The sequence below is a fragment of the Ranitomeya variabilis genome, chromosome 3 (genome assembly GCF_051348905.1).
Source record: "Ranitomeya variabilis isolate aRanVar5 chromosome 3, aRanVar5.hap1, whole genome shotgun sequence".
In the NCBI taxonomy this organism is placed as follows: domain Eukaryota; kingdom Metazoa; phylum Chordata; class Amphibia; order Anura; family Dendrobatidae; genus Ranitomeya; species Ranitomeya variabilis.
The window spans coordinates 250,475,649-250,599,706 of record NC_135234.1 but is presented as its reverse complement, the minus strand read 5'-3'; the positions used below and the strand labels follow the sequence as shown (position 1 = coordinate 250,599,706).

The 124,058-nt window shown below is 43.9% G+C and overlaps 2 protein-coding genes across 3 annotated transcripts; one reads left to right on the top strand and one right to left on the bottom strand.

Annotated features, from left to right (window-relative positions):
• The first annotated feature begins 31,005 nt into the window (after positions 1 to 31,005).
• Positions 31,006 to 72,963, top strand: C3H1orf232 (chromosome 3 C1orf232 homolog). The gene is made up of 4 exons (XM_077299546.1): positions 31,006 to 31,336; positions 31,938 to 32,018; positions 72,195 to 72,301; positions 72,390 to 72,963. Exons 1-4 carry the CDS (start codon positions 31,253 to 31,255, stop codon positions 72,616 to 72,618), a joined length of 501 nt encoding a protein of 166 aa, XP_077155661.1. The 5' UTR covers positions 31,006 to 31,252; the 3' UTR covers positions 72,619 to 72,963.
• A 3,662-nt stretch (positions 72,964 to 76,625) lies between these two features.
• Positions 76,626 to 106,508, bottom strand: FAM110D (family with sequence similarity 110 member D). Of its 2 annotated transcripts, XM_077295368.1 has the most exons (3): positions 106,274 to 106,508; positions 99,007 to 99,098; positions 76,626 to 78,049 (listed from the first exon to the last, which is right to left on the bottom strand). In XM_077295368.1, exon 3 carries the CDS (start codon positions 77,984 to 77,986, stop codon positions 76,844 to 76,846), a length of 1,143 nt encoding a protein of 380 aa, XP_077151483.1. In that variant the 5' UTR covers positions 77,987 to 78,049; positions 99,007 to 99,098; positions 106,274 to 106,508; the 3' UTR covers positions 76,626 to 76,843. The 2 variants fall into 2 exon arrangements, with proteins under 2 accessions (XP_077151483.1, XP_077151482.1); XM_077295367.1 differs by lacking the exon at positions 99,007 to 99,098 and having other exon boundaries at positions 106,274 to 106,507.
• Between the last annotated feature and the right edge of the window lie 17,550 nt (positions 106,509 to 124,058).

Below are 124,058 nucleotides of genomic sequence, written 5' to 3'. Positions count from 1 at the left end.
AGGAACTTTCCAATATTTATGGACACAACTGTTTATCACTCTCCCATAATGACAGTTCTGTGCTGTGTTGTATATAAATATGTGATTCTTCAGAATTTGCTTTAGTCTGTGCCTGATGAAGAGACCTGAGTAGTTTCGAAAGCTTGCAATCTGTTACAATCTTTTCAGTTTGCCATTAAAAGGTGTCAACCACTGAGGACTCTCAATTCTAAATATTTTTCTTTTTTTTCTAGTCATTTTGAGAGTTTAAAGGAACCAACAAATGTAATGAAGGTGAAGCAGAAGTCCAGCGTGGGTAATACCCATAAAAAATAACTTTCATTCCATTTTCATTGAAAACACATAAGTCCAAAATCCATCTTTATATCCAGAGACACAAAAACGGGTAATTCATACCAGTGACAGTCACAGGCATAAAGTGCATTTAAAATCATGCGCGTTGCAACGGTTAAGGCGGCACGACCGTTGAAACGTGTATGAGCTTTGGGGAACGCACAGTTTGGATCATTGGTGCATCTGTGCCTGTGTCAGACTTACTGAACATGACAAGTGAGAAAAACCCATTCATTTAGAGCACGTGAACTCAGTAATGTATATCCGTTTTCAACCAGCATGACTAACTTGGCTGTCACAACATTTGGATATGTGTTTTTACATGTACAGTAAGTTAATGTAGTTTGCGTAATGGGGTTATCTAAGATATTAACCCCTTTCTGTCATTGGACGTACTATTCCGTCCATGTGGGGTGGGCCCTACTTCCCAAGGACGGAATAGTACGTCCAGCACGATCAGCCGCGCTCACGGGGGGAGCGCGGCCGATCGCGGCCGGGTGTCAGCTGACTATCGCAGCTGACATCCGGCACTATGTGCCAGGAGCGGTCAAGGACCGCCCCCGGCACATTAACCCCCGGCACACCGCGATCAAACATGATCGCGGTGTACCGGCGGTATAGGGAAGCATTGCGCAGGGAGGGGGCTCCCTGCGTGCTTCCCTGAGACCCCCGGAGCAACGCGATGTGATCGCGTTGCTCCGAGGGTCTCCTACCTCCCTCCTCGCCGCAGGTCCCGGATCCAAGATGGCCGCGGCATCCGGGTCCTGCAGGGAGGGAGGTGGCTTACCGAGTGTCTGCTCAGTGCAGACACTTGGTAAGCCTGCAGCCCTGCACAGCAGATCGCAGATCTGGCAGAGTGCTGTGCACACTGCCAGATCAATGATCTGTGATGTCCCCCCCTGGGACAAAGTAAAAAAGTAAAAAAAAATGTCCACATGTGTAAAAAAAAAAAAAAAAATTCCTAAATAAATAAATAAAAAAAATTATTCCCATAAATACATTTCTCTATCTAAATAAAAAAAAAATCAAACAATAAAAGTACACATATTTAGCATCGCCGCGTCCGTAACGACCCCACCTATAAAACTACATAACTAGTTAACCCCTTCAGTGAACACCGTAAAAAAAAAAAAAAAAAACGAGGCAAAAAACAACGCTTTATTCTCATACCGCCAATCAAAAAGTGGAATAACACGCGATCAAAAAGACAGATAAAAATAACCATGGTACCGCTGAAAACGTCATCTTGTCCCGCAAAAAACGAGCCGCCATACACCATCATCAGCGAAAAAATAAAAAAGTTATAGTCCTCAGAATAAAGCGATGCCAAAATAATTATTTTTTCTATAAAATAGCTTCTATCGTATAAAAGCGCCAAAACATAAAAAAATGATATAAATGAGATATCGCTGTAATCGTACTGACCCGAAGAATAAAACTGCTTTATCAATTTCACCAAACGCGGAACGGTATAAACGCCTCCCCCAAAAGAAATTAATGAATAGCTGGTTTTTGGTCATTCTGCCTCACAAAAATCGGAATAAAAAGCGATCAAAAAATCTCCCGTGCCCGAACATGTTACCAATAAAAACGTCAACTCGTCCCGCAAAAAACAAGACCTCACATGACTCTGTGGACTCAAATATGGAAAAATTATAGCTCTCAAAATGTGGTAACGCAAAAAATATTTTTTGCAATAAAAAGCGTCCTTCAGTGTGTGACGGCTGCCAATCATAAAAATCCGCTAAATAACCCACTATAAAAGTAAATCAAACCCCCCTTCATCACCCGCTTAGGCTATGTTCACATTTGCGTTGTGCGCCGCAGCGTCGGCGACGCAACACACAACGCAGGAACACCGCATGCACAACGCTGCGTTTTGCGACGCATGAGTCCTTTTTTTGCTTGATTTTGTACGCACAAAAAATGCAACTTGCTGCGTCCTCTGCGCCATGACGCGTGCGCCGCAGTGACGCATGCGTCGCAAAACGCAAGTGCAACGCATGTCCATGCGCCCCCATGTTAAATATAGGGGCGCATGACGCATGCGGCGACGCTGTGGGGCAGAACGCTAATGTGAACGTAGCCTTAGTTAGGGAAAAATAAAAAAAAATAAAAAAATGTATTTATTTCCATTTTCCCATTAGGGCTAGGGTTAGGGTTAGAGCTAGGGTTAGGGCTAGGGTTAGGGCTAGGGCTACATTTAGGGTTGGGGCTAAAGTTAGGGTTAGGGTTGGGGCTAAAGTTAGGGTTAGGGTTTGGATTACATTTACGGTTGGGAATAGGGTTGGGATTAGGGTTAGGGGTGTGTCTGGGTTAGAGGTGTGGTTAGGGTTACCGTTGGGATTAGGGTTAGGGGTGTGTGTGGATTAGGGTTTCAGTTATAATTGGGGGGTTTCCACTGTTTAGGAACATCAGGGGCTCTCCAAACGTGACATGGCGTCCCATTTCAATTCCAGCCAATTCTGCGTTGAAAAAGTAAAACAGTGCTCTCCCGTGCGCCCAAACAGGGGTTTACCCCAACATATGGGGTATCAGCGTACTCGGAACACATTGGAGAACAACTTTTGGGGTCCAATTTCTCCTGTTACCCTTGGGAAAATAGAAAACTGGGGCTAAAAAATAATTTTTGTGGAAAAAAAAAATATTTTTTATTTGCATGGCTCTGCGTTATAAACTGTAGTGAAACACTAGGGGGATCAAAGCTCTCACAACACATCTAGATGAGTTCCTTAGGGGGTCTACTTTCCAAAATGGTGTCACTTGTGGGGGGTTTCTACTGTTTAGGTACATTAGGGGCTCTGCAAACGCAATGTGACGCCTGCAGACCATTCCATCTAAGTCTGCATTCCAAATGGCGCTCCTTCCCTTCCGAGCCCTCCCATGCGCCCAAACGGTGGTTCCCCCCCACATATGGGGTATCAGCGTACTCAAGACAAATTGGACAACAACTTTTGGGGTCCAATTTCTCCTGTTACCATTGGGAAAATACAAAACTGGGGGCTAAAAAATAATTTTGGGGGGAAAATTTTATTTTTTTATTTTCACGGCTCTGCGTTATAAACTATAGTGAAACACTTGGGGGTTCAAAGTTCTCACAACACAACTAGATAAGTTCCTTGGGGGGTCTAGTTTCCAATATTGGGTCACTTGTGGGGGGTTTCTACTGTTTAGGAACATTAGGGGCTCTGCAAACGCAATGTGACGCCTGCAGACCAATCCATCTAAGTCTGCATTGCAAATGATGCTCCTTCCCTTCCGAGCTCTGCCATGCGCTCAAACGGTGGTTCCCCCCCAGATATCAGGTATCAGCGTACTCAGGACAAATTGGACAACAATATAGAGGGTCTAATTTCTCCTGTTACCCTTGGAAAAATACAAAACTGGGGGCTAAAAAATAATTTTTGTGGAAAAAAAAAATATTTTTATTTGCACGGCTCTGCGTTATAAACTGTAGTGAAACACTTAGGGGTTCAAATCTCTCACAACACATCTAGATGAGTTTCTTAGGGGGTCTACTTTCCAAAATGGTGTCACTTGTGGGTTTTTTTACTGTTTAGGTACATTAGGGGCTCTGCAAACGCAATGTGACGCCTGCAGACCATTCCATCTAAGTCTGCATTCCAAATGGCGCTCCATCCCTTCCGAGCCCTCCCATGCGCTTAAACGGTGGTTCCCCCCCACATATGGGGTATCAGCGTACTCAGGACAAATTGGACAACAACTTTTTGGGTCCAATTTCTCCTGTTACCCTCGGGAAAATACAAAACTGGGGGCTAAAATATAATTTTTGTGGGAAAAAATTTGTGTTTTATTTTTACGGCTCTGCATTATAAACTTCTGTGAAGCACTTGGTGGGTCAAAGTGCTCACCACACCTCTAGATAAGTTCCTTAGGGGGTCTACTTTCCAAAATGGTGTCACTTGTGGGGGGTTTCAATGTTTAGGCACATCAGTGGCTCTCCAAACGCAACATGGCGTCCCATCTCAATTCCTGTCAATTTTGCAGTGAAAAGTCAAACGGCGCTCCTTCCCTTCCGAGCTCTCCCATGCACCCAAACAGTGGTTTACCCCCACATATGGGGTATCAGCGTACTCAGGACAAATTGCACAACAACTTTTGTGGTCCAATTTCTTCTCTTACCCTTGGGAAAATAAAAAATTGGGGGCGAAAAGATCATTTTTGTGAAAAAATATGATTTTTTATTTTTACGGTCCTGCATTATAAACTTCTGTGAAGCACTTGGTGGGTCAAAGTGCTCACCACACATCTAGATAAGTTCCTTAGGGGGTCTACTTTCCAAAATGGTGTCACTTGTGGGGGTTTCAATGTTTAGGCACATCAGTGGCTCTCCAAACGCAACATGGCGTCCCATCTCAATTCCTGTCAATTTTGCAGTGAAAAGTCAAACGGCGCTCCTTCCCTTCCGAGCTCTCCCATGCGCCCAAACAGTGGTTTACCCCCACATATGGGGTATCAGCGTACTCAGGACAAATTGTACAACAACTTTTGGGGTCCAATTTCTTCTCTTACCCTTGGAAAAATAAAAAATTGGGGGCGAAAAGATCATTTTTGTGAAAAAATATGATTTTTTATTTTTACGGTTCTGCATTATAAACTTCTGTGAAGCACTTGGTGGGTCAAAGTGCTCACCACACCTCTAGATAAGTTCCTTAGGGGGTCTACTTTCCAAAATGGTGTCACTTGTGGGGGGTTTCAATGTTTAGGCACATCAGTGGCTCTCCAAACGCAACATGGCGTCCCATCTCAATTCCAGTCAATTTTGCATTGAAAAGTCAAATGGCGCTCCTTCGCTTCCGAGCTCTGTCATGCGCCCAAACAGTGGTTTACCCCCAAATATGGGGTATCGGCGTAATCAGGACAAATTGTATAACATCTTTTGGGGTCCATTTTCTCCTGTTACCCTTGGTAAAATAAAACAAATTGGAGCTGAATTAAATTTTGTGTGAAAAAAAGTTAAATGTTCATTTTTATTTAAACATTCCAAAAATTCCTGTGAAACACCTGAAGGGTTAATAAACTTCTTGAATGTGGTTTTGAGCACCTTGAGGGGTGCAGTTTTTAGAATGGTGTCACACTTGGGTATTTTCTATCATATAGACCCCTCAAAATGACTTCAAATGAGATGTGGTTCCTAAAAAAAAATGGTGTTGTAAAAATGAGAAATTGATGGTCAACTTTTAACCCTTATAACTCCCTAACAAAAAAAAATTTTGGTTCCAAAATGATGCTGATGTAAAGTAGACATGTGGGAAATGTTACTTATTAAGTATTTTGTGTGACATATCACTGTGATTTAATTGCATAAAAATTCAAATTTGGAAAATTGCGAAATTTTCAAAATTTTCACCAAATTTCCATTTTTTTCACAAATAAACGCAGGTAATATCAAAGAAATTTTACCACTATCATGAAGTACAATATGTCACGAGAAAACAATGTCAGAATCACCAGGATCCGTTGAAGCGTTCCAGAGTTATAACCTCATAAAGGGACAGTGGTCAGAATTGTAAAAATTGGCCCGGTCCATAACGTGCAAACCACCCTTGGGGGTGAAGGGGTTAAAAATCCTGAATTCAGGCAACAATATTTGTAAAATAATGGAATTATATATACTCAGCCTTTTACTCCCAGCTGTTCCACTGCCATGCCACTGATGCTTATGTTGACCTTGGCTGCAATTGTCACAGTACAATGCAGATCAAGAGAGACCACTGAGGCCAGTGATTGGCTGTAGATGCCTATTGGGGCATACAGCCTATGACAACTATAGCCAATGCAAAGAGCATTGGAAGCATTGCTGGAACTTCCAGGAGTAAAAGGTTGTGTATATATTATTTCATTTTTTTTTTGTGTATTGCTGCTTGTGTAAATCTTTTTTCAATAATTAGGACAATCCCTTTAAAGGTAATCTGTCACCAGGATTTTGCTATCCCATCTGAGAGCAGCATAATGTAAAAGTTTATTAATATTTATCATTATTATAATATTTATTAATATTTATTATTATCATTATTATTATTTAACGGCCTTTAGCTTATTCTTGAGCTTGATGGATGAATGCCCTGTAAGAAGATCGATCTTGTGCAAGTCTAGATAAGTCCACCAGGGTCTTCTCTGCCATTATCTTGATAGTATCATGCCATCATGCTGTGGTCTTCCTCTTTGCGTTTTGCCTTCTATTCTTCCGACCATGATGTCCTTCTCCAGTGATTGCTCTCTTTGTATGATTTGTCCAAAGTAGGCAAGTCATAGCTTGGTGATCCTAGCTTCAAGTGACATGTCTGGCTTGATTTGTTTCAAAATGTATTTTTTCTTCTTGCCATCCATGGTATTGATAATATCCTTTTCCAGCACCACATTTTGAAGGCTTTGTTTCTTCTTCTGTCTTGTTTCTTTATTGTCCAGGATTCGCATCCATATATTACTACAGAAAAGACCAAACTTTGTATGAGCCATGTCTTTGTCACCAGTGAAATGTTCCTTGATTTAAAAACCTTGACCAGTGACCACATTGTTGCTTTACCCATAGCTATTCTCGTATTCACTTCCAGTGTCATTGCTGCTCCTTGATTGATCATCGATCCAAGTAGGTTGAAGTCCTTTACAACTTCCAGTTCGTTGCCGTACATCTCAAATGTCTCCCGGTTATTCCTGGTAGTTGTCAATATCATTGTCTGGTGTTGAGTAGCTGTCCCATGTTCGAGCTTTCCATCTTAACACTACATAATAAGTCCTTCAATCCGTCTACTCTTGTTGCTATCAATGTTGTATCATCTGTGTATATAAGATTGTTGATAATTCGCCCAGTAATTTTGATTCCTTCTTCTTTTTTGGCAAATCCAGCCTTCCTAAAAATAGCTTCTGCATATAAATTGAAGAGAAGTGGTGACAGGATGCAGCCTTGTCTGATACCTCGCTCAACTATGAGCCATGTCGCATTGTAAGGGGAACAACCTGGGCAGTAATCATGGCCGGACACTCCGATGCATCTGTGCCCTGGCCTCCCATTGCATGAAAACATTGTCCATCACTTTGTGTACCTGTGGCTCCATTCTCTACGCCAACAGGGTCACCTCCGCTTCGCCGTGGGCTCCCATCAGATAGCGTAATAAAGATTGAGACACTCCTTTTCAGCTTTCAAAAAAGTCCACTGTTAGCCCTATGCAGCACATCCAGATCCCCCACAGCAGTCACAATGAAGTCAGCATCACACACTTCCTCCTCTCTCCCTGCACCCTCCTTCCCTTCACACAACGCATACCAGGGTCGGACCATGCCATAGTTCCCCAGCATCCCCCCAACTCAGCTTAGCCACAGATAGACCTTCCCTAGTCTGTTTCGCACCAGACAAGACATCCTCCATTTCCAAAGCTAGTTGCCACCTGGTGAGTGACCCGCCCTTCAGTATTGTGTGATGTCCCAGCGCTGTCCTGCTTCCAGCTCACTGCTTCTGGGATCTGCCCCAGCCACTGTTTCGCCCTGGTACTGGGAACATGTAACCAAGCTATAAGCTGCCACATTCTAGGGCTACCTGTGCTCGTGTACTGTCTTCTTTCCTCCTTTCCCACTGCTATACTGGCCTTCGCTGTTCTTGCCCGATGCTGTGGATGGCTGGGCTCTCTCTTAATCAAACAATGTTGCATGGTAGCTGCTAATGTCCAGGGCACTTAAGCCCGTGTGGACCGCCTGGGCACCAGGGTCCTCTCACCTGAATCAGGAAATGTTCTCTCTCTCTCTAGCTGCAGCTGACCCCTCCTACATTAACCAGTAATATTTACACTCTTCTAAGGTACTTCCATCTAGAGGACAAACTTCAGTACTACATTGTCCCTATATAACAGGCACACCAAATAGCAATATATACATTTAGCAGATTAAAGGAAAAGAAAGGCAATATAACATTCTCTCTCTCTCTCTCTCTCTCTCTCTCTCTCTCTCTATATATATATATATACTGTATATCAAGACATGGTAATACACCTGTTAGTGCAGCATTATCATTATATAAGGGATGGTAATACACTAAACCATGTAGCAATACCATCATGTGTTAATCCATACACATACACAGAAAACATACGGCACCGGGACGAGAGAGAAAGGAAACGTAATATAACGTAATATAATAACATGCCCATCAGTGGTGGTGGCAAGGTCATACAGAGCTTATGAATATGGAGGACTACCAGACAACAGGTTTAATAGTCCTCTAGTAATAATCCCCTGTTGATAATACAGTGGCCTTATCAAAACTATAGCAAATAGCCCAATATGTTACACATCTCTGGAATCGGTCTCTCTCTGTACATTATGCTGCTTTCAATTGAGGTTGCAAAAACCTGGTGGCAGTCTCTTTAACCCCTTAAGTCCATTGGACGTACTATCCTGTCAAGGTGACCTGGGACTTAATTCCCAGTGACGGGATTGTACATCCAGCACGGTCGGCCGTGCTCACGGGAGCGGGGCCGATCGCGCCTGGGTGTCAGCTGACTATCGCAGCTGACATCCGGCACTATGTGCCAGGAGCGGTCACAGACCGCCCCCGGCACATTAACCCCCGGCACACTGCAATCAAACATGATCGCAGTGTTCCGGCGGTATAGGGAAGCATCGCGCAGGGAGGGGGCTCCCTGCGGGCTTCCCTGAGACCCTTGGAGCAACGCGATATGATCGCGTTGCTCCGAGGGTCTCCTACCTTCTCACTGCAGGCCCCGGATCCAAAATGGCCACGGGGCTGCATCCGGGTCCTGCAGGGAGGTGGCTTACCAGCGCCTGCTCAGAGCAGGCGCCAGGAAGCCTCCCTGCTGTGCACGTCAGATCCCTGATCTGACACAGTGCACCGCAAAGTGTCAGATCAGCGATCTGTCACTTTACTGTGATGTCTTCCTCGGGGCAAAGTAAAAAAAAAAATATTTACATGTGTAAAAAAAAAAATTCCTAAAAAAATAATAATAAAAAAATATTGTTCCAATAAATACATTCCTTTATCTAAATAAAAAAAGAACAATAAAAGTACACATATTTAGTATCGCCGCGTCCGTAATGACCCGACCTATAAAACTGTCCCACTAGTTAACCCCTTAAGTGAACACCGTAAAAAAAAACAAGAGGCAAAAAACAAAGCTTTATTATCATACCGCCGAACAAAAAGGGGAATAACATGCAATCAAAAAGACAGATATAAATAACCATGGTACCGCTGAAAACGTCACCTTGTCCCGCAAAAAATGAGCTGCAACACAGCATCATCAGTGAAAAAATAAAAAAGTTATAGTCCTCAGAATAAAGCGATGCAAAAATAATTATTTTTTCTATAAAATAGTTTTTATCGTATAAAAGCGCCAAAACATAAAAAAAATATAAATGAGGTATCACTATAATCGCACTGACCCGAAGAATAAAACTGCTCTATCCATTTTACCAAACGCGGAACGGTATAAACGTCCCCCCAAAAGAAATTCATGAATAGCTGGTTTTTGGTCATTCTGCCTCACAAAAATCGGAATAAAAAGCGATAAAAAAATGTCACATGCCTGAAAATGTTACCAATAAAAACAGCAACTCATCCCGCAAAAAACAAGATCTCACATGACTCTGTGGACCAACATATGGAAAAATTATAGCTCTCAAAATGTGGTAACGCCAAAAAATATTTTTGCAATAAAAAGCGTCTTTCAGTGTGTGACAGCTGCCAATCATCAAAATCCACTAAACAAACCCTATAAAAGTAAATCAAACCCCCCTTCATCACCCCCTTAGTTAGGGAAAAATAAAAAAAATTTAAAAATGTATTTATTTCCATTTTCCCATTAGGGTTAGGGCTAGGGTTAGGGTTAGGGCTAGGGTTAGGGCTAGGGTTAGGGTAAGAGGTTAGGGCTAGGGTTAGAGCTATGGTTTGGATTACATTTACGGTTGGGATTAGGGTTAGAGGTGTGTCAGGGTTAGGGGTGTGATTAGGGTTATGGTTGGGATTAGAGTTAGGGGTGTGTTGGAGTTAGGGGTGTGGTTGGGATTAAGGTTAGGGGTGTGTTTGGGTTAGGGTTTCAGTTAGAATTGGGGGTTCCACTGTTTAGGCACGTCAGGGCTCTCCAAACCCGACATGGCGTCCGATCTCAATTCCAGCCAATTCTGCGTTGAAAAAGTAAAACAGTGCTCCTTCCCTTCCGAGCTCTCCCGTGCGCCCAAACAGGGGTTTACCCCAACATATGGGGTATCAGCGTACTCAGGACAAATTGGACAACAACTTCTGCTTTCCAATTTCTCTTGTTAACCTTGGGAAAATAAAAATTTGGGGGGGGGCAAAAAACATTTTTGTAGGAAAAAAATGATTTTTTATTTTCACGGCTCTGCGTTATAAACTGTAGTGAAATACTTGGGGGTTCAAAGTTCTCACAACACATCTAGATAAGTTCCTTGGGGGGTCTAGGTTCCAATATGAGATCACTTGTGGGGGGTTTCTACTGTTTAGGTACATCAGTGGCTCTGCAAATGCAACGTGACGCCTGCAGACCAGTCCATCTAAGTCTGCATTCCAAATGGCGCTCCTTCCCTTCCGAGCTCTGCCTTGCGCCCAACCGGTGGTTCCCCCCACATATGGGGTATCTGCGACTCAGGACAAATTGGACAACAACTTTTGGGGTCCAATTTCTCTTGTTACCCTTGGGAAAATAAAAATTTGGGGGGCTAAGAAACCTTTTTTGTAGGAAAAAAATTACTTTTTATTTTCACGGCTTTGCGTTATAAACTGTAGTGAAATACTTGGGGGTTCAAAGTTCTCACAACACATCTAGATAAGTTCCTTGGGGGGTCTAAGTTCCAATATGGGGTCACTCGTGGGGGTTTCTACTGTTTATGTACATCAGGGGCTCTGCAAATGCAACATGACGCCTGCAGACCAATCCATCTAAGTCTGCATTCCAAATGGCGCTCCTTCCCTTCCGAGCTCTGCCATGTGCCCAAACGGTGGTTCCCCCCCCCACATATGGGGTATCAGCGTACTCAGAACAAATTGGACAACAACTTTTGGGGTCCAATTTCTCCTGTTACCCTTGGGAAAATACAAAACTGGGGGCTAAAAAATAATTTTTGTGGAAAATTTTTTTTTTTTTATTTTCACGGCTCTGCATCATAAACTGTAGTGAAACACTTGGGGGTTCAAAGCTCTCACAACACATCTAGATAAGATCCTTAGGGAGTCTACTTTCTAAAATAGTGTCACTTGTGGGGGGTTTCAATGTTTAGGCACATTAGTGGCTCTCCAAAAGCAACATGGCGTCCCATCTCAATTCCAGCCAATTTTGCATTGAAAAGTCAAATGGCGCTCCTTCCCTTCCGAGCTCTGCCATGCGCCCAAACAGTGGTTTACCCCCACATATGGGGTATCCGGGTACTCAGGACAAATTGTATAACAACTTTTATGGTCCATTCTCTCCTGTTACCCTTGGTAAAATAAAACAAATTGGAGCTGAAGTAAATTTTTTGTGAAAAAAAATTAAATGTACATTTTTTCTTAAACATTCCAAAAATTACTGTGAAGCACCAGAAGGGTTAATAAACTTCTTGAATGTGGTTTTCAGCACCTTGAGGGGTGCAGTTTTTAGAATGGTGTCACACTTGGTTATTTTCTATCATATAGACCCCTCAAAATGACTTCAAATGTGATGTGGTCCCTAAAAAAAAATGGTGTTGTAAAAATGAGAAATTGCTCGTCAACTTTTAATCCTTATAACTCCCTAACAAAAAAAAAATTTGTTCCAAAATTATGCTGATGTAAAGTAGACATGTGGGAAATGTTACATATTAAGTATTTTGTGTGACGTATCTCTGTGATTTGAGGGCATAAAAATTCAAAGTTGGAAAATTGCGAAATTTTCAAAATTTTCGCCAAATTTCCATTTTTTTCACAAATAAATGCAGGTAATGTCAAAGAAATTTTACCACTATCATGAAGTACAATATGTCTCGAGAAAACAGTGTCAGAATCACCCGGATCCGTTGAAGCGTTCCAGAGTTATAACCCCATAAAGGACAGTGGTCAGAAATGTAAAAATTGGCCCGGTCATTAACGTGCAAACCACCCTCGGGGCTTAAGGGGTTAAAGGGGTATTTCCAACTTTAATATCCTATCCCAATATGTACTAGGTGTGATAATAATAATCTTGGTAAATACCTCCCATTCAAAATGTAGTATATTTTTTCTGATAAGCTATGTCTCTTACCCCATGTGCAGGGCATTGCAGTAGCTTAGTCAGCCATGATTACAACAACTCATATAGTGACAATTAATTAATTGTTAGTGGTCATAACCATAGATACCTAGGCTACTGAAATGCCGTGCATATAGGAAGTGACAGAGCGAATCAGAAGAACTGTACAAATTTATAATTTTAGCTATTTGCTTATATTATTATTATCACACCTAAGACATATTAGGATAGGATCTTGGAGATGGGAATACCTCCTTTAAGGTTTCATTGCAGATGGTAACAGACTAAGTAATATTCATCTCCATAGTGACACACAGTGGAGTCACAAGGCTCTTATTGTGCTGGGGTAAGCTGATCAGCCTCACCCATTCTGGAGAACCTTATGAAAAAGTAATTCTCCATAGGATACCTAGAACTGAAGCAATCTTGTGCTATACCTTGAATACTTTACATAAGAAAAAAAATAAAATTGTTTTTGTGGAGCTCCAGCTCGAACACAAACATTCTAACAGAAAAAAAAGGAAACATTCTTTTTATTCATCCATTGCAAACTTCCCTATCTTTAAAGGTGTTCTCCAGGATTTATTTATGTACCATACTTGTTTTACTCCCTGGCTTGCTCACTGTAAAGATGACAAAATGGGTATAACCGTATATACTGGAGTATAAGCCGAGAATTTCAGCCCATTTTTTAGGCTGAAATTGCCCCTCTTGGCTTATACTCGAGTCATTCCCAGGGGGTCGGCAGGGAAGGGGGAGCGGCAGCTGTCTAATAATACTCACCTGCTCCTGGTGCGGTCCCTGCACGTCCCTGGTTCTCCGGGCGCTGACAGCTTCTTCCTGTATTGAGCGGTCACATGGTACCGCTCATTACAGTAATGAATATGGACCCGACTCCACTCCCATAGGGGTGGAGCCGCATATTCATTACTGTAATGAGCGGTACCATGTGACCGCTCAATACAGGAAGAAGCTGCCGGCGCCCGGAGAACCAAGGACGTGCAGAGACCGCGCCTGGAGCAGGTGAGTATGACGGGGGCAGTGCAGATATTCACCTGTCCCCCGTTCCACCGTCGGCGATGCTGTGTCTTCTGCGTCCTCTGCAGTGACGCTCAGGTCAGAGGGCACGATGACGCGATTAGTGTGCGCGCCGCCCTCTGCCTGAACAGACAGTACAGAGGACACGGAAGACACAGCGGCGCTGACAGTGGAACGCGGACAGGTGACTATAGCAAGTGCCGGGGGCCTGAGCGACGAGAGGTGAGTATGTGATTTTTATTTTTTTTTTAATCGCAGCAACAGCATATGGTGCATAATAGTCCATAGAGCATCTTATGGGGCCATAATCAGCATTTGTGCAGCATTATATGGGGCAAATATCTCTATGGAGCATCTTATGGGACCATAATCGGCATTTGTGGAGCATTATACGAGGCAAATGTGTCTATGGAGCATCTTATGGGGCCATAATCTGCATTTGTGCAGCATTATACGGGACAAATGTGTCTATGGAGCATCTTATGGGGCCATAATCTGCATTTGTGCAGCGTTATATGGGGCAAATATCTCTATGGAGCATCTTATGGGGCCATAATCAGCATTTGTGCAGCATTATATGGGGCAAATATCTCTATGGAGCATCTTATGGGACCATAATCGGCATTTGTGGAGCATTATATGGGGCAAATATCTCTATGGAGCATCTTATGGGGCCATAATCAGCATTTGTGCAGCATTATATGGGGCAAATATCTCTATGGAGCATCTTATGGGACCATAATCGGCATTTGTGGAGCATTATACGAGGCAAATGTGTCTATGGAGCATCTTATGGGGCCATAATCTGCATTTGTGCAGCATTATACGGGACAAATGTGTCTATGGAGCATCTTATGGGGCCATAATCTGCATTTGTGGAGCATTATACGGGACAAATGTGTCTATGGAGCATCTTATGGGGCCATAATCAGCATTTGTGCAGCATTATATGGGGCAAATATCTCTATGGAGCATCTTATGGGGCCATAATTAGCATTTTTGCAGCATTATATGAGGCAAATATCTCTATGGAGCATCTTTTGGGGCCATAATCAGCATTTGTGGAGCATTATATGGGGCAAATGGCTGTATGGAGCATCTTATAGGGCCCATCATAAACTGTATGGAGCATTATATGGGGCGTATTTTGTATGGGACATCTTATGGGGCCCATCATGAACTGTATGGAGCATTATATGGGGCTCCTGATTCAATATGGATATTCAAAAACACTTAACCTACTGATGTCTCAATTAATTTTACTTTTATTGGTATTTATTTTTATTTTTGACATTTACCGGTAGCTGCTGCATTTTCCACCCTAGGCTTATACTCGAGTCATTAAGTTTTCCCAGTTTTTTGTGGCAAAATTAGGGGTCTCGGCTTATACTCGGGTCGCTTATACTCGAGTATATACGGTACTCATTCACCATAGCTCCAAGCTGCTTCTCCACTGCTGCCGCCAATCTTTATTGACAATCTGTACTATCTGGAATGGTTGGAGTTTAAAAAAATTGGACCAGGTTTCATCAGTGATTTTCAACAGAACTTTATTAGATTTTCATCACTGATGAGAAAAAAAAAAGTTTCTCCACCTTCTCCTATCTGTCAGTGAAAACCGGACAGCACACAGATGACAACCAAATGCTGTCAGATCTTTTCATGGACCCACAGACTTTCATTGCCAAGTTTGATCCGACACGTGTACAATATCGGTCATGTCGCCACGATTTTTCATGGACCACTTGATCCTCAAAAAATGACTGACATGTTAACAGCCCCATAGACTATTGCAGGTATGAGTGCTATTTGTGAAAAACACAGACAGCACTTGCATGAAAAAAAAAACTGACACTTGAATGAATGGTAGGGTAATTTGGGTCAAGTGCGGAGGAACTAAAAAACATATGTAACAGCTGGTAATAGTATCATTTGGATGTCCAGCCATACTGCTGTAGTTTAAGCCAGTCAGTGAAAGACCAGCTAAGGTTTATATCTCTGCTGTTTACGTACCGTATATACTCGAGTATAAGCCGACCCGAGTATAAGCCGACCCCCCTAATTTTGCCACAAAAAACTGGGAAAACTTATTGACTCGAGTATAAGCCTAGGGTGGAAAATGCAGCAGCTACCGGTAAATTTCAAAAATAAAAATAGATGCTCCATACCGTTCATTATGGCCCCATAGCTGTGCCATATAGTGCTCTACACCGTTCATTATTGCCCCATAGCTGTGCCATATAGTGCTCTGCACCATTATTGCCCCATAGCTGTGCCATATAGTGCTCTGCACCGTTCATAATTGCCCCATAGCTGTGCCATATAGTGCTCTGCTCCGTTCATAATTGCCCCATAGCTGTGCCATATAGTGCTCTGCACCATTATTGTCCCATAGCTGTGCCATATAGTGCTCTGCACCATTATTGTCCCATAGCTGTGCCATACAGTGCTCTGCACCATTATTGCCCCATAGCTGTGCCATACAGTGCTCTGCACCATTCATTATTGCCCCATAGCTGTGCCATATAGTGCACTGCACCATTATTGCCCCATAGCTGTGCCATATAGTGCTCTGCACCATTATTGCCCCATAGCTGTGCCATATAGTGCTCTGCACCATTATTGCCCCATAGCTGTGCCATATAGTGCTCTGCACCGTCCATTATTGCCCCATAGCTGTGCCATATAGTGCTCTGCACCATTATTGCCCCATAGCTGTGCCATACAGTGCTCTGCACCGTCCATTATTGCCCCATAGCTGTGCCATATAGTGCTCTGCACCATTATTGCCCCATAGCTGTGCCATACAGTGCTCTGCACCGTCCATTATTGCCCCATAGCTGTGCCATATAGTGCTCTGCACCATTATTGCCCCATAGCTGTGCCATACAGTGCTCTGCACCGTTGCCCCATAGCTGTGCTGCTGCTGCTGCAATAAAAATAATAAAACACATACTCACCTGTCTTGCCTGCAGCTCCTCGGCGCCATCTTCCCGGCGTCTCTCCGCACTGACTGATCAGGCAGAGGGCGGCGCGCACACTATATGCGTCATCGCGCCCTCTGCCTGAACAGTCAGAGCGGAGAGAGAGACGCCGGGAAGATGGAGACAGCGCCCAGCGTGTGGAACGAGGAGAGGTGAATATGACATACTTACCTGCTCCCGGCGTCCCGCTCCTTCCCCCGGACAGCTGGTCTTCGGTGCTGCAGCCTCTTCCTCTGTCAGCGGTCACCGGCACCGCTTCATTAGAGAAATGAATAGGCGGCTCCGCCCCTATGGGAGGTGGAGCAGCCTATTCATTTCTCTAATGAGCGGTCCCACGTGACCGCTCAGGGGAAGAGGCTGCGGCACCCGGAGACCGTGGGACGGGCAGGGGGAGCGCCCGGAGCCCCGGAAGCAGGTAAGTATATGACAGTGCTCACCCGCCGACCCCACCACCGATCATGACTCGAGTATAAGCCGAGAGGGGCACTTTCAGCCCAAAAATTTGGGCTGAAAATCTCGGCTTATACTCGAGTATATACGGTACTTTTCCTTTCACCTATCTTCTGTTTCTTTTTATATACTGTATATTCTCTAACTCTACGTATTTAATCCTTTATTTTGTATTTCGTGGCTTGTTTTACTCATTCTGGTATCTCTTTATATTTTAGCACATTTTCCATTTTGTAGCTAATTTGCACTCTGCTCCGCCCTCCGGTTCTTTAGGAGGAAAGTGAAGCCCTTGACGGCCTTTCATGCAGCATAGGTCCAAGTTGCCATTGACTAGTCTGTGATTAGGGCTATCTAAGCTCAAGCAGGAACCAGTAGAGACTGAGGGGTCAGGATCTCTAGTCTGTTCAGGAATCAGCAGGGTCAGTTGCAGTTTTCAGTGCGTTACCTATTTTGAATGAGTTAATACACTCCCATAAGAAACAGTAGAGATTGTAATTCTTGACACTGGTTTTGCATGTAATATACACTGCTCAAAAAAATAAAGGGAACACTCAAATAACACATCCTAGATCTGAATGAATGAAATATTCTCATTGAATACTTTGTTCTGTACAAAGTTGAATGTGCTGACAACAAAATCACACAAAAATCATCAATGGAAATCAAATTTATTAACCAATGGAGGCTTGGATTTGGAACGATACTCAAAATCAAAGTGGAAAGTCAAATTACAGGCTGGTCCAACTTCAGTGGAATTGCCTCAAAACAAGGAAATGATGCTCAGTAGTGTGTGTGTGGCCTCCACGTGCCTGTATGACCTCCATACAATGCCTGGGCATGCTCCTAATGAGGCAGCGGATGGTCTCCTGAGGGATCTCCTCCCAGACCTGGACTAAAACATCCGCCAACTCCTGGACAGTCTGTGATGCAACTTGTCATTGGTGGATGGTACGAGACATGATTCAGGTCTGGGGAACGGGCGGGCCAATCCATAGCTTCAATGCCTTCATCTTGCAGGAACTGCTGACACATTCCAGCCACATGAGGTCTGGCATTGTCCTGCATTCGGAGGAACCCAGGACCAACCGCACCAGCATATTGTCTCACAAGGGGTCTGAGGATCTCATCTCGGTACCTAATGGCAGTCAGGCTACCTCTGGCGAGCACATGGAGGTCTGTGCGGCCCTCCAAAGAAATGCCACCCCACACCATTACTGACCCACTGCCAAACCGGTCATGTTGAAGGATGTTGCAGGCAGCAGGTCGCTCTCCACGGCGTCTCCAGACTCTGTTACGTCTGTCACATGTGCGCAGTGTGAACCTGCTTTTATCTGTGAAGAGCACAGGGCGCCAGTGGTGAATTTGCCAATCCTGGTGTTCTGTGGCAAATGCCAAGCATCCTGCACGGTGTTGGGCTGTAAGCAGAACCCCAATCTGTGGACATCAGGCACTCAGACCATCTTTATGAAGTCGGTTTCTAACCGTTTGTGCAGAGACATGCACATTTGTGGCCTGCTGGAGGTAATTTTGCAGGGCTCTGGCAGTGCTCCTCCTGTTCCTCCTTGCACAAAGGCTGAGGTAGCGGTCCTGCTGCTGAGTTGTTGCCCTCCTACGGCCCCCTCCACGTCTCCTAGTGTATTGGCCTGTCTCCTGGTAGCACTTCCAGCCTCTGGACACTACTCTGACAGACACAGCAAACCTTCTTGCCTCATCTCGCATTGATGTGCCATCCTGGAAAAGCTGCACTACTTGAGCCACTTGTGTGGGTTGTAGAATCCGTCTCATGCTACCACAAGTGTGAAAGCACAACCAACATTCAAATGTGACCAAAATATCAGCCAGAAAGCATTGATACTGAGATGTGGTCTGTGGTCCCCACCTGCAGTGGCATCATTATGTTTTGTTTATGCACTGTGTTTTCATTAAAGTAAGCTTTTTTCTTCATACCTGAAGTTGTGCAGTGTAATCTAGTTCTGCATATTGCCATCTGCTCAGCTGCCACAGACCCTGCTTGCTGCCCTTCCCTAATCTGGGTACGTCCAGGTTACTCTATGTGGTCTAGTGGGTCCACATTCCGTTCTCACTTGGGACGCTCGCCTACGTCGTCACGGTCTGGCGACGTGGAGGCGTCGGCTGGGCCGCGTCTGCGGTCGCAGCCGTAACATATAGCTTGGTGCTCAAGCAAGGTCCCACCCCTTTCTTGGTTTTGCATGTGTCTGTATTGCAGTTGGAGGATCAATACGACTGCATGGAAATACCTTTGCATGGAGATACCTTTACCAGATGTGGTGGTGTGTGGATCCAGTCTTGCCAATTTAGATAGCGTGTCACCAGAGGAATGGGAGACTCACACTTCTTATAGCTTGGACTTTGTAGGAATGCTGTGTCAAGTTGATGGTGTTTACCCATTTCTTCAGCTATACTATATAGTCATTTATCCATAATATGTTAAATCATATTAGATCAAAACATAGAACATGATAAAGATTTTAAACACAGGTATATTACAAAGTGGTAGATCTTTTTTTTTATAAGACGGTAAGCCTGTATTTACATGGCTGAAACTGGCTTTAAAGGGAGCCCTACGCTGGATTCATGCTGCCAGAAACATGAGAATCAGAGGCTTGCTGCACATTTGCAGTTGGGTTTATTTTGCTCTGAAAATCTGGAGTGTTTCAAGAAAATATTTGAAAAGCCATCCAGGGACCATAGGAGAAACCTGACTAGTCCAGTGCGGCATGGTAGCCAACCTTCCTGAAGTTCCCGGACAGCCTGTAAAAATAAGGCACTTTTTTTCCCATCTGTAAAAAAAAATTAAGTCGTTCATGAATTTTTTGAAACTGCAGAAACTTATACAAAATTATTTTGTATTACATTTTACAGTGAATGCAACTAATGTCTTCATATCAAAAGTATTACATGTACACATGTAACACTTATAATCATAATGATTTATTATGGTTTTCCATGTATCCTTAAAAAATATTGTCTGTCCGTGATTTTTTGATAAGCTGACCAGAAAAAATAAAAAGGCAGAGTTGGCGTTCCAGAGGCATGGCTCCCGGTCATCTTCTTCCTATCCCACCCCAGGTGATTGACTGGTCTCATCCATGTGTGCACATACCTGACTACAACCATGAATTCAGGTTTGGGCAACATGAATCTTATAACAGGCTCCCTTTAAGATTTTTTTTCTCATTAACCTCATGATTCCCTCAAATACAGATGCAATTTTTAAAAGATCCTAACAAGTTTGATGCATATATTAATTTATTGTCGTAAACTCACCTTCACACAATCCAGTGCTGATCATTTGTTTCATGCATTGCAAGGTAAAACAGGATTAAAGGCAGGGATTCTGGCTAGTTGCAGAAACCATTTTACCGGTTATTTGGATAACTCTTTGTTCTTGCATTCTAACCTGGCATTTCTCTTGACCATTCTTCCGGGTTAACCTATGTCAACTTTGGTTTGCCCTCCTGGTTCTGGCTAGTGTAGCTTTGTGTTTCCTCTTGCTTTTTCTACTGGTCAGTGGCTGCTTCGCAGACACAACTTGTAGGGCCTTTGCGGCAAAGGCAAGATTCTTTTATAGGGTTTAAAGGGTGAAAACCAGGGCGTTAAAGGATCTTAGAGAAATGGAGCAGAAATCTGTTTGAAGGGTAACAGTGTTTGCTTCACTATTTCTTCATATTTCCTCATGTGTGGTACAAACACGTGGTTACTGAACATGATGGTTCCACATTTATGAGTGCATTGTGTTTTGCTGTATGTATATATTTCCTGGATAACTATAGGAAGCAGTTCAGCTTTAGGGAGACGTGACAAATTATTTATTTGCTGATACTATTTCCACACACAGAATGAGCTCCTATTCATGTGTATCAGTTACACATGAAACCAGAACTCCTCCAAGAAGGCAGTGAGAGAGGGTGTTGCATGCAGAGATACCACAGAGATAACCAGAAAACAAGGTCCAGATCTAGTAGCATAAGGAGTTTAATGCATCATTACAAAGGAAAAACATGAGAAGTGATGTCCATTATCGGAACCACCCTAACCAATAATAAAACTGAACCCAAGCGAATAGGATTTGGGAAAAAGAAGGAGACTTCCTGGATATTATACATTGTTGTTACGTAAAGCTTGCTGGGTAGGTGAGGTGGATCCTCTAAGCTCAAGGTCCTTGTGGGCACACGGGCCATGAGCGTCAGTGCAGTAGGCAGGTGTTGCACACGGGAAACAAATAGCAGAGTTACTGGAAGTCGGAGACAGACATGAGAAGTCCAGAAGACTGCAGACAGGTAGTCTCAAACAAAAAGTCTCAATGATGTCTCTGAAGCCGCAAGCGGACAGGAGATATCCTTGAAGCTGTAGACGGACACGTAGGAAAGTAAAGTAAAACATTTTAATGAGGTCCTGTAAACCGCAAGCGAACAGAAGATGTCCTGGAATCCAAAGGCGGACACGTAGCAAAAGTAAACTATAAGTCTTAATAAAGACTTGGAAGCTACAAGTGGACACATAGCAAGGGTTACTGGAAGATAAAGGCAGACAGATGAAGTCTTAGAGACCACTGACAGGTAGCAGGGTTATTAAGAGCCACAGACAAAAAGGTGAAGTCCTGGAGACCACTGACAAATAGCAGCATTACTGAAAGCCATAGGCAAGCAGCAGAGTTAGGGCAGAGAAAGGATGCCGTATTTCTCATGCAAGAATCGCATTGTAATCGTCCTACTGGCTGTCGGCTCTCCTGACCCGAGCTTGACCGCTGCATAGTAATCCATAATGCTGTCTTGCTCAGGTCAGGAGAGGTAACAGGTCAGTCTGTGTAACTTAAGAGTTACTAAGAAGTCTTAATAAAATACCAAGTTGGAGGTCTGTCTCTGGGAGGCTCTATATAGGCCTAGGCACATGAGCACACTTGGTCACTTGCAAAGCCTGATGTGGAGTACAAGAAAGTCTAATGGACTGAAGTGAGGGAAGTAAAGTACAGATCTGGCGTAGGTGGAAAATATTACCCTCCTCAAAGGACCCCTTCTCCCAAAAAGTGCACAACACATGGCAACAAAATTGTTGCTGCAGCTCCTTTGGATGCCCTAGTTGTAGTATTTTTTAACATAAAGCAGGCTCACTAGGTGAGGTGGATCCTCTAAGTCCTAGGTCTGGGTGGCCCATGGACATCAGTGTAGGAGGCGAGTGTTGCACATTGTAAACATGTAAGCTGCAGGCAGACGAGAGACATCCGGGAGACCGCAGGCAGGTAGCAGAGTTCCTGGAAGCCGCAGGCTGACTGGAGATGTAAAGGAGACCACAGACAGGCAGCAGAGTTACTGGAAGCCACAGTAGGACACAAAGTAGAGACAAACAAAAATCTTGTTTAGGTCCTGGAAGCTTCTGCCAGACATGTAGAAAATGCAAATTAAAAGTCTTAAAAAGGTTTTCCCATGAACAAAGTTCACTTTAATCAACATTTTAATCAATAGATCTTTGAATAATAATAATTTCACAATTGGATGTTTAAAAAAAAAAAAAAATGTTCCTGTACTGAATACTGAGAAAATCTTTTAAATGTGCTCCTTCCATGTACTGTGTAATGGTTGTATCTGACTGTGCAGGGACATGGCCTGATCATACCACAGCTCCTGGGCAAGTGAGGAAGCAAACAAATATACAGACATTACAGCACTGGATCACAGCTGATTCTTTCTTTCAGGTAAAACATTGCTTAAAAACAAGCAGTGAAATGTTTTACTTCACAAAAAGAATCAGCTGTGACCCCGTGCTGTATTGACAGTATGTTAGTATATTCTTTTGCTTCCTACCCTACATGGTAGATGTGGTACATTCAATTGAGACACAGATATTGCGTAATACAGAGAAGTGGCACATTTATAAGATGATTATCTCAGCATGAGAACATTTTTTGAACACATCCAATTGTAGAAATTATTATTATTCAAAGATCTATTAATTATAATGTACTTTGTTGATGGGAAAACCCTTTTAATAAGGTTCTGGAATCCATAAGTGGACAAGAGACATCCAGAAAACCACAGGTGGACACATAGCAAAGTCAAACTAAAAATGTTGATCAGCTCCTTGAAGCTGCAAGCAGACAGGAGACGTCTTGGAAGCTGGTGGCAGACACATAGCAAAGGCAAGCCAATAGTCTTAATATTGACCTGGAAGCTGCAAGCAGATCCGTAGCAAGGGTTAATGGAACCCGCAGTCACACTGCTGACGTCCTAGAGAATACTGACAGGTAGCAGGATTACGGCAAGCCTTAGGCAAACCAGTGAAGTCCTGGAGACCACTGACAGATAGCAGGGCTACTGGAAACAGCAAACAAACAGGTAAAGTCCTGGAATCCACTGGGAGGTGGCAGGGTTACTGGAAACTGCAAACAGGTTAAGTCCTGGAGTCCACTGACAGGTAGCAGGGTTACTGGAAACTGCAAACAAACAGGTGAAGTCCAGGAGTCTACTGACAGGTAGCAAAATAACTGTAAGCTGCAGATAAACCGGTGAAGTCCTGGAGATCACTGTTACTGGAAGACTGTTACTGCATGCTGCAGGCGAATTGGTGAAGAACTGGAGACCGCTGTTACTGGAAGTCACATATAAATAGGTAGAGTCCTGGAGACCACAGACAAGTAGCAAGGTTACTGCAAGTTGTATCGGTGGTGCAAGCTCATGGATTGCTTCCAGAGCCCCAAGGGTTAAATGTGTTTTATGTACTTGTTTGTGGTACAGGTAGAATACCCCATGGGGCTGCAGTCAGCTGGGACAGAGTTAACTGTAGCGGCCAACCCAAATGGGAGGGGGGAACTGAGTGTTAGAGGCAGAGGCAGGAAGTGACAGTTCAGTTAATGGGAGGGCAGGAGTGCATATGCATCAGGAATAGTAGGCTGCTAGAGACCACATGAGCGATAAATAGCCAACCTGAACCCAAACACAGGCTGAGAAAGGTTAACTCTCGACATGACCAGACCAGGAAAAAGGGAAAACAGGACTCAAAACCCCGTCTGGATCATGACACCAGAATGGGGCATATGCCACCTATCTCGAGAACCAGGGCTAAAGTTGTATCCGGTACCTGTGGGAAAGATGACAACCCGTTGGGCCTTATCCTTTAAACCTGCTTGTAAGTATTGTACAGACTGTCAGACTGCATCACATACACAGCAGCACACCAGGACTGAGACACCCCTTGTCTGTAGGATGCCAGAGTGAGTGGGGACCTAAGCTCGCCCATTACTACCTTGTTTGGGCATCTTACAAAGTCACAGACAAACAGGTGAAGTCCTGGAGAATACTGACCAATAGCAGATTTACTGGAAGACGCAGAGAAGTACCTCAGGGACGGGAAATCACAGGCAGCCAGGAGATGTCTTGAAGCCTGTATACAGGAACTATGGACAGACCAAATTAAAGAGTTACTAGGAAGTCTTAATATAATACCGTGACACAGGTGTGTGTCTTGGGAGATCTTATATAGGCCATGAAAGTTCAACATACTGTATGTGAGCATGCAGGACCACTTCCAAAGCCAATGTGGAGCACAAGAAAATCTAATGGACCGAGATGAGGGAAGCAAAGCATGGATACTGGACAGCTGCTTAACAAATACAGTGGCATGTAAAAGTTTGGGCACCCTTGGTAAAAATTACTGTTACTGTGAACAGTTAAGCAAGTTGAAGATTAAATGATCTGTAAAAGGCCTAAAGTTAAAGACGACACATTTCTTTTGTATTTTAGGTAAATATATATATACTAGATGGTGGCCCGATTGTAACGCATCGGGTATTCTAGAATATGTATGTAGTTTATTTATGAAGTTTTCAGAATAATGCAATTTATACACAGGATTCGGCCGGCCGGCCGTGACCAATTATCGAAGTGTGGTTCAAATTCCGCGCCAATTCGCGGGCGGACTGCAACTGTTGCTGATTGTTCGCGGCCGGGCATGACCAATCAGTGAAGCCAGGGCCGGCTCCAGGTTTTTGAGGGCCCCCCTCTTTAACACATACCACGATTCATGATGCACAGATACAGCAGAGAAATATAGCACAGCCAAGTAGCGTATATCACAGCCCATGTAGTATATAACACAGCCACGTAGTATATAGCACAGCCACGTAGTATATTGCCCAGCCACGTAGTATATTGCCCAGCCACGTAGTATATAGCACAGCCCACGTAGTATATAACACAGCCCACGTAGTATATAACACAGCCACGTAATATATAGCACAGCCACGTAGTATATTGCTCAGCCACGTAGTATATAGCACAGCCCACGTAGTAAATAGCACAGACACATAGTATATTGCCCAGCCATGTAGTATATTGCCCAGCCACATAGTATATTGCCCAGCCACGTAGTATATAGCACAGACACGTAGTATATAGCACAGACACATAGTATATAGCACAGACATGTAGTATATTGCCCAGCCACGTAGTATATTGCCCAGCCACGTAGTATATTGCCCAGACACGTAGTATATAGCACAGCCCACATAGTATATAGCACAGACACGTAGTATATTGCCAGGCCATGTAGTATATTGCCCAGCCGCATAGTATATAGCACAGACACGTAGTGTATAGCACAGACACGTAGTATATTGCCCAGCCACGTAGTATATAGCACAGCCCACGTAGTAAATAGCACAGACCCGTATATTGCACAGGCACGTAGTATATTGCACAGGCACATAGTATATTGCCCAGCCACGTAGTATATTGCCCAGCCACATAGTATATTGCCCAGCCACATAGTATATTGCCCAGCCACGTAGTATATAGCACAGACACATAGTATATAGCACAGACAGGTAGTATATTGCCGAGCCACGTAGTATATTGCCCAGCCACATAGTATATTGCCCAGCCACGTAGTATATAGCACAGACACATAGTATATAGCACAGACAGGTTGTATATTGCCGAGCCACGTAGTATATTGCCCAGCCACATAGTATATTGCCCTGCCCTGTAGTATATAGCACAGACACGTAGTGTATAGCACAGACACATAGTATATTGCCCAGCCATGTAGTATATAGCACAGCCACGCAGTATATAGCACAGCCACGTAGTATATTGCACAGCCACGTAGTATATAGCACAGCCACATAGTATATAGCACAGCCTTGTATATAACACAGGTCACATAGTATAGAGCACAGCAATGTAGTATATTGCCCAGCCACGTAATATATAGCACAGCCACATAGTATATAGCACAGCCCACATAGTATATAGCACAGAGATGTAGTATATACCACAGCCCACGCAGTATCTAACACAGTCCACATACTATATAGCAATGTGGGCACCATATCCCTGTTAAAAAAATAATTAAAATAAAAAATAGTTATATACTCACCTTCCGTCGGCCCAGGGAGCCAGCCCAGGCGTTACCGATGCTCCTCGTGACGCTCCGGTCCCAAGAGTGCATTGCGGTCTCATGAGATGATGATGTAGCGGTCTCGCGAGAGCGCTACATCATCATCTCGCGAGACCGCAATGCATGGACCGGACCGTCGCGAGGAGCGGTAAAGGCGCCGGAAGGTGAGTATATAATGATTTTTTTTATTATTATTTTTAACATTAGATCTTTTTAATATTGATGCTGCATAGGCACCATCAATAGTAAAAAGTTGGTCACACAGTGTTAATAGCAGCGTTAACGGACTGCGTTACACCGTGGCATAACGCGGTCCATTAACGCTGCCATTAACCCTGTGTGAGCGCTGACTGGAGAGGAGTAGGAAGCAGCCATTTCGCGGCCGCGCTGTGCCTGTCGCTGATTGGTCGTGGCCTTTTGACCGCGACAAATCAGCGACTTGGGATTTCCGTGACAGACAGACAGAAAGACAGACAGACAGAAAGACGGAAGTGACCCTTAGACAATTATATAGTAGATTCATATATTCATATTTTACATTTTCAAAATTACAAAAAGGAAGATGAGCCGATGCAAAAGTTTAGACACCCATTGAGATTTGTGTGCTCAGATAACTTTGAACAATGTTTCAGACATTAATTAGCCTGCTATGGTTATGGTTTGTTCACTATCATCAGTAGTCATGGGTTTTTATAAGCAGCTGCCTAGTACTTTGAAAATGAGAATGGTGGAGACCCTCAAAGCAGGAAAAGGCAAAATGGTGGAGACCCGCAAAGCAGGAAAAGGCAATTAGAATACAGCAAAGCATTTTCAAGTTGTCCTTTGCTCAGTTCAAAATGTAATTAAAAAATGGCAGTTAGCAGGAACAGTGGAGGTCAAGATAAGGTCTGGAAGACCAAGTAAAATTTCAATGAGAGCTGCTTGTAGGATTGCTTTAGAAGCAAATGAGAACCCTTGCTTGACTACAAAAGTCTGGGGTCCAGCGTGCAGAGATGATACCTGCTGCTAGGTAATGGCAGACAGTAAATGGCAGTATAATGAAAACACACACGGGTTAGCTACACCCAGTATGAAGGAAGTGAACCCTGTTGCCTCACAGGGCCGCAATACCGCAGAGAAAACACAAGTAAAGAGTCACAGAACTCTGCCCCAAGATGCGGTTAGAGTCCCTCAAGATGACTTGCGATGTCACGGGCCATATGCAGCCACCAGTACATCCACGCCAGGAGCTCAGATGTCCTCTTAGTCCCAAAATGTCCACCCACGCTAGAGGAGTGGGCCCAAGAGAGAACCTCAGGCCGCAAATTAGGTGGAACAAAAGTCTTGCCTGGAGGCACAGACTCTAGCGAAACCGGGGCCACAGTTCTAAGGCTCTCAGAAGGGACAATAAGCCGGGGCTCCTCCTCCTCTGATAACATTAAGGAGCGGGAGAGAACGTCGGCAGGAGTGTTCTCCCCGGAGAGAAAATGGAGGGTGAAGTGGAACCGGGAGAAGAACAGGGACCATCTGGCCTAGCGAGGGTTTAACCGCTGGGCTGTTTGTAAATATACCAAATTTTTGTGGTCGGTGAATACTTGGAAGGGATAGCGAGCCCCCTCCAGGAGGTGTCTCCACTCCAAAAAGGCCAACTTCATGGCTAGTAACTCCCTGTCCCCGATGGAATAATTCCTCTCTGCCGGTGAGAAGACCTTGGAGAAGAAGCAAGGATGCTTCCGACCTTGAGCATCCTTCTGGAAGAGGACTGCTCCAGCACCGACAGAAGAAGCATCCACCTCCATGATAAATTAGTTATCAATATTGGGGCGATGTAAAATGGGAGTGCTAGTGAAGTGTGACTTCATAGAGAGGAAGGCCTTGGAGACCTCCTCCGACCACAATTTGGGATTTGCTCCCTTATTGGTGAGGGCAACCAGGGGAGCTACCAAGGTTGAGAAGTGGGGAATGAACTGGCGATAATAGTTAATGAACCCCATAAAGCGCTGCACTGCTTTGAGAGAATGGGGTTCCTGCCAGTCCATCACAGCCTGTAGCTTGGCAGGATCCATAGCCAACCCCTGGGTGGAGATGATATAGCCCAGGAAAGGCAAGGACTCCTGCTCAAACACACACTTCTCCAAGTTGGCATATATGGAATTTGCCCGTAAGAGGTCGAAGACTTTGCAAACATCTCTCCGGTGGGAGTCTATATCTGGAGAGTAGATGAGAATATCATCCAGATAGACTACGACCAAGGTGGTGCGCATATCCCTGAAGATATCGTTCACAAAGTCTTGGAAAATGGCAGGAGCATTACAGAGCCCGAAGGGCATCACCAGATATTCATAGTGCCCATCCCTGGTGTTAAATGCCATCTTCCATTCATCCCCCTCACGGATGCGAATCAGGTTGTAAGCACCCCGCAGATCAAGCTTAGTAAATACCCTCGCCCCCCGCAACCTATCGAAGAGCTCAGATATAAGTGGCAGAGGGTACTCAAATACTCACTAGTGTTGAGCATTCCGATACTGCAAGTATCGGGTATCGGCCGATACTTGCTGTATCGGAATTTCCGATACCGAGATCCGATACTTTTGTGGTATCGGGTATCGGGTATCGCAACAACATTAATGTAATAATGTGTAAAAAAGAGAATTAAAATAAAAAATATCGCTATACTCACCTGTCCGACGCAGCCTGGACCTCAGCGAGGGAACCGGCAGCGTTGTTTGTTTAAATTTCGCGCTTTTACTTGGTTACGTGAAGTCCCGGCTTGTGATTGGTCAGGGCGGCCATGTTGCCGGGACGCGGACCAATCACAGCAAGCCGTGACGAAATTACGTCACGGCTTGCTGTGATTGGTCCGCGTCCCGGCAACATGGCCGCCATTAACCAATCACAAGCCGTGACGTCACGGGAGGCTGGACATGCGCGTATTTTGAAAAGCGCGCGTGTCCAGCCTCCAGTGACGTCCCGGCAACATGGCCGCCATTAACCAATCACAAGCCGTGACGTCACGGGAGGCTGGACATGCGCGTATTTTGAAAAGCGCGCGTGTCCAGCCTCCAGTGACGTCCCGGCAACATGGCCGCCATTAACCAATCACAAGCCGGGACGTCACTGGAGGCTGGACACGCGCGCTTTTCAAAATACGCGCATGTCCAGCCTCCCGTGACGTCACGGCTTGTGATTGGTTAATGGCGGCCATGTTGCCGGGACGCGGACCAATCACAGCAAGCCGTGACGTAATTTCGTCACGGCTCGCTGTGATTGGTCCGCGTCCCGGCAACATGGCCGCCCTGACCAATCACAAGCCGGGACCTCACGTAACCAAGTAAAAGCGCGCATTTTAAACAAACAACGCTGCCGGTTCCCTCGCTGAGGTTCAGGCTGCGTCGGACAGGTGAGTATAGCGATATTTTTTATTTTAATTCTTTCTTTTACACATTAATATGGTTCCCAGGGCCTGAAGGAGAGTTTCCTCTCCTTCAGACCCTGGGAACCATCAGGAATACCGTCCGATACCTGAGTCCCATTGACTTGTATTGGTATCGGGTATCGGTATCGGATTGGATCCGATACTTTGCCGGTATCGGCCGATACTTTCCGATACCGATACTTTCAAGTATCGGACGGTATCGCTCAACACTAATACTCACCTCTCTTTGTTCCACGCAGCTCCAGTGTCTTTAGCGCCGCTGTCTTATGATATCTCAGGACAGATGGCGTGTTGACGTCACTACAGCGTTCCCTGTGCCGAGCAGTGCAGAGTGAGTATTTGTTTTTGTTTTGTTTTTTCTTGTATGGAGCTTTATATGAGGCCCCATTATACTAGATGGAGCATTATATATGGGGTCCATTATTCTGTATGGAGCAATATATGGGGCCTATTGTACTGTATGCAGCAATATATGGGGCCCAATATACTGTATTGAAATTGTATAGGGCCATTATACTGTATGGAGCAACATATGGGGCCATTATACTGTATGGAGCAATATATGGGGCAATTATATACTGTATGGAGCAATATATGGGGCCCATAATCCTGTATGGCGCACCATGTGGTGCCCATAATTCTGCATGGAGGTCTATACTGTTCGGTCTAAAATGATAAGTCTGGAGTCACTCTGTATGCTGTGCGCTGCGAAGATTGGCCGGTTTCTGAGCCCCTGGCCCACAAAAGCCTGGAGCTGGTCCTGGCAACATAAAATGTCTGAAATATACCCTTTAAAGGCCCAATAACATGAATAAATTAATTTTATTAATCCCATAATATCTGAGGGAACAGTGCAAAGTAGTATTTACAGGCAAACATATAATATACTCGTACACACAGACACATGTGAGACTCCTAGACATAAAACATCAGAGCTAATCGTTTTCCTTTTGTCTGTTACTGCATTAGTTCAGCCTTTCACATGTCACCTATTAAATTTCCCCCGTATGAAGAACTTCCTGCAACTTTAATGAGGTCACAAAACTCCAGTGCGTCTGAGCCAATGAAGCCAAAGATTGGTGCACCTGAGATGTTTCGCATATTGTGAGATGCCACGCATACCCAAATTAAATTTGCAGACCGTTAGATACTCAGCTGACCTAGCAAGAGACACATCGTGTTGGAAGACTTGATGTATAACTGAAGACCACTTGTCATCAAGTGTGCAAACCTGGATGAAAGTCAAACCTGGATCTATTTCACGTATTCCCAACAATCTTTGCTGGGAAGCAGAGTTGACGATCACAGAAAGGTTGTATGCACCAGACTACGTTACCAGATATTTCAAATAGTCATTCTCTTCTACATCTTTCACAGTATTTTCTACCATGAGCCAAAACTTTTGGAAAGTTTATAAGGCAAAAGTTCTGCAGACGTTCAATGCAGACGACGATGAAGAAACGCTGGAAGAGGTAAGCACTGAAGGGTTCAATTCAAGAGATATCTATGGAAAATGAAGAAATAGATGATGCGTTAGTGCTTAAACAAAATGGCATAATGCTGCACAAGTTTTATTTTTTCGGGTTCCAATCATAGTTAAATTATCTACAGCTAAACTGGTGTGTCCAGAATCTGACACAATAGTGGGCCACCAAAGGTCTAGTGGAAGTCAACCATATTTGCCACTTTTCAATATCTTCCACTGCAACCAAAACATGCACGCGTAGATGTGTACATTTCTTATATGTAGTATAGTAGATTGATCATAGACCCTGGGAATCATTTCCTTTTGTGAGCAACAGAAACCCCAATTAAATGATGGATTTAAGGCACTGCAGTGTGGTCTCCAATATTTCCAATGTAGCCCTGCCTCTGTGCCATTATGCTATATAGAAGACACCAAGTAAATAGATCGTGCAATGGAAAAAAATGTATGTATATAACTGTGTCAATTGGTAATTACTATTTTAGAAGTGACTTTGAAAAATATTCAGATATTAATAAATTAGGTGATATTGTGATTCTAACATAAGAGTACACAAGAGTAAAAGCAATGTGAATAATGTATTTCAGAGCGACAGCACAGAGATTATTGAGCCTGAAAACCCAGAAAATGGAGGTGAAGGGTTAAACATGTCCCACTTTGCAAAAAAGGTCAGTGGAATAAGAATTCTGTATATGGAGAAATACAGTGTTCATCTGCATCAGAGTCATATGTACATGTGAAGATTGGGGAACATACCATGTCAATTTTAATGACTTTTGAAGGAATGTTGGTTATCAAAACACAGAACTCTAATGATCTGAGTGGAACTAAAGGAATAAAAAAATCTATATATTTTTTGCAAACTTGAACTTGTGTTAGGAAAACGAATAATCCCAACATAAAAATTCATGGCATATTAAAAAGTATAACAAAAGATAAAGGTAATGTAACTGAACAATAATACATTGACTTTGGAATAATTTCTTACATTAAATTGACTGATGTACCATTTGCTTTTTTGGAAGCTTAGCAATAATGCTTTTCATTTCCCTTCTTTGACAGAAAATCCTAAAGTAGGTGTTTCTTATAGTTGTCTGCCAGTCTTTGACGTCAATCAACATTGAGGATATTTGAGGATTTTTTCATGCACAGCCCTCAAGGCAACTTCATGGCTTTTAAAATAATGCTTTGACTTGAACTTAAAGCTCATTCTCACCTATTCCTTGGTTTCACTAGCATGTTTAGATGCTTAGAGTAAATGTCCTGTTGCAAGGTCTATTCTCAGTTTTCTGATGGATGTTCCGCACATTATACATTTAACAATCCCTGGTACAATGAAAAATTCATAGTACTTTCTATTATTGCAACAGGCCCAGGGCCTGAAGCCCCCCAAAGTCATAGACTTTACGGCTGGTTTCAGGTTTACTCTACCAGTGGCTTCATGGTCTAGACTCTAGAACCATCCCCTCTCCCCTCTGTACCAGTGTGTCACTGTAAACCTGTTTACTGTAAATGATAGCTATAACCCTGTATGTAACCCCTTTCTCATGTACAGCACCATGGAATTAATGGTGCTATATAAATAAATAATAATAATAATAATAATAATAGAACAAAAGTATGTGTTCATAACCTTGATACCCGCCTGAAAAGGCGCTAAAAAATGGCAAAAAGAATGATCATATGCAGAGTAATGTCAAAATGACTTGCTGTAGAGCATATATTCCGTCCTTTGTAACTTCTTTTATCCATTTCAGGTTTTGAAGTATAATGGCTGAAACAAGTGACTGGTCCATTCTTCTAGCAGCTTCCGCTTGGAAGTCGCCAGTATCTATATATATAATTGTCTTAGGGGTACTTCCGTCTTTCTGTCGGCAACTTCCGTCACGGAATTCCCGCGTTGCTGATTGGTCTCGCCAGCTGCCTGTCATGGCTGCCACGACCAATCAGCGACGGGCACAATCCGATTAGTCCCTCCCTACTCCCCTGCAGTCAGTGCCCGGCGCCCGCATACTCCCCTCCAGTCAGTCAGTCACCGCTCACACAGGGTTAATGCCAGCGGTAACGGACCGCGTTATGCCGTGGGTTACGCACTCCGTTACTGCCGCTATTAACCCTGTGTGACCAAGTTTTTACTATTGATGCTGCCTATGCAGCATCAATAGTAAAAAGATCTAATGTTAAAAATAATAAAAAAAACAAAACCTGCTATTCTCACCTTCCGTAGTTCGAAGATGCGCTCACACCTGCAGGTTCCGGTGCTAAGGATGCTATGCGAGAAGGACCTGACATGACGTCACGGTCATGTGACCGCGACGTCATCACAGGTCCTGCACACCTGCGCGAGAAGGACCTGCCATGACGTCACGGTCATGTGACCGCGACGTCATCACAGGTCCTGCGCTCATACCAACCCTGGGACCGGAAGCTGCCGCGTGCACCGCACACAGGCGACAGGACTACAAGGGGCCCTCGGAAGGTGAGCATATGTTTATTTTTTATTTTTTAACCTTTGACATACGTGGCTGGGCAATATACTACATGGCTGGGCAATATACTACGTGGCTCTGTGCTGTATACTACGTCGCTGTGCAACATACTACGTGGCTCTGTGCTGTATACTACGTCACTAGGCAATATACTACGTAACTGGGCAATATACTACGTGGCTGGGCAATATACTACGTCACTGGGCAATATGCTACGTCCCTGGGCAATATACTACGTAACTGGGCAATATACTACGTGGCTGGGCAATATACTACGTGACTGGGCAATATACAACGTGGCTGGGCAATATACTACGTGGGCTGTGCAATATACTACGTGGACATGCATATTCTAGAATACCCGATGCATTAGATTCGGACCACCATCTAGTGATATATAATGAGGCAATACAAAAGATGTCCAGAGAGACGTCAGAAAAGACAAATCAGGGAAAAAAACAGTGTTTTCTTGCTTAGTCTGAAGCTTCAAAAATGATGTGAATATGACTGTGTCTAAAAGACATTGTGTGCGAATGGTTAAAAGCATTGGTCCCCAACCTTTCTGACCTTGAGAGCCATAGCTTTAAGAAAGGGTCACGAGCCACATTTACAGTGGGTACGGAAAGTATTCAGACCCCTTTAAATTTTTCACTATTTGTTTCATTGCAGCCATTTGGTAAATTCAAAAAAGTTCATTTTTTTCTCATTAATGTACACTCTGCACCCCATCTTGACTGAAAAAAACAGAAATGTAGAATTTTTTTGCAAATTTATTAACCCCTTCACCCCCAAGGGTGGTTTGCACGTTATGGACCGGGCCAATTTTTACACTGTCCCTTTATGAGGTTATAACTCTGGAACGCTTCAACGGATCCCGGTGATTCTGACACTGTTTTCTCTTAACATATTGTAATTCATGATAGTGGTAATTTCTCTGATATTACATGCGTTTATTTTTGAAAAAAACGGAAATTTGGCAAAAATTTTGAAAATTTTGCAATTTTCCAACTTTGAATTTTTATGCAATTAAATTACAGAGATATGTCACACAAAATACTTAATAAGTAACATTTCCCACATGTCTACTTTACATCAGCACAATTTTGGAACCAAAATTTTTTTTTGTTAGGGAGTTATAAGGGTTAAAATTTGACCAGCAATTTCTCATTTTCACAACACCATTTTTTTTAGGGACCACATCTCATTTGAAGTCATTTTGAGGGGTCTATATGATAGAAAATACCCAAGTGTGACACCATTCTAAAAACTGCACCCCTCAAGGTGCTCAAAACCACATTCAAGAAGTTTATTAACCCTTAAGGTGTTTCACAGGAATTTTTGGAATGTTTAAATAAAAATGAGCATTTAACTTTTTTTCACACAAAATTTACTTCAGCTCCAATTTGTTTTATTTTACCAAGGGTAACAGGAGAAAATGGACCCCAAAAGATATTGTACAATTTGTCCTGAGTACGCCGATACCCCATATGTGGGGGTAAACCACTGTTTGGGCGCATGACAGAGCTCGGAAGCGAAGGAGCGCCATTTGACTTTTCAATGCAAAATTGACTGGAATTGAGATGGGACGCCATGTTGCGTTTGGAGAGCCCCTGATATGCCTAAACATTGAAACCCCCCACAAGTGACACTATTTTGGAAAGTAGACCCCCTAAGGAGCTTATCTAGAGGTGTGGTGAGCACTTTGACTCACCAAGTGCTTCACAGAAGTTTATAATGCAGAACCGTAAAAATAAAAAATCATATTTTTTCACAAAAATGATCTTTTCGCCCCCAATTTTTTATTTTCCCAAGGGTAAGAGAAGAAATTGGACCCCAAAAGTTGTTGTACAATTTGTCCTGAGTACGCTGATACCCCATATGTGGGGGTAAACCACTGTTTGGGCGCATGGGAGAGCTCGGAAGGGAAGGAGCGCCGTTTGACTTTTCACTGCAAAATTGACTGGAATTGAGATGGGACGCCATGTTGCATTTGGAGAGCCACTGATGTGCCTAAACATTGAAACCCCCCCACAAGTGACACCATTTTGGAAAGTAGACCCCCTAAGGAACTTATCTAGAGGTGTAGTGAGCACTTTGACCCACCAACTGCTTCACAGAAGTTTATAATGCAGAGCCGTAAAAATAAAACAAACATTTTTTTCCCACAAAAATTATTTCTTAGCCCCCAGTTTTGTATTTTCCCGAGGGTAACAGGAGAAATTGGACCCAAAAAGTTGTTGTCCAATTTGTCCTGAGTACGCTGATACCCCATATGTGGGGGGAACCACTGTTTGTGCGCATGGGAGGGCTCAGAAGGGATGGAGCGCCATTTTGAATGCAGACTTAGATGGAATGGTCTGCAGGCGTCACATTGCGTTTGCAGAGCCCTAATGTACCTAATCAGTAAAAAAACCCACAAGTGACACCATTATGGAAAGTAGACCCCCTAAGCAACTCATCTAGATGTGTTGTGAGAGTTTTGAACCCTCAAGTGTTTCACTACAGTTTATAACGCATAACCGTGAAAATAAAAAAAAAAAATTTCCCCCCAAAATTATTTTTTAGCCCCCAGTTTTGTATTTTCCCAAGGGTAACAGGAGAAATTGGACCCCAAAAGTTGTTGTCCAATTTGTCTTGAGTACGCTGATACCCCATATGTGGAGGGGAATCACCGTTTGGGCGCATGGGAGGGCTCGGAAGGGAAGGAGCGCCATTTTGAATGCAGACTTAGGGTACCGTCACACATTGAAATTTTCATCGCTGCGACGGCACGATTCGTGACGTCGCAGCGATCGTATGATCATCGCTCCAGCGTCGTAGACTGCGGTCACACGTTGCAATCACGGCGCTGGAGCGATGCCGAAGTCCCCGGGTAACCAGGGTAAACATCGGGTAACTAAGCGCAGGGCCGAGCTTTAGTAACCCGATGTTTACCCTGGTTACCAGCGTAAACGTAAAAAAACAAACCGTACATACTCACCCGTCGGTGTCCTTCAGGTCCCTTGCTGTCTGCTTCCTGCTCTGAGTGCAGCCGTACAGTGAGAGCAGAGCGCAGCAGTGCTGTGATCTGCTCTTACTTTCCGGCCGGCACTCAGAGCAGGAAGCAGACTGCAAGGGACCTGAAGGACACCGACGGGTGAGTATGTACGGTTTGTTTTTTTACGTTTACGCTTGTAACCAGGGTAAACATCGGGTTACTAAGCGCGGCCCTGCGCTTAGTTACCCGATGTTTACCCTGGTTACAAGCGAAGACATCGCTGGATCGCTGTCACACACAACGATCCAGCGATGTCAGCGGGAGATCCAGCGACGAAAGAAAGTTCCAAACGATCTGCTACGACGTACGATTCTCAGCAGGGTGTCTGATCGCAGTAGCGTGTCAGACACAGCGATATCGTAACGATATCGCTAGAACGTCACGAATCGTAACGTCGTAGCGATGGAAATTTCAATGTGTGACGGTACCATTAGATGGAATGGTCTGCAGGCGTCACATTGCGTTTGCATAGGCCCTAATGTACCTAAACAGTAGAAACCCCCCTCAAGTGACACCATTTTGGAAAGTAGACCCCCTAAGGAACTCATCTAGATGTGTTGTGAGAGCTTTGAACCCCCAATTGTTTCACTACAGTTTATAACGCAGAGCCATGCAAATAAAAAATATTTTTTTTTCCACAAAAATTATTTTTTAGCCCCCAGTTTTGTATTTTTCCAAGGGTAACAGGAGAAATTGGACCCCAAAAGTTGTTCTCCAATGTGTTCCGAGTACGCTGATACCCCATATGTTGGGGTAAACCCCTGTTTGGGCGCACGGGAGAGCTCGGAAGGGAAGGAGCACTGTTTTACTTTTTCAACGCAGAATTGGCTGAAATTGAGATCGGACACCATGTCGCGTTTGGAGAGCCCCTGATGTGCCTAAACAGTGGAAACCCCCCAATTATAACTGAAACCCTAATCCAGACACACCCCTAACCCTAATCCCAACCCTATTCCCAACCGTAGATGTAATCCAAACCCTAACCCTAACTTTAGCCCCAACCCTAACCCTAACTTTAGCCCCAACCCTAACTGTAGCCTTAACCCTAACCCTAGCCCCAACCCTAGCCCTAACCCTAACCCTAGCCCCAACCCTAACCCTAGCCCTAACCCTAACCCCAGCCTTAACCCTAGCTCTATCCCTAACCCTAGCCCTAACCCTAATGGTAAAATGGAAATAAATACATTTTTTAAATTTTTTTATTTTTCCCTAACTAAGGGGGTGATGAAGGGGGGTTTGATTTACTTTTATAGCGGGTTTTTTAGCGGATTTTTATGATTGGCAGCTGTCACACACTGAAAGAAGCTTTTTATTGCAAAAAATATTTTTTGCGTTACCACATTTTGAGAGCTATAATTTTTCCATATTTGAGTCCACAGAGTCATGTGAGGTCTTGTTTTTTGCGGAACGAGTTGACGTTTTTATTGGTAACATGCTCGGGCACGGGAGATTTTTTGATCGCTTTTTATTCCGATTTTTGTCAGGCAGAATGACCAAAAACCAGCTATTCATGAATTTCTTTTGGGGGAGGCGTTTATACCGTTCCGCGTTTGGTAAAATTGATAAAGCAGTTTTATTCTTTGGGTCAGTCCGATTACAGCGATACCTCATTTCTATCTTTTTTTTATGTTTTGGCACTTTTATACGATAAAAACTATTTTATAGAAAAAATAATTATTTTGGCATCGCTTTATTCTGAGGACTATAACTTTTTTATTTTTTCGCTGATGATGCTTTTTGGTGGCTCGTTTTTTGCGGGACAAGATGACGTTTTCAGCGGTACCATGGTTATTTATAACTGTCTTTTTAATCGCGTGTTATTCTACTTTTTGTTTGACAGTATGAGAATAAAGCGTTGTTTTTAGCCTCGGTTTTTTTTTGTTTTTTTTTTACGGTGTTCACTGAAGGGGTTAACTAGTGATATAGTTTTATAGGTGGGGTCGTTACGGACACGGCGATACTAAATATGTGTACTTTTATTGTTTGATTTTTTTTATTTAGATAAAGGAATGTGTTTATGGGAATAATATATATATTTTTTTCTTTATTTAGGAATTTTTTTTTCTTTTTTTTTTTTTTTACACATGTGGGAATTTTTTTTTTTACTTTTTTACTTTGTCCCAGGGGGGGGACATTACAGATTGGTGATCTGACAGTGTGCACAGCACTCTGTCAGATCACCGATCTCACTTACAGCCGTGCAGGCTTACAAGCACCTGCACGGCACCCGGAAGTAATCCCTGCAGGACCCGGATGCAGCCCCGCAGCCATTTTGGATCCGGGGCCTGCAGGGATAGGAGGTAGGAGACCCTCGCAGCAACGCGATCACATGCGTTGCTCCGGGGGTCTCAGGGAAGCCCGCAGGGAGCCCCCTCCCTGCGCGATGCTTCCCTGTACTGCCGGCACACCGCGATCATGTTTGATCGCGGTGTGCCGGGGGTTAATGTGCCGGGGGCGGTCCGTGACCGCTCCTGGCACATAGTGCCGGATGTCAGCTGCGATAGGCAGCTGACACCCGGCCGCGATCGGCCGCGCTCCCCCCGTGAGCGCGGCCGATCGTGCTGGACGTACTATTCCGTCCTTGGGAATTAGGGCCCACCCCATATGGACGGAATAGTACGTCCAATGGGAGAAAGGGGTTAAAAAGAAAAACTGAAATATCACATGGTCATAAGTATTCAGACCCTTTGCTCACTATTGAGTAGAAGCACCCTTTTAAGCTAGTACAGCCATGAGTCTTCTTGGGAATGATGCAACAAGTTATTCACACCTGGATTTGGGGATCCTCAGCCATTCTTCCTTGCAGATCCTCTCCAGCTGCATCAGGTTGGATGGTGAACATTGGTGTACAGCCATTTTCAGGTCTCTCCAGAGATGCTCAATTGGGTTTAAGACAGGGCTCTGGCTCAGTCAAGAATGGTCACAGAGTTGTTATGAAGCCACTCCTTTGTTATTTTAGCTGTGTGCTTAGGGTCATTGTCTTGTTGGAAGGTGAACCTTCGGCTAAGTCTGAGGTCCAGAGCACTCTGGAAGAGGTTTTCAATCCAGGATATCTCTGTACTTTGCCACTTCCATGTTTCCTTCAATGGCAACCAGTCATCCTTTTCCTGCAGCTGAAAAACACTCTCATAGCATGATGCTGCCACCACCATGTTTCACTGTTGGGATTGTATTGGGTAGGTGATGAGCAATGCCTGGTTTTCTCCATACCACTTAGAATTATCACCAGGTCTATCTTCATCTCATCAGACCAGAGAATCTTATTTCTCATAGTCTGAGAGTCCTTCATGTGTTTTTTAGCAAACTCTATGCGGGCTTTCATATGTCTTGCACTGAGGAGAGGCTTCCGTCGGGCACTCTGCCATAAAGGCCCAACTGGTGGAGGGCTGCAGTGATAGTTGACTTTGTGGAACTTTCTTCCATCTCCCTACTGCATCTCTGAAGCTCAGCCACAGTGATCTTGGGGTTCTTCTGTACCTCTCTCACTGTGGCTATTCTCCCATGATACTCCCATGATTGCTCAGTTTGGCTGGACGGCCAGGTCTAGGAAGATTTCTGGTGGTCCCAAAGTTCTTCCATTTAAGGATTATGGAGGCCACTGTGCTCTTAGGAACTGCAGAAAATATTTTGTAATCTTGTCAAGATCTGTGCATTGCCACAATTCTGTCTCTGAGCTCCTTGGCCAGTTCCTTTGACCTCATGATTCTCATTTGGTCTGACATGCACTGTGAGCTGTGAGGTCTTATATAGACAAGTGTGTGCCTTTCCAAATCAAGTCCTATCAGTTTAATTAAATACAGCTGGACTCTAATTAAATACAGCTGGACTCCAATGAAGGAGTAGAACCATATCAAGGAGGATCACAAGGAAATGGACAGCATGTGACTTAAAAATGAGTGTCTGATGAGTGGTGAGCAGCCTACCCGTCCTAACTCTTCAGCTGCTCATAATATAATATATGCACTAGAGCAATACTCCAGATTGATATCATAGATAACATGTACCTCTGTGATACATATCTCCCATCCACTATGTGTCTGGCCACCACCTTACAGCTCTATTAACACTAGACATCATGACTGTTGTTTATAATGAAAGCCATGATGTTGCGATTGAGCTTGAAAGTACTCCATTGAGTTGGTTATATATTGGTTATTTTCATCTTAAATGGAATTTGTCAAATTGATCATGCAGTATAAGCTGTTAGGAAAATGTTAAAGAACAACAAAACCTGAAAAAAATTAATATTAGTGCTCAGTCAGAGGGCTGTATTACTCACGCGAGGATCTTTTGGCAATCCTTGGACTGATCGTCGGCTCTCCTGACCTGAGCGCGATAGCTGCATACATGCTTAGGCCAGTAGAGCAGATAGCCAGTCTGAGGATTGGGATGTGATCCTCACACGAGTAATACAGCCATCTGACTGGGCCCTAATTTACATTGTATTAATTAAAATCCCGCTCATTCTAAACTCAGCAGTAGTGTTGAGCGATACCGTCCGATACTTGAAAGTATCGGTATCGGAAAGTATCGGCCGATACCGGCAAAGTATCGGATCCAATCCGATACCGATACCCGATACCAATACAAGTCAATGGGACTCATGTATCGGACGGTATTCCTGATGGTTCCCAGGGTCTGAAGGAGAGGAAACTTTCCTTCAGGCTCTGGGAACCATATTAATGTGTAAAATAAAGAATTAAAATAAAAAATATTGCTATACTCACCTCTCCGACGCAGCCTGCACCTTACCGAGGGAACCGGCAGCGTTGTTTGCTTAAAATTCGCGCTTTAACTTCCTTACGCGAAGTCCCGGCTTGTGATTGGTCGCGCGCCGCCCATGTGACCGCGACGCAACCAATCACAGCAAGCCGTGACGTAATTTCAGGTCCTTCAGGATTTTAAAATTACGTTCCGGCGTTGTGATTGGTTGCGTCGCAGTGACATGGGCGACGCGACCAATCACAAGCCGTGACGTCACGGGAGGCTGGACACGCGCGCATTTTAAAACAAAATTACATTAATGTTGTTTCGATACCGATACCCGATACCACAAAAGTATCGGATCTCGGTATCGGAATTCCGATACCCGCAAGTATCGGCCGATACCCGATACTTGCGGTATCGGAATGCTCAACACTACTCAGCAGTCAAGCAGGCTGTACATATCAACTAACAGCTATCTCTGTATGTACACTTAGACAGGGAAGGTTGTGACTCTCTGACTAGGGCCAGCAACTTGACTGCTAGGTCTAGAATGAGCAGGGATTTAAAACAATAAAAAACAGGTTATATTAAATCTTTACCCACAAACCTATATATTAATCTGTTCAGCTTTTCCTATTCTGCAATATGCTTCCAATAGATCACACACCCTTTCCAAATGGACAAGTCTCCTTTAACTCATTCACCTCCAGACCATTTTCCTTTTTTTTTTTCTTCTCCTTCTTCCAAGAGCTTGTTTTTATTTGCAGGACGAGTAGTACTTTTGAATTACACCATTCATTTTTTCATGTGATGCACTGGAAAGCAGGAAAAAAGTGTAATTTCACTTTTTTTTAAATTTATTTACTATGTTCACTATACTGTAAAACTGACTTGACAAAATGATTCTCCAGGTCAGTGCGAATGCACAGATACCAAACATGCATAGTTTTTTTTTATTATTTAAATGTTGAAAAACAATTAGGAAATTGTGAAAAAAAAAAACCCTTTTCTTGTGTTGCCATTTTCCGAGATCTTTCTTTTTGGGGGCTATGCTGCTGTCTGAGGGCTTATTTTTGCACCCTAAGCTGACGTTTATACCGATACCATTTTAGGGTAAATACGATACAATGTTTTGAACAACACTTATTGCATTTTATTGCAATGTTGCTGTTTCCAAAAAACATAGCTCTGGGATTTTGATTTTTTTTCTCATTACTCCTGTGAAGAATATTGGAAACATATTTTCATGTCAATCATTTGAATCCTATTTGACATGGGATTATAAAAGCCACTTCCTTTGTGCAGCTGTATCTGGATGCCTGGCCCAGCAGGGTGTCAAGTCTCAGGAGGGTTAGAGTGGTGGATCTCGCACTTGTCGTGCATCATGGCCACACATCAGCTGCATTTTCGAGATCTCAGGAAAGGGTCGAACGCCTTCCAGAGTCTTGATCAGTTCTTGCACCTAGGGATGGGAGGTACATAGAATGGCTAGTAGGAGCCAGGAAACAAAGCTGTGTTTGGTCTCAACGCCTAGCAGGGGCCCGGTGGGATCTGATGGCACCAAAACCACCTAGGGAGACACAGCATTGTATCTTAATTAACTAGACAACTATTTTTAGCAAGCCAGAACGAATAGACTGTTATCTATATGTTGACTTTTGAATGTATGTGTCACGATCCATGTTTGGATCTGTGGCAGATCTGACCTCTCAGATTAAAACTTTTTTCCTTTCAGGCTATCGGGGGTTAATTCAGTTTTTCCCTGGTGGCAGCTGGTGTAATTACATTGCTGCCTAGTTTGCTTATGCAGGTGGTGACCACTCCCACCTCCCTTTAAAAGGTCACCTGATGCATCAGCTGATCATCGGTGTTAGAGTTCATTCGGCAGCGACCAAGCTGGGAGTAGGAGCTTCCTGGGAACAGTTTATTGTCAGCTGAGTCTGGTGTTTCATTCCTGCTGTGCTGTGCTTTGCAGCAGTAAGCTAAGTGTTATTTTCCTTTACCTTGTCTGTCATACCTTCCCTTTGTGTTATATTAGGGCAGCGGTGGGACCAGTGTCCTCACTTGCCAATTCCCTACTTAGGGATAGGTGCACGGCAAGCAAAGGCTTAGGTATCCTGCTTGGCGACAGGTTGAAAAAACCTGTATAGGGACGTCAGGGAGATCAGGGCGCATTCTTAGAAGAGTGCAGGAGGTGTCCATTTCCCAGTTCCCTATCGCAGGGCCCACTGATGTAATTGTGTCCCCGGTGTTCCCTTGTTTGTTGTGCTGTTGGTGACTGACCTACGGTTGGGTCGTTTAATACCGGGTCAGTCACTTTTGTGACAGTATGTGTTTGTTTCTGTTTGGTCAAGAAAACAGACTTTTGCTTGTGTAAGCCTGAAATATTGACTTGTAAGTTGACATTTGATGTCACATTGTGTTCTTATCCTTGATGACTAGTGATGTTTACTGATATGCTAATTATGCATTGTGTAGGCCAGATGTGGCATTTGGCATTCCAAACAGAGGAGGAAAATCTATGAAAATAGATTCCATAATCAAACAATGTGACTTGGTCGTCACCAATCTACCCCTTATTAGTGATGCTCAATTGAAGGACACTTGTTAAGCATAAAAAGAGGTGATTAGCCTCTCTGAGAGTGAGACAGGCAGAAATTCAGCCAAGACATCAAAACATCCAAAGGACCAGAGACAGGACAGCAGCCAATGCATCATGGCTCCATCACGAGGGTCAAAGATTTATTATTCTACAGGATGCCAACTTAGGGAACCTTGGACCCAATTGGAAGAATAAAGATCTGCTCCATGGACCATCACTAAACTATGGATACATTTGTGAAACCCAGGTAGAGATCATTCGGTCACCTGGAACCCATGGATTTGTTTGGAGAAACCAGGTTGGGACCATCCAGTCACCTGGCACCTATGGATATGTTTGGAGAAACCAGGTTGGGACCATCCGGTCACCTGGCACCTATGGATACGTTTGGAGAAACCAGGTTGGGACCATCCAGTCATGTGGCACCATGGATATGTTCAGAGAAGCCAGGTTGTGACCCTCCCGTCAACTGACCATTATACCTGAATGGATTGTCATCTTCCTACGCTTGTCGTTACCTCCTCTCTGAGTGTGTGTCACAGGTTTGCGTAGTCGACCCTGGAAGCTTTGAAGTCACAGCTGCTCTTATCCCAGGGAGTCAGCAGAAGGGTGAGACTGTAATGTGCACCATCTTGGATTATTTTGCTGGGACTGGTTTACATGTTATCTGCCTTTTTTGTGTTCCAATAAAGTATTGCCACACTGTTTTACCCTCACCCTGTGTTGTCTGAGTAGCGTTTTGCCCACGTTAAAGGGAGAGTGGGTGTGCGGTGGGACGATCTTTGGTCCATGTGACCGAGGTGCCTCATGTCTCCACACCTTCTCCCTAGGAGCATAAATTAAGGAGTTATGATCCATCATAGGCTTTGGAGTTTTTAGCTGCCACAGCCAAGGGGAGGGGATTTAGGTTGAGTTCAGGGGGCAGCAGGGGAGTGACCCAACGAGGTTAAGTGCTTGTGTAAGGCATGGCCTATTGCTTTTTCTCAAGGGAAGTCGCAACAACATATTGTGTGGGGAGAAGTCAAGGTGCAGAGGGGACCACAAGCCTCCCATATGGCAGGCCCTCCCCCGCAAGCCAGGTCTTTCATCTGACTGATAACTGACTCTTATATTCTGCATACTTTGTTCTACCACTATTGTATTTGCATATCTGACCATTGTATATGTATAACCATCATGTATTTAGTGTAATGTTTAGTGTGCCCTTAAGGCGATTAAGCAGTTGTCCTGTGAGCCGGCATGCTGGAACCAGTTGTCCTATAAGCTCAGTGTGCAAGAAAAGTTGTCTCCAACGACCACAGAAGATATGATTCTTAAAACTTGACGTTTATTTATCATCATACTAAAAAGCACAGGTATGCAGATATGAGCAATCCCAGTGCAAGGAATGAATCCTACATGTTTCAACCTAAATTGTCTTAATCAAGACCATGTAGTTTGAAACATGTATGATTCATTCCTTGCACTGGCATTACTCATATCTGCATATCTGTGCTTTTTAATATGATGATAAATAAACATCAAAATTTAAGAATCATATCTCCTGTGATCGCTGGAGACAACTTTTCTTCCACATTGGATTTCTATACTGACAGGACCAGGGCGGCTCCGTGTGCTGATGACCAGCCAAGGAACCTGGACAAAACGGGTGAGCTGAACATTTTTCTTTTTATATAGTTGTCCTATAAGGTTGTTGTGAAAAAGCCAGACAAGGGACAGACAGCTGTGTGCAATTGAAGGCGGAGCTGTCCCAGGATAGGTAGAGCTCCCAGGTAAGGCTTCATTGCAGGGTTTCTCCACAACTGGGATGCCAGAGGGCCAGGATAGTCAGTCTGGACCGATGACTTGGTAGGTAGGAGAAGTGGGCATGAACCGCTGTTGCTGCGTCCGTGGCCAGTCACAAGCAGTGGTAGCGACAGGCCCCCAGGGGCCACTCGGGGATTTGATGGCTTTTCTTCTTCCGACCAAGTGGCTGCAGGGCAAGATGGAAGCCAGAAGACAGGTCCCTGGGAACTGACAGAAGATGTGGCAGTCCTGTCTATTTATGTCCAGTCAGGGGTTTTAGGTGGCATTGGAAACTGATGATAGCCTGAAAGCTCTCAAGGAGCAGGCGGCACAGCCTCTCTCGGACTCAGACCTTGGGTGGTCTGGGACCATGGAAGGTTTTATCGGATAATGGTCCAACAGGGTCCTCCAGAGGTGTGGCCCAGGGACCGAGATTTGGTGGTACCCTATCTGTACAGCATGGATTTGCTGCAGATTGCACATGAGATTCTGATGGCCGGACATCTAGGGATCACTAAGATCAAGGCCAAGCTAGCCCAGCATTTCTACTGTCCAAGGATGGGGACCGACGTGGCTGCCTACTGCCGTTCATGCAACACCTGTCAGAGGGTGGGGAAGGCAAGGAAGTGCCTCAAAGCCCTACTTGTAACGCTTCCCGTTATTGAAGTCTTTCAGAAGGGGGGCTGTGGATTAGGTTGGCCCAATGGCCACTCCAGCTGCTCTGGAAAAAGCTTTGTACTGACGGGAGTAGACTATTGCACCCGGTACCCGGAAGCGGTAGCCTTGTCATCCATTCTGGCTGACAAGATGGCCACCACCTTACTAGAGATTTTATCTAGAGTGGGTTTTCTCCAGGAAATGTTCAACAACCAGGGGACCCAGTTCAAGTTGCAGCTGATGGAGTCCCTCTGTAAACAAACACAGGTGCAACATCCAGTGACCAGCCCGTACAACCCACAAACCAAAGACCTGTGCTAACAGTTCAATGGCTCCCTGAAGCAGATGCTTAAGATGTTGGTTGACTCCCACTGGTGCGCCTGGGAGTGGCACCTCCCACACTTGCTATTGCCTACCTGGAAGTTCCACAGGCCTCAATGGAGTTCTTCCCCTATGAGTTTTTGTACAGGTGACGTGTGCGGGGGCCCCTGGCTCTGGTGAAAGAGGACTGGGAAGGAGACTTAGCAACTCCAGGAGTGTCGGTCATCGAGTATGTCATGCTCTTCCGTGTCAAGATGAAGGCAATGGTGCAGTTGGTGCACAATAATATGACGCGAGCCCAGTCTGATCAGAAACAATGGTACAACCAGAATGCTTGAGAGGGGACCTACTAGGTGGGCCAAAAGGTATGGGTAATGGTCCCCACACCTCAGAACAAGCTTCAGCTAGCCTGGGATGACCCATACTTTGTGAACCAGCAGCTAAATGCCGCAATGTACCTGGTCACCCTGGACCACGCCAGGGGAAAGCGGAAGGCCTTCCACATGAACATAATGAAGGCACATCATGATTGGGAGGCCTGCAATCTCCCCGTATGCAATCTGCCGGAAGAGGGAGAAGCGGAGACCCACCTCGGTATACTTGTCCAGGCTAGGGCGGGTAGGACTATCGAGGATATAGAGGTTTGCTGCCAAATCTTGTCGGACCAACGGTCCCAGCTGTGGGCAACCCTACACCCCTTCAAGATTTGTTCAGCAACAAGCTCAGAAGGACAGAGTCGGCTGTCCATCACGTGAACACTGGGGTTCACCCCCAAATCCGGCGTTCAGCATATCAGGTCTCCCTGGAGTTACAGCAGCACAGGCACCAGGAGATTGATGAAATGCTGAAGCTGTGGGTCATCCAATCCACTTAGGCCTGGCCCATAGTACTTGTCCCAAAGAAAGACCAGACAACTCTGTTCTGCTTTGACTACAGGGGGCTCAACACTGTCACGGTCACCAATGTGTACCCAATGCCATGCATCAATGACCTGCTCGTTCAGTTGGCACAGGCCACGTGTCTGGTTCTCATAGATCTGGGATGTTGGCAGATTCCCTTGATCTGTGGGGCACGGGAGCCCTCTGTCTTTGTTGCCCCATTCGGACTGTACAAGTCTGCAGCTTTTCAGAGGATGGACAACATGCTGCTCAAGAGCCTTGAAGGATACGCAACATCATACATGGATGACATTGCCATTTTCAATCTCACCTGGGAGGATCACCTAGAGCATTTGGCTCAGGTGCTCTGGCAGATCCACTGTGCAGGCTTGACCAATGGGTCGGTGGGGTGTCTGCTGGGTGTGAGTGAGGTCCACTGCCTTGTACATCGGGCTTCTGGCGGGGCTGTAGGGTCGGAGCTCAGGAGTCTGGATGCCATCGCATCCTGGCCCACCCTCGGGGCCTAGGACCGGGAATGTCCTTCCTTGGCACCGCTGAGTACTATAGGAGGTTTGGCGCCCACTATAGTAGCCTGGCGAAGACTATGATTAACCTCACCAAGAAGAAGCTGCTCTTTGCAGTCGATTGAACAAACAACTATGAGACGGCCTCCGGGCACTTAAGCATGCCCATTCCAGTTTCCCGGTACCATAAGCAACTGACTGTACACCGCCTTTCGTAAGACTTTTGGTTGACTGTTTTGGTCGACTCTACGGGCCAAGAACATCCTGTGCTATCCCTGAGCAGGAACCTCCTACCGAGGGAGGTGGCCTACTCCACCATGGATAAGAAATGTCTGGCAATTCTGTGGGTCCTGCAACATCTGCAACGATACTTGTACAGATGCCAATTCACCATGGAAATGGTCCACAACCCTGTGAGCTGTTAAATCACTGTATCTACAATGAATTATATGCACATTTGGTTGATGTAATCCCGAAGTTCCTAGAAAAAACATACATTTGAAAATAGCACCAGCCGCGCCTGCGCAGTAGCAGCTATTGGTGATCGGATAGCTGCTACTGCTCAGCTGCCATTTTCAAACTGATTTATTCATTTTATTTTTTTAGGAACCTTAGGATTACGTCAATCATGCTGCAATGCTGGCACCTGCTTGCAAAAGTTTTTTTTTTTAAAGATATATATATATAATATTCATTATGTAAACTAGGGGACAGGTCACTGAGGGATCAGTGACCTGTCGGAAGCCATACACATGAATACCTAATCAGAGCACCACATAAAGACCATGGCCAGAGGTCTGCCCTGAAGCACTCAAAACTGCAAATAAAGATGAAACAACAACCACAAGACGGATTTCATCAACAAAGATATCATTTTAATCAGCATAACGGCGCAAACCTGACAGTGTCTGTTGGTTACTGTGCACAATCCTGCTGACAGGTTCCCTTTAACCCCTTTCTAACCTCGGACAGGATAGTACGTCCGAGGTCAGCTCCCCTGCTTTGATGCAGGGCTCCGCGGTGAGCCAGCATCAAAGCCGGGACATGTCAGCTGTTTTGAACAGCTGACATGTGCCCGCAATAGCGGCGGGTGAAATTGCGATTCACCCGCCGCTATTAACTAGTTAAATGCAGCTGTCAAATGCTGACGGCGGCATTTAACCGACGCTTCCGGCAGGAAATGAGAACATCGCCGACCCCATCACATGATCGGGGGTCAGCGATGCTTCTGCATAGTAACCATAGAGGTCCTTGAGACCTCTATGGTTACTGATGCCGGTTTGCTGTGAGCGCCACCCTGTGGTCGGCGCTCATAGCAAGCCTGCAATTCAGCTACATAGCTGCGATCTAATGATCGCTGCTATGTAGCTGAGCTGATCGAGTTGTGCCGGCTTCTAGCCTCCCATGAAGGCTATTGAAGCATGGCAAAAGTAAAAAAAAAAAAGTTAAAAAAATGTGAAAAAAAATAAAATATATAAAAGTCTAAATCACCCCCCTTTCGCCCCATTCAAAATAAAACAATAAAAAAATTAAAAAATACACATATTTGGTATCGCCGCGTTCAGAATCGCCCGATCTATCAATAAAAAAAGCATTAACCTGATCGCTAAACAGCGTAGCGAGAAAAAAATTTGAAACGCCAGAATTACGTTTTTTTGGTTGCCACGACATTGCATTAAAATGAAATAACGGGCGATCAAAAGAACGTATCTGCACAAAAGTGGTATCAATAAAAACATCAGCTTAGAACGCAAAAAATAAGCCCTCACCCAACCCAAGATCACGAAAAATGGGGAGGCTACGGGTATTGGAAAATGGCACAAATTTTTTTTTTTTTAGCAAAGTTTGGAATTTTTTTTCACCACTTACCTAAAAGAGAACCTAGACAAGTTTGGTGTCTATGAACTCGTATTGACCTGGAGAATCAAAATGGCAGGTCAGTGTTAGCATTTAGTGAACCTACTAAAAAAGCCAAACAAAAAACAAGTGTGGGATTGCACTTTTTTTGCAATTTCACCGCACTTGGAATTTTTTTCCCATTTTCTAGTACACGACATGGTAAAACCAATGATGTCGTTCAAAAGTACAACTCGTTTCACAAAAAATAAGCCCTCACATGGCCATATTGATGGCTCTGGGAAGGAGGGGAGCGAAAAACGAACACGGAAAAACGGAAAATCCCAAGGACATGAAGGGGTTAACAAGCTTGCAATATATCTTCTACATTGCCTAAAAAAGTGTAAAAAATAATAAAAAATATAGTTCCAAAAAATAAAGTTCAAATCTCCCCTTCATTTTCCAATTTTAATAAAATAGCAAATTTGTAAAAGTTAAATCTTTAAAAATGTAAAATTATGCAACATACAGTATAATAAATGCTGTTAAGAATAAAAACTAAACCTCAGATTTTTATTTTTTTTTCAGTCGCCTAAGCTCACCAAAAATGAAGCACAGAGCAATAAAAAAAAGTCACATTCACCCCAAAATAGTACTAATAAAAATGGCTGTTCAACTCACAAAAAAAGTTATTAAATAGATCCATTGATGGAAATATATAAAAGTTATGGATCTTAGAAAATAGTGACTCTAATCAAGTTTTTGGAACCTTTTACAATTTTAGCTGAGCACCTCAAAGAAAAACATAAAAAACAGTGCCATATTTTCATGTTATTTATCATTATTATTCAATTTTCTGTACATTACATTGTAAAGTGAATTGTCCTAGCCAAAACTACACTCATCCTGCAAAAAAAAGTGGTCCAGAAATTGGTGTAGGATGAGAGTAGTGGGCTGACTTCTCTGTTACTTACAGGCTCCAGGCTAGAGATGGGCTGCACCTCAATGGGGAGGGTGCAGCTGTGCTGGTGGAAAGAGTGGCTATAACATTGGAAGAGTGTTTAAACTAGGGACAGGGGAAGGGCAATTATTGTATAGAAGAGGGAGATTTTGTGACCTGGGCCTAAATAATGAAAGTGGAAGGTGGTAATGGAAGAAAATTATGATATCGCGGATAACAGAGACATGGTTGAACAACAGCTATGACTGAGCATAGGTCTATAGTCTGTTGAGGAATGAATATTAGTGATGAGTGTGCTCGTTACTCGAGTTTTCCGAGCATGCTCGGGTGTTCTCCGAGTATTATGGGCGCGCTTGTTTTGTCTCTGCAGCTGCATGATTTGCGGCTGCTAGACAGCCTGAATACATATGGGGATTCCCTAACAAACAGGAAATAACTGTGTATGTTCAGGTTATCTAACAGCCACAAATCATGCAGCTACGAGCACGCCCAAAATACTCGGAGAACACACGAGCATGCTCGGAAAACTCGAGTAACGAGCACACTCGCTCATCACTAATGAATATACAAATAAGCAAGGGGGAGGAGTTTTCTTTTATGTAAAATCTTCCCTAATATTCCTCCAGTGTGCTAATATGTTTGAGGAACATGAAAATTTCAAATCCATATATGTGAAGATAAGGTAGATAAAAAAGAATAATAAAATATTGATGGGGTCTGTTATAAGTCTGCACGTAAAATGGAAGCAGCAACAAATATCCTCATAAAGCAAATAGATGAGGCAGCGAATCAGGAAGAAGTAATTATTAAGAATAATCCAAAAATATTCTTCAACTTGCAGGAATGTCATGTAGACATGTCATGTAGGGTTAAATCTTAGCTCTGCAGCTTTGCGTAGTTCATCTGGTTAGCTCTGCAAATAAAAAGGCTAGGTGTTGATCTAAGTCAGTCAGCTCAGGGATGTGTCTTGGAGCTAAAGAGAAAGAGCCAGGACAGAGTTCTTCTCTCAGAAGAGTCTGCACAGGCCGTGTGCACAGAACCACAAATAGCAGTGGTTGCTATGGACAATAGCTGTTTTGTTTGGCTGAGCTGGGGCTAGCTCACCCGTGGTTGAGTAATAATAATAATCTTTATTTTTATATAGTGCTAACATATTCCGCAGCGCTTTACAGGTTGCACACATTATCATCACTGTCCCCGTTGGAGCTCACAATCTGAATTCCCTATCAGTATGTCTTTGGAATGTGGGAGGAAACACGGAGAGAACATACAAACTCCTTGCAGATGTTGTCCAAGGTGGGATTAGAACCCAGGACTCCAGCACTGAAGGCTATCCACTGAGCCACCGTGCTGCCCTAGTAGCCAGGGTTTGTTCTATTTAGTTAGTACCTGGGCAGGCTAGGAATTTATCTTTATGAGTTTGTTTTTGGTGCTGTGCAATCTGTGGAAAGCAATAAAAACTTCACGTGTTTGGCCCTAAGCTGTATTGCTTGTGTGAATGCTACCTAAGGCCTAATGCCTATCAGAAAAAGTGAATCTCTACAAGCTATATAAATAGGAAGAGACTCAAAAATGATAGCATTGGCTGCCATAAAAATAATCTAGGTGAAATGGTACAGGAGGATGAGGGAAAGACCAATGTACTAAACACCTTATTCTCTACTTTATTTATACAAGAAAATCCCATGACAGATGACATGTAAATTCTCCATTAAATGTCACATGCTTAACCCAACAGGTGCCACCTCAAAAACACTAAACTAGACAAATCACCGGGCCTGGATGGCATACACCCCCAAGTACTGCAGTAATGAAGTACTGTGATAGACAGACCACTCGAAAACTGAACTCCTTGTGTTTCCTCCCTATCCTAACCTACCTATGCCCAACATTGCCATTTCCGTGTGTGGTTCCACCATTACACCACAAAAACATGCCCGCTGTCTTGGGGTCATACTTGATTCAGAGCTTTCATTCACCCCCCCACATCCGATCACTGGCTCACTCTTGTTATCTGCACTTCAAAAATATTTCTAGAATTCGACCTTTTTCTTATTTTCGACTCTGCAAAAACTCTTACTGTTGCTCTTATTCATTCTTGCCTGGACTATTGTAACTCTCTACTAATCAGTCTCCCTCTTACCAAACTCTCCCCGCTCCAATCTGTCTTGAATGCTGCAGCAAGGATCATATTCCTCACCAACCGTTACACCGATGCCTCTACCTTTTGACAGTCATTGCACTGGTTACCTATCCACTCCAGAATTCAATATCAACTTATTACTCTCACCCACAAAGCACTCCATGGTTCAGCACCACCCTACATCTCCTCTCTCATCTCAGTCTACCACCCTACCCATGCCCTCCATTCTGCGAATGATGTGAGGTTAACTTCCTCAATAATCAGAACCTCCAATGCCCGTCTCAAAGACTTCTCATGTGCTGCGGCAATTTTTTGGAATGCACTACCCAGGATAATTTGATTAATCCCCAATACCCACAGTTTTAAGCGAGCCCTAAAAACGCATTTCTACAGACTGACTTACCACCTCAACACATTAATCTAAGTATCCCTGTGTTGCCTATTCAAAAAACTTACCATAACCAGGGGCAGAGGGACCTCACCGCATTCATCAGGTTTAGTGCAATACAGGTATAGGCTTTACCCACTTTGTCTCAGAAGTCTTATATTTGATTCCTGTGTGGGCCGGGCTATATGTGCCCTAAGCTATAACTCCATATTCAGTGCAATATAGGCACATCCTCTACCCACACCGTCACATAAGCCTTACCAGTGATTTCCAGGTTGACCGTTTTATATACAGTGGGTACAGAAAGTATTCATACCCCTTTAAATTTTTCAATCTTTGTTTCATTGCAGCCATTTGGTAAATTCAAAAAAGTTCATTTTTTTCTCATTAATGAACATTTTGCACCCCATCTAGATTGAAAAAAACAGAAACGTAGCCATTTTTGAAAATTTATTAAAAAAGAAAAACTGAAATATCACATGGTCATAAGTATTCAAACTCTGCTCAGACACTCATATTTAAGTCACATGCTGTCCATTTCCTTGTGATCCTTCTTAAGATGGTTCTACTCCTTCATTGGAGTCCACCTGTGTTTAATTAAACTGATAGGACTTGATTTGGAAAAGCACACACCTGTCTTATAAGACCTCACAGCTCACAGTGCATGTCAGACCAAATGAGAATCATGACATCAAAGAAACTGGCCATGGAGCTCAGAGACAGACTTGTGGCCAGGCACAGATCTGGCCAAGGTTACAACAGAATTTCTGCAGTACTCAAGGCTCCTAAGAGCACAGTGGCCTCCATAACCCTTAAATGGAAGAATTTTGTTACTACCAGAAGTCTTCTTAGACCTGGCCATCCAGACAAACGAACAATCGTGGGAGAAGAGCCTTGGAGAGAGGTAAAGAAGAACCCCAAGATCACTGTGGCTGAGCTCCAGAGATGAAGTAGGGAGAAAGTTCCACAAAGTCAACTATCACTGTAGCCCTCCACCAGTTGGCCCTTTATGGCAGAGTGGCCCGACAAAAGTCTCTCCTCAGTGCAAGACATATGTAAGCCTGCATAGAGTTTGCTAAAAAACACATGAAGGACTCCCAGACTATGAGAAATAAGATTCTTTGGTCAGATGAGATGAAGATAGACCTTTTTGGTGATAATTCTAAGTGGTATTTGTAGAGAAAACCAGGCACTGCTCGTCACCTGCCCAATACAATTCCAACAGTGAAACATGGTGGTGGCGGCACCATGCTATGGGGGTGTTTTTCAGCTGCAGGGACATGATGACTGGTTGTCATTGAAGGAAACATGAATGCGGCCAAGTACAGAGATATCCTGGATGAATACCTCTTCCAGAGTGTTCTGGACCTCAGACTTGGCCGAAGGTTCACCTTCCAACAGGACAACACACAACTAAAATAACAAAGGAGTGGCTTCAGAACAACTGTGACCATTCTTGATTGGCCCAGCCAGATCCCTGACCTAAACCCAATTGAGCATCTCTGGAGAGACCTGAAAATGGCTGCCCACCAACGTTCACCATCAAACGACTGAACTGGATAGGAACTGCAAGGAAGAATGGCTGAGGATCCCCAAATACAGGTGTAAAAAAACTTGTTGCTTCATTTCCAAGAGGACTCATGGCTGTACTAGCTCAAAAGGGTGCTTCTACTCAATACTGAGCAAAGGGTCTGAAAACTTATGTTCATGTGATATTTCAGTTTTTCTTTTTTCATAAATTTGCAAAAATTACTTCATTTCTGTTTTTTTACAGGCTAGATGGGGTGCAGAGAGTACATTAATGAGAAAAAAATTAACTTTTTTGAATTTACCAAATGGCTACAATGAAACAAAGAGTGAAAAATGTAAATAAGTATGAATACTTTCCGCATCCACTGTATGTCCAAGATTGCTACAGACAGTGTACTAGTTTTTATCATAGTACCAGCAGATACTTATACTTCTTCATAAGGTATGCTCGTGAAGCAGCCATTGGTAACTGATTATTTGTATATCAGCCGACTTCTATGACAGTTTACATGCTTACGCGGCGCCCCAGGGTCCTGGTCGTCACAGTGGTATTGCTTTCCTCTCGGGGAGAGTGATATTACGTTTGGAGGCAAAGAAGGATAACTGCATCCAGGTCTCACAAACATGCAACACATTTCACACTCCAGACCACCAGGGGGAGCTTCTGCTCCTATTTATTAGGTCACTCCCCATATATATATAACTGGTAGTCTGTAGGGAAAGTGAGTTCAGTTCCTGGCAGAGCTCCAGACAGGAGTTCTGTTAGAAAGTTCCAGACCAGAGTCTGAGGAGGATGGAAGGTCAAACGAGCTGTGCATGCCCTCAGAGCTGCTGCTCCCAGAAAGAGACATTCAGAAGGCAGAATTGTATTGCAGCGAGCGTGAAGGAAGTCGTAGCAAAGGAGAGGATACCAGAAGGGGACTAACCCTGCACAGGCTGCCTCCTTCTGAGGCACAGAATCCCAGTAGCCGGAACACCGAGGGAGTAAGGACTTTTATGCTTTGCTCCAGAGACTGGCAGGATAGCTAATTGCAAGTTACCTGTCCGCCCTACACCCAGGAGGCACGGTGGCAACCCATGGAGGCCGGGGCATGCTAGAGTCCCTATAAACAGCCTCAAGCCACCAGTCATACGGGTTTGTTCTATCCTATATGGGGGACAGAGAGAAAGACATTACATCTGTGAGACCCTTATGTGAAGCCATAGGCAGTAAGTGACTACACCATCGCAGCGCAAGGGAAGGCTACTGATTTTCACCTGGACAAGGGAACTCTGGACTTGCCTCCATACCGGCTGGACTCTGCCTGCTCTGTGATCTGGTGCTCTGGACTGTGGATGCTGAAGTCTTCAGTAAAGGTAAAGAGACTGCGACCCTGTGTCCTCGTTTTTCTCTGCGCCTCTCACCATACCACCATCTACACACCGGGAAGCCCTGGGGACATACTTCACCTGTGGGAAGGTATACCATCTAGCTGCCATAACATCACCCCAGCGGACCCCTTAAAGCAGTGGCGGTCACCCTGACCGAATACCACGGGTGGCGTCACGAACATTCCCCTTAAAGACCTTTCCCCTTTTACACGGACGTCCCAGGGCCACGGACCGGGTCAGCCACCGTGACATCCCCCTGTGAACCGAAGGACCCGGTACCGAGTACCCCACGGCCCCATGGGGGCGCTCCACTTATAAACTAACCATTGGTAACTGACTATTTTTGATTATCAAATGTGGTATATTTGGTGATTTTTCGTGTTTGCATTTCACTCACTTTGCTTTATTTGTTCATTTTTTGGCATAAATTTAGGGCCCTATTTACTTGATCCAGAAATCTTTCCAGTCAGACATGGTTTTGTGGCCTGGAAATATATTGGTAATCTAATAATTTTGTTTTTGGCCAATTAATGAATTGTGGAATTTTGACGTTACTGTATGTGGGATCCCTTTGAGATGTAGTGAATATAATCCCTCTTTTATTCCAGCACTTTTATTTGTAATTGTGTTTTTTTTTTACAAAAAATACATTTTTTAATATCATTATCAACAAAATTTGTATGTTTTATCCTTTATTAGTGTACTTCGTTTTTTTACCAATGGTTATATCTTAGTGGTAAATTTTGTGTGAAGTATGTATTCCTTGAAGTACTAAACTCCAACTTCTAGTTACGAGTACATTATTCGTGGACGTCATTTGAGTTATAAAATTGAAATTTAGTGTAGATAAATGTAAGGTTATACACTTGGGCCAAGATCTTTCTAATTATCTTTTTAAAACTAGGTTAACATCGATGACAAATGTTGATCTTCTATGTCTAACATTAAAGGGAACCTGTCACCCTGTTTTTTCCGTATGAGATAAAAATACTGTTAAATAGGGCCTGAGCTGTGCATTACAATAGTGTATTTTGTGGACCCCGATTCCCCACCTATGCTGCCGAAATACGTTACCAAAGTAGCCGTTTTCGCCTGTCAATCAGGCTGGTCTGGTCAGATGGGCATGGTGTCTTCCCCCAGATCTTGCTTAGTTTTCCGTTGGTGGCGTAGTGGTTTGCGCATGCCCAAGTCCAGAATCCATTGCACAGGGGAGGGAAAAGAGCGCGATCTGCGCTATTCCCCTGGTGATCGGTGGGGGCGGCCATCTTCCTGTGGCCACGCGTGCGCAGATTGAGCGCTCTGCTGCCCGGGGCTTCAGGAAAATGGCCGTGGGATGCCGCGCGTGCGCAGATGGAGATCACGGCGGCCATTTTCCTGAAGCAGAGATGCGAACTCTGCTTCAGGAAAATGGCCGCCGCGATCTCCATCTGCGCACGCGCGGCATCCCACGGCCATTTTCCTGAAGCCCCGGGCAGCAGAGCGCTCAATCTGCGCACGCGCGGCCACAGGAAGATGGCCGCCCCCACTGATCACCAGGGGAATAGCGCAGATCGCGCTCTTTTCCCTCCCCTGTGCAGTGGATTCTGGACTTGGGCATGCGCAAACCACTACGCCACCAACGGAAAACTAAGCAAGATCTGGGGGAAGACACCACGCCCATCTGACCAGACCAGCCTGATTGACAGGCGAAAACGGCTACTTTGGTAACGTATTTCGGCAGCATAGGTGGGGAATCAGGGTCCACAAAATACACTATTGTAATGCACAGCTCAGGCCCTATTTAACAGTATTTTTATCTCATACGGAAAAAACGGGGTGACAGGTTCCCTTTAAGAAGGTTTAAAGGGGTTGTCCAATCTAGAATGACAAGTCTGCAGTCCAGTCACTCTGTGTGTGATGCAGTCTTGTGAAACCTTCCAGCGTGTGCTGCGAGGATTTGCTGGTGTCTGTGCCAGGAACGGCAGTCAAGTATGTAAGATGCAAATTCATGGCCAGTGGGCGAGGCTTTGCTCAATACACTTGTCAGAGAGGCTGCAGACTTGTCATTCTAGACCGGACAACCACTTTAATCATAATCATGTATGGTGATCAGGGGCTGGCTGGCACTTTTCAGCCTGGGGGGCAATCACAAGGCAGTGGCCCTCGAGTTGCGGTGGCCCTCCTTTTCCCTGCTTACCTCTGGCCACTGCATTAAAGCAGCAGACATAACAGGCTTTAAAAACAGGCTGGTACAGAGATATGGGAACAGAACTGAGCTTGCTGCATAGATATGGGAGCAGAACCGAGCTTACTACAGAGATATGGGAGCAGAACCAAGCTTACTACAGAGATATGGGAGCAAAACCGAGCTTACTACAGAGATATGGGAGCAGAACCGAGCTTACTACAGAGATAAGGGAGCAGAACCGAGCTTACTTCAGAGACATGGGAGCAGGACAGAGCTTCCTATAGAGATATAGGAGCAGAACAGAGCTTACTGCAGAGATATGGGAGCAAAACGGAGCTTACTACAGACATATGGGCGCAGAACGGAGCTTACTACAGACATATGGGCGCAGAACGGAGCTTACTACAGACATATGGGCGCAGAACGGAGCTTACTACAGAGCAGTATAATATAGTAAAATATATAGATGAATTAGAAATGGCGACACACGCAAACGTCATCTGCATTAGTAATACATGCACCATTACATAATTAGTTGTAGGCTGGGTTCACAAGAGTGAAGTTTACATTCTGTATACACACCACAACCTCCAGCCTCGCGGAGGGTATCCCTCCTGTAAACCCAGCCTGACGGGGACAACCCCTTATAAATGGAAGTGTGCTCCTCTAAACCATGCAATCACTGCCAATCCTCCAACCGTAAGTGGTGAATTTCCAGAGCTGGGAAATGGGATTTCAATATTAGAACACGTCAACTTTGGTTCCCATCCCTCCTCAAGGAAGTAAGGCAGACAGGTGTGATAAGACTATTAGAAAAACTACTGCCACACACACGGCAGTACATACTGGCAGAAGTGTGAGGGCATTAGTGCCTGTGTATGGACATGTCAGAGGCTAGAGAGAAGAAAGCTTGGTCCCTCTTAGCTTCTGGCAATGTTTTACCTCAGCTCACATTTGGGCCATACCATTGTAAAACAGGTAGACACATTTACCCACTGACCCTACTATTCATAAGGAACTGCTGTCTACCCCTTAGTTGCCCACTGTATATAGTCAGTGTGGGGATGTGGGCTACAGAACAACACAGGGCGATGACACTGCTACCTGAACCCTTCAGCTGCCCCACAATATGCAGGGAGTAAAACCAGTACAAAGTATGGCAGCCTCCCTGCAGAGCTGTCCAGGGCCGGACTGGGACAAAAAAGGAGCAATGCCACACAAACCCCACCAGCCCACAGACTATAAAGGTACCGTCACACTCAGCAACTTTACAACGAGAACGACAACGATCCGTGACGTTGCAGCGTCCTGGATAGCGATCTCGTTGTGTTTGACACGCAGCAGTGATCTGGATCCCCCTGTGATATCGCTGGTCGGAGCTAGAGGTCCAGAACTTTATTTGGTCGTCAGGTCGGCGTGTATCGTCATGTTTGACATCAAAAGCAACAATGCCAGCAATGTTTTACATGGAGCTAACGACCTGTGAGAACGATAAGTGAGTCACCGTTACATCACAGGATCGCTCCTGCATCGTTCTGGAGTTGCTGTGTTTGACGTCTCTACAGCGACCTAAACAGCGACGCTCCAGCGATCGGATCGTTGTCTATATCGCTGCAGCGTCGGAGTGTGACGGTACCTTAACACTCCCCCCACACCCGATCAGTGAATTTTCCTATACTGTGTTGTGCCCTTCAACGCTCCTCTTAAAGGCGTTATTTGAAGAGCTATGTGTGAATGTCACCACAGTGCCCACGATTGATCGCTTCTTTAGAGCGCCGGTTCCCGAGATCATGGGGGACCCAGCGGTCGGACCCCAGCAACTACAAAGTTCTCGGGAAAGGGGATTACTTGGTATAATCCATTTAAATGTGTTTTCCAATATATATATATATTTTATTTTCCCATAGTATTCCTGAAAATAATAAACCAATATTAACCCTCCCAAAGACCAATGTCACCTATCCTCATAGATTGTAAGCTTGCGAGCAGGGCCCTCATTCCTACTGGTATCTGTTTTGAACTGTGATTTCTGTTATGCTGTAATGTCTATTGTCTGTATAAGTCCCCTCTATAAGTTGTAAAGCGCTGCGGAATATGTTGGCGCTATATAAATAAAATTATTATTATTATTATTATTATCCGAGAACAGGACAGGAACAGGATTGGCAGGAGGAGTGGTACTGTGCAGTGTATATATACAGGACAGGAGGAGTGGTACTGTGCAGTGTATATATACAGGAGGAGTGGTACTGTGCAGTGTATATATACAGGAGGAGTGGTACTGTGCAGTGTATATATACAGGAGGAGTGGTACTGTGCAGTGTATATATAGGACAGGAGGAGTGGTACTGTGCAGTGTATATATACAGGACAGGAGGAGTGGTACTGTGCAGTGTATATATACAGGACAGGAGGAGTGGTACTGTGCAGTGTATATATACAGGACAGGAGGAGTGGTACTGTGCAGTGTATATATACAGGAGGAGCGGTACTGTGCAGTGTATATATACAGGACAGGAGGAGTGGTACTGTGCAGTGTATATATACAGGACAGGAGGAGTGGTACTGTGCAGTGTATATATACAGGACAGGAGGAGTGGTACTGTGCAGTGTATATATACAGGACAGGAGCAGTGGTACTGTGCAGTGTATATATACAGGACAGGAGGAGTGGTACTGTGCAGTGTATATATACAGGATAGGAGGAGTGGTACTGTGCAGTGTATATATACAGGAGGAGCGGTACTGTGCAGTGTATATATACAGGACAGGAGGAGTGGTACTGTGCAGTGTATATATACAGGACAGGAGGAGTGGTACTGTGCAGTGTATATATACAGGACAGGAGGAGTGGTACTGTGCAGTGTATATATACAGGAGGAGCGGTACTGTGCAGTGTATATATACAGGACAGGAGGAGTGGTACTGTGCAGTGTATATATACAGGACAGGAGGAGTGGTACTGTGCAGTGTATATATACAGGAGGAGCGGTACTGTGCAGTGTATATATACAGGACAGGAGGAGTGGTACTGTGCAGTGTATATATACAGGACAGGAGGAGTGGTACTGTGCAGTGTATATATACAGGACAGGAGGAGTGGTACTGTGCAGTGTATATAAACAGGAGGAGCAGTACTGTGCAGTGTATATATACAGGACAGGAGGAGTGGTACTGTGCAGTGTATATATACAGGACAGGAGGAGTGGTACTGTGCAGTGTATATACAGGAGGAGTGGTACTGTGCAGTGTATATATACAGGACAGGAGGAGTGGTACTGTGCAGTGTATATATACAGGACAGGAGGAGTGGTACTGTGCAGTGTATATACAGGAGGAGTGGTACTGTGCAGTGTATATATACAGGACAGGAGGAGTGGTACTGTGCAGTGTATATATACAGGACAGGAGGAGGGTACTGTGCAGTGTATATATACAGGAGGAGCAGTACTGTGCAGTGTATATATACAGGACAGGAGGAGTGGTACTGTGCAGTGTATATAAACAGGAGGAGCAGTACTGTGCAGTGTATATATACAGGACAGGAGGAGTGGTACTGTGCAGTGTATACATACAGGACAGGAGGAGGGTACTGTGCAGTGTATATACAGGAGGAGTGGTACTGTGCAGTGTATATATACAGGACAGGAGGAGTGGTACTGTGCAGTGTATATATACAGGACAGGAGGAGGGTACTGTGCAGTGTATATATACAGGAGGAGCAGTACTGTGCAGTGTATATATACAGGACAGGAGGAGTGGTACTGTGCAGTGTATACATACAGGACAGGAGGAGGGTACTGTGCAGTGTATATACAGGAGGAGCAGTACTGTACTGTGCAGTGTATATATACAGGACAGGAGGAGTGGTACTGTGCAGTGTATACATACAGGACAGGAGGAGTGGTACTGTGCAGTGTATATACAGGAGGAGTGGTACTGTGCAGTGTATATATACAGGACAGGAGGAGTGGTACTGTGCAGTATATTTTTACAGGACAGGAGGAGTGTTACTGTGCAGTGTATATATACAGGAGGAGTGGTACTGTGCAGTGTATATATACAGGACAGGAGGAGTGGTACTGTGCAGTATATTTTTACAGGACAGGAGGAGTGGTACTGTGCAGTATATTTTTACAGGACAGGAGGAGTGGTACTGTGCAGTGTATATAAACAGGAGGAGTGGTACTGTGCAGTGTATATAAACAGGAGGAGTGGTACTGTGCAGTGTATATAAACAGGAGGAGTGGTACTGTGCAGTGTATATAAACAGGAGGAGTGGTACTGTGCAGTGTATATATACAGGAGGAGCGGTACTGTGCGGTGTATATATACAGGACAGGAGGAGTGGTACTGTGCAGTGTATATATACAGGACAGGAGGAGTGGTACTGTGCAGTGTATATATACAGGAGGAGTGGTACTGTGCATTGTATATATACAGGACAGGAGGAGTGGTACTGTGCAGTGTATATAAACAGGAGGAGTGGTACTGTGCGGTGTATATATACAGGACAGGAGGAGTGGTACTGTGCAGTGTATATATACAGGACAGGAGGAGTGGTACTGTGCAGTGTATATATACAGGAGGAGTGGTACTGTGCAGTGTATATATACAGGACAGGAGGAGTGGTACTGTGCAGTATATTTTTACAGGACAGGAGGAGTGGTACTGTGCAGTGTATATAAACAGGAGGAGTGGTACTGTGCAGTGTATATATACAGGACAGGAGGAGTGGTACTGTGCAGTGTATATATACAGGAGGAGCGGTACTGTGCGGTGTATATATACAGGACAGGAGGAGTGGTACTGTGCAGTGTATATATACAGGACAGGAGGAGTGGTACTGTGCAGTGTATATATACAGGAGGAGTGGTACTGTGCAGTGTATATATACAGGACAGGAGGAGTGGTACTGTGCAGTGTATATAAACAGGAGGAGTGGTACTGTGCAGTGTATATAAACAGGAGGAGTGGTACTGTGCAGTGTATATATACAGGACAGGAGGAGTGGTACTGTGCAGTGTATATATACAGGAGGAGTGGTACTGTGCAGTGTATATATACAGGACAGGAGGAGTGGTACTGTGCAGTATATTTTTACAGGACAGGAGGAGTGGTACTGTGCAGTGTATATAAACAGGAGGAGTGGTACTGTGCAGTGTATATATACAGGACAGGAGGAGTGGTACTGTGCAGTGTATATAAACAGGAGGAGTAGTACTGTGCAGTGTATATATACAGGACAGGAGGAGTGGTACTGTGCAGTGTATATATACAGGACAGGAGGAGTGGTACTGTGCAGTGTATATACGCAGATACTTAGATTTACACCATGCAAGCAATATATATATATATATATATATATATATATATATATATATATATATATATATATACACTCACCGGCCACTTTATTAGGTACACCATGCTAGTAACGGGTTGGACCCCCTTTTGCCTTCAGAACTGCCTCAATTCTTCGTGGCATAGATTCAACAAGGTGCTGGAAGCATTCCTCAGAGATTTTGGTCCATATTGACATGATGGCATCACACAGTTGCCGCAGATTTGTCGGCTGCACATCCCAAAGATGCTCCATACAAGGCAGGATGGATCCATGCTTTCATGTTGTTTACGCCAAATTCTGACCCTACCATCCGAATGTCGCAGCAGAAATCGAGACTCATCAGACCAAGCAACGTTTTTCCAATCTTCTACTGTCCACTTTCGATGAGCTTGTACAAATTGTAGCCTCAGTTTCCTGTTCTTAGCTGAAAGGAGTGGTACCCGGTGTGGTCTTCTGCTGCTGTAGCCCATCTGCCTCAAAGTTCGACGCACTGTGCGTTCAGAGATGCTCTTAGGCCTACCTTGGTTGTAACGGGTGGCGATTTGAGTCACTGTTGCCTTTCTATCAGCTCGAACCAGTCTGCCCATTCTCCTCTGACCTCTGGCATCAACAAGGCATTTCCGCCCACAGAACTGCCGCTCACTGGATTTTTTTTCTTTTTCGGACCATTCTCTGTAAACCCTAGAGATGGTTGTGCGTGAAAATCCCAGTAGATCAGCAGTTTCTGAAATACTCAGACCAGCCCTTCTGGCACCAACAACCATGCCACGTTCAAAGGCACTCAAATCACCTTTCTTCCCCATACTGATGCTCGGTTTGAACTGCAGGAGATTGTCTTGACCATGTCTACATGCCTAAATGCACTGAGTTGCCGCCATGTGATTGGCTGATTAGAAATTAAGTGTTAACAAGAAGTTGGACAGGTGTACCTAATAAAGTGGCCGGTGAGTGTATATATATATATATATATATATATATATATATATATATATATATATATATATATATATATATATATATATATCTGAGCAGCACCAAATATTTAAGGGCTTGTCCACTACTAGGACAACCCCTAAATGTTCGGCCCCGATAAATTAATGAAGCCTATACTCACCTCCTGTGCCGCGCCGTTCCCACAGTGGCTGTGATGTGGTGTTATGACACGTGATGCCCTGAACCAATCAGTGCTGGTGTCACAGTCTCAATCTTCGCACAAACTGAACATGAAGAGGACGTCCGGGATCAAGCAGCTCATCCTGCACTTCCTCTTCATGTTCAGTTTGTCTGAAGGCAGAGACAGTGACACCAGCACTGATTGGTTCCAGGCAACATGTGGCATAACACCACATAACAGCCACTGTGGGAACGGCGCGGCACGGCAGGTGAGTATAGGCTTTATTAATTTATCGGGGCCAGACATTCAGTTTAAGACGAGGTTATCCTAGTGGGAGACAATCCCTTTAAGCAGTGGACTCTTTATTAGCCCATATTCTTGGCCATATTCTCGGAGTCCACCGCACACACACAGGGAACCGTGGAATTACCGGGGCTCTGGCCTGTCGCAAAATGGCAGCGCCGGACACCCACGCAGCGCTGCTGGGCCCCGGAGACACCCGCAGCTCCGGCCAGCAACCGCCAGGCACCCAGAGACACCCGGCAGCAGCATCGGACATGCACCAGCACAAGACCCCCCCACACCATCACGTCGCACATCAGAGCCCCCCTCATCCTGGCCTGCAGCATCACCCCACTCCTGCCTCCTCCAGCAACGACCCTGAGACCCCCCTTCACTGCACCCACTACTCCCAGTAAGCAATAAGACGCATGGATTATAAGAAGCACCACCATTTTATGAAAAAATATTTTTTCTTATTATTTGGGGTGCGTCTTATAATCCGAAAAATAAGTGGTGTGTATAACATATATATATATATATATATATATATATATATATATATATATATACACACACACGCACACAGACACACACATATATATATATATATACATAGACACATAATTACACGCGCACACACACACACATATATATGTATATACATACACATACATACATAGACACATATACATGCATACGCACACACACATACAGACACACACACACACACATATATATATTATATATATATATATATACATACACATATATATATACACATACATACACACACACATACATAGACACACACACATATGTATATACACATACATACATGCACACACACACACACATATATATATATATATATATATATATATAGATAGATATAGATAGATATAGATATATATACATACATACACACACATACATACATACATGCACACACTCACTCACACACTATATAGGTGAAACTGCGACTGCAGTTTGTGTGTGTGTATATATATATATATATATATATATATATATATATATACACATATACATACATACACACACTGCGGCTGACCTATATGGGCTATACACAGCGGTCGCAGTATATTACACACAGTGGTATCACCTATATAATGTATGTACCGCAGTTTCACCTATATAATGTATATAGACTGCTGTACATACATTATATAGGTGATACTGCTACTGCGGTATATAATCGCAGTATCACTTATATATTGCATATACAACAGTCAATATACATTAGACAGGTCAAACTGCAAATGCTGCATATACATAAAAAAGTTTTCATCTTGGGTCTCATCTGAGATAGGGGAGGATGAGGAGGGTCCACTGTCCAGCCAGCATCGGAGGTGCTGAGGACGTGGAGCAGATGCCGGCCAGGGATTGGTGAGGAGAGCGTTGTTCTCTGACACTGGTTCTGACCAGGGTCAGACACAGTAAGGCTCAGGCATCTCTGCGTGCGGTGGCGGCCTTTTCAAACCTTTGCACAGGCCCTGGTGCGTGCGCTCTCCTGTTTTCCCTCACTGACAAAGGCGGCAGCCATGTACGCAAGCAAGAACGAGGGCTGTGCTCATGTGGGCCGCCACGGCCTTGGTCAGCGCGTTCACCAAGAGAGCACGCACCAGGGCCTGTGCAGAGGATTTAGAGGGCCGGCGGCCCATTTTGTAGCTCAGCGTGCTTAGGGGCCCCTTAGCACTCCGGGCCCCGCTGCAACCTCTGTAGTTACGCCCCTGATAGTGGTATACTATAGGCACAGGTACACAATGCTATATACACTGGATGGATCAATCCTGCACCTGGCCCTGGCCATACATGCACTGTGTATATACAGGGCCATGTATACAGCATGTGATGTCCAGTCACCAGGTTCAGGCTTGATCACTCCAGTGCTGGATTCTGTAGACAGTCTCTGCTCACTCTCAGTATAGGGAGATTTATTGCAGGAGACTGAACTTTCCTGCAGTCTGGTGACCCTGGAGCCGATGACCTGGCACTGACAGGGTGAAAGTTCAGACTCCTGCAATAAATCTGTGAGCATCAGCAGAGCGGCCACTGATACTATAGGGACCGGCCCCGGACTAATCGGGAGGTGAGCAGCAGCGTCCATCTCCTCTCCACACACAGAGCTGAAGGTACTCACTGATGTCTGAGCCGTCCACATGCAGATCTCCAGCAGTTACATGCAGCAGTGTTCCCTCTTCCTCAGCAGCCGGCCGCACACAGGGGGCAGGGGCGTGTCTGCTCCACTGTGAGGCCGCTGTCAGGACATAGAGAACACAGCGCCGGCCACCAGCAGCCCGAATCAGCTGCTTGGTGACCGGCCCGGGGGGGCACATGCCCCTTTGCCACCCGGCCCAGTCCGCGCCTGATGGTGATTATTTACCGTATAAGCAATGAGACTATGGAACTCTCTGCCACATGGTGTATTGGTTGATTCACTAAAAAAGTTCAAGAAGGGTCTGGATGCATTACTTGAAAGAGATAATATTATAGTTATGGTACAAGAATCTCTGATGGGATGCTGATCTAGGGAATTAGCCTGATTACTGGATGTGGAGCTGGAAAATCATTTTTCCGCTAATATAGGACAGTTAGCATCTGGTTTTTTTGCCTTCTTATGAATCAACATTTTAGGGAATAAGTTGTACTGAGTGAAATTTGTGTCTTCTTTCAATCATGAAACTATTAACGCATTTAGCCTTTTTGATGAAAGACAAACATAATCACACTTGGAAGAAGAGGAGGTAAACATAAAAGGGGCAAAATAAAAGTGTCCAAGTATGGAAGAGGTTAAAAATAAATGGGCTATAGTCCTCTATTCAGTGACTTAAACACTAGGCCCCACTCAGAGATTTCTATATGCTGATTTATGTGGCACAAAATTGTATGAAAAGTACCTTTGGTGTGAATGACCTTTGTTTAGAATGTAGAGTCACAGATTTCCTGTGATTGAAATCTGCAGGCACAGCTTAATAGATATTGCTGATCCATATTTTAGGTAAGCAGTGTATACTTAAATTCACACATATTGTTGTAAACTGCTACCGAACCCTAAGGGTATGTTTCCACGGTAAGTAAACGCTGCTTGTTTGACGCTGCAGCGTCAAACAAGCAGCGTCCAGATGTTCCAGCATAGTGGAGGGGATTTTATGAAATCCCGTGTCCACTATGCGTGGAAACCCGCACGCGGCGGCCCTGCGACTCCGGACATGCTGCGCGTCTTTTCAGATCGCAGCATGTCCGTACACCTTGTGGGGACGCAGCGTCCCCGCAAGGCATATCACAGGGCCCTATGGGAGCGAGCGATCATCCCGGATGTGAAGAGTTAACACATCCGGCATGATCGCGTCCCAGAAAGGGGGCGGGGCTTAGCGCCGAGCGGCTTCGCCGCTGCGGCGTAACCGCCGGCCATCCTGAACGTGGAGACATGCCCTAAGGGTATGTGTCCACGTTCAGGATTGCATCAGGATTTGGTCAGGATTTTTCATCAGTATTTGTAAGCCAAAACCAGGAGTGGGTGATAAATACAGAAGTGGTGCATATGTTTCTATTATACTTTTCCTCTAATTGTTCCACTCCTGGTTTTGGCTTACAAATACTGATGAAAAATCCTGACCAAATCCTGATGCAATCCTGAACGTGGACACATACCCTAAGGGTATGTTTCCACGGTACGTAAACGCTGCTTGTTTGACGCTGCAGCGTCAAACAAGCAGCGTCCAGATGTTCCTGCATAGTGGAGGGGATTTTATGAAATCCCGTCTCCACTATGCGTGGAAACCCGCACGCGGCGGCCCTGCGACTCCGGACATGCTGCGCGTCTTTTCAGAACGCAGCATGTCCGTACACCTTGCGGGGACGCAGCGTCCCCGCAAGGCATATCACAGGGCCCTATGGCGAGGGGTGCGATGATCCCGGATGTGTACTGTACACATCCGGCACTATCGCGTCCCAGAAAGGGGGCGGGGCTTAGCGCCGAGCGGCTTTGCCGCTGCGGCGATCCCGCCGGCAAGCCGTACCGTGGAGCCATACCCAACGGCTGTGTTCACACTTTGCGGTTTTTGCTGCGGATCCGCAGCGGATTTGCAGCAGCGGATTTGCAGCTGCGGATCCGCAGCCGTTTTCCATGCAGGGTACAGTACAATGTTACCCTATGGAAAACAAAAACCGCTGTGCCCACTTTGCGTTTTTCCGCTTGAAAATCAGCGCGGATTTTCTGCGGAAAAAAAGAAGTAGCATGTCAATTCTTTCTGCGGATTCCGCAGCGGTTTTCCACCTGCACCAATAGGAAAGTGCAGTTGGAAACCCGCAGTGGAATCCGCAGTAGAAACCGCACAAAAAACCGCAGTGAAAACCACCGCGGTTTTGCACTGCGGTTTTTCCAAATCCGCAGCTGAAAAATCCGCAGCAAAAAAAGGATAGTGTGAACAAGGCCTAATACACCTTAGATTTTCACTTTGAGCCCATGCTCCTGTGTTCTCTATGACAGAGCCACTGGCAGATTCTTCAAGGGCAAGCTTACCTGCAAGGATAGATGTCCCCAACCTTTCTGACCTTAACCCCTTCATGACCTTGGGATTTTCCATTTTTCCGTGTTCGTTTTTCGCTCCCCTCCTTCCCAGAGCCATAACTTTTTTATTTTTCCGTCAATTTGGCCATGTGAGGGCTTATTTTTTGCGGGACGAGTTGTACTTTTGAACGTCATCATTGACGTTACCATGTCATGTACTAGAAAATGGGAAAAAAATTCCAAGTGCAGTGAAATTGCAAAAAAAGTGCAGTCCCACACTTGTTTTTGTTTGGCTTTTTTGCTAGGTTCACTAAATGCTAAAACTGACCTGCCAATATGATTCTCCAGGTCAGTAAGAGTTCATAGACACCTAACATGACTAGGTTATTTTTTATCTAAGTGGTGAAAAAAAATTCCAAACTTTGCTAAAAAAACCCAAAACAAAAATTGCGCCATTTTCCAATACTCGTAGCGTCTCCATTTTTCATGATCTGGGGTCGGTTGAGGGCTTATAAAAAATATAAGCGCGCCGAGCTGGCGTTTTTAATAATACCATTTCGGTGCAGATACGTTCTTTTGATCGCCCGTTATTGCATTTTAATGCAATGTTGCGGCGACCAAAAAAACATAATTCTGGCGTTTCAAATTTTTTTCTCGCTACGCTGTTTAGCGATCAGGTTAATGCTTTTTTTTATTGATAGATCGGGCGATTCTGAACGCGGCGATACGAAATATGTGTAGGTTTGATTATTTTTTTATTGATTTATTTTGAATGGGGCGAAAGAGGGGTGATTTAAACTTTTATATTTTTTTTATTTTTTTCACATTTTTTTTTTACTTTTTTTTTTTTTTACTTTTGCCATGCTTCAATAGCCTCCATGGGAGGCTAGAAGCTGGCACAACGCGATCGGTTCTGCTACATAGCAGCGATCTGCTGTTCGCTGCTATGTAGCAGAAATACAGGTGTGCTGTGAGCGCCGACCACAGTGTGGCGCTCACAGCTGCCGGGGATCAGTAACCATAGAGGTCTCAAGGACCTCTATTGTTACTATTCAGAAGCATCGCCAACCTCCGATCATGTGACGGGGGTCGGCGATGCGCTCATGTCCTGCCGCCCGGCCGGAAGTGCCGGTTAAATGCCGCTGTCTGCGTTTGACAGCGGCATTTAACTAGTTAATAGCGGCGGGTGAATCACATGCAGCTGACATGTCCCGGCTTTGATGCGGGCTCACCGCAGAGCCCTGCACCAAAGCAGGGGATCTGACCTCGGACGTACTATCCTGTCCGAGGTCAGAAAGGGGTTAAAAGCCACATTCAGCTATGAAACAGGGTCACGCACCACATCTAGCTCCTGCCCTACTTACAGTTGTGACACCCAGAACCCCTTACTACCAGTATAATGACAGTCAAAGCTTTTCCACTGAAATCACACCAAGGCAGTATGTCAAGCTCCAGGGTTTTCTATCCTACCCCCATTCAGATCTGCTCTTCTGTGCAGGACTATACACAAATGACCCATCTTGAGATCGACTCTTAATAGCTAGTTGCTATTCCTGGTGCTAATGCACCAAGCTGGCAGACAGCCGTGAGTCACACATCACAGGCCCACGAGCCACGTGTGTGTCTCGAGCTACAGGTTGGGGACCCTTGCTCTAGGAGAAAAAAAATCAGCAACTGAACTTTTCTACCATGAGTGTATCTGCTGAGAGAGTTGGGAGGGCCCCATACACATCAGACTGTCAGACGATAGAATGAGAGGCACCATGTATAGACTGTCAGCCTAGTCAACTAGTAACGGTGGCTTTGGCCAACATTAGTCTAACTTGTATGGGGGCCTTTGACATGTCTGAATAGCACAGTAGACTATAACTTTAAGGTGTTATCCAATGACTGCATTTAAAGCTGAAATGTGATCTTTCTTACTGGAATAACCATTTACATGTTACACATTTACAGCTCAGAATGAGGAAGTGTTAATTCTTATTCTGTTTTTAATTTCAGTCTCCAATTAAAATGTATGGACATTTTGTTTGTTATCTGTGAAAGTTAGAGAGATAAGGAGTTATTTTAATGTTTAATCAGAAATGTTGGTATTGATGATTGATGTTTAGTATATTGTATGACATCTATATATTATATATTGATCAATATTTCAGTACTGTACATATTGTTTCCAGGTTCAAGGAACATTTGGTTGGAAAACTGTAACATCTTTGTTCACTAAAGAAGAAGAACATGGAACAGATGGGAGAGTTGAACAAGAACCGGAGATTACAACTGAAGAGTAAATATCAACTTGTGTGGCGCTGATTAAGGTAAATCATTGGTGGTACTAGTTGGGAGCACTGACAAGGTTTACTGCTTTTCTGCAGGACCCCATCTTCATGCACTTCAGACAACCATCCACAGAAAAGTTCCTCCGCACTCTGGAATGTATTCACTAGCAGGTGGCAACAAAATACTGTTCAACGCTCCGAAGCAAGAGGAGTATTGGCAGAGCCTCCAGAAGAACGCAATGAAGCCCAGCATGTAGAGGAGACACCGTTTAAGTGGAGTTTCCTCACTAAAAAACTAGAAGAGCTAAGAAGCAAGAATGAGTAAGAACTAGAACCTAAAGGAACATATAGAAATGATTCCTTGAGGAACTCCGTATCTTAGCATCCTGTACCCAAGCTGAACAGATTTTGCTCTAACAGAACTGTGTGACATAATCAGGGTTGGAATTGCACCTGTATCCATTTTTTGTAGCATCTAAACGAAAGGCAACTATTTTTTCTCCTAAACGCAAGATCATATATGTATTTTTTTTTACAAAGGGCTCAGATTGGTTAAAAAAGAAAACCATAAAAAGACGATACCCATCCTCACAGATTCCCTGCTGCTTCAGCTGTAGTTTTCTCAGGTCTCTACATTTTCCTTCTGTCTCGACAGGCAAGAAATCCCAGGATAAAGGCCCCGTCTCACTAAGCGATTTACCAACGATCACGACCAGCGATACGACCTGGCCGTGATCGTTGGTAAGTCGCTGTGTGGTCGCTGGGGAGCTGTCACACAGACAGCTCTCCCCAGCGACCAACGATCAGGGGAACGACTTCGGCATCGTTGAAACTGTCATCAACGATGCCGAAGTCCCCCTGCAGCACCCGGGTAACCAGGGTAAACATCGGGTTACTAAGCGCAGGGCCGCGCTTAGTAACCCGATGTTTATCCTGGTTACCAAAAAAAACAAACAGTTCATACTCGCCTTTCGGTGTCCCTTGCCGTCTGCTTCCTGCTCTGACTGAGCCGCCGTACACTGAGAGCAGAGCGCAGCGGTGACGTCAGCGGTGCTGCGCTCTCACTTCTCACTGTACGGCCGGGAGTCAGTGAGAGCAGGAAGCAGACGGCAAGGGACCTGACGGACACCGAAAGGCGAGTATCATGTACTGTTTGTTTTTTTTGGTAACTAGAGTAAACATCGGGTTACTAAGTGCGGCCCTGCGCTTAGTAACCCGATGTTTACCCTGGTTACCAGTGAAGACATCGCTGGATCGGTGTCACACACACCGATTCAGCGATGTCAGCGGGGCCTCAACGACCAAAAAAAGGTCCAGGCCATTCTGACACGACCAGCGATCTCGCAGCAGGGGCCTGATCGCTGGTACGTGTCACACATAGCGAGATCGCTATGGAGGTCGCTGTTGCGTCACAAAACTTGTGACTCAGCAGCGATCTCGCTAGCGATCTCGCTATGTGAGACGGGGCCTTTAGTGTCAGAATGGGTGTAGCAGGGGATTGGTGAGAGTGAGTATTGTTTATTTTACTTCTTAAGCCACTCTGAGCCCCTTATAAAAAAAAAAAATCCAGCTGGCAAACACTTTCACATTTTTGACCATAGGTTCTTTCTACAATCTATAACACATTCTGTATATGTGAACTATAAAATGGACATAAAAAAAGGAATCTTTCCAGATCTTATTTTCTATCTTCAATTATTCAAATAATTTTATTGATGTTTTATAAAGCAAAACACTTAGCGATTATCATGGACAACAAAAGAAACCCACACAAGAGGTTTTATTGGTATGTACTGTTGGTGAAAATAATACAAAATCTAATAAATTAAAACATAAGACATGGTAATAAGGCTGTGTCATTCAACGCACAATTCACATTAGGTAGATAAACATGATCTGAGGAAGTGCCACCTAAAAAGGTACTTGGTGTTCATCAGATATGGGTAAATGAATTATTGGTAGAGGTTTAAAGGCAGAGGTTGAGATCATATTGGTCAGGCCAGTAAGGTAGAATAAGGCGAACCAAGGGAGTCACAGGGCATCAAAAGGATCTCTGTTGCTAAGCTGGGCAACCTGTCTCTACAATAGCTGCTGAAACAGAGGAAATTTTTCATCTCTATAAAATTTGTTTTAGATGCTATGGCTTTAAATTATATAGGTTTTTGTGTTTAAAAGTTTCTTTTTATCCAACATCAATGTGGCCATCAAGGCAACAATGTAAACTTCAGATTTAAAAATGTTCTAAAAATAAATAACCAGATTAATCAAAATAGATTTTTTACATATTCTAGGAACCAAGACAATTCTATAATACTGTAATATTATTTGATTTATTAGCATATTTTGATTTTCTTAATGCTTTAATATTGACAGCATCCACAATAAAAATTACACACTATGAAGTAGGTGGCATGGATACATAATGTAAAGTAAAATAAAAAAGTTGTCCATAAATTTTAATTAGGCAGTCAGGAAAATGTTTTGTTCATATTCGTGTTTTTCAGCTAGGGTTTCCTAGAATAATGGGGTAACATGAACTTTATACGGAAGGCAAACCTATCTCAGCCTTGTTCAAGGAAGCTTTCCAAAGCAGTAAACATATGTGAGCAAACTTATTACAAGGGACCATAATTATATCAGCCACCTACACCAAACTTCTTGCTTCATGGAGGCAGAAAATGGCATTTGGGGTAGTTGAGAATCAATGACATAAAGGTATAAAATTAACATTTATCTTTAGAACTAATTATAAGATTTGAAAACATAATTTAGGATGTAAAAGTTAAGGAACTCACCGTATATTCTTACACTTTAGATAAAATATCAATCTTTATTATAATATATCAACAACAATACAGAAAAATCAAAGGAAAAAAATGAAAAAGCACAACACCAACACCAGACAAAATATAGAAATGAACACCATAGGGAGGTGCCTGCACCTGTACTGGTCTGAGTATCCCTACCTACTAGTGGAGGTTGGCACCTTAAAAACCTGTGCAATGGCGCCCCCGCTCAACGCGGCTCACCCTGCTAACCCTATATGGCCCTACTTTTTGGCAGGGAGGTGATAAGATGTTCAGTAGGTGGGATAGAGAGAATATGAAATGTAAGAAGAAATCTATATGTCTTGAATAAATGGCGAGACAAATCGATGTAGGTTGCTTCTCTAGGTCTATATGCACTAATGTAAATTCACTCTAACTACTAATAATCTATCCTTATGCTCTATTATCTTCACATGCGGAGGTAGACGAATGATGTCTGGGGTCAATCCCCTCTCTGGTGTGATACAGTATCACACCAGAGAGGGGATTGACCGCAGACATCGTTAGTTATCTGGCCACTGAGCATTCTTTGAACTGGGACAACATTGAGCTGAGTACTCTGTGCTTCTTACCATACTCCTGATGAACCTTGGAAAAGTGACAACACGTTGAGTTGCATTGTAGCTTGGAGTGTTATTTTGTTTTGCAAACAGGTGGTGTGGCTATATGACATTTTGTTTGCTGTGTTTATCCATAGGGGTGAAGCATATGTGTCTAAAGGAAGGAGCCTTGTTATGGTTAGACATGAGTGTTTTATTTATGAAATAAAAATTTGGGGAATGACAGTAGTGATCTGATGCCTATCCCTTCTTTGTGACAACATATAGAAGATCATTTGAATAATAACAGTCATTTAAATTTTGGCATGCATGTTTGGATATATATATATATATAATCTGATTTTGCTCCACTATCCATAATCACCCTTCTTTAAACACTTTTTTTTTTTTAAATGTTACTGGACTGAACTATCTCTTTTATCTTTCGTTGCTCTTAACTCAATTTTCTTTTGAGTATCACAAATATTTACTGTCCTTTGATAAAGGATGGAATTATTATCCTTTTGACAATCAGGAACACCAACTATGTGATATCAGCCATGTGGTCCCATGGAGTCTACCCCCGCATGTGGAGATAATAGAGCATATGGATAGATTATTAGTAGTTAGAGTGAATTTACACTAGTGCATATAGACCTAGAGAAGCAACCTACATCGATTTGTCATGCCATTTATTCAAGACATATAGATAACTTCTTACATTTCATATTCTCTCTATCCCACCTACTGAACATCTTATCACCTCCCTGACAAAAATTAGGGCCATATAGGGTTAGCAGGGTGAGTTGCATTGAGCAGGGGCGCCATTGCACAGGTTTTTAAAGGTGCCAACTTCCGCTGGTAGGTAGGGATACTCAGACCAGTACAGGGACAGGCACCTCCCTGCAGTGTTCATTTCTATATTTTGTCTGGTGTTGGTATTGTGCTTTTTTCATTTTTCCTTTTATTTTTTGGTATCATTGTTGATATATTATAATAAAGATTGAAATATTATCTAAGGTGTAAGAATATATGGTGAGTTCCTTAAATTTACTCTCACAATTTTCATATTTTTTCAGCTGTGAAAGCAAGATGTAAAAAGTTACTGTTTCTTTTTTAGCCCTGGAAATGTTGGTGAGTCATCGATGGCTTGTAGTAGCTATCATTTGGGTCATGAACCATGTCAAACTGTAGATTCCCTTGTCAGCTGCTTATTTCCTTGCCCTTCAATGTTACGTGCTTGATGACAGCTGTATATCCACTTTATCACACGGGCATTTCGCTCAATAACAGATACAGGAGCTTTATCTTCTTTCTCTTCTTCTGCAGCACCAAGGGCACAACTCACTCTATCCATGGATTCCAGGCTGCCCATTGGTGTATTTTCTCCCTTTTGGTAGCTGTTAAGCAAATTCAACAAACTACCTTCTAGCCCACAGCTCTCAAAAAAATGTTGAGCTTCCAAATCAGTAAAAGTCAGCTGCTCTGCTAATTGGATCTCCTTAACATTAGAGGATGGGGGGCTAGGAAGCGGGCAAACAATAGTTTTACTTTTTCCCCTTTGCAACCGAGGTGATAGTGGTTCCTCTTGATTGCTGGTTTGGGCTGGATTTTGTGATAACCGAGAGCTTCTTCTTAAGAGTGGGGTCCCCTGGAGAAGCCGAATGACCAGTCCCACCTCCTCATTATTGTTTTCTTTGCTAGATGATGCTACATCGCGCTTTTGTCTATAAATAATAAGGGAGTCTGGTCGGTTCATTCTTTTACCACTCAATCTCCTTAAACAGTGAGATTTGTCTGTTGGAGACACAAGAGCTTTTTGTGGGTTATTTCCATGATTGGATGTCAAAGAACTCTGGGATAAAGGATATTTGCCACATAGACTACTTATTTGTTCTTTCTGAGGATCAAAATTAAGATTTACTTGCTTTTTCAGCATACTTGGAGAGAGGCTACTGCAATGAGATGGGATAGTTTCTGGTTTACACCTTTGTTCTGGTGAGGAAGGCTTTGATACAGTAGAAATTTGAAATACATCATTACACTTGTTAAAATGTGAGTAACTTTCCTTAGGGGATTCTTGTTGTTCAGTTGAGCTAACGAGATTGTGAAAAGTGTCTTCACTTTGCAATTGTAAACTACAAGGTAATACTTTTTGTTTCCTTGACAGCACAGGGGTGAAGTTGGTGTTGATGGCAGGATTTTGCCTGCGATGTATTACTTGTGGAGATTTCACATACTTTGCTTTATCTGCCTCAAGACGGTCAGATGCAGTAACCCTCCCACTGGATCCACTGAGTGGTACAAGATGCACCACTGGTGTCATACTAACATTTGATCAGTCATGGATTGCCAAAGAATAATGCCAGAACTTCAAGGAAAACAGCAGCTGTAAAATATAGAAGATATACATTTATACCAAAGTAGAGAAAATTATAGAAAACACAATAAATAATAGAATAATAGACCAAAAAGGAAATAATAACATTGGAAAAATTATTGAATAATATAACTAATAAAACACAGGTATCACTAGATAAAAGTGTTCACTGAAAGGAATCATGTGTAATTGCATACCCACATATATATCTCTATATACACAGTTGGATAAGGATGCAATTTACATGTGTGTGTATATATACACTGTGCGCAGAATTATTAGGCAAGTTGTATTTTAGAGGATTATTTTTATTGTTGATCAACAACTATGTTCTCAATCAACCCAAAAGACTCAAAAATCAAAGCTTAATATTTTTGGAGGTTGGAGTGTTTTTTTTTTTAGATTTGGCTATCTTAGGAGGATATCTGTTTGTGCAGGTAACTATTACTGTGCAGAATTATTAGGCAACTTAATAAAAACCAAATATATTCCCATCTCACTTGTTTATTTTCACCAGGTAAACCAATATCACTGCACAAAATTTAGAAATAAACATTTCTGACATGCAAAAGCAAAACCCCAAAAAATTAGTAATCAATATAGCCACCTTTCTTTATGATGAAACTCAACAGGCTTCCATCCATAGATTCTGTCAGTTTCTTGATCTGTTTACGATCAACATTGTGTGCAGCAGCTGCAGCGCCCCAGATTCCTGCTCGTTGCAGTAATGTCATTCTTCCACCAGGGGGAGTGATATTACGTCTGATGGCAATAAAGGAGATCTTCTGTCCAGGTATCACAACGACACACACACACTTCACACTCCAGCCGCCAGGGGGAGCAAAGGTTCTATCTACTAGGCCACTCCTCACAGTTAGGTAAAACTGGTAGTTGGAGGGAAAGTTAGAGAGTTCCTGGCTGGAGACTGAGAGAGAAAGGTCTGCAGACTGAGCTGGCCGGAGTGTTTTCCAGTCAGATCCAGACTACGGTCTGAGGAGGACGAGGGTCCACGGAGCTGCGCCTGCCCCACGTGCGGCAGCATCCACAGAAAGAGACATTGAAAGGAAGCGTGTTGTAGTGAGTGAGAAACGAAGGCATAGCAACAAGTGGATACCAGAGAGGATAGTAGCTGAGAGAAGCGGCATCCTTCTGGTGCGCGATCCGGTAGCCAGAATACCGAGGGAGTAAAGTGCTCTACGCCATTGCTTCAGAGACTGGCAGGACAGTCAATTTCAAGTTGGCTGCCCGACCTTAATACCTAAGAAGACACGGTGGCAACTTGTGGGGGTCGGGGCGTCTCTAGAGTCCCTATAAACAAGCCTCAGGCCATCAGTCATACGGGATTTGTTCTATCCGACCACGGGGAACAGAGAGAAGAGTAATAACAGTGAGGACCTTATTAGAGCTTAAGCAAGTGAGGACCTACTGTGTTACTGTGCGCATAGGAAGGTTATTGAATTCCACCTGGACAAGGAGACTCTGGATTTGCCTTCAGACCGGCCGGACTCAGCCTACCCTGTGATCCGGTGCCCTGGACTGAGGACACTGAAGTCTTCAGTAAAAGGTAAAGAGACTGCAACCTGGTGTCCTCGTTATTTACCGTTCCTTATATCATCCACCATCACCATCTACACATCTGGGAAGCCCTGGGGATACACTTCACCTGTGGGAAGGTATACCATCTTGCTGCTATAACATCACCCCAGCGGACCCCTAAGCAGCGTCGGTCACCCTGACCGAATACCACAGGTTGCGTCACGAACATTATACAAACTCTCCCTTTACGAACAGGATCTACTTAAGCCTGAAGAATCGGGTCATGTACGCTTAAGAACTGTGCTAGAACTGTATTGGAACTGTGATTTGCTTAAAGACTGTGTATTGCAAAAGACCGCCAAAAATCCCTGCCAAAACCGCAGCCATTACAGCACCATGTGGCGTGCAGGAGGAGTGGGGCGTGTCATCATGGGTGTAGCCTGGAAGAATGGCGCAAAAGTGGAGCCAGTCCCAAACAGATACTACTACGTCAGAAAAATATGCCCATCAACCAAAGGAATCCGCCTCCTAGTATGGGATGGTGGAGGAAGAAGGAACCGTCCTCCAGAAGAGGAGGAAGCAGACACTATCCTGGTTGGCAAGATGGCGACTGGAGGACACCAGGAGGAGGGGGAGAATACCCGCAGTGCTGTCTGCCAATCGGAAGCTGAAGAGGCTCTGCCGCCATGTATGAACCTGGAGGTTCTCGGCGCGGAAGTCGAGGAGCTGTGCCACCAGCTCCGGAAATCCTGGTACCGTGCAGCTGCCAGCGTCCAGGAGCTGCAGCGCAGCCAGCCGACAGAGCCGCCACCTGCAGTGGAGGAGCCCGGCACAGGAGATGCCGCGGCGGCAGGTAAGCAATCCGAACCTGCCCCGGCCACCGACGAGAAACTCCTAGTGCCCATCGACTCCCTGCCATCGCCACCTAGAGACTCGGAGCCATTGTCACCAGAAGCTCCACAGTGCCCAACATCGCCCTCATCTGGCCAGGTGAGGAAAACAACGACCGCCACCATCTCTGATAGAGAGTAAAGTGCTCTACGCCATTGCTTCAGAGACTGGCAGGACAGTCAATTTCAAGTTGGCTGCCCGACCTTAATACCTAAGAAGACACGGTGGCAACTTGTGGGGGTCGGGGCATCTCTAGGGTCCCTATAAACAAGCCTCAGGCCATCAGTCATACGGGTTTTGTTCTATTCGACCACGGGGAACAGAGAGAAGAGTAATAACAGTGAGGACCTTATTAGAACTTAAGCAAGTGAGGACCTACTATGTTACTGTGCGCATAGGAAGGTGTTGTGACCCCAATGGCGAGGGTCTCAGAGAAATAGGTAAGTCTGCGAAGTACAAAAATCCAGCTCATAGGGCAGTGGTAACTGGGTTGACCATATATCTACTCCTAACGCCAACACTAGAAGTAGCCGGGGAACATGCCTACGTTGGTCGCTAGATGTCTCGCGCCAGCCGGAGAACTAACTACCCCTAGAAGAGGAAAACAAAGACCTCTCTTGCCTCCAGAGAAAGGACCCCAAAAGTAGGATACAAGCCCCCCACAAATAATAACGGTGAGGTAAGAGGAAATGACAAACATAGAAATGAACTAGGTTTAGCAAAGAGAGGCCCGCTTACTAATAGCAGAATGTAGTAAGATAACTTATATGGTCAACAAAAACCCTATCAAACATCCACGCTGGAAATTCAAGAACCCCCGAACCGTCTAACGGCCCGGGGGGAGAACACCAGCTCCCTAGAGCTTCCAGCAAGGACAGGATACAGATTAAGTACAAGCTGGACAAAAATGCAAACAAAAACAAATAGCAAAAAGCAAGAAAGCAGACTTAGCTTAATCTAGCAGGAACCAGGATCAGTAGACAAGAGCACAACAGATTAGCTCTGATTACAACGTTGCCAGGCATTGAACTGAAGGTCCAGGGAGCTTATATAGCAACACCCCTGAACTAACGGCCCAGGTGAGCATACAAGGGATGACTGACATACCCAGAGTCAAATCACTAGTAACCACTAGAGGGAGCCAAAAAGCAAATTCACAACAGTACCCCCCCCCTTAGTGAGGGGTCACCGAACCCTCACCAAGACCACCAGGGCGATCAGGATGAGCGGCGTGAAAGGCCCGATCTAAATCGGCCGCATGCACATCAGAGGCGACCAACCAGGAATTATCCTCCTGACCATAGCCCTTCCACTTGACCAGGTACTGAAGCCTCCGCCTGGAGAGACGAGAATCTAAGATCTTCTCCACCACGTACTCCAACTCGCCCTCAACCAACACCGGAGCAGGAGGCTCAGCAGAAGGAACCACAGGCACAACGTACCGCCGCAACAAGGACCTATGAAATACGTTGTGAATGGCAAACGACACCGGAAGATCCAGGCGAAAGGACACAGGATTAAGGATTTCCAATATCTTGTACGGACCAATGAAGCGAGGCTTAAATTTGGGAGAGGAGACCTTCATAGGAACAAATCGAGAAGACAGCCATACCAAATCCCCAACACGAAGTCGGGGACCCACACCGCGGCGGCGGTTGGCAAAACGCTGAGCCTTCTCCTGTGACAACTTCAAGTTGTCCACCACATGATTCCAGATCTGCTGCAACCTATCTACCACAGAATCCACCCCAGGACAGTCAGAAGGCTCCACATGTCCCGAGGAAAAACGAGGATGGAAACCAGAGTTGCAGAAAAATGGCGAGACCAAGGTGGCGGAACTAGCCCGATTATAAAGGGCAAATTCAGCCAACGGCAAGAAGGTCACCCAATCATCCTAATCAGAAGAGACAAAACACCTCAAATAAGCCTCCAGAGTCTGATTAGTTCGCTCCGTTTGTCCATTAGTCTGTGGATGAAAAGCGGACGAAAACGACAAATCAATGCCCATCCTACCACAAAAGGATCGCCAGAACCTGGAAACAAACTGGGATCCTCTGTCCGACACAATATTCTCAGGAATGCCGTGTAAACGGACCACGTTCTGGAGGAACACAGGAACCAGATCGGAAGAGGAAGGCAGCTTAGGCAAAGGAACCAAATGGACCATCTTGGAGAAACGATCACATATCACCCAGATGACAGACATGCCCCGAGACACCGGAAGATCAGAAATGAAATCCATAGAGATGTGTGTCCAAGGTCTCTTCGGGACAGGCAAGGGCAAGAGCAACCCGCTGGCACGAGAACAGCAAGGCTTAGCTCGAGCACAAGTCCCACAGGACTGCACAAAAGACCGCACATCCCTTGACAAGGACGGCCACCAAAAGGACCTGGCCACCAGATCCCTGGTGCCAAAAATTCCCGGGTGCCCTGCCAACACCGAGGAATGAACCTCGGAAATGACTCTACTGGTCCACCTAGCAGGCACAAACAATCTGTCAGGTGGACAAGAGTCAGGCCTACCAGCCTGAAATCTCTGCAACACACGTCGCAGATCCGGAGAAATAGCTGACAAGATAACTCCTTCCTTAAGAACACCCACAGGTTCAGCGACTCCAGGAGCATCAGGCACAAAGCTCCTAGACAGAGCATCGGCCTTCACATTCTTCGAACCTGGTAAATACGAGACCACAAAGTCAAAACGGGAGAAAAACAATGACCAGCGGGCCTGTCTAGGATTCAGGCGTTTAGCAGACTCGAGATACATCAGATTTTTGTGATCAGTCAAAACCACCACACGATGCTTAGCACCCTCGAGCCAATGACGCCACTCCTCAAATGCCCACTTCATGGCCAACAACTCCCGATTGCCCACATCATAATTTCGCTCTGCAGGCGAAAACTTCCTAGAGAAAAAGGCACAAGGTCTCATAGTAGAGCAACCAGGACCTCTCTGAGACAAAACGGCCCCTGCCCCAATCTCCGAAGCATCCACCTCAACCTGAAAGGGCAGTGAGACATCAGGCTGGCACAAAACAGGCGCCGAAGTAAACCGGCGTTTCAACTCCTGGAAAGCCTCCACGGCAGCAGGGGCCCAGTTAGCTACATCAGAGCCTTTCTTGGTCATATCCGTCAAAGGTTTAACAACGCTAGAAAAATTAGCGATAAAACGACGGTAAAAGTTAGCAAAACCCAAGAACTTCTGAAGACTCTTAACTGACGAGGGCTGAGTCCAATCATGAATAGCTCGGACCTTGACTGGGTCCATCTCCACAGCAGAAGGGGAAAAAATGAACCCTAAAAAGGGAACCTTCTGTACACCAAAGAGACACTTTGAGCCTTTAACAAACAAAGAATTTTCACGCAAAATCTTGAAAACCATCCTGACCTGTTCTACATGCGAGTCCCAATCATCAGAAAAAACAAGAATATCGTCCAGATAAACGATCAAAAATTTATCCAGATACTTCTGGAAAATGTCATGCATAAAGGACTGAAAAACTGAAGGCGCATTAGAGAGCCCAAAAGGCATCACCAAGTACTCAAAATGACCTTCGGGCGTATTGAATGCGGTTTTCCATTCATCTCCTTGCTTAATGCGCACAAGGTTGTACGCACCACGAAGATCTATCTTGGTGAACCACTTGGCACCTTTAATCCGAGCAAACAAGTCTGACAACAGCGGCAAAGGATACTGAAATTTGACAGTGATCTTATTTAAGAGCCGATAGTCAATACAAGGCCTCAAAGATCCGTCCTTTTTGGCCACAAAAAAGAATCCCGCACCAAGAGGGGAAGAAGAAGGACGGATATGCCCCTTCTCCAGAGACTCTCTAATATATGAACGCATAGCGGTATGTTCAGGTACCGACAGGTTAAATAATCTTCCCTTAGGAAACTTACTGCCTGGAATCAACTCTATTGCGCAGTCACACTCCCTATGAGGAGGCAGTGCACTGGACCTGGACTCGCTGAAAACATCCTGATAATCAGACAAATACTCCGGAACTTCCGAAGGCATAGAAGAAGCAATAGACACGGGCAGGGAATCCCCATGATTTCCACGGCATCCCCAACTTGACACTGACATGGCCTTCCAATCCAAGACTGGATTATGGGTCTGCAACCATGGCAACCCTAAAACAACCAAATCATGCATTTTATGCAAAACAAGAAAACGTATAACCTCCCGATGTTCAGGAGTCATACACATGGTAACCTGTGTCCAAAACTGCGGTTTATTTTCTGCCAACGGCGTAGCATCAATACCCCTAAGAGGGATAGGATTTTCTAATGGCTCAAGAACAAAACCACAGCGCTTGGCAAATGACAGATCCATAAGACTCAGGGCAGCACCTGAATCTACAAAGGCCATGGCAGGATAAGATGACAGTGAACAAATCAAAGTTACAGATAGAATAAATTTAGGTTGCAAATTACCAACGGTGACAGGACTAACAACCTTAGTTAGACGTTTAGAGCATGCTGAGATAACATGTGTAGAATCACCACAGTAGTAACACAAGCCATTCTGGCGTCTATGAATTTTCCGCTCATTTCTAGTCAGGATTCTATCACATTGCATTAAATCAGATGTTTGTTCAGACAGCACCATAGGTGAATTTGCGGTTTTTCTATCACATTGCCTTAAATCAGGTGCCTGTTCAGACAACACCATAAGGGAATTTGCGGTTTTGCGCTCCCGCAACCGCCGGTCAATTTGAATAGCCAGGGCCATGGAATCATTTAGACCTGTGGGAATAGGGAAACCCACCATCACATTCTTAATGGCTTCAGAAAGGCCATTTCTAAAATTTGCGGCCAGTGCACACTCGTTCCACTGAGTCAGCACGGACCATTTCCGAAATTTTTGGCAATACACTTCAGCCTCGTCCTGGCCCTGAGACATAGCCAGCAAGGCTTTTTCTGCCTGAATCTCAAGATTGGGTTCCTCATAAAGTAAACCGAGCGCCAGAAAAAACGCATCAATATCCGCCAATGCCGGATCTCCTGGCGCCAGCGAGAAGGCCCAATCCTGAGGGTCGCCCCGTAAAAAAGAAATAACAATTTTCACTTGCTGAGCGGAGTCTCCAGATGAACAGGGTCTCAGGGACAAAAATAATTTACAATTATTCCTGAAATTTCTAAACTTAAATCGGTCTCCGAAAAACAATTCAGGAATCGGTATCTTAGGTTCTGACATAGGATTTCTGGTAACATAATCTTGTATGCCCTGCACACGAGCAGCAAGCTGGTCCACACTTGTAATCAAGGTCTGGACATTCATGTCTACAGCAAGCTTGAGCCACTCAGAGGTAAAGGGGAAAAGAAAAAAAAAAATGAGAGAGAGGAAAAAAAAAAAACTCAGAATTTTCTTTCTTATAATCCCGCTTCTGCAATGCATTTAACATTTAATACTGGCCTGGCAAACTGTTGTGACCCCAATGGCGAGGGTCTCAGAGAAATAGGTAAGTCTGCGATGTACAAAAATCCAGCTCATAGGGCAGTGGTAACTGGGTTGACCATATATCTACTCCTAACGCCAACACTAGAAGTAGCCGGGGAACATGCCTACGTTGGTCGCTAGATGTCTCGCGCCAGCCGGAGAACTAACTACCCCTAGAAGAGGAAAACAAAGACCTCTCTTGCCTCCAGAGAAAGGACCCCAAAAGTAGGATACAAGCCCCCCACAAATAATAACGGTGAGGTAAGAGGAAATGACAAACATAGAAATGAACTAGGTTTAGCAAAGAGAGGCCCGCTTACTAATAGCAGAATGTAGTAAGATAACTTATATGGTCAACAAAAACCCTATCAAACATCCACGCTGGAAATTCAAGAACCCCCGAACCGTCTAACGGCCCGGGGGGAGAACACCAGCTCCCTAGAGCTTCCAGCAAGGACAGGATACAGATTAAGTACAAGCTGGACAAAAATGCAAACAAAAACAAATAGCAAAAAAGCAAGAAAGCAGACTTAGCTTAATCTAGCAGGAACCAGGATCAGTAGACAAGAGCACAACAGATTAGCTCTGATTACAACGTTGCCAGGCATTGAACTGAAGGTCCAGGGAGCTTATATAGCAACACCCCTGAACTAACGGCCCAGGTGAGCATACAAGGGATGACTGACATACCCAGAGTCAAATCACTAGTAACCACTAGAGGGAGCCAAAAAGCAAATTCACAACAGGAAGGCTATTGAATTCCACCTGGACAAGGAGACTCTGGATTTGCCTTCAGACCGGCCGGACTCAGCCTACCCTGTGATCCGGTGCCCTGGACTGAGGACACTGAAGCCTTCAGTAAAAGGTAAAGAGACTGCAACCTGGTGTCTTCGTTATTTACCGCGCCTTATATCATCCACCATCACCATCTACACATCTGGGAAGCCCTGGGGATACACTTCACCTGTGGGAAGGTATACCATCTTGCTGCTATAACATCACCCCAGCGGACCCCTAAGCAGCGTCGGTCACCCTGACCGAATACCACAGATGGCATCACGAACATTATACAAACTCTCCCGTTATTGGACACCCCTAAAGGGCCACGGACCGGGTCAGGCCACCGTGACATCCCCTGAACCGAAGGATCCGGTGTCGAGTACCCCATTGCCCTTGCGCGGGGGCGCTGCACAGCCACCACAGCCTCCCAGGCACTGTTCCGAGAGGTGTACTGTTTTCCCTCCCTGTAGATCTCACATTTTATGAAGGACCACAGGTTCTCTATGGGGTTCAGATCAGGTGAACAAGGGGGTCATGTCATTATTTTTCCTTCTTTGAAACCTTTACTGGCCAGCCACGCTGTGGAGTAGTTGGAGGCATGTGATGGAGCATTGTCCTGCATGAAAATCATGTTTTTCTTGAACAATACCAACTTCTTCCTGTACCACTGCTTGAAGAAGTTGTCTTCCAGAAACTGGCAGTAGGTCTGAAAGTTGAGCTTCACTCCATCCTCAACCTGAAAAGGTCCCACAAGTTCCTATTTGATGATTTCGGCCCATACCAGTACCCCACCTCCACCTTGCTGGCATCTAAGTCATAGTGGAGATCTCTGCCCTTTACTGATCCAGCCTCTGGCCCATCCATCTGGCCCATCAAGAGTCACTCTCATTTCATCAGTCCATAAAACCTTTGAAAAGTCAGTCTTAAGATATTTCTTGGCCCAGTCTTGACGTTTTATCTTATGTTTCTTGTTCAAAGGTGGTCATTTTTCAGCCTTCCTTACCTTAGCCATGTCCCTGAGTATCGCACACCTTGTGCTTTTTGTTACTCCAGTTACATTGCAGCTCTGAAATATGGCAAAACTGGTGGCAAATGGCATCTTGGCAGCTACACGCTTGATTTTCCTCAATTCATGGGCAGTTATTTTGCGCCTTTTTTGCCCAACACGCTTCTTGCGACCCTGTTGGCTATTTGCCATGAAATGCTTGATTGTTCGGTGATCACGCTTCAAAAGTTTGGCAATTTCAAGACTGCTGCATCCCTCTGCAAGACATCTCACAATTTTGGACTTTTCAGAGCCCGTCAAATCTCTCTTCTGACCCATTTTGCCAAAGGAAAGGAAGTTGCCTAATAATTAAGCACACCTTATATAGGGTTTTGATGTCATTAGACAACACCCCTCCTCATTACAGAGATGCACATCACCTGATTTACTTAATTGGTAGTTGGCTCTCAAGCCTGAACAGCTTGGAGTAGGACAACATGTATAAAAAGTATCATGTGATCAAAATACAACCTGCCTAATAATTCTGCACACAATGTATATATATATATATATATATATATATATAAGATTTGCAAGTTAAATATTTCATTCAGTGATATCTAGCATGTGGTATTTTAGTGTTCCCTTTATTTTTTTGAGCAGTATATATATATACACTGTGTTCCAAATTATTATGCACAAAGAGTTTAGGAGTGATAAGGTTAGAACTTTTTTGTTTGTCATTTAAACTCATTGATGGTGATGTGTGTCAGGGCTCTCTATATCACTGAAAGCAATTGCAGATACCTGTGCACATTAATTTGGCAGGTGTGTCCAAATAAAGGCAAGACTACTTAAGAAGGCTGTTCCACATTATTAAGCAGCCTACATTTTTTGCCAAAATGGGAAAGAAAAAGGATGTGTCGGCTGCTGAGAAGCAACAAATTGTCTAGTATTTAGGTCAAGGCATGACTACAATCAACATTGCCAAGACACTTCATCGTGATCATCGCACAATCAAGAAGTATGTAGCTGATTCCTAGCACACATGTGTGCGTGGTGAAAAGGAAAAATTGAGGACTCTTTCCAACAGGCAATTGCGTAAGGTTAAAAGAGCAGCTGCAAAAATGCCTTGTCATAGCAGCAGACAAGTTTTTGAAGCTGCTGGTGTCTCCAACGTCCCCAGAACAACAAGATGCAGGGTCCTTCAGAGGTTTGCAGCTGTGCGTAAGCCATCCTGTCGACCACCTCTATCCACTGCACACAAGCAGAAACGGCTCCAGTGGGCCAAACGATACATGAAGACTGACTTCCAAACTGTTTTGCTCACCGATGAGTGCCGTGCAATGCTCGATGGTCCAGATGGATGGAGTGGAGGATGGCTGGTTGATGGACACCCCATGAAAACACGACTAAGGCGCCAACAAGGAGGAGGTGGAGTAATGTTTTGGGCTTGAATCATGGGTAGAGAGATTGTCGGCCCCTTTATGATCCCTGAAGGGGTAAAGATGAACTCCATAATCTATGTGGAGTTTCTAAAACAACTCTTCCTGCCATGGTTCAAAAGGAAGAACCCTGCTTTCCGCAGCAAGATCATTTTCATGCATGATAATGCATCGTCTCATGCTGCAAAAAACACATCTGCATCTCAGGCTGCTATGGGCATAAAAGAGGACAAACTTATGGTGTGGCCACCATCTTCCCCTGACCTCAACCCCATTGAGAACCTCTGGAGCATCATCAAAAGGAGTACCTATGATGGCGGGAGGCAGTTCACATCTAAGCAACAGCTCTGGGAGGGTATTCTGTCCACATGCAAAACAATTGAAGCAGAAACCATCCAAAAACTGACAAATTCAATGGACGAAAGAGTTTAGAAGCTTCTTTCGATCAAGGGGTCCTATGTGCAAATGTAACATCACCTAGAATAAAGTTTTCACTTGAAAACTGTTTGATTTCATTTTCTAATAAGCTGATAATGCTTATAACTTCACAATTGACCATTTTTTTGTTCAAAAGAAAAAAAAAGGTTGAAAACTCTGCTGTGCATAATAATTTGGAACATGCATTTTGAGTGTTTATTTTTTTTTTAAAAGATACTGTTTTCATAGGCAGTTTGTTCCAAAACATTGCAATTATACTAGAATAGTAGATGACTGGAAAATAACAATGACTGCAATTCAGATAGGTAATTTAGAGAAAATATGAGGAAATATTATTTGTATAATAATTTGGAACACAGTGTATGTATATATATATATATATATATATATATATATATATATATATATATATATATATATATATATATATATATATATATATGGTTTCGGGTGAGCTGGACCGCAGAGTGAAGGCAAAAGGGCCAACAAGTGCTAAGCATCTCTGGGAACTCCTTCAAGATTGTTGGAAGACCACATCTTGAAGCTCATCAAGAGAATGCCAAGAGTGTGCAAAGCAGTCATCAAAGCAAAAGGTGGCTACTTTGAAGAACCTAGAATATAAGACATAATTTCAGTTGCTACGCACTTTTTTGTTAAGTATGTAATTCCACATGTGTTAATTCATAGTTTTGATGCCTTCAGTTTAAATGTACAATTTTCATAGTCATGAAAATACAGAAAAATCTTTAAATGAGGTGTGTCCAATCTATTGGTCTGCACTGTGTATGTATATATATATATATATATATATATATATATATATATATATATGTATATATATATATATATATATATATATATATATATATACACACAGTATATATATATATATATATATATATATATATACACACACACTGCTCAAAAAAATAAAGAGAACACTAAAATACCACATCCTAGATATCACTGAATGAAATATTTCAGTTGCAAATCTTTATTCCTTACAGAGTGGAATGTGTTGAGAACACTGATGAGCAAATATATTTGTTACTCGAGATTTCCCGAACATGCTCGGGGGTCCTCCAAGTATATTTTAGTGCTCAGAAATTTAGTTTTTATTGCAGAAGCTGAATGATTTACATCTGTTAGCCAGCATAAGTACATGTGGGGATTCCCTAGCAACCAGGCAACCCCCACATGTACTTATGCTGGCCAGGGCCGCCATCAGGGCATGACAGCCATTACTGCTGTATGGGGCCCGGTCAGCAGCAGTACACAGAGGGGCCCGCAGATCCGGGGCCCCACTGTTGTGCTTCTTCTACTGACCGGGCCCCATCATGCACTAAAATACTGTGCACTGCGGCGCACATGTCGGCACTGGGGCCCAGTAGCCGTTTTGGAGCTGTGCACGGCCGTCTTACCTAGTCGGCTGCGCAGCTCCTGCTCGGCTGTAGCTAGAATGTATGGGCTCCCTGCAGGTCCTGACTACAGCCCATACATTCTAGCAATCTCAGTAGTGAATGTGCTAGAATGTAGGGGCTCCTGTCAGGTCCTCTCAGCAGCCCATACATTCTAGCTGCTGCTTCACTGCTGGAAACCCTAGACGGCCCGGGAACGACTGAGGTAAGTATAAAAAACATTTTTATTTTTTAAATAGGTGAGGTGGGGGGGGGGGAGAGTGAGACTGCAGATGATGGAGTGTGTTTTAGGGAGTACTGCACATGAAATGATAGGGTCTGCAGATGATGAAGTGGGGGGGGGACTGCAGATGAAGTGAAGGGGGGACAGGGGACTGCAAATTATGTGGGGGTGATGGGGACTGAAAATGATGATGTGGGGGTGATGGGGAATGTAAATGATGATGTGGGGGTGATGGGGACTGCAAATGATGTGGGGTCACTGCAAATTATGTGGGGGTGATGGGGACTGCAAATGATGTGGGGTCACTGCAAATGATGTGGGGGTGATGGGGACTGCAAATGATGATGTGGGGGTGATAGGGACTGCAAATGATGTGGGGGTGATGGGGACTGCAAATGATGAGGGGGTGATGGGGACTGCAAATGATGTGGGGGTGATGGGGACTGCAAATGATGTGGGGGTGATGGGGACTGCAAATGATGTGGGGGTGATGGGGACTGCAAATGATGTGGGGGTGATGGGGACTGCAAATGATGTGGGGGTGATGGGGACTGCAAATGATGATGTGGGGGTGATGTGGACTGCAAATGATGTGGGGTCACTGCAAATGATGTGGGGGGACTGCAAATGATGTGGGGGGACTGCAAATGATGATGTGGGGGTGATAAGGACTGTAAATGATGTGGGGGGACTGCAAATGATGATGTGGGGGTGATGTGGACTGCAAATGATGTGGGGGTGATTGGGACTGCAAATGATGATGTGGGGGTGATGGGGACTGCAAATGATGATGTGGGGGTGATGGGGACTGCAAATGATGATGTGGGGGTGATGGGGACTGCAAATGATGATGTGGGGGTGATGGGGACAGGAAATGATGTGGGAGTGATAGAGACTGCAGATGATGAAGTGTGTTTGAGGGGGTTCTGCACATGATGAAATGATAGGGGGCTTCAAATGATGAAGTAAGGGGGACTGCAGATGAAGTGACGGGGGGATAGGGGACTAAATGATGATAGGGGACTAAATGATGAAGTGGGGGTGATGGGGACTGCACATGAAGTGAGTGTGAGGAACGTGGACAGCAATTGAATTGAAGGTGGGGGTGGGGAGAGCCAATGGTGTATTGAAGGTAGGGAGAGCAAATAATGAATTTTGAGGGTGGGGAAGAGCAATTCATAATGAATAGAGGGTGGGAGAGAGAGAAGACATGGCAATGAATTGAGGCAGAAGGGGCATGTAACTATAATGAATTGGGGTAAGGGTTAGAGCGGGAGGTAAATAGTGGGGGTCGTTGAGGATAAAGTGACTGGTAATAAATTGGGAGAAAGAATACAGGTGTTAATTAATTTATATATTACATGGGGAAAGTGGCTATATACAGATAGTGGGGGCTCAGTGGCGAATTATAATTTATATTTGGAATGGTGGGTTGCATAATAACCAATTATACATTAATGGCGGGTGAACGTCTGTAGTCAGATGTGTAGTGTAGAAGAAATGGAAAAAATGGGGAATGTGCTCTGGAAGCGGTGCTCTAAATAACTGTGTTATTTTATGCAGAGACGAGTCCTGGCAGAAAGAAGTGATAGCGGTCTGCGCTGGATTAAAAAGAAACGCAAAGATGAAGGACTTTAGCTAGATACGTCACTGGTGAGTATGTTACCTGTACACTGACACCATACACTGTATACTGTATACAGAGCTCCTGTGTATAATGTCACTGGTGATCACTATATTAGCTGTACACTATACACTATATACAGAGCTCCTGTGCATAATGTCACTAGTGATCGCTGTATTACATGTACACTGTACCCTATATACAGAGCTCCTGTGTATAAAGTCACTGGTGATCCCTGTATTACCTGTACACTGACACTATATAAAGAGCTCATGTGTATAATGGCATCGGTGACCACTGTATTACCTGTACACACACTGCATACTAAGTACAGATCTCCTGTGTATAATGGCACTTATGGTGATAGTACTTTTTTTAAATTAATGATCAGTATTGTACTATTCAGTCACAATGTGGTGGTAATATGTTGTCCGGCCATGGTGTAGCGGTATTTGTTCCTTGTATGTGCTATTATTTGGTCACTATGTGGTGTTAATATGTGGTCTGGTCATGTTGTGTTGGTATTTGTTCCTTGTATGTAGTTGGTCACCATGTGGTGGTAATATGTGGTCTGTACATGCTGCGGTGGTATTTGTCCCTTGTATGTGATATTGTTCAGTCACTGTGGTGGTAATATGTGGTCTGCACATGGTGTGGCGGTATTTGTTCCTTGTAGATAGTATTATAGGTCACTATGTGGTGATAATATGGTGTCTGGTCATGGTGTTGTGGTATTTGTCCCTTGTATGTGGTATTATTGGTCATTTGAAAAATTGAAAAATAAATAAAAATACACCTAAATTGTATTGCATATTTTAACAAATGTCTAATAGGTTAGAGTAGAGTAGGGCCCGGCCAAAGGAGTCTACCTTGTTGTCGTCTTAGATTAAAAAAAACCTTTTGGCCAAAACAAACAAAACTATGTGTTTGATCTGGTGATGGGAACTGTTAATGTGTGATTTGTGAGAAGTGGAGTTTTGCCAAGAGACAGCAGTGGGGCTGTGGACAGTTCGAGGGGTGGAGGCGGGGCTGGGGTGGAGCCTGGGCGGAGTCTTAAGGGGGCCCTGAAAATGTTGCCAGTATGGGGCCCTGAAATTCCTAGTGGCAGCCCTGATGCTGGCTAACAGATGTAAATCATTCAGCTGCGGCAATAAAAACTAAATTTCCGAGCACTAAAAAATACCGTATATACTCGAGTATAAACCGACCCGAGTATAAGCCGACCCCCCTAATTTTGCCACAAAAAACTGGGAAAACTTATTGACTCGAGTATAAGCCTAGGGCGGAAAATGCAGCAGCTACTGGTAAATTTCAAAAATAATAAAAATAGATACCAATAAAAGTAAAATTAATTGAGACATCAGTAGTTTAAGTGTTTTTGAATATCCATATTGAATAAGGAGCCCCATATAATGCTCCATACAGTTCATGATGGGCCCCATAAGATGCTCCATACAAAATATGCCCCATATAATGCTCCATATAAAAATATGCCCCATATAATGCTGCACAAAGTTTAATAATGGCCCCATAAGATGCTGCATAGAAACATTTGCCCCATACAATGCTGCATAAAGGTTGATGGCCCCATAAGATGCTCCACACATTATGGCCCCATAAGATGCTCCACACATTATGGCCCAATAAGATGCTCCACACATTATGGCCCCATAAGATGCTCCACACATTATGGCCCCATAAGATGCTCCACACATTATGGCCCCATGAGATGCTCCACAAATTATGGCCCAATAACATGCTCCACACATTATGGCCCCATGCGATGCTCCACACATTATGGCCCAATAACATGCTCCACACATTATGGCCCCATGAGATGCTCCACACATTATGGCCCAATAAGATGCTCCATACATTGCTGGCGCGTTGCTCCGATGGTCTCCTATCTTCTCCCTGCAGGCCCCGGATCCAAAATGGCCACGGGCTGCATCCGGGTCCAGCAGGGAGGTGGCTTACCAAGCGCCTGCTCAGAGCAGGCGCTGGTAAGCCAGGAGCAGTGCACGGCAGATCGCTGATCTGACACAGTGCTCTGCAAAGTGTCAGATCAGCGATCTGACCTTATATCATGATGCCCCTCCCCCCCCGGGGCTATGTTATAAAGTAAAAAAAAAATATTTAGATGTGTAAAAAAAAAAATAAAAAAAAAAATCCTAAATAAAGAAAAAAATATATATATTATTCCCATAAATACATTTCTTTATCTAAATAAAAAAAGCAATAAAAGTACACATATTTAGTATCGACGCGTCCCTAACGACCCTACCTATAAAACTGTCCCACTAGTTAACCCCTTCAGTGAACACCGTAAAAAAAAAAACGAGGCAGAAAACAACGCTTTATTATCATACCGCCGAACAGAAAGTGGAATAGCACGCGATCAAAAAGACGGATATAAATAAGCATGGTAACGCTGAAAACGTCATCTTGTCCCGCAAAAAACGTGCTGCCATACAGCATAATCAGCGAGAAAATAAAAAAGTTATAGTCCTCAGAATAAAGCGATGCAAAAATAATTATTTTTTCTATAAAATAGTTTTTATTGTATAAAAGCGCCAGAACATAAAAAATTATATAAATGAGGCATCGCTGTAATCGTACTGACCCGAAGAATACAACTGCTTTATCCATTTTACCAACCGCGGAACGGTATAAACTCCCCCCCCCAAAAAAGAAATTCATGAATAGCTGTTTTTTGGTCATACTGCCTCACAAAAATCGGAATAAAAAGCGATCAAAAAATGTCACGTGCCAGAAAATGTTACCAATAAAAACGTCAACTCGTCCCGCAAAAAACAAGACCTCACAAGACTCTGTGAACCAAAATATGGAAAAATTATAGCTCTCAAAATGTGGTAACGCAAAAAATTTTTTTTTGCAATAAAAAGCATCTTTTAGTGTGTGATGGCTGCCAATCATAAAAATACACTAAAAAAACGCTATAAATAAAAAAATCAAACCCTCCTTCATCATCCCCTTAGTTAGGGAAAAATAAAAAAATGTAAAAAATGTATTTATTTCCATTTTCCCATTAGGGTTAGGGCTAGGGCTAGGGTTAGGGTTAGGGATAGGGTTAGGGGTAGGGTTTGGATTACATTTACGGTTGAGATTAGAGTTAGGGGTGTGTCAGGGTTAGGGGTGTGGTTAGGGTTATGGTTGGGAATAGGGTTGGGGGTGTGTTGGAGTTGGGGTTAGGGGTGTGGTTGGGATTAGGGATAGGGGTGTATTTGGTTTAGGGTTTCAGTTAGAATTGGGGGTTTCCACTGTTTAGGCACATCAGGGCTCTCCAAACGTGGCATGGTGTCCAATCTCAATTCCAGCCAATTCTGCATTGAAAAAGTAAAACAGTGCTCCTTCCCTTCCAAGCTCTCCTGTGCGCCCAAACAGGGGTTTACCCCAACATATGGGGTATCAGCGTACTCAGGACAAATTGGACAACAACTTCTGGGGTTCAATTTCTCTTGCTACCCTTGGGAAAATAAAAATTTGGGGGGCTAAAAAAACATCTTTGTAGGAAAAAAATGATTTTTTATTTTCACGGCTCTGCGTTATAATCTGTAGTGAAATATTTGGGGGTTCAAAGTTCTCACAACACATCTAGATAAGTTCCTTGGGGGGTCTAGGTTCCAATATGGGGTCACTTGTGGGGGTTTCTACTGTTTAGGTACATCAGGGGCTCTGCAAATGCAACGTGATGTCTGCAGACCAATCCATCTGAATCTGCATTCCAAATGGCGCTCCTTCCCTTCTGAGCTCTGCCATGCACCCAAACGGTGGTTCCCCCCCACATATGGGGTATCAGCGTACTCAGGACAAATTGCCCAACAACTTTTGGGGTCCAATTTCTCCTGTTAACCTTGGGAAAATACAAAACTGGGGGCTAAAAAATAATTTTTGTGGAAAAAAAAATATTTTTTTTTTCACGGCTCTGCGTCATAAACTGTAGTGAAACACTTGGGGGTTCAAAGCTCTCACAACACATCTAGATACGATCCTTGGGGGGTCTACTTTGCAAAATGGTGTAACTTGTGGGGGGTTTAAATGTTTAGGCACATCAGGGGCTCCCCAACGCAACATGGCATCCCATCTTAATTCCAGCCAATTTTGCAGTGAAAAGTCAAACGGCGCTCCTTCCCTTCCGAGCTCTCCCATGCGCCCAAACAGTGGTTTACCCCCACTTATGGGGTATCAGCGTACTCAGGACAAATTGCACAACAATGTTTGGGGTACAATTTCTTCTGGTAACCTTGGAAAAACAAAAAATTGGGGGCAAAAATTTAATTTTTGTGAAAAAATATTATTTTTTTATTTTTACGGCTCTACATTATAAACTTCTGTGAAGCAGTTGGTGGGTCAATGTGCTCACCACACATCTAGATAAGTTCCTTAGGGGGTCTACTTTCCAAAATGCTGTCACTTGTGGGGGGGTTTCAATGTTTAGACACATCAGGGGCTCCCCAACGCATCATGGCATCCCATCTCAATTCCAGCCAATTTTGCATTGAAAAGTCAAATGGCGCTCCTTCCCTTCCGAGCTCTGCCATGCGCCCAAACAGTGGTTTACCTCCACATATGGGGTATCGGGGTACTCAGGACAAATTGTACATTTTCTCCTGTTACCCTTGGTAAAATAAAACAAATTGGAGCTGAAGTAAATTTTTTGTGAAACAAAATGAAATGTTCATTTTTTTTAAACATTCCAAAAATTCCTGTGAATCACCAGAAGGGTTAATAAACTTCTTGAATGTGGTTTTGAGCACCTTGAGGGGTGCAGTTTTTAGAATGTGTCACACTTGGTTATTTTCTTTCATATAGACCCTTCAAAATGACTTCAAATGTGATGTGGTCCCTAAAAAAAAATGGTGTTGTAAAAATGAGAAATTGCTGGTCAACTTTTAACCCTTATAACTCCCTAAAAAAAAAAATTTTGTTTCCAAAATTGTGCTGATATAAAGTAGGCATGTGGGAAATGTTACTTATTAAGTATTTTGTATGACATATCTCTGTGATTTAAGGGCATAAAAATTCAAAGTTGGAAAATTGCGAAATTTTCAAATTTTTCGCCAAATTTCAGTTTTTTTCACAAATAAACACAGGTAATATCAAAGAAATTTTTACCACTATCATGAAGTACAATATGTCTCGAGAAAACAATGTCAGAATCACCGGGATCAGTTGAAGCGTTCCAGAGTTATAACCTCATAAAGGGACAGTGGTCAGAATTGTAAAAATTGTCCCGGTCATTAACGTGCAAACCACCCTCGGGGCTTAAGGGGTTAAGGAACTTTCATTGGAAAAAAAACAGACCAACATAAGTCTGAAATAAATAAGAAATCCATTGGAGGGATAGTAGAAATGTTAGAAGAGGTTAAATCAACAGTTTGGTACATTCTGCAAAAAATAAAAAGCACATTGGTGAGCTTGGGAAATCAAAAAGGCCTGGATGTTCACATAAGACAACAGTGGTAAATGATTGCAGAATCCTGTACCAGGATGACACTGGGACACTAGTGTTTATTGCTGATAAGACAGAAACAGTTGGATGACTTCTGAAGTGTACAGGGCTATATTTTCTGCTCAGATTCAACCAAATGCAGCAAGGTTGATTGGACAAAACCTCAAAGTAGAGATAAACAATGACCCAAAATATAATGCGATAGCAACCCAGACGTTTTTTAAGGCAAAGGCTACATGCCCACTATCAGGAAGACCAGTGTTTTTTATGCAGGTCAACTGCACTGTGCCCAAAAAACTGGATTCTACATTAGAAGCGTAGTGGATGGGATTTCTATAAATCCCATGCCCACTATGATTCTATTTAACGCTGAGTAAAGTCACCCGCGCTGCAGGTATACGAGCCACGGCATGTCAATTATCTGCAGCGGAGAATAGCGTCTCCACTGCGTAGTTTCACCCATAGCCAGAGGCATAGCTAGGGTTTTGGTTCAGGGGGGGCGAAGCTTCTGAGTGGGCCCCTAAACAGGTAGCCTTGATAACAACTGGGTGACGCACCCTAATAGTGGAGGAGAACCTCAGCAGATGACCGCGCTGTTACTGAAGATAATCTCTATATAACGACCAACATGGATATTACCGCCATATGGTCAGTGGTAGATAACAGCCCTACAGAACATATACACACAGTTACAGATAATGTCTTACCGCTGACGTTCTTTCTGATGGAATCGTTCCCTTTTCCCATCTTTTCCATCTGGCCCAGACCGACATGACAACTTCTTCCAGCCAGGACTCGTCTGCAGAGATTACAACAAAGACACATTTCACTTCTCACATTCCAGCCTCATCACCATCTATTACCAACCTGCACAAACTCCTCATCCTACTGATACCCCAATTACTGCACCTGATACCCCAATATTGAGCCGCTGCTGCCGTATGTGTCCCTATTACTGCCCCTGATACCCCAATACTGAGCCACTGCTGCCGTATGTGTCCCTATTACTGCCCCTGATACCCCAATACTATGCCGCTGCTGCCATATGTGTCCCTATTACTGCACCTGATACCCCAATACTGAGCCGCTGCTGCCGTATGTGTCCCTATTACTGCCCATGATACCCCAATACTGAGCCGCTGCTGGCATATGTGTCCCTATTACTGCACCTGATACCCCAATACTGAGCCGCTGCTGCCGTATATGACCCTATTACTGCCCCTGATACCCCAATACTGAGGCGCTGCTGCCGTATGTATCCCTATTAGTGCCCCTGATACCCCAATACTGAGTCGATGCTGCTGTATGTGTCCCTATTACTGCACCTGATACCCCAATACTGAGCCGCTGCTGCAGTATGTGTCCCTATTACTGCACCTGATAACCCAATACTGAGCCGCTGCTGCCGTATGTGTCACTATTACTGCACCTGATACCCAATACTGAGCCGCTGCTGCCGTATGTGTCCCTATTACTGCCCATGATACCCCAATACTGAGCCGCTGCTGGCATATGTGTCCCTATTATTTCACCTGATACCCCAATACTGAGCCGCTGCTGCTGTATGTGACCCTATTACTGCACCTGATATCCCAATACTGAGTCGATGCTGCCGTATGTGTCCCTATTACTGCCCCTGATACCCCAATACTGAGTCGATGCTGCCGTATGTGTCCCTATTACTGCACCTGATACCCCAATACTGAGTCGATGCTCCGTATGTGTCCCTATTACTGCCCGATACCCGAATACTGAGTCGATGCTGCTGTATGTGTCCCTATTACTGCACCTGATACCCCAATACTAAGCCGCTGCTGCCGTATGTGTCCCTATTACTGCCCGATACCCGAATACTGAGTCGATGCTGCCGTATGTGTCCCTATTACTGCACCTGATACCCCAATACTGAGCCGCTGCTGCCGTATGTGTCCCCATTACTGCCAATGATACCCCAATACTGAGCCGCTGCTGCCATATGTGTCCGTATTACTGCCCCTGATACCCCAATACTGAGCCGCTGCTGACGTGTGTCCCTATTACTGCCCCTGATACTCCAATACTGAGCCGCTGCTGCCGTATGTGTCCATTTTACTGCCCCTGATACCCCAATACTGAGCTGCTGCTGCCGTATGTGACCCTATTACTGCACCTGATATCCCAATACTGAGTCGATGCTGCCGTATGTGTCCCTATTACTGCCCCTGATACCCCAATACTGAGTCGATGCTGCTGTATGTATCCCTATTACTGCACCTGATACCCCAATACTGAGTCGATGCTCCGTATGTGTCCCTATTACTGCCCGATACCCGAATACTGAGTCGATGCTGCCGTATGTGTCCCTATTACTGCACCTGATACCCCAATACTGAGCCGCTGCTGCCGTATGTGTCCCCATTACTGCCCATGATACCCCAATACTGAGCCGCTGCTGGCATATGTGTCCCTACTACTGCACCTGATATTCCAATACTGAGCCACTGCTGCCGTATGTGACCCTATTACTGCCCCTGATACCCCAATACTGAGCCGCTGCTGCCGTATGTATCCCTATTAGTGCCCCTGATACCCCAATACTGAGCCGCTGCTGCTGTATGTGTCCCTTTTACTGCCCCTGATACCCCAATACTGAGCCGCTGCTGCAGTATGTGTCCCTATTACTGCCCATGATACCCCAATACTGAGCCACTGCTGGCATATGTGTCCCTATTATTGCACCTGATACCCCAATACTGAGCCGCTGCTGCTGTATGTGTCCCTATTACTGCACCTGATACCCCAATACTGAGTCGATGCTGCCGTATGTGTCCCTATTACTGCCCCTGATACCCCAATACTGAGTCGATGCTGCCGTATGTGTCCCTATTACTGCCCCTGATACCCCAATACTGAGCCGCTGCTGGCATATGTGTCCCTATTACTGCACCTGATACCCCAATACTGAGCCGCTGCTGGCATATGTGTCCCTATTACTGCCCCTGATACCCCAATACTGAGCTGCTGCTGCCATATGTGTCCGTATTACTGCCCCTGATACCCCAATACTGAGCCGCTGCTGCCGTATGTGTCCCTATTACTACCCTGATACTCCAATACTGAGCCGCTGCTGCCGTATGTGTCCCTATTACTACCCTGATACTCCAATACTGAGCTGCTGCTGCCGTATGTGTCTCTATTACTGCACCTGATACCCGAATACTGAGCCGCTGCTGCCGTAGGTGTCCCTATTACTGCCCCTGATACCCCAATACTGAGCCGCTGCTGCCGCAGCGGTGCTGCGATCTGCTCTCACTGTACGGCTGCACTCAGAGCAGGAAGCAGACGGCAAGGGACCTGAAGGACACCGACGGGTGAGTACGGTTTGTTTTTTTACGTTTACGCTTGTAACCAGGGTAAACATCGGGTTACTAAGCGCGGCCCTGCGCTTAGTTACCCGATGTTTACCCTGGTTACCCGGGGACTTCGGCATCGCTCCAGCGCCGTGATTGCAACGTGTGACCGCAGTCTACGACGCTGGAGCGATGATTATACGACGCTGCGACGTCACGAATCGTGCCGTCGCAGCGATGAAAATTTCAATGTGTGACGGTACCCTAATGAGATGAAGATAGACCTTTTGGGTGATAATTCTAAGCAGTATGTGTGGAGAAAAAGTGGCACTGCTCATTACAATCCCAACAGTGAAACATGGTGGTGGTGGTGTTTTTCAGCTGCAGGGACAGGATGACAAGTTGTCATTGAAAGAAACACGAATGGGGCCAAGTACAGAGATATCCTGGATGAAAACATCTTCCAGAGTGCTCTGGGCCTCAGACTTGGTTGAAGGTTCACCTTCCAACAAGACAATGACCCTAAGCTCCCAGCTAAAATAACAAAGGAGTGGCATCAGAAAAACTCTGTGACCATTCTTGACTTGCCCAGCCAGAGCCCTGACCTAAACCCAATTGAGCATCTCTGGAGAGACCTGAAAATGGCTGTCCACCAACATTTACCATCCACCCTGATGGAACTGGAGAGGATCTGCAAGGAAGAATGGCAGAGGATCCCCAAATCAAGGTGTGAAAAACTTGTTGCATCATTCCCAAGAAGACTCGTGGCTGCACTAGAAAGGGTGCTTTTACTCAATACTGAGCAAAGGGTCTGAATCCTTATGACCATGTGATATTTCAGTTTTTCTTTTTTTTTTTATAAATTTGCAAAAATTACTACATTTCAGTTTTTTTTCAGTCAAGATGGGGTGCAGAGTGTACATCAATGAGAAAAAAATGAACTTTCTTGAATGTACCAAGTGGTTGCAATGAAACAAAGAGTGAAAAATTTAAAGGAGCGTGAATGCTTACCATACCCACTGTGTGTATATATATATACACTCACCGGCCACTTTATTAGGTACACCATGCTAGTAATGGGTTGGACCCCCTTTAGCCTTCAGAACTGCCTCAATTCTTCGTGGCATAGATTCAACAAGGTGCTGGAAGCATTCCTCAGAGATTTTGGTCCATATTGACATGATGGCATCACACAGTTGCCGCAGATTTGTCGGCTGCACATCCCAAAGATGCTCCATACAAGGCAGGATGGATCCATGCTTTCATGTTGTTTACGCCAAATTCTGACCCTACCATCCGAATGTCGCAGCAGAAATCGAGACTCATCAGACCAAGCAACGTTTTTCCAATCTTCTACTGTCCAATTTCGATGAGCTTGTACAAATTGTAGCCTCAGTTTCCTGTTCTTGGCTGAAAGGAGTGGTACCCGGTGTGGTCTTCTGCTGCTGTAGCCCATCTGCCTCAAAGTTCGACGCACTGTGCGTTCAGAGATGCTCTTAGGCCTACCTTGGTTGTAACGGGTGGCGATTTGAGTCACTGTTGCCTTTCTATCAGCTCGAACCAGTCTGCCCATTCTCCTCTGACCTCTGGCATCAACAAGGCATTTCCGCCCACAGAACTGCCGCTCACTGGATTTTTTTTCTTTTTCGGACCATTCTCTGTAAACCCTAGAGATGGTTGTGCGTGAAAATCCCAGTAGATCAGCAGTTTCTGAAATACTCAGACCAGCCCTTCTGGCACCAACAACCATGCCACGTTCAAAGGCACTCAAATCACCTTTCTTCCCCATACTGATGCTCGGTTTGAACTGCAGGAGATTGTCTTGACCATGTCTACATGCCTAAATGCACTGAGTTGCCGCCATGTGATTGGCTGATTAGAAATTAAGTGTTAACAAGAAGTTGGACAGGTGTACCTAATAAAGTGGCCGGTGAGTGTGTGTATATATATATATATATATATATATATATATATATATATATATATATATATATATGTATATATATATATATATATATACACATATATGTATATATACACAGAGTATACATATGTATATATATATATATATATATATATATATATATATATATATATACACATACACACACATTTATTATATATTTATAAAACAGGAATATATATACATTTATATATACACACAAGCATGCATATAACATGTAGTCTGGACAAACTGGCAATTCTGTAAAATTATTTGATTTATTAGCATATTTTGATTTTATCAATGCTTTAATATTGCCAGCAGCCACAAACGTTTCACACAAAAAGAATTAGTAGCCAGGAAAATGCTTTTGTCTAAAGGCACATTTTTCAAATAGAAACTATTCCAGCCTGTTCAACTTTTCACAAGGGACAAGAATTATATCAGCCACCTACACCCAGTTTCATTCATTTACATATACATATATATATACAGTTGTGCTCAAAAGTTTACATACCCCAGTAGAATTTTTGCTTTCTTGGCCTTTTTTCAGAGAATATGAATCATAACACCAAAACTTTTTCTCCACTCATGGCTAGTCGTTGGGTGTAGCCATTTATTGTCAAACTACTGTGTTTTCTCTTTTTAAATCATAATGACAACCCATAACATCCAAATCACCCTGATCAAAAGTTCACATACACTGGTGATTTTGGCCTGATAACATGCACAGATGTTGACACAAAAGGGTTTTAATGGTTACTAAAGGTAACATCCTCACCTGTGACCTGTTTGCTTGTAATCAGTGTGTGTGCATAAACGCTGAGTGAGTTTCTGGGATCCAGACAGACACTTGCACCGTTCATCCAGCCACTGACGTTTTTGGATTGGGGGTCATGGGGAAAGCAAAAGAATTGTCAGTGGATCTACGGGAAAAGGTAGTTGAACAGGAAAGGGATACAAAAAGATATCCAAGGAATTGATAATGCCAGTTAGCAGCGTTCAAACTGTGATTAACAAATGGAACATCAGGGCCTCTGTAAAAACAAAACCACGATCAGGTAGACCAACAAAAATTTCGTCCACAAATGCCAGGAAAATTGTTCGGGATGCAAAGAAAAAGCCACAAATAACATCAGCTGAAATACTGGACTCTCTGAAAACTAGCGGTGTGGCTGTTTCAAGATGTACAATAAGGAGGCATTGGAAGAAATATGAGCTGCATGGTCGAGTCGCCAGAAGAAGGCCATTACTGCGCAAATGTCACAAAGTATCTCGCCTACAATACGCAAAACAGCACAGAGACAAGCCTCAAAACTTCTGGAACAAGGTAATTTGGAGTAATGAGACCAAAATTGAACTTTTTGACAACAACCATAAACGTTACATTTGGAGAGTGGTCAACAAGGCCTATGATGAAAGAAACACCATTCCTACTGTAAAGCACGGAGGTGGATCGCTGATGTTTTGGGGATGTGTGAGCTACAAAGGCACAGGAAACTTGGTCAAAGTTGAAGAAAAGATGAATGCAGCACGTTATCAGCAAATACTGTAGGCAAATTTGCACTCATCAGCCCGGAAGCTGCACATGGGACGTACTTGGACGTTCCAACATGACAACGATCCAAAACACAAGGCCAAGTCGACCTGTCATTGGCTACTGCAGAACAAACTGAAGGTTCTGGAGTGGCCATCTCAGTCTCCTGACCTCAATATCATTGAGATCTCAAGCGCGCCGTTCATGCTAGATAGCCCACAAATTTACAGGAACTGGAGGCTTTTTGACAAGAAGAATGGGCAGCTTTACCATCGGAGAAAATAAAGAACCTCATCCAGAACTACCACAAAAGATTTCACGCTATCACTGATGTTAGAGGGGGCAATACATAGTATTAAGAAATGGGGTATGTAAACTTTTGAACAGGGTCATTTTGATGTTTTGGTTGTCATTATGATTTAAAAAGAGAACATACAGTAGTTTGACAATAAATAGCTTCACTCAACCACTAACCATGAGTGGAGAAAAAGTTTTGGTGTTATCGTTCATATTCTCTAAAAAAAGGCCAAGAAAGCAAAAATTCTGCCGGGGTATGTAAACTTTTAAGCACCACTGTACACATATATATCTCTCTTTCAATATATCTATATATACATATGTATAATGACATATATACCGCAATCATATGTGTATATTTATATATACAAGTATAGTTATATACATGAGTATACACAGATATACATGCACGCATACATAACACGTTGACTCCATCCTTATCCAACCAACAATTCAGAGATCTAAAAATACAGACATCTGAGACAGCCAGAAATAGATAGAAATCTCCAGGAGATGCCAGGCCACAACCAGCTAAATGGTAGCTGAGCACTGGATGCATTTAGCTACAGTGTGTGATTTGGAGCAAAATAAGAATAAAGACATCATACAGGGAGACAATGGAGGAGACCTGCAGTATAGGAAACTAATCGCTAAAGAAGCACTTACATTTTCTTATCTAAGCCACAATGGACAAAATCAAATTTGAAATGCTTGAGTAATTCATGAAAAATAAAACTGTATATTCCAATGATGTTATTCACATTTTAGAATAAGATACCATATGTGAAAGCAGACAGTATAAGGCACTCTCCTCTGCTTTAGATTAAGTCATACATATCGGAATAATCACACTCAGGCATACTCCTCACCTCAAACAGCTGTTGCAGAAGGTGTCCTCAATCGTCTATGAATCACATCTTTTAACTTGCAGAATAGATATGAGATAGACCCAAAGTCTGTTTTTTGTGGGGGTTAAAAAAGATGGTTGAAGGCAGAGTGTGGGTGCGTGAGAGAGTGCAATAAGTTACCTACTGTGTCATAGTGCAGTGTAAAGTGTGAATGTGTGCGCTTGTCACACAAGGAAATCTCCACCCTTTCCAGACATAGTCTCCTTTCTCATCCGTTTGTTGACTGCTATGGAGGTTAACTCCTCATTCACCCTATAAACGTTCCTCTTTAACCATTACGCTGACTCTTGGGTCTCGCATTGTCACACCATGGGAGATGTTCCACTACAACTATTTTACAGAAAGTTTATGGAATGTGTTTTTTTTAATGAAAGAGTTTATTTTCTCTTTCTACCATTATTACCCCTAATTTCTGTAGTATATAGATGCATATTCTTTTTCTGCCATTTGTGGCTGTTGTAATATATAGCCCTTGCGGGCAGGGTCCTCTCTCCTCCTGTACCAGTTGCGACTTGTATTGTTCAAGATTACTGTACCTGTTCTTATTATGTATACCCCTCCTCACATGTAAAGCGCCATGGAATAAATGGTGCTATAATAATAAATAATAATAATAATAATAATAATAATAATAATATAATTTCGTTCTAAATGGTCAATTTAGATGTGTATTGTGCAACCCAAAAATCAAGAAAAAAAAGACACATTTATGTAGGCTAATATTCATATCAGGAAGTTGTCAATGGAAGAAGGGGGCAGTGTTTCAGCCATGGCATTGTGGCTGGGCGAGGAGTTAACACTGATTGCCCTACCAGATGATTCATTATATCTCACCCTAAATGCAGATACCAGATGGCAAAGTCTGAGGGTAGGGCAAACAGATGAATAAACATTCTGTGACTGTGTCCAAGGAAGGACTGGACAGTTTATTACAGACCTTGGAGAGTTTATAGCACATTCTTGTCTTCAGAGCCTTCATTTAAACTAAAGTAACAGATTTTTTTTCTTGCAAACAATAAAAAGTTTAATAAAGACGTTTAAATCATAGAATTTAGATTTTTTTTTCATTGTATGTTATTGTTTTTACTTTTGAAATATCAATAAATGATTTAAACATTGGAGATAATATCGTTTTCTGACAAATACACTTTAATTTAAGAGAATCCTCTGTCATTATCAGTATATTCCGAGTTCCTCCAAAACAACTGTATAAACAGATTCCCTGAGGCCAAGAATATTTCAGAATAATTTAGAGCTGTTTGGGTAACAATAAAGATGTCACTGTCCCATTGCTGCCACAGACAGCACCAGCTGTTTTTTACTCTCTTCAATACCATGATAAATCAGATACCACTATGTGCTGCCATGTATACCTGTCACTCCATGTCCTGTATATAACTTTTTTGCATGCTCACTGTAAACCAGCTCTGCTTAATAGTAAGTGCTGCATTTAAAAAAAAAAATTATTCCATCTAAATTCAGCTTCACACATAAGTTGATATAAGGAGAGTGGAGCAGATTTTAGTTTTGTAGATTGGTATACAGACCAAGCAGTTGTAAGAAAATAGCTTTCTCTGATGCCACCAAAGCTGCTCTGACCAAGCAAAGCATGGCCTCCATAATACCTTGGAAGGTGTCCTGTGGTGTCTGGTGCTAAGACATTTGCAGTTTGGATTGTTTAACTCAAGTGTAAGAAGTGTGGACAATGACTGGCGCACTCCTATCCGTGGAGACACCAGTCGTGTCATATTAGTAGTGTTATAGGTAATATTAGTAATGTATAATGCCCAGCAACAGACTGCAGGGTCAGAGCGAGTTAATGTTGGAACTAGCCCAAAGGGGGAGGGCTTAGTATTAGGGCAAGTGACTGCTTCCTGATAGTCAGAGAGAGACAAATTTAAGTAGCACCAGGAGGTGTCTGTCTGTGAGCAGTGCTGGCGTTTGGGTGAACTACAGCAAAGGAGGCAAAGGGATAAGGAAGTAGAGTGACCTGAAACTTACAGAAGAGACAGACTGGCCTTCCACCTTAAAGGGGTCCTTGAATAGGACGACGTGCTACAAAAAACCCTGAGTTTGCTAAACGGTAACAGACCTAAACAGGACTGAGTTGCTGGGAACTAGTGGGTGGTCCAGGGTGTCCAAAGTGATAAGACACGGAACCACTGAGCAGGTAGAGAAACCTGCTCATCAGAACTGTGGCGATAAGCAAGACTGTGACACAGTAGGGCAAAATAGTGTTCTTCATTGGTCCTGTAGTAGACTACAGTGGAAGGATCCTGTTTCTGTGTGAAAAAGCATTACACTGTGATAGAAACGTCCATAAGACTTTGTACCCACTAACCCTCATACATAACCCTTATCAAGTTCAGTAAAGGCCCCATGTTTGAATGGAAGTCTCCTTCACTAATCTGTGGAGCTCATGGTCCTGGCCAGTCAATACCACTGGCTACTGGTGGCCTTCATGGGCACAAGACCCTCACAACACTAACACCCAGCCAGGACCTACAATTTTCTGTTAAGTTCCAGGGTGTGATGGAGCAGATACCCAGTGAAAAAATGCAGTTCTATATTAGGCTAGCATTTAAGCCTGTCTACAGTGCCAAGGCAGGTAATAATCATGATGGAAATATGGCACTTTACCTTGCGACATGGTACTCTCTGTGTGCCGCCGTGTCTGTGAGACGTGCTGTGCCTCATATAGCCTAATATAGACCTGCATTTTTTCACTGGGTATCAGCACTGATTATCTGAGCTCACTAACTGTCGCTAATCATTCAGATTTTTACCATGCTTCAATGCGGCCATGCATTAGGTGCTAGTTTCTTTTATTTTATTTTATTTGTAATTCAGTTTTAACCTTTCTATTTTTTATAATATTTGCAGTGGGACAAAAATTGTGGTCCTCTTTACATCTACGTTGGACATTGGAATAACAGATTTATTTGCCTTACCATCCACTCAACCCATCAACTATGTTATAATACTACTATATGATGATTTATGGAATTGGTGGACACTGGAATTATTATATACTTGATATATGCAATCTATACCCGCCTCCATGACCCATAGTGTTATATGTTTTGTATCGCTACTGTGGTTACCTTAGATACCATCTGTATGTGATGTTAGTGGATGGTAGAATGGCTATCTAGATTCTACGTTGGTGATGCAGTGGTTGTGCGCATGCGCACCGCCTTCCACCAGAAATCCAGAGTGGCAGCTCTGCCTTGTTCTGTTGTGCCGTGCCTTGCTCGCACACCCGGGGACTTTCTCCTCCCTGCGCGTGCGCAGTAACGCGTGACGCTCTGTTGTACCTCCAGAACCTGAGATGTGCGGTGCGCATGCGCCACCTATAACCACTGTGATTGGCTCCCTAAATACCATGTGACCATAAAAGGTCCTTGCTGCTATGCTTCCTCACTCCCCTTGAAAAAGCAGTGTATTGGACACGCGAAACGCGCGTCGGGGCTATCTAACACCCCGCCCAGGGTCCTCTAGTCTCTGTCCGCGGTAAGTGCTTGTTTTTCCCGCATGATGGGTTTATTTTGACCCAAGTTATTCTATGTATTCTTTGGGGGAGGCAAGCCAGCCGGTGCTACACCTTATTGCACAAGCACTTTAGAGAAGGATTGATTCCTATGCACAATCGAGCAGTTGCAATTAGTGGTGCCCTGGTACCCCTGTTCTCTTCCTGCATATGTTTCACTTTATGTGTGTTCTTTGATGATCTGTGTATTCAATGATTTATGTGAACTTTCAATAAAATATGGCTTTTTATTCACTGTACCTAACAACATTCAAAAGTGACCAAAACATCAGCCAGAAAGCATTGGTACTGAGATGAGGTCTGTGGTCCCCACCTCCAGAACCACTCCTTTATTGAGTGTGTCTTGATAATTGCCAATAATTTCCATGTGTTGTCTATTCCATTTGCATAACAGCATGTGAAATTGATTGTCAAACAGTGTTGCTTCCTAAGTGGACAGTTTGATTTCACTGACGTTTGATTTACTTGGAATTATCTTCTGTTATTTAAGTGTTCCCTTTATTTTTTTTGAGCAGTATATAACAATAAAACTGATTTTTTTCAACATCTAGACCGCAGCTGTGAGGCATACAGGTAAGGCTGGTTTAACCATTCTTTTACCTGTATGCCCATAGTAATAGCTTAAATTCGTTCAGCGGGTGACAGATTCCCTTCAAGGTTTAGCTAGATAGGGAAAAGTGTTGAGTATTGTACAGTAAGTCAAACTATAAAAGTTGTTAGGGTGTAATGATAGATATGTAGATATTTTAGATGCCAGACCATCCCTTTCAGTAGTAGGTATCAAAATTCACTGAAAGATGCTACATATAATGTCCAACTGGGCCTATATAGAAGACCAGAAAACACTGTTAAAAGGGAACCTGTCAGCAGGATTTTGCACAGTAACCTACACACAGTGTCAGGTCGGCGCCGTGATACTGAATAAAAAGACGCCTTAGTTGATGAAATCTGTCGTGGTTGTTTGCTTATTTTATTTCTTTTATTTATTCCTGAAATCCAACCTTTCTGTAGCTGACAGCTGAGGGTTGCAGTTTTGTCTTGCTGATTATCAAAACTAGGGGGAACCCACAACGTTTTTTTTTTTTTTAAATTACCGTAACTATTTACAGCGCAGGAGTGGAAGATGAATACTCCCATCCGCCACTCCTGCTGTCAGTTATTAGCAGCAGCAGGGGTAGGCTGATGGGAGTAATGGTCCCATCAGCCATCGCCTGCTGTCTCTTTTATAACTTAAATGTAACTCTCATCATTCTCTCCTGCTTGCCGGCAGAGCAGGGGAGAATGATGAGAGTTGTGCTCTGCACCCGGTGCCGGGGAACAGCGCTTACTGTAACGCTTCTTCCCTGGCACCCATCTGTGTGGTATTGATGCAGCACACACATGCCACATGTGTGCCTCAAGCATTACACACACGGACACTGACATCTCCGGTACCGGAAATATCAGAGACCTTACAGCGGGTTGTTATGTTTTGCTGCTGTCACACACTAATACTTTTTGCATCGCCATATTTTGATAGCTATAATTTTTTCATATTTCGGCAGACAGAGTCATGTGAGGTCTCGTTTTTTGAGGGACGAGTTGACTTTTTTTTATTGGTACCATTTTCGGGCACATGACATTTTTTCATGACATTCTATTCCAATTTTTGGGAGGCACAATTAAAGACCAGCAATTCATGAATTTCTTTTGAGGGTGGGCATTTATACCATTCCATGTGTGGTAAAATTGATTAGGCAGTTTTATTCTTCGGGTCAGTACGATTACAGCGATACCTCATTTATATCAATTTTTTTATGTTTTGGCGCTTTTATACAATAAAAACTATTTTATGTAAAAAATAATTATTTTTGCATTCCTTTATTCTAAGAGCTATAACTTTTCTATTTTTCCACTGAAGGAGCTTTATGAGGGCTTGTTTTCTGTGGGACAAGATGACGTTTTCGGCGGTACCATGATTATTTATATCTGTCTTTTTGATCACGTGTTACTCCATGTTTTGTTTGGCGGTATGATAAAGCATTGTTTTTTGCCTTTTTTATGGTGTTCACTTAAGGGGTTAACTAGTGGGACAGTTTTATAGGCCGGGTCATTACGGACGGACGCGGCGATACCAAATATGAAGCAGCATCTGCATGCTACAGAAGCTGTCAGCGCTGCACTTAATGCACTGACACTGAGAGACTTCCTGATCATGTACTGCGCATGACCAGGAAGTTTCTTAGCTCTGGTAACCCGGATGTCGTCATGACGACATCGGGTTACCATGGCAGCGATCGGGACCCCGCGTCACGCCGTGGGGTCTCCGATCCAAAGGCAGAGGGGCTGTCAGCCCCTGCAGCGGCTTCAGAAATGCTGCAATCGTGTTCGATCGCAGTATTTCGGGGGTTAAATTGTCAGGAGCGGTCTGTCACCACTCCTGGAACCTAGTGCCGGGTGTGGGCTGTGAGAATCAGCTGACTCCCGGCCGTGATCGGCAGCACACCCCAGCGTGTGTGCGGCTGATCACGATGACATACTATTCCGTCCATTCCACTCTGGAATTCTGGACAGTAAAGAGGTGTCATCTTGGGTAGACAGGTAAATTTTGTGATTAGCATATACACTGGGTACTTAAAGTATTCAGACCACTTAAAATTTTTCACTGTTTCATTGCAGCCATTTGGTAAATTCAAAAAAGTTAATTCTTTTCTCATTAATGAACACTCTGCACCCCATCTTGACGTTGAAGGAAACATGAATGCGGCCAAGTACAGAGATATCCTGGGTGAAAACCTCTTCCAGAGTGCTCTGGACTTCAGACTTGGCCGAAGGTTCACCTTCCAAAAAGACAATGACTAAGCACACAGCTAAAATAACAAAGGAGCGACTTCAGAACAACTCTGACCATTCTCGACTGGCCCAGCAAGAGCCCTTACCTAAACCCAATTGAGAATCTCTGGAGAGACCTGAAAATAGCTGTTCACCATCCAACCTGACAGAACTGGAGAGGATCTGCAAGGAAGAATGGCAGAGGATCCCCAAATCCAGGTGTGAAAAACTTGTATCATTCCCAAGAAGACTCATGGCTGTACTAGCTCAAAAGGGTGCTTCTACACAATACTGAGAAACGTGTCTGAATACTTATGACCATGTGATATTTCATTTTTTCTTTTTTTAAATAAATTTGCAAAAATTCCTACATTTCTGTTTTTTTTTCCAGTTAAGATGGGGTGCAGAGTGTACATTAATGAGAAAAAATTAACTTTTTTGAATTTACCAAATGGCTGCAATGAAACAAACAGTGAAAAATCTAGTAGTGCTCAAAGTCAATGGAATTGATGAGCTGTACAGGCCAAAGATGTAGATCAAGTAGAAGTAGAGTAGAGGACCCAGGACAGAATTTTGAGGGACACCAAGTTAGAGAGGACTAAGTGAGGGGGTAGTGGGAAACACCATCAGGTTCATTCAGATTTTCGCCAGAAATCTGACGTTAAAAACTTTGCAAAGTTTTTGTGCAGTCCTGGGTTGCGTAAAAATCTTACGACTTTTGGCATTTTCATGCCACTTTCACCCAGCTCTACAAAAATGAATGAAGCTAGGGAGCAACAGGAGCAGAGCAGGAGCATGATGCCACAGCTCAGCTAGATCATGATGAGCTGTGACGTTCCTTATGCCCAAAATCTTACTCCAGTGCAAAGAAGTGCTCACAACTTTTTAGACGCACCAGATACATTAAGAGGTGTGCCTCCTAATGAATCACAAAAATCTGACCCCAAATCCCTGCCTCATCAAGATCGGTGTGAACAATACAGGACTCGATGAATTGGGGCCTAAATCTACAGTTAAGGTATATATGAAGTAATCCAGGAAAAGCGAAATGAAGAGACTCCAGCTTATTTAATCCAGGAAAGGGCCAAATCTGTGATGCCAAGAGATGAGAGCATTTGTAAGAGTAGAGGGAGATTGACTGTGTCGAGTACATAGAACTTGTCAAGGAGGAGTCATAGAATAGTGTATTTTGTCTTTAATAGATCATTAGTGACTTTGTGTTGGATTCAGTAGAATGTTGGGGTTGGAAGAGTTGCATGGAAGGTTACAAGGGAAGCTACTGCAAGGTGAAAATGCTTTTCATGCAGGGGCGGACATATCATTGGTGCAACCTGTGCAGTTGGGAAGGCCCAAGAGGTGAAGGGGCCTATTTATACCTCCGAAGCAGGTGTAATTTAGCATTTTTAGGACATATTGGGCAGGAAAGGGCCCATGTATTGTTCTTGCACAGTGGCCCTTTTTTTGTCTGTGTCCCCCAGTGGTTTCATGGGTTTTACAGTCCACTTAGGGCGTTAGCTAGACATAAAGGACTGATGGAGGGATTTTTTTTTTATCAGTCTGATGGTGTGTGTGTGAACATGGGAAGATGGCAATGGTTAGTAACAGGTTAAAGAGGTGTGTTTTGGTTGGGATAAACACTGTAGTAAGGTTATGGTTGAGATGGGAAAGGATAAGTTCAAGTGGACATATAGTGAGATTATATTTGGAGTGTAGGGTGGACAGCTCTACATCTTTAATGATGGAGAAGAAGGTTATAGAGAGGGGGACTGGACACTTAAGTAAATGGGTAGCAGGGACTATTGGATCAGGCGTGCTCAAGATATTGATTTTTTGTTTGAAGTGCTAAATGTGAAGAATTCCTCAGGTGAGATAAGAGAGGTGGGAGAAAGGACTGGGGGAGTTAAAAGTGTTGATTTCTGATTATGTGACACAGAAAATATCAGTGGATTCCACAGAACTTAAAGGGAACCTGTCACCACGTTTTTGGAAGATGGGATAAAAATAGCGTTAAATAGGGGCAGAGGTGGGCGTTACATTAGTGTGTTTGTTATGCGTTTATTACCCACCTAAGTTGCCGAAATACCTTTGCAAAGTCTCTGTTTTCGCCTGTCAATCAGGCTGGTCTGGTCAAAAGGGCGTGTTGTCTTCCCCCAGATTTTGCGTAGTTTTCCGTTGGTGGCGTAGTGGTGTGCGCATGCCCAAGGTCCCGAATCCTCTGCCAGGGGATTTAAAAGAGCGCGCTGTTCGTTATTTCATTGGTGATCGGTGGGCGCGGCCATCTTCCTTTGGCCGCGCGTGCGCAGAAGCGGCGCTCTGCTGGCCGCGGCTTCAGGAAAATGGCCGCCGCGATATCCATCTGCGCACGCGCGGCATCCCGCGGCCATTTTCCTGAAGCCGCGGCCAGCAGAGCGCCGCTTCTGCGCACGCGCGGCCAAAGGAAGATGGCCGCGCCCACCGATCACCAATGAAATAACGAACAGCGTGCTCTTTTAAATCCCCTGGCAGAGGATTCGGGACCTTGGGCATGCGCACACCACTACACCACCAACGGAAAACTACGCAAAATCTGGGGGAAGACAACACGCCCTTTTGACCAGACCAGCCTGATTGACAGGCGAAAACGGAGACTTTGCAAAGGTATTTCGGCAACTTAGGTGGGTAATAAACGCATAACAAACACACTAATGTAATGCCCACCTCTGCCCCTATTTAACGCTATTTTTATCCCATCTTCCAAAAACGTGGTGACAGGTTCCCTTTAACAGACATCATCATCACTGTCCTCACAATCTAAATTTCCTATCAGTATGTTTTTGGACTACGGGAGGAAACTAGAGTACCTGAAGGAAACCTATGCACATGCACAAACCTTTGGAAGAGGTAGTCTTGATGAGATGTTAACCCAAGATCCTAGAGCCATCGTGCAGCCCAAGTACTCATTTTTAGCAGTTGTGAGGGTGGACCTGAAGTTGGGAACTGTTTGTCTATATACATTATGCATGTTTATAATCGGTTAGTTCAATGGTAGGAATAATATAGGATTCCTGATTACATACCATAGCACCCCACTAGCTCATCTTTTTTTCTTTGGTGGGCATTTAACAGATGCCCTCTGCTAGAGGAAGTTTGTATATCAAAATCGGTTTCCTAAACAATGTTTGGAGAAAAACAAGCTTTGTAGTGGCATTTTCCGTTAATTCTTTAGGGGCCAAAGCACAGCAACATTACCTCTTATGTCATTTGTGTACAAGATTTTTATACACTGTGTTCCAAATTATTATGCAAATAATATTTCCTCATATTTTCTCTAAATTACCTATCTGAATTGCAGTCATTGTTATTTTCCAGTCATCTACTATTCTAGTATAATTGCAATGTTTTGGAACAAACTGCCTATGAAAACAGTATATTTTTTTAAAAAAATAAACACTTAAAATGCATGTTCCAAATTATTATGCACAGCAGAGTTTTCAACCTTTTTTTTTTATTTTGAACAAAAAAATGGTCAATTGTGAAGTTATAAGCATTATCAGCTTATTACAAAATGAAATCAAACAGTTTTCAAGTGAAAACTTTATTCTAGGTGATGTTACATTTGCACATAGGACCCCTTGTTCGAAAGAAGCTTCTGAACTCTCTCGTCCATTGAAGTTGTCAGTTTTTGGATGGTTTCTGCTTCAATTGTTTTGCATGTGGACAGAATACCCTCCCAGAGCTGTTGCTTAGATGTGAACTGCCTCCCGCCATCATAGGTACTCCTTTTGATGATGCTCCAGAGGTTCTCAATGGGGTTGAGGTCAGGGGAAGATGGTGGCCACACCATAAGTTTGTCCTCTTTTATGCCCATAGCAGCCAGAGATGCAGATGTGTTTTTTGCAGCATGAGACAGTGCATTATCATGCATGAAAATGATCTTGCTGCGGAAAGCACGGTTCTTCCTCTTGAACCATGGCAGGAAGTGTTGTTTTAGAAACTCCACATAGATTATGGAGTTCATCTTTACCCCTTCAGGGATCATAAAGGGGCCGACAATCTCTCTCCCCATGATTCCAGCCCAAAACATTACTCCACCTCCTCCTTGTTGGCGCCTTAGCCGTGTTTTCATGGGGTGTCCATCCTCCACTCCATCTGGACCATCGAGCGTTGCACGGCACTCATCGGTGAACAAAACAGTTTGGAAGTCAGTCTTCATGTATCGTTTGGCCCACTGGAGCCGTTTCTGCTTGTTGCAGTGGATAGAGGTGGTCGACAGTATGGCTTACGCACAGCTGCAAACCTCTGAAGGACCCTGCATCTTGTTGTTCTGGGGACGTTGGAGGCACCAGCAGCTTCAAAAACTTGTCTGCTGCTATGACAAGGCATTTTTGCAGCTGCTCTTTTAACCTTACGCAATTGCCTGTTGGAAAGAGTCCTCAATTTTTCCTTATCAGCACGCACATGTGTGTGCTGGGAATCAGCTACATACTTCTTGATTGTGCGATGATCACGATGAAGTGTCTTGGCAATGTTGATTGTAGTCATGCCTTGACCTAAATACTCCACAATTTGTTGCTTCTCAGCAGCCGACACATCCATTTTCTTTCCCATTTTGGCAAAAAATGTAGGCTGCTTAATAATGTGGAACAGCCTTCTTAAGTAGTCTTGCCTTTATTTGGACACACCTGCCAAACTAATGTGCACAGGTATCTGCAATTGCTTTCAGTGATATAAAGAGCCCTGACACACATCACCATCAATGAGTTTAAATGACAAACAAAAAAACTCTAACCTTATCACTCCTAAACTCTATGTGCATAATAATTTGGAACACAGTGTAGAGGGAGCTCTAAACGGAAGCCTCATACACAAAGGTATCGGCTCTACACTCACAGTCATGGCAAAACGGTTTGAGACTCACACAAATTTTAGTTTTAACAACCTTTGCTCCTTCAGTGCGTTTAGATCTTTTAGTTAGATGTTTCTATGGTTACAGAAATACAATCACAAGCATTTTATACATTTTTAAACAGTAATTGACAAGTATATCATGTTTATGCAAAAACTCAATATTTAAGCTATGTGCACACGTTGCGGATTTTGCTGCGGATCCGCAGCGGATCTGCAGCTGCGGGTCCGCAAGCAGCTTTCCATGCGTTTACAGTACAATGTAAACCTATGGAAACCGCAATCCGCAGTGCCCATGCTGCGGAAAAAAATGCGCTGAAACGCTGCGGGTTACATTCTGCAGCATGTCAATTCTTTGTGCGGATTCCGCTGCGGTTTACACCTGCTCCACAATAGGAATCCGCAGGTGTAAACCGCAGGTGGAATCCACACAAAATCCGCATAAAAACCGCAGTAAATCTGCGGTAAATCCGCAGGTAAAACACAGTGCCTTTTACCTGCGGATTTCTAAAATCTGCTGCGGAAAAATCCGCAGAGCTCCAAAATACATGTGCACACACCCTTACAGTGTTGACCCTTATTTTTGAAGACTCCTACGATTCTACCTGGCATTGCATATCAGCTTCCGGAACAAATTCTGACTGATGACAACCCATTCTTGCCTAATAATTGCTTGGAGTTTATAACGATTGTGTGGTGACAGCTGACCATAGGTTCTCAATGTATTTCAGATGTGGGGAGTTTTTTGACCATGGACCCACAATGAATGTTTTCTTTACCAAGCCACTTAGTTATCACTTTTGCCTTGTGAAATGGTGCTTCATCAGGCTTAAAAAGACATTTTTCATAATTGTTGTTCATCATTTTCCCTGGTTCAATGAGAGAAGTTGCTCTTGAAGGCGGTTTAGATACCATTCTTTATACATGGCAGTGTTTTTAGGCAAAATTGTGACTGAAAAACAACCCACGCATGAATGGTCTCAAAATTATTTACTGATGGCATTACACAGGACTCATGGTATTACTCATCTTTTATTCACTTGACGATCATTCTTTCATTGTGGAAGTGGGCTTCACCAAAGAAATAACTTTGCAGGAAATGCTAGAAGAGGACTGCTGTATAAAAACTGTTTTCAGGGTTAAGTGTCTAAAAGAGATTAACCTACTAGGCTCTAATGGGTATTTGGTAAGGACACTTAGAACCAAAAATAAATCCCAGGAAATAGCTGTACATAGTCTATCAGAGCAGATTCTATTTTCTGCTTTAATAAATCTTATTACCAAGGGATGACATGCAAGTTAAGTATCTTAGAAGGTACAGTGGGTACAGAAAGTATTCAGACCACTTTAAATTTTTCACTCTTTGTTTCATTGCAGCCATTTGGTAAATTAAAAAAGTTCATTTTTTTCTCATTAATGTACACTCTGCACCCATCTTGACTGAAAACAACCCAGAAATGTGGACATTTTTGCATATTTATTAAAAAAGAGATTAACAAATATCACATGGTCATAAGTATTCAGACCCTTTGCTCAGACACTCATATTTAAGTCACATGCTGTCCATTTCCTGGTGATCCTCCTTGAGATGGTGCTACTCCTTCAATGGAGTCCAGCGGTGCTTAATTAAACTGATCGGACTTGATTTGGAAAGGCACACTTGTCTATATAAGACCTCACAGCTCACAGTGCATATCAGACCAAATGAGAATCATTGAGGTCAAAGGAACTGGCCAAGGAGCTCAGAGACAGAATTGTGGCAAGGCATAGATCTGGCCAAGGTTACCAAAGAATTTCTGCAGTATTCAAGGTTCCTAAGAGCACAGTGGCCTCCATAATCCTAAAATGGAAGAAGTTTGGGACCACCAGAAGTCTTCCTAGATCTGGCCGTCCAGACACACTGAGCCATTGTGGGAGAAGAGCCTTGGTGAGAGAGGTAAAGAACCCAAGATCACGGTCACTGAGCTCTAGAGATACAGACAGGAGATGGGAGAAAGTTCCACAAAGTCAACTATCACTGCAGCCCTCCACCAGTTGGGCCTTTATGGCAGATAGGCCCGATGGAAGCCTCTCCTCAGTACAAGACATATGAAAGCCCACATAGAGTTTGTTAAAAAAACACATGAAGGACTCCCAGACTATGAGAAATAAGATTCTCTGGTCTGATGAGACGAAGATAAACCTTTTTGGTGATAATTCTAAGTGGTATGTGTGGAGAAAACCAGGCACTGCTCATCACCTGCCCAATACAATACCGACAGAGAAACATGGTGGCAGCATCATGCTATACAGGTGTTTTTCACCTGCAGGGACAGGACAACTGGTTGCCATTGAAGGAAATGTGAATGCGGCCAAGTACAGAGGTATCGTGGGTGAAAACTTCTTCCAGAGTGCTCTGGACCTCAGACTTGGCCGAAGGTTCACCTTCCAAGAAGACAATGACCCTAAGCACACAGCTAAAATAACAAAGGAGCGGCTTCAGAAAAACTCTGTGACCATTCTTGACTGGCCCAGCCAGAGCCCTGATCTAAACCCAATTGAACATCTCTTGAGAGACCTGAAAATAGCTGTGCACCTAAGTTCACCATCCAAACTGACGGAACTGGAGAGGATCTGCAAGAAAGAATGGCAGAGGATCCCCAAATCCAAGTCTGAAAAACTTGTATCATTCCCAAGAAGACTCATGGCTGTACTAGCTAAAAAGGATACTTCTACTCAATGCTGAGCAAAGGGTCTGAATACTTATGACCAGGTGATATTTTAGTTTTGTTTTTTTTTATATAAATTTGCAAAAATGTCTACATTTCAGTTTTTTTTTTTAATCAAGATGGGGTTCAGAGTGTACATTAATGAGAATAAAAACTTTTTTTTTTAATTTACCAAGTGGCTGCAATGAAAGAGTGAAAAATGTAAAGGGGTCTGAATACTTTCCGTACCCAATGTATACAGAGCTGAAACCTGAACCTCAGGTTTTCTGACTCTTCAGTGGTAGATGTCAACCTATATTGGTAGCTTAAACTTTTTTTCAGGCAGGACTGGGGAAAGGTTTAAAACTAGCTACTCAATGTATGGGATCAAATAACTAAAAATTGGCATGTGCATATGTATGCACCTCTTTTGCAATGAAGCACCTAAAATTTCTGTTGCAATCAATTACCTCCATAAGTCACATGCTTAGTTGAAGGAAGTCCACAGCATATACACACTTTTTCTGAAAGGCCACAGATGCTGCAAGAGAGGGACGCACACCAAAACTCTCAGCCTGAGCAAGGAGGGCATGAATCAGAGAGGCAGCACAGAGACAAAAGGTAAACCTGAAGGAGCTGCAGAGCTCCCAAGCAGAGGCAGGAGAATCTGTCCATTTGACCTCAATAAGTTTCAACACTACACAGCACCTCTGGATGCTGCCTTGCCACCTGCCTTTATGGACGAGTGAGGAGAAGAAAGACTTTACTTGCACAAAAATTGAAAGGCTTGTTTTGAGTTTGCCAAAAGACATGTGGGAGACTCCCCAAATGTGGTCAGATGAAACCAAAATGTAACAGTTTTGCCACCAAGGTAAACAAAGCTCATCACCCCAAGAACATCATGTTTTTCAGCAGCAGGTACAGGGAAAATGGTTCGAGTTTTGGGGAAGCTGGACGGTGCAAAATACAGGGATATTCTTGAGCAAAACCTGCTTCAGTCTGTCAGTGATTTGAGACTGGGATGGAGGTTTACCTTTCAACAAGACAATGACCTAAAAATACTGCTAAAGCAGAACTGGAGTGTTTCAAGGGGAAATGTGTTAATGTTTTGAAGTGGCCTACTCAAAAGCCTAGCCATGAATCCAATTGAGAAGCTGTGGTCAGACTTGTAGATTGTTGTTCACCAGATGAAACCATCTAACATGAAGGAGTTGATGCAGTTTTGTCTTGTGGTTTGCTTCACGATAAAAAGAAAAACAAATGATCACAGTTGCAGGCATGTTCTTTACATGAACTGATGCAAACCCTAAAATACAAACGTGAAATTCCAGATTGTAGAAAGCAAAACAGGAAAAATGCCAAGGAGTGGGTGAGGGATGTATACTGTTGCAAGTCACTGTACAGGGGTTGGACAAAATAATGGAAACACCTGGAAACATCAACAAAAGATAGTTTAATATGGTGTAGGTCCACCTTTTGCGGTGATTACAGCCTCAATTCTCCGAGGTATGGATTCATACAAGGTGTGAATTGTTTCCAAAGGAGTTTTAGCCCATTCTGCAGTTAAAACACCCTCCAGTTCTTTGAGCGACGATGGCGGCGGAAATCGACATCTAACTTGAATCTCTAAAATCGACCAGAAATGCTCAATAATGTTGAGGTCTGGGGATTGTGGGGGCCAGATGAGATGCTCAACTTCATTAGAATGTTCCTCGTGCCATGCTTTAACGATTCTAGCTATATGAATTGGTGCATTATCTTCCTGAAACATGGCGTTCCCCTCCGGGAACAGTGCTTGAACCATTGGATGCATGTGGTCGCCCAAAATGCCTAAATAATCTCGGCTGTTAATTCTTCCATGAAGGGATATCATTGGCCCGGCGGATCTCCACGAAATAGCACCCCAGATCATCACAGAACCTCCGCCATGTTTTACGGTTGGGAGAAGGCAGTCTGGATGGAATGCTTCCTTCGGCTGTCTCCAAACGTACACTTAGCCGGAGGTCGGAAATAGGGTAAACGATGATTCGTCTGAGAATATCACGTTTCCACTGCTCGAGGGACCAATTCTGGAGGTTTCTACACCACTCTAAACGCTTGGAAACATTTGTCATTGAGAGCAGCGGTTTTCTAATTGCAGCTCTTCCGGGGAATCCAGATTTGTGCAGCTCCTGATGAACAGTTTTCGTGGAAACTGGGTTCTGTAGGTGTTCATTGAGCTCAGCAGTGATTTTCGTAGCCGTGGTCTTGCGATCCCTCTCTTAAAATTCGCTTTAGAGTCTGACGGTCTCTCTCAGTCATCTTTGACTTTCGGCCGGACCTGTGCTTTGCTGCTGACGTTTTTCCTTCTCTTTCAAATGCAGTCATTAGTTTGGAGACAGTACCTCTTGACACGCCAAGCATTCAGGCACTTTCTGTTACACTAGCGCCTGCCATATGAGCACCAACAATTTGGCCTCTTTGATGAGAACCTGATACAAATGGCAGACCTCTCGGATTTTCAATGTTCTTACAATTCTGCAAAACAAACAGTTAAAGGGAACCTGTCACCTGAATTTGGCGGGACCAGTTTTGGGTCATATGGGCGGGGTTTTCGGGTGTTTGATTCACCCTTTACTTACCCGCTGGCTGCATGCTGGCCGCAATATTGGATTGAAGTTCATTCCCTGTTCTCCGGAGTACACGCCAGCGCAAGGCAATATTGCCTTGCACAGGCGTGTACTCCGGAGGACAGAGAATGAACTTCAATCCAATATTGCGGCCAGCATGCAGCCAGCGGGTAAAGAAAGGGTGAATCAAACACCCAAAAACCCCGCCCATATGACCCAAAACTGGTCCCGCCAAATTCAGGTGACAGGTTCCCTTTAATTTACATACACATATCACAAATAATCAACTACAAAACATTACCATTTGTCACTTTTTGCATGTTTATCACATGTTCGAAGATTATGATGCCAAAATGTTAGGCGTTTCCATTATTTTGTCCAACTCTTGTATATGCAGTTTTTTCACTTATGGGTGAAGAACTGGACACTGATGTAGTTAATCTGGCAGTTTTGGAACCACTCAGGAATCTCATATTGACAGCGATCTTCAGCGAGGAAATCCAAGCCTGGCAATGCGAGGATGGGGCTATCAATTTTTTTTCAGCACTCTAGGGATTATCACCATAACCAGTAATTGTGCAGCTACTCCCTCCAGGAGACCTACCTGTACATTGTGAAAATTCACCCAGGTTGAAAGACCTTAGATAAAAGGAAAATCTCTGAATCCAGACTCTAAATACTACTGTACCATTCCCTCAGGATCTGAAGTAACAAAGAACAGGAATGCAATTACACCCATGGTATGGCCTGAATACACACAATGGCTTATGAAAGTATTCAATCCCTCAACTTTTTACCTATTTTGTCACATTGCAACCTGTGTTTAATTTTTTTTGTAATCCGATTTGTGTGTGATGCATCAGCACTAAATAGTCTAATTTGGTGTAGTGAGAAAAATATAGGCATAAATGTATGGGATCAGGTAACTAAAAATTGGCATCTGCATATGTATTCACCACTTTTGCACTTAAAAAATTCTGGTGCAAGAAATTACCTTTATAAATGATATGCTTAGTGAATAAAAGTCCATCTGTCTGCAATCTAAGTGTCACATGGTCTGTTAGTATATACACACACACCTTTTATTAAAGGCCCCAGAAGCTGCAACATTATTAAAACAAGAGGCACCACTAACCAAAGAATACCATGAAGACCATGGAGATCTCCAAACAAGTCAGAGACAAAGTAGTCAGGGATGTGTTGAT

What these genes read in the sequence shown, in the direction of transcription:
- C3H1orf232 (XM_077299546.1), top strand. Translation starts at nt 31,253, where the DNA reads ATGAGCCAAAACTTTTGGAAAGTTTATAAGGCAAAAGTTCTGCAGACG. An exon ending in TGTCCCACTTTGCAAAAAAG is followed by an intron (nt 32,019 to 72,194) that starts GTCAGTGGAATA and finishes TATTGTTTCCAG; the next exon opens with GTTCAAGGAACATTTGGTTG. An exon ending in CCGGAGATTACAACTGAAGA is followed by an intron (nt 72,302 to 72,389) that starts GTAAATATCAAC and finishes GCTTTTCTGCAG; the next exon opens with GACCCCATCTTCATGCACTT.
- FAM110D (XM_077295368.1), bottom strand. Translation starts at nt 77,986, where the DNA reads ATGACACCAGTGGTGCATCTTGTACCACTCAGTGGATCCAGTGGGAGG.